Source organism: Phyllobates terribilis, unplaced genomic scaffold (genome assembly GCF_046119375.1).
Source record: "Phyllobates terribilis strain yellow unplaced genomic scaffold, ASM4611937v1 Scaffold_4__5_contigs__length_816908805, whole genome shotgun sequence".
Classification (NCBI taxonomy): Eukaryota; Metazoa; Chordata; class Amphibia; order Anura; family Dendrobatidae; genus Phyllobates; species Phyllobates terribilis.
In genome coordinates, this window is record NW_027362764.1 from 681,481,604 (window position 1) to 681,589,077 (window position 107,474).

The following is a 107,474-nucleotide window of genomic DNA, read 5'->3' on the forward strand; positions in this document are numbered from 1 at the left end:
AGGCGGCGGGGTAGCGTACTTAGCTGCCAACTGGCTCAGAGGCCTTGGGGCTTCCATCATCTAAGTTACTTAAGGTCGGTGTCCGGCAAGGCGCCGTTCCATGCTAGCCGAGCTGGGTAGTAGGGCAAAACGTCATCAAAATAGTCTACAGCACCCGGTGTTCCCACGAGGTCTCCCATCCAAGTACTGTCCGAGCCCAGCCCTGCATCCGAGATCAGACGAGATCGGGCGTATCCAAGGTGGTATGGCCAGTAGACGCTGCTCGATTCATCGCCCGGTCAGCCTTTCTCAGGATCGCTTGTTGGCGAGCAATCTGGCCGTGACGGGGCAGGCTCCGAAGGGTCCATGCAAAGGCTGTGCCGTCCATACAGGTGTGGTTTGTTTAGCAGTGATTCACCCGCCGCATCAGGTGTCTTCAAAAATGTCTCAGCGCAGGGTCTCCTGCAGGCTAAACCCTTCATCGCGGTAATGTGACAGAAAGAGCAAGCTGGACCCGTAACTTGGGGGCTGAGAGAGACGTCCAGAGGTGAATGAAGGAAGAGGGTGAGATGGTTGCCAGTGACTTTGAGCTGCTCTTCAGGGGGGAGGGTCGTGTTGCCTGCAAAGGTCTTCTGCTTGGGGTTACCGGTGGTTGCCTCCAGCCACGCGGGAGACGCTGGTCCTGGTGAAAAGGAGCCTAGTATTAAAAGTAAATAAGCAACAATGCTGGAGGCCCACGGTGATCAGAAGGATGCTGGTATTTTGCAGAGATGAAATAGCGCAAGAGAGAAAGCAAATGAAAAAAAGAAAAGAGAATGAATGTGTGCACTTTTGAAATGGAATGGAAAAAAGGCATAGAAGAGAGTGCCCCCTGCTGGTGGAAGGAAAGAAAAAGCAAAAGCCTAGAGCACCTGGCATTCCCAGGCAGTCTCCCATCCAAGTACTAACCAGGCCCAACCCTGCTTAGCTTCCAAGATTAGACAAGGTTGGGCGTGTACAGAGTGGTTTGGCCGTAGGCACACACAAGCCTCTCACTTGCTGCTTTTCTACTTTGAAGGCGCAGACAAGCCTCTTACTTGCTGCTTTTCTACTTTGAAGGCACAGACAAGCCTCTCACTTGCTGCTTTTCTACTTTGAAGTCTGGCTGCCGGCTGCCCTTTCCAGGGCTCAGCAAGACCAGGTCTTTTTGTGCTTTCCCTTCTCTTCAAATTTTTTGCTGGCTTCCTTAAAAGGTCTTGTAGACAGAAGGCCCCACTCAGAGCCGCTGAGCTCACTGATCGGCTGCAGCGCTGTCGACGGAACGTCAGCTTCACAGCCAATGCCACAGGCCGGGAGCAGAGGCGAGATTAACCGGTAGACCTGGGTAGGGTAAGTAGAGCGCGGTTAGTTGCTTTCTAATAGCCTGCAGCCGGGGATTAACTTTTAATGAAAGGGAACAATCCCTTTGACTGTCTGCAGCGCGCCACACCTAGGAAGCGCACTCTCACACACAAGCCAGCATGCACACGTGCTCGCACGTGACAACACCCCCTATCTGCCCCTACAACCTCTCCGTCACCATGCGTCAGACTCTCCTGACTGTTTTATGATTTCAGGGCCCTAGCAGGAATCACCCCCCCCCTCCCCAATTCCTTCCGCACCTTCCTTGCCTTCCTTGCACTGAGGTTAGCTCTTTGTCAGCCGTCTGGCTTGGTTACACAAGCTTCTTTGCAGAGCAACATGTTACTTCTGCTGGACCTCGCTAGGCGGCCGGCATCCAAAACCTTCCCTGGGCACCTGCTGAAAGCCTGGCCCCTTCACGGCCCCGGGTGCTTTTAACGCCATCATTTCCACACGGCGAGCTGCGGAGTCAATAAGCACTCCTAGCCGTGGCAAGGAGCTCGGTGTCAGGCCTGCGTGAAGGCGGCGGGGTAGCGTACTTAGCTGCCAACTGGCTCAGAGGCCTTGGTGCTGCCATCATCTAAGTTACTTAAGGTTTGTGTCTGGCAAGGCGCCGTTCCATGCTAGCCGAGCTGGGCAGTAGGGCAAAACGTCATCAAAATGGTCTACAGCACCCGGTGTTCCCCCATCCAAGTACTGTCTGTGCCCAGCCCTGCTTTGCTTCCGAGATCAGACGAGATCGGGCGTATCCAAGATGGTATGGCCAGTAGACGCTGCTCGATCCATCACCCGGCCAGCCTTTCTCAGGTTCGCTTGATGGCGAGCAATCTGGCCGTGACGGTGCGGGCTCCGAAGGGTCCATGCAAAGTCTGTGCCGTCCCTACAGGTGTGGTTTGTTTAGCAGTGATTCACCCGCCGCATCAGGTGTCTTCAAAAATGTCTCAGCGCAGGGTCTCCTGCAGGCTAAACCCTTCATCGCGGTAATGTGACAGAAAGAGCAAGCTGGACCCGTAACTTGGGGGCGGAGTGAGACGTCCAGGGGTGAATGAAGGAAGAGGGTGAGATGGTTGCCAGTGACTTTGAGCTGCTCTTCAGGGGGGAGGGTCGTGTTGCCTGCAAAGGTCTTCTGCTTGGGGTTACCGGTGGTTGCCTCCAGCCACCCGGGAGATGCTGGTCCTGGTGAAAGGAGCCTAGTATTAAAAGTAAATAAGCAACAATGCTGGACGCCCACGGTGATCAGAAGGATGCTGGTATTTTGCAGAGATGAAATAGCGCAAGAGAGAAAGCAAATGAAAAAAAGAAAAGAGAATGAATGTGTGCACTTGTGAAAGGGAATGGAAAAAAGGCATAGAAGAGAGTGCCCCCTGCTGGTGGATGGAAGGAAAAAGCAAAAATCTACAGCACATGGTATTCCCAGGTGGTCTCCCATCCAAGTACTAACCAGGCCCGACCCTGCTTAGCTTCCAAGATCAGACAAGATTGGGCGTGTTTAGGGTGGTGTGGCCGTAGGCAGAGACAAGCCTCTCACTTGCTGCTTTTCTACTTTGAAGTCTGGCTGCCGGATGCCCTTTCCAGTGTTCAGCAAGACCAGGTCCTTTTGTGCTTTCCCATCTCTTCAATTTTTTTGCTGGCTTCCTTAAAAGGTCTTGTAGACAGAAGACCCCACTCAGAGCCGCTGAGCTCACTGATCGGCTGCAGTGCTGTCGACGGAACGTCGGCTTGACGGCCAATGCCACAGGCCGGGAGCAGAGGCGAGACTCACCGGTAGACCCGGGTAGGGTGAGTAGAGCGCGGTTAGTTGCTTTCTAATAGCCTGCAGCCGGGGATTAACTTTTAATGAAAGGGAACAATCCCTTTGACTGTCTGCAGCGCGCCACACCTAGGAACCGCACTCTCACACACAAGCCAGCATGCACACGTGCTCGCACGTGACAACACCCCCTATCTGCCTCTACAATCTCTCCGTCACCATGCGTCAGACTCTCCTGCCTGTTTTATGATTTCAGGGCCCTAGCAGGAATCACCCCCCCCTCCCCAATTCCTTCCGCACCTTCCTTGCCTTCCTTGCACTGAGGTTAGCTCTTTGTCAGCCGTCTGGCTTGGTTACACAAGCTTCTTTGCAGAGAAGCATGTTACTTCTGCTGGCCCTCGCTAGGCGGCCGGCATCCAAAACCTTACCTGGGCACCTGCTGAAAGCCTGGCCCCTTCACGGCCCCGGGTGCTTTTAACGCCATCATTTCCACACGGCGAGCTGCGGAGTCAATAAGCACTCCTAGCCGTGGCAAGGAGCTCGGTGTCAGGCCTGCGTGAAGGGCGGCGGGGTAGCGTACTTAGCTGCCAACTGGCTCAGAGACCTTGGGGCTTCCATCATCTAAGTTACTTAAGGTCGGTGTCCGGCAAGGCGCCGTTCCATGCTAGCCGAGCTGGGCAGTAGGGCAAAACGTCATCAAAATGGTCTACAGCACCCAGTGTTCCCAGGAGGTCTCCCATCCAAGTTCTGTCTGAGCCCAGCCCTGCTTTGGTTCCGAGATCAGATGAGATCGGGCGTATCCAAGGTGGTATGGCAAGTAGACGCTGCTCGATCCATCGCCTGGCCAGCCTTTCTCAGGATCGCTTGGTGGCGAGCAATCTGGCCGTGACGGGGCGGGCTCCGAAGGGTCCATGCAAAGTCTGTGCCGTCCCTACAGGTGTGGTTTATTTAACTGTGATTCACCCGCCCCATCAGGTGTCTTCAAAAATGGCTCGGCGCAGGGTCTCCTGCAGGCTAAACCCTTCATCGCGGTAATGTGACAGAAAGAGCAAGCTGGACCCGTAACTTGGGGGCGGAGCGAGACGTTCAGGGGTGAATGAAGGAAGAGGGTGAGATGGTTGCCAGTGACTTTGAGCTGCTCTTCAGGGGGGAGGGTCGTGTTGCCTGCAAAGGTCTTCTGCTTGGGGTTACCGGTGGTTGCCTCCAGCCACCCGGGAGACGCCGCTGGTCCTGGTGAAAAGGAGCCTAGTATTAAAAGTTAATAAGCAACAATGCTGGAGGCCCACGGTGATCAGAAGGATGCTGGAATTTTGCAGAAATGAAATAGCGCAAGAGAGAAAGCAAATGAAAAAAAGAAAAGAGAATGAATGTGTGCACTTGTGAAAGGGAATGAAAAAAAGGCATAGAAGAGAGTGCCCCCTGCTGGTGGAAGGAAGGAAAAAGCAAAAGCCTACAGCACCTGGCATTCCCAGGCGGTCTCTGTTAAATGGTTAATTATGAAAATTCATTTGGAATGTTAATCGATAATCATTTTTCTGAGTTCTATGCCTCAGCCATCGTGTCTAGTTGACATGCGCTATTTGTGTGTGTATTTTTGGTTCACTACCATATGTAGAACAGGTGTCCATACGACTGGCTATAAAAGCCCATGGTACATAAAGGGGGGGCTCTCTTGCTCTGCCCTCCCCACAAGACACAGAATCTTCATGCTGAGAAGCAGATGACATGTAGGCCTGGACACATGCTGGACAAATTCATGATTTATCAGCCAGGATCCAAGGAAAGATGGGTGAATCTCAACAATTAAGCTAATTATGGACAAATGGACAATTACTTTATAACTAATTATTGTATGTACCTGCTGCAATCTGATTCTTTTTAATGGACAATCCAAGAATAAATAGATACATTTTTTTATAAGAATATCGTGATATTGATACTTTGAGAAGTCCTCAGTAGAAAAAAATAATACAGGAAGAATATTATTTTACAATGGTGAGCCAGCCAGTCCTGTTTTTTTGTTTTATAAATTAAGTAAGTGAATTTCTTCCGTGAACAGGGGGGGAGTCCTGACGAGCTGAACAGCTGTTGTTCACGTGTCAGTAAATTCACTAGTTTGTCACGAGAAGCAGAAAGGACCTACAGACTGAGGAAAGACAGGAAGCAGAGGTACTAACAAGGAACAGAATCACACAGGAAGAGAATCAGACGAACTGAAGACAGGACGTGCTGATAAAGAGAAGCCAAGGAATCTTAAGGTAAGCAAAATATGGATATAATTTCTTGTTTTGCTAAACAAAGTAATATTAATTTCAAAGTTAATGTAGGAGATGACATAGAAGTTTTGTGGCTCAGTTTATACAAAGAATGTGAATTGCAAAATTTACAGTTAACTTCTAAATTGGTAAATAGAGACAAACAGAAATTGAGAAATATTCTACATTTGGTAGATTTTTTTCATAGTCTTGTGTTAGAGATTTCTAAGCAGGAAAATAGTGTAGAAGTGTCAGACGGTGATACTGATTCTGACTGTAATGTGGAAAATGAACAAGAAGTAAGACACGTGTCTGTAACTGAAGGTGACCTTGGGTCTGACCAAGAGACGGACATACAGAAACCTGACATGGGAGGAGACATGACTGACATACGAGAAACCGATATACTAGGTGATGTGGGAGGAGACGTGAGTGACGTAGGAGGAACGGACGTACAAGAGCCACTAAAAATATCAGAGAATTCTGGAATTACCCAGGCTCAACTCCAAATTAAAATGAGGAAAAATTAGCTGAAATTATACAAAATCATGCCAAAATATGATGTCAAAATCCATGCCTGTAGAAATTCAGAGACATTTGAGAGCTTCTCTGATAAGTTTGATTTATCCAATGAGGAGAGGAATCAATTATTTAAAATATGGATTCCTGTGACATTGTCCAGACGTTTACATTTAATGCCCTGTGAAAATGACTCTCCTAATGGATGGGAAAATGATTCGGACAGATTAAGATATTTGATTTATTGTGTCACAAAGGATTTTCCCAACATAGAAGATCTGCAGAAACTAAGGATTGGTAGGAAGGAATGTACATATACATTCATGTCCATATTTGAACGGTTGTACAAAGCTCTCATCAAAAATGGAAAAGTACAACATATGATAACAACTTTTGTACAAAAATTCAAATTCCTAAATTCAGTTTCCCAAGTTATGGCATCACAAAAAAAATCATTATTTGAATGTGCGCAGATGCTGGATTTTGTTAGAAAACATGAGAATCGTGAAAAGAAAATAAATCAAGCTAAATTTATAAAACCAGGAAAGGTAAAATCTTACCAAAAGCCAGTATCAAACTCTCCTAGACTGAGTCATCCCCATAGTGAACTCTATCAAATACGCAGAAGATTTCATATATGTTATAAGTAGTGTTGAGCGATACCTTCCGATATCAGGAAATATCGTATCGGATTGGATCGGGCCGATACCCAAAAAGTATCGGATATCGCCGATTCCGATACCGGAAACCAATGCAAGTCAATGGGACACAAATATCGGAATGAAAATAAACCCTTTCTTTCCTTGTAGGTTAATTCTACATGAAGTAAAACAACTAAGAATAATGTAGAATGACATGAAAAGCCGGCAATTCATCAGCGGCATACACCGGTACCCGACAATTTACAACAGAAAGAATAGAGCATCACACATAGATTAGATAGATAGAAACATGTCAGTCACATATATATGAAGTACAGTGACAGTGTTGCTTACTGTACTTGTCATTTAGTGTAAAGGATTTATTAAAAAAAATATTAGTGTTTTCGTGCACCGTCTCTTTAAAAAAGCCGGCCGGCAATTCAGCAGCGGTACCCGACAATTTATAACAGAAAGAATAGAGCTTCACACATAGATTAGATAGATAGAAACATGTCAGTCACATATATATGAAGTACAGTGACAGTGTTGCTTACTGTACTTGTCATTTAGTGTAAAGGATTTATTTAAAAAAATAATAGTGTTTTCATGCACCGTCTCTTTAAGAAAGCCGGCCGGCAATTCAGCATCTGTACCCGACAATTTAGAACAGAAAGAATAGAGAATCACACATAGATTAGATAGATAGAAACATGTCAGTCACATATATATGAAGTACAGTGACAGTGTTGATTACTGTACTTGTCATTTAGTGTTAAAATAAAGGATTTATTTAAAAAAAAATTGGCGTGGGGTTCCCCTTAATTTTAGGCTCTAGCGGAGGTTAAGCAGACAGCTGGGGCAAATGTTTGAAGCCTGGGAAGGGGGTAATACCCACGGAGCTTCCCAGGCTACTAATATCAGCCCCCAGCTGAATACCTAGCCTTTACTAGCTATTAAAATGGGGGAACCCCCCCAAAAAAATAACGTGGGGTCCCCCCTAATTTAATAGCTAGCACAGGCTAGGCAGACAGCTGGGGGCTGATATTAATAGCCCAGGAAGGGTGCCATGAATATTGGCCCCCTCCCAGGCTAGAAACACCAGCCGTCAGCCGCCCCAGAAATGGCGCATCCATAGGATGCGCCAATTCTGGCACTTAGCCTCGCTCTTCCACGCTGCCCTGGTGCGGTGGCAGGGGGTAATAGGGTTGGGGTTGATGTCAGCTTATAATGCCAGCTGACATCAAGCCCAGGTTAGTAATGGAGAGGCGTCTATAAGACACCCCCATTACTAACCCCATAGTCAAAGTTAAAAGAAAACACAAACACCCAGAGTAAAGTCCTTTAATTGAAATAAAGACACAATTCTTTATTGTTCTAAATTAAACCATACTTACCATCACGCCAATTCCAGCTGAAGCCAACGATCTCCTGCAATAAAAGAAAAATAATAAAGCAACCTCATCCTTACCTTTCGATGGTTCCCAGGACAGCTCCAGCTCTGCTACATCGAGATGACAGGATGGACCGCAGCAGAAAGCTGCCATCCAGCCTGTCATCCCGCAGACACTGAGAAGGCAGGCATGCTTGCGCTCCTCAGTGTCTCTCTGTGACGTCATCCAGATGAGCCGAGTTCATGTCCAATGAACTCAGCTCACCTCATGCACGTCACTGACAGCGTGGGAAAGTTCTCCTGCACTCAGCGCTTCAGCGTGAGAATTCTCCCACGCTGTCAGTGACATACATGAGGTGAGGTCATGTCCAATGAACTCAGCTCACCTCATGCACGTCACTGACAGTGTGGGAAAATTCTCACGCTGAAGTGCTGAGTGCAGGAGAATTTTCCCACGCTGTCAGTGACGTACATGAGGTGAGCTGAGTTCATTGGACATGACCTCGGCTCATCTTTATGCCGTCACAGCCAGACATTGAGGAGCACAAGCATGCCTGTGCTTCTCAGTGTCTGCGGGATGACAGGATGGATGGCAGCGTTCTGCTGCGGTCCAGCCTGTCATCTCGATGTAGCAGAGCTGAAGCTGTCGTGGGAGCCATGGAAAGGTAAGGATGAGGTTGCTTTATTATTTTACTTTTATTGCAGGAGATCGTTGGCTTCAGCTGGAATGGGCGTGATGGTAAGTATGGTTTAATTTAGAACAATAAAGAATTGTGTGTTTATTTCAATTAAAGGACTTTTTTCTGGGTGTTGTGTTTTTTTAAATACTTTACTAGAAATTCATGGTGGTCATGTCTAATATTGGCGTGACCCCATGAATTTTGGGCTTAGGGCCAGCTGATAATACCAAGCTGGCCTTAACCCCTTTATTACCCAGTGAGCCACCGCACCAGGGCCCTGGATGAGTTGGGTACAGCGCCAGAAGATGGCGCTTCAATGAACGCGCCATTTTCTGGGGCGGCTGCGGACTGCAATTTGCAGCGGGGGTGGCCCAGAAAGCTTGGGTCTCCCTGCGCTGCGGATTCCAGCCCCCAGCTGCATAGTTGTATCTGGCTGGACACAAAAATAGGGCGAAGCCCCAAGCATTTTTTTTTTTAATTATTTCATGAAATTCATGGAATAATTAAGAAAAAAAGGGCTTCCCTATATTGTTGTGTCCAACCAGGTACAAATAGGCAGCTGGTGGTTGGGGGCAGCCCATTCCTGCCTGCTGTACCTGGCTGGACACAAATATAGTGCGAAGCCCCACGTCAATTTTTTTTTAATTATTTCATGAAATTCATGGAATAATTAAGAAAAAAAGGGCTTCCCTATATTGTTGTGTCCAACCAGGTACAAATAGGCAGCTGGTGGTTGGGGGCAGCCCATTCCTGCCTGCTGTACCTGGCTGGACACAAATATAGGGCGAAGCCCCACGTCAATTTTTTTTAAAATAAATCCTTTATTTTAACACTAAATGACATTTGAGGAGTTAATAAAGATGCAGTCCCTAAATTATTATTTATTTTTTAATTAATTTTTCCCAAAACTTTTGACGTGGGCTTCGCCATATTTTTGTATGCCAGCCAGGTACAGCATCCAGCTTCTATGAACGCGCCATTTTCCGGGGTGGCTGCGGACTGCAATTTTCAGCGGGGGGGGGGGGGGGAAGCTTGGGCCTCCCTGCGCTGCAGATTCCATCCCCCAGCTGCCTAGTTGTACCTGGCTGGACACAAAAATAGGGAGAAGCTTCACGTATTTTTTTTTTTTAATTATTTCATGAAATTCATGAAATAATTAAGAAAAAAAGGGCTTCCCTATATTGTTGTGTCCAACCAGGTACAAATAGGCAGCTGGTGGTTGGGGGCAGCCCGTTCCTGCCTGCTGTACCTGGCTGGACACAAATATAGTGCGAAGCCCCACGTCAATTTTTTTTTAATTATTTCATGAAATTCATGGAATAATTAAGAAAAAAAGGGCTTCCCTATATTGTTGTGTCCGGCCAGGTACAAATAGGCAGCTGGTGGTTGGGGGCAGCCCGTTCCTGCCTGCTGTACCTGACTGGACACAAATATAGGGCGAAGCCCCACATAATTTTTTTTTAATTATTTCATGAATTTCCTGAAATAATTAAAAAAAAATTGACGTGGGGCTTCACACTATATTTGTGTCCAGCCAGGTACAGCAGGCAGGAACGGGCTGCCCCCAACCACCAGCTGCCTATTTGTACCTGGCCAGACACAACAATATAGGGAAGCCCTTTTTTTCTTAATTATTCCATGAATTTCATGAAATAATTAAAAAAAAAAAAACGTGGGGCTTCTCCCTATTTTTGTGTCCAGCCAGGTACAACTAGGCAGCTGGGGGATGGAATCTGCAGCGCAGGGAGGCCCAAGCTTTCTGCCCCCCGCTGAAAATTGCAGTCCGCGGCCGCCCCGGAAAATGGCGCGTTCATAGAAGCTGGATGCTGTACCTGGCTGGCATACAAAAATATGGCGAAGCCCACGTCAAAAGTTTTGGGAAAAATTTATTAAAAAATAAATAATAATTTAGGGACTGCATCTTTATTAAGTCCTCAAATGTCATTTAGTGTTAAAATAAAGGATTTATTTTAAAAAAAAATGGCGTGGGATCCCCCATAATTTTAGTCTCTAGCGGAGGTTAAGCAGACGGCTGGGGCAGATGTTTGAAGCCTGGGAAGGGGGTAAAACCCACGGAGCTTCCCAGGCTACTAATATCAGCCCCCAGCTGAATACCTAGCCTTTACTAGCTATTAAAATGGGGGACCCCCCCAAAAAAAATGACGTGGGGTCCCCCCTATTTTAATAGCTAGCAAAGGCTAGGCAGACAGCTGGGGGCTGATATTAATAGCTCAGGAAGGGTGCCATGAATATTGGCCCCCTCCCAGGCTAGAAACACCAGCCGTCAGCCGCCCCAGAAATGGCGCATCCATAGGATGCGCCAATTCTGGCACTTAGCCTCGCTCTTCCACGCTGCCCTGGTGCGGTGGCAGGGGGTAATAGTGGTGGGGTTCATGTCAGCGCCAGCTGCCATGAAGCCCAGGTTAGTAATGATGGGTGTCTATAAGACACCCCCATTACTAACCTACAAAGTGTTAAAAAGAAAAAACACACTACACCCAGAAAAAAATAATTTATTTGAAATAAAACACCATTTTATTTAATTCTTAGTTTACTAAAAAAAAATAGTTACCTGTCCACGTTCCTGCGCTGATCTCCCATGCACAGCTGTCACATCTGGAGATGGTGACAGCTGTGCATGGCTGCTGTAAGCTCACGCTGCCGGGAACACGTCCGCTCCCGGCAGCGGGAGCCACTGACTGAGGTTACCGGAGTGCATTCAGGCAGCGCAGCTCCGGAGACCTCCTTTACGGCAGTGCTGTACCGTGGGAATTTCTCACGATACAGCAGTGCCGTAAAGCAGCTAACCGGAGCAGCGCTGCCTTAACTCTGGTGAACCCTTACGGCCCCGTCATTCTAGCGGCGGCAGCGGTTCAGAGCGGTCACATTCTATGTGGCTGCTCTGAACTGGAGATCTTCGTGGGACACTCGTGGACTGCTACGGAGGGGTAAGGATAAGGTTGTGGTTTATTATTTTATATTTTATTACAGGAGATCGATGGCTTCGGGGAATTAGGTGTCTAGGTGAGTATAGGTGTAGTTTTTTATTTTTTACTTTATTTTAGGTGACGATCGGCGGGGACAGGTAATGTATAAACTAATTTCTTTTAGGTAACCACTGGCCACCAATGACATGTATCTAACATTTATTGGGGACACAGTAGGGCAATTTATATAGCAGGATCAGGCTGATGGGAACTACTGCTCCCATCGAGCTGATCCTGCTGGCACGAGTGGACGGGGGACAGACATAGGCCGATGGGAGTAGTAGTGTCACATCGGCCTATGTCTGCCTGCACGCACAGACACCCCGCACACACACCCCGCACACACACACACCCCGCACACACACACCCCGCACACACACCCCGCACACACACACACCCCGCACACACACACCCCGCACACACTAATCATGACGGGTCTGGGAGGTGAGGCTGACCTGTGCGGCCGTGGGAAAGTTCATGTGAGTTCATGCAGTCAAGCATGAACTCACATGAACCCTCTGAGGGCACCGCGGCTACTTCAAATGAACAGCTGATCGGCATCACCTGATACCTCAGCTGTTCATTTGAAATAACCGGCGGGAAAGCGCAGCACAGAACGGGAAAGCCGGCGGTGAAGTCTTTTCACTGCCGGCTTCCCCGCCCGGGTCCTTCGCTCCTTGGTGCTGCGCTCCCCGCCCGGTCCTAATTTACGATTGGGATTGGAGGTGGCGAGGGGAGCGGAGGATCGGGGTGGGAGGCTGCGGGGAAGCAGTATGGGGCTGTGTGATTGTTTAAAAGCCGGCGGCTTTTTACCGCCCGCCGGCTTTTAAACAATCAGGAGAATTCTCCCACGCTGGGATGGCATTCTGATGACAAGCTGGATCGCAGCTGAGCGCTGCCATCCAGCTTGTCATCCTTCACAGACACTGCAGAGCGCAGGCATTATGGGAACTTCCGATTCCGGTATTCGATATTATAAAAGTATCGGAATTAAGTATCGGAATTCCGATACAGTGAATATCGGCCGATACCCGATATTTCAGTATCGGAATGCTCAACACTAGTTATAAGCCATATCAGCCAGTGCAAAGATCCATCTCTCCACAGAATGAGTTAATTCTCAGTCAGAACTGTGATTCTCTAAAAAGGAAAATGGCTGAAACTGATGGACAGAGACAGGTGAGACGACCAACTCACAGTGATTTCATGGAATGTGGACAGAAGAACAGGCAGTTCTCTGAGGTTTTGAAGGATATAAAAATGTCTTTCCTAAATAGGGCGTTCCTGGAGATATTTGAGAGAGACAGAAGATTTGGTTTAGGGAGTGGCTAAGGAAAAACTGTAATTATAATGTTGTATCAAAATGTAATACAATGTCTCAATATTTATTTATAATCTTATACAGTAAAATTGTAGTTACATAGTTTCTAATAGTTCATATATATATATATATAAATATATATCTATACACTTGTCTAAGTAGAGATTGCGTATAATTGTATTTATATATACGTTTATAAAATATATATATATATATATTAATTAATAAATTAGAACTTCATATATATAAATTTAAGTAGCAATATTTTGAATTACATTAGAACCAACCAATATATGTATAAGATATTTAAATAATTCTGTTTCTGTATGAATTTGATATTTAATTTTATTTTCTTATATTTCCTTAGAGTTTTCATTCCAAAGCAGGATTTGATCAAAGAACTCTAAAATGGATTTATTTCTTTATTCACACAGGAAGTGAAAAAATTGCATGATTTTATGTGTATAACATTTTAAAATAATAAAAATATATCTAGTTGAACTATAATATATATGTAATACTTATTAATTCTTTTGTGTTGTTAATATTTTCTGTGCATGAAGTGTTCGTGCAAATTAAAGTAGCTTTACAGCATGACGTGTGACAGCTGTGGCCTTTGAACTTTGAGCTAATAGTATAGGATCCCATTCATTCTATTTTCAACTGATGTAACTTAAGACCGGGCAGCCAGTAAAAAAAGAATCTAAGACAAGAGTTTTTTCAAGTGTCTGAAATTCCAGTGACTTACTCTCATATTATATAATATGTACTTGGGGAATATTCAAAGAAATAGAATCATAGAATCATAGAATGGTAGAGTTGGAAGGGACCTCCTGGGTCATCTGGTCCAACCCCCTGCTCAAAGCAGGATTCACTAGATCATCTCAGACAGATGTCTGTCCAGCCTCTGTTTGAAGACATCCATTGAAGGGGAACTCACCACCTCTCGTGGCAGCCTGTTCCACTCATTAATCACCCTAACTGTCAAAAAGTTTTTTCTAATATCTAATCTGTGTCTCCTCCCATTTAGTTTCATCCCATTGCTTCTAGTCTTTCCTTGTGCAAACGAGAATAAAGATGATCCTTCTACAATGTGACAGCCCTTGACATATTTGTAGACAGCTATTAAGTCTCCTCTCAGTCTTCTTTTTTGCAAGCTAAACATTCCCAAATCCTGCAACCGTTCCTCATAGGACATGGTTTGCAGACCAGTCACCATTCTGGTCGCTCTTCTCTGAACTTGCTCCAGTTTGTCTATGTCTTTTTAAAAATGTGGTGCCCAAAACTGTACACAGTATTCCAGATGAGGTCTGACCAAAGAGGAGTAAAGACCGATAATGACTTCACGTGATCTAGACTGTATGCTTCTGTTAATACATCCCAGAATTGTATTTGCCTTTTTTGCTGCTGCATCACACTGTTGACTCATGTTCAGTCTATGATCTATTAGTATACCTAAGTCTTTTTCACATGTACTGTTGCTTAGCTCTATTCCTCCCATTCTGTATATGCTTTTTTCATTTTTTATTGCCCAGATGTAGTACTTTGCATTTTTCCCTGTTAAAAACCATTCTGTTGGTTGCTGCCCACTGCTCCAGTTTATTTAGGTCTTTTTGAATCCTCTCTCTCTCTTCTCTAGTATTAGCTATCCCTCCTAGCTTTGTGTCATCAGCAAATTTAATCAGTTTACCCTCAATTCCTTCATCTAAATCATTGATAAAGATGTTGAACAATACAGGTCCCTGGACGGAGCCCTGTGGTACCCCACTTGAGACATTCATCCAGCTGGATGTGAAGCCATTTACAACCACCCTTTGAGTCCGATCACTAAGCCAGTTATGAATCCACCTAACAGTTGCCTGGTCCATTGCATACTTGGTCATTTTTTCAATAAGGATGGTGTGAGATACTTTGTCAAATGCTTTGCTGAAGTCAAGATATACTATATCTACAGCATTTCCCTGATCCACCCAGTCAGTGATTCTGTCATAGAAGGAAATTAAGTTAGTCTGACATGACTTGCTAGTTACAAACCCATGCTGACTCTGGTTAATCACTTCATTCTTATCCATGTACTTACATACATGTTGTTTAATAATTTGTTCAAAGATCTTTCCTGGTATAGAAGTCAGACTCACCGGCCTATAGTTCCCTGGGTCCACCTTCTTCCCCTTTTTGAAGATAGGAACAACATTTGCTCTTCTCCAGTCTTCTGGGACTTCTCCTGTTCTCCAAGAATTTTCAAAGATTATGGAGAGTGGTTCTAAAATTTCTTCTACGATCTCCTTCAGTACTCTGGGGTGTAATTCATCTGGACCTGGAGACTTGAACTCATTTATGTTAGCTAAATATTCCCTCACAATCTTTCTGTTTACAGATAACTTGGATTCCTCTATTCCTGTAAAAGGACAGTGGAGATCAGTTGATGTTACATTTTCTTTCTGAGAGAAAACAGATGCAAAATAAGAATTAAAACGTTCGGCCTTCTCAACATCCTCTCTTACCATTTCTCCATTTTCATCCTGTAAAAATCCTATAGCATCTTTGACTTTTCTTTTACTTTTGACATACCCCCAAAATCCTTTTTTATTGCTTTTGACATCTCTTGCAAGCCTTAATTCATTGTCAGCTTTAGCTAACCAGATACGTGCCCTGCTGGATCTGCAGACTGCATTATAATCTTCTTTAGATATGCCTCCCTCTTTCCATTTAATAAACATTTCTTTCTTTCTTTTTAGCATGTGTTTAAGTTCTGTGTTCATCCATCCTGGTTTCCTTAAATGCTTCCCATTCTTCCTACTTTTCGGGATTGTTAACGATTGTGCTTTGAGAATCTCATTTTTAAAAATTTCCCATCCTTCCTGGACATTTTTGTCCTTAAGGACATCCAGCCATTGGATCCCTCCTATTCTCTTTCTGAGTCTCTTAAAATCTGCCTTTCTAAAATCTAACCTTGAAGTTTGAGTCTTCACATGTCTTCCTCCTCTAGTTATCCAAAATTCTATAATAGCATGATCGCTGCCTCCTAGGGTCCCAGCCACCTTTACCTTCTCAACCATTTTCTCCCTGTTTATAAGGATTAGATCCAAAGTAGCAGATCCACTTGTTTTCTCCCCTACCTTTTGGAAGATAAAGTTGTCAGCAAGAGAGGATAAGAATTTGCTTGACCTGTTAGTTTTACTTGACAGAGATTCCCAACAAATGTCTGGATAGTTGAAATCTCCCATGACCACTACGTCATATTTTTTGGAGAACTTGGTCATTTGATACATAAAGAGTTCATCCATATCTTCAGCTTGCCCAGGTGGCCTGTAGTAAATGCCTACAATGGTGTCCTTTCCGTTGTTCTCTCCTTGTATTCTTACCCAAACAGTTTCCACAGAACTCCCAGTCTCTGAAGCTTCAATCTCTGTGCAGATATACGCTTTTCTAACATACAATGCAACACCTCCTCCTCGTTTATCAAGTCTGTTTCTTGCAAATAAGTTGTATCCTTTTAGCCTTTTATTCCAATCATGTGTATCGTCCCACCAAGTTTCAGTGATTCCAATGACATCATATTCCTTTTCCTGCGTTAGTAGTTCCAATTCTCCTTGTTTGTTGCGCATGCTTTGTGCATTTGTATAAAAACATTTTAGTTTGTGATTGGTTACTCTTCCTCCCATATTTTTATTATTTAAATTGTTTTGTCTTTGTTCTTCCTTTCCACTTCCAGTAGCAGAGATCTCAATAGTATTTGTCAGCTGTATGGCTTTTTCTGGCCTTTTGCTTCCCTTCCCACATTGTTCTAGTTTAAAGCTCTTCTGATGAGTGTAGCAAGGCGACTTCCAAATACATGTTTTCCAGTCTTCGTAAGGTGCACCCCATCTCTAGCAAGTAGTCCATCGTATAGGTAATTCATTCCGTGATCCAGAAATCCAAATCCTTGTTGACGGCACCATCGACGTAGCCAGTTGTTCACCTGTAGAATCTTATTCCACCTCATTGTTCCATGGCCATCCACTGGGAAGATGGATGAGAAGACCACCTGCGCTCCCAATTCTTTCACTTTCTTGCCTAAGTCTTCAAAGTCACTGCAGATGGTTTCCAGGTCCTTTCTTGCGGTGTCATTTGTCCCCACATGTAGTAGCAGGAATGGGTAGTGATCTGTAGGTCTGAAGAATCTTGATATCCTGTCAGACACATCTTTAATTTTTGCTCCTGGAAGACAGCACATTTCTCTTGAGGTTATGTCTGGTCTGCAGATAGCGGCCTCTGTTCCTCTTAACAGGGAATCCCCCATGACCACCACTCTCCGTTTTTTCTTCACAACATTCTTCTTTTTCCATCCAGGAGGATTCTGAGGGCTTACAAGGTTATTCATTGCTGGCAAAGTCTTATTTTGCTGTATTTCTTCATGGTTCCCCTGCGTGAGAGCCTGGTACTGGTTCCTGAGCAGTATGGGTGCTGACTGCCTCTCGATCCTCCTGCTTCTGTGGGTCACATGCTTCCATTCCTCTGTTTCGTCAGGTGCAGTTCGAATTTCTTCTCTTTCTGAATCATGAAGAGATAATTCTGCTCTGTCTAAGAACTCTTCACCTTCCTTAATGATTTTCAAGGTAGTTAACCTCTCTTCTAGATTTCGCAACTTTTCCTCCAACAGGGACACAAGCTTGAATTTCTGGCATGTGAAGTTTGGCTTTTCCACTGGCAAGTCTGTGAACATGTAGCAGGATATGCAGCTCACCAAATGGCTCCTGGACTCTTCCATGTTCTTATTGTTAATGTTCTGAAAACAGTGAAAAAAGCTTAAAAAAAAGCTTTACCGATGTCCTCTTTTCAGCTCCAACAGCCAAAATCCAGTGTTCTCTGAGCTCGCGGAGACTCTTCACTTACCCCAAAATGCAGTGGGAATATGCAAATTATCTCCTCAGGACTCCTCTCCTGGTTTACCGATGTCCTCTTTTCAGCTCCAACAGCCAAAATCCAGTGTTCTTTGAGCTCGCGGAGACTCTTCACTTACCCCAAAATGCAGTGGGAATATGCAAATTATCTCCTCAGGACTCCTCCCCTGGTTTACCGATGTCCTCTTTTCAGCTCCAACAGCCAAAATCCAGTGTTCTTTGAGCTCGCGGAAACTATTCACTTACCCCAAAATGCAGTGGGAATATGCAAATTATCTCCTCAGGACTCCTTTCCTGGTTTACCGATGTCATCTTTTCAGCTCCAACAGCCAAAATCCAGTGTTCTTTGAGCTCGCGGAGACTCTTCACTTACCCCAAAATGCAGTGGAAATATGCAAATTATCTCCTCAGGACTCCTCCCCTGGTTTACCGATGTCCTCTTTTCAGCTCCAACAGCCAAAATCCAGTGTTCTTTGAGCTCGCGGAGACTCATCACTTACCCCAAAATGCAGTGGGAATATGCAAATTATCTCCTCAGGACTCCTCCCCTGGTTTACCGATGTCCTCTTTTCAGCTCCAACAGCCAAAATCCAGTGTTCTTTGAGCTCGCGGAAACTATTCACTTACCCCAAAATGCAGTGGGAATATGCAAATTATCTCCTCAGGACTCCTTTCCTGGTTTACCGATGTCCTCTTTTCAGCTCCAACAGCCAAAATCCAGTGTTCTTTGAGCTCACGGAGACTCTTCACTTACCCCAAAATGCAGTGGGAATATGCAAATTATCTCCTCAGGACTCCTCCCCTGGTTTACCGATGTCCTCTTTTCAGCTCCAACAGCCAAAATCCAGTGTTATTTGAGCTCGCGGAAACTATTCACTTACCCCAAAATGCAGTGGGAATATGCAAATTATCTCCTCAGGACTCCTTTCCTGGTTTACCGATGTCCTCTTTTCAGCTCCAACAGCCAAAATCCAGTGTTCTTTGAGCTCGCGGAGACTCTTCACTTACCCCAAAATGCAGTGGGAATATGCAAATTATCTCCTCAGGACTCCTCCCCTGGTTTACCGATGTCCTCTTTTCAGCTCCAACAGCCAAAATCCAGTGTTCTTTGAGCTCGCGGAAACTATTCACTTACCCCAAAATGCAGTGGGAATATGCAAATTATCTCCTCAGGACTCCTTTCCTGGTTTACCGATGTCATCTTTTCAGCTCCAACAGCCAAAATCCAGTGTTCTTTGAGCTCGCGGAGACTCTTCACTTACCCCAAAATGCAGTGGAAATATGCAAATTATCTCCTCAGGACTCCTCCCCTGGTTTACCGATGTCCTCTTTTCAGCTCCAACAGCCAAAATCCAGTGTTCTTTGAGCTCGCGGAGACTCTTCACTTACCCCAAAATGCAGTGGGAATATGCAAATTATCTCCTCAGGACTCCTCCCCTGGTTTACCGATGTCCTCTTTTCAGCTCCAACAGCCAAAATTTTCTTTATGTGAAGGTACAAAAATATATTTAATTCTGAGGAAATTATAATACATAATTAGGTATTACAGTGCCTACAAGTAGTATTCAACCCCCTGCAGATTTAGGTGGTTGACACATGCGGAATTAACTTGGCATTGTGACATTTGTACTGTAGATCAGCCTGGAAGTGGGAAATGCACTGCAGCAACTTTTTTTTTGTTTTTTTGTTTTTTTTAAAACGTTGAAAGTTAATTCAGAGTGTCATTTATTATTCAACCCCTCAAACCACAAGAATTCTGTTTGGTCCCCCTAAAGTATTAAGAAGTAGTTCAGGCACCAAGAATAATGAGCTTCACATGTGTGGATTAAAGATCTCTTTTGCCAGCCTTTTCTGACTATTTAAGACCCTCCCCAAACTTGTGAACAGCACTCAGACATGGTCAACATGGGAAAGACAAAAGAGCATTCCAAGGCCATCAGAGACAAGATCGTGGAGGGTCACAAGGCTGGCAAGGGGTACAAAACCCTTTCCAAGGAGTTGGGCCTACCAGTCTCCACTGTTGGGAGCATCATCCGTAAGTGGAAGGCTTATGGAACTACTGTTAGCCTTCCACGGCCTGGACAGCCTTTGAAAGTGTCCTCCCGTGCCGAGGCCAGGCTTGTCCGAAGAGTCAAGGCTAACCCAAGGACAACAAGGAAGGAGCTCCGGGAAGATCTCATGGCAGTGGGGACATTGGTTTCAGTCAATACCATAAGTAACGTACGCCACCGCAATGGTCTCCGTTCCAGACGAGCCCGTAAGGTACCTTTACTTTCAAAGCGTCATGTCAAGGCTCATCTACAGTTTGCTCATGATCACTTGGAGGACTCTGAGACAGACTGGTTCAAGGTTCTATGGTCTGATGAGACCAAGATCGAGATCTTTGGTGCCAACCACACACGTGACGTTTGGAGACTGGATGGCACTGCATATGACCCCAAGAATACCATCCCTACAGTCAAGCATGGTGGTGGCAGCATCATGCTGTGGGGCTGTTTCTCTGCCAAGGGGCCTGGCCATCTGGTCCGCATCCATGGGAAGATGGATAGCACGGCCTACCTGGAGATTTTGGCCAAGAACCTTAGCTCCTCCATCAAGGATCTTAAGATGGATCGTAATTTCATCTTCCAACAAGACAACGACCCAAAGCACACAGCCAAGAAAACCAAGGCCTGGTTCAAGAGGGAAAAAGTCAAGGTGTTGGAGTGGCCTAGTCAGTCTCCTGACCTTAACCCAATTGGAAACTTGTGGAAGGAGCTCAAGAATAAAGTCCACATGAGACACCCAAAGAACCTAGATAACTTGGAGAAGATCTGCATGGAGGAGTGGGCCAAAATAACTCCACAGACCTGTGCCGGCCTGATCAGGTCTTATAAAAGACGATTATTAGCTGTAATTGCAAACAAGGGTTATTCCACAAAATATTAAACATAGGGGTTGAATAATAATTGATCCACACTTTTATGTTTAAAATTTAATAAAATTCAACTGAGCAACATCACTTTTTGGTTTGTAAGATTTATGCTTCTGTTCATAAAACCTACTCTCGTTTGCAGTTTGAAGGCTCTAACTTATTTGCATCTTATCAAACCAGCTAAATCTGCAGGGGGTTGAATACTACTTGTAGGCACTGTACCTACATATATATATATCTATATTTCTTTAATAATTATTATTTCTTGATTTAACTAATAGTGGATAAGGGCAACCACACATCAAAATGGTTTACAAAGCAAATTTATATTTAGAATAATTTTCCACATGATAATATTCTTGAATAACTATAATATTATTTTTAATGGTTACCTAAATAGGTACACACCTCTCTTTAGTCAAATCTATGCTACTTATCGATATGAAATTTATGCACAATATTTCTAGAAGAATAATTATTTTTAATTTGGTTCTGATATATACATAAATTTTATAAAATAATATTTTTGGTTTTAAGGGGGAAAATGTGTTTTTGATCCTGATTACATAATCACTTTTGATCAATACTTATTTTCCACACATTTTAATAAAGAAGAAATAATAATAAGGTACTATGGTATAATTAAGAAGGGTATTACATGCAAAGTTGCATAATTTAATATTTTTTGGTGGTACAAGGTTATGACAAATATGAAATCATCCAGATAATGGAGATATAAGAGTATTTTTTATGGAGAATATAATTACTCTGCATTTGTCATTAAAATTTAAAGGCCTTATTTTTATTTTTATTCTTATTTTTACTCTTAATTTTATTTTTCATTTTTAAAATTTTATTCTTACGTTATACTTCTTATTTTTCTATTTTTTCATTTTTTAATTCTCATTTGATTTTATTTCAGTTCAATATCTCAATTGAGAAAACACATTAATATTTAATAAAGTAATGTCTAATACAAGAGTATTGCTTCATTAAATATATATTGCTAAGGAAAAAAATGTTTACATTTTCTGAGTAAACACAACAATTCATTCATTCATTTATTCATTCATTCATTCATTCATACATTCATATATTTATTCATTTTGGTTCAGGACTATACATTCTTTGATATTATTGGTTTAATAAAGATATAAAAACTTGTTTTTTCAAAATACACTGACACCTATGGGTTGGAAAAGGTAATTACACCTATGACATAAAATGTTCTATCATATGGAGAACTTGATTGATAATGAATTATTATCTATTATTGTTTATTATTCCAAACATAATTTATTTTAATATTTTGATAATAATTAGATGGATATTACTGATTGCTATGGTACGCTGTGATATTATAGGTTAGGAAAAACTGCCAGATTTGGTATCAGATTAGGGAATGAAGACTTCAATCAAGACATCGCAATTATGAATTCTATCTTAATAAAGACTTTTAATTTTTATAAATCAAAGAGATTCTCAAAAGTTACAAGAAGAAGCAACTGATATCCGGACGTCTCAGAAGGTAACAGGTGTGAATGCTGAGTTTTATAATAGACTGTGTCCATTACATACAATACAATTCACACCACTGATCACCAGGACGGCAGAGGACGATGATCCTATATGTACTGTGTTGTGTTTAAGTTTCATCACGTTCCAGTGGTTTCTTATCACCTGCAACGCTTCAATGAAAGCTGTTGAACAGGTAATACCTGGCATATGTGTCCTGTATATAAAGGACTGAGTACTGGTTATGGTGCTATATAAAGCAGGAATGTGTCAAGTTAACCCTTGCTTTACTGAACAAAGACGTCACATCTGTTCCAAAAGTGACAGGAGACCAGTGCGGACACACGGAAGATTCCAAAGACGATCCAACGTAAGTCCAGGTGACACTGCACAGATATTAAAGCTACATTTCATCCATGGACTTTGTTTTCTTATCAACTGACACACATGATCTTTCTAATAAAGAGTACAGTTTATGGATTGAACAATAATGAACACAATTATGGACTGTACAATATCTACATGCTGTAATTTATTTCAAATGAGTTTTCATCTAAAGACTGTGTTATAAAAGAACCAAGAAGAAGACGAGACGACGACCCGATGACATCAGATGATGACGATTGAACCCGCGATTGCTTGAATTTAGATATAGGGAAGTATAATTATACATATTAAATGAATATTAGTCACGGCTTACCATAACATGAATTCACATCATTATATAACAATAATCTGATATTGATACTATTATTACTATTATTATTATTATGGAAATTTAATGATATTGCCAAGGAAGAAGGAAAGAAAAAATGATTGATGAATGTATCTTCTTTTGAGAAATTTCAGTTAAAGTCCTTTTATTCTCAAAAAAGGGGGAAATGTTAAATGGTTAATTATGGAAATTCATTTGGAATGTTAATCGATAATCATTTTTCTGATTTCTATGCCTCAGCCATCGTGTCTAGTTGACATGCGCTATTTGTGTGTGTATTTTTGGTTCACTACCATATGTAGAACAGGTGTCCATACGACTGGCTATAAAAGCCCATGGTACAGAAAGGGGGGGCTCTCTTGCTGTGCCCACCCCACAAGACACAAAATCTTCATGCTGAGAAGCAGATGACATGTAGGCCTGGACACATGCTGGACAAAGACATGATTTACCAGCCAGGATCCAAGGAAAGAAGGGTGAATCTCAACAATTAAGCTAATTATGGACAAATGGACAATTACTTTATAACTAATTATTGTATGTACCTGCTGCAATCTGATTCTTTTTAATGGACAATCCAAGAATAAATAGATACATTTTTTTATAAGAATATCGTGATATTGATACTTTGAAAAGTCCTCAGTAGAAAAAAATAATACAGGAAGAGTATTATTTTACAGTCTCCCATCCAAGTACTAACCTGGCCCAACCCTGCTTAGCTTCCAAGATCAGATGAGATCGGGCGTGTTCAGGGTGGTGTGACCGTAGGCAGAGACAAGCCTCTCACTTGCTGCTTTTCTACTTTGACGTCTGGCTGCCGGCTGCCCTTTCCAGTGCTCAGCAAGACCAGGTCCTTTTGTGCTCTCCGTCCTCTTCAATTTTTTTGCTGGCTTCCTTAAAAGGTCTTGTAGACACAACGCCCCACTCAGAGCCGCTGAGCTCACTGATCGGCTGCAGCGCTGTCGACGGAACGTCAGCTTCACGGCCAATGCCACAGGCCGGGAGCAGAGGCGAGACTCACCGGTAGATCCGGGTAGGGTGAGTAGAGCGCGGTTAGTTGCTTTCTAATAGGCTGCAGCCGGGGATTAACTTAATGAAAGGGAACAATCCCTTTGACTGTCTTCAGCGCGCCACACCTAGGAAGCGCACTCTCACACACAAGCCAGCATGCACACGTGCTCGCACGTGACAACACCCCCTATCTGCCCCTACAACCTCTCCGTCACCATGCGTCAGACTCTCCTGCCTGTTTTATGATTTCAGGGCCCTAGCAGGAATCACCCCCCCTCCCCAATTCATTCCGCACCTTCCTTGCCTTCCTTGCACTGAGGTTAGCTCTTTGTCAGCCGTCTGGCTTTGTTACACAAGCTTCTTTGCAGAGAAACATGTTACTTCTGCTGGCCCTCGCTAGGCGGCCGGCATCCAAAGCCTTCCCTGGGCACCTGCTGAAAGCCTGGCCCCTTCACGGCACCGGGTTCTTTTAACGCCATCATTTCCACACGGCGAGCTGCGGAGTCAATAAGCAATCCTAGCCATGGCAAGGAGCTCGGTGTCAGGCCTGCGTGAAGGCGGCTGGGTAGCGTACTTAGCTGCCAACTGGCTCAGAGGCCTTGGGGCTTCCATCATCTAAGTTACTTTGGGTCGGTGTCCGGCAAGGCGCCGTTCCATGCTAGTCGAGCTGGGCAGTAGGTAAAAACGTCATCAAAATGGTCTACAGCACCTGGTATTCCCAGGAGGTCTCCCATCCAAGTACTGTCCGAGCCCAGCCCTGCTTTGCTTCCGAGATCAGATGAGATCAGGCCTATCCAAGGTGGTATGGCCAGTAGAAGCTGCTCGATCCATCGCCCGGCCAGCCTTTCTCAGGATCGCTTGGTGGCGAGCAATCTGGCCGTGACGGGGCGGGCTCTGAAGGGTCCATGCAAAGTCTGTGCAGTCCCTACAGGTGTGGTTTGTTTAGCAGTGATTCACCCGCCGCATCAGGTGTCTTCAAAAACGTCTCGGCGCAGGGTCTCCTGCAGGCTAAACCCTTCATCGCGGTAATGTGACAGAAAGAGCAAGCTGGACCCGTAACTTGGGGGCGGAGCGAGACGTCCAGGGGTGAATGAAGGAAGAGGGTGAGATGGTTGCCAGTGACTTTGAGCTGCTCTTCAGGGGGGAGGGTTGTGTTGCCTGCAAAGGTCTTCTGCTTGGGGTTACCGGTGGTTGCCTCCAGCCACGGGGGAGACGCTGGTCCTGGTGAAAAGGAGCCTAGTATTAAAAGTAAAGAAGCAACAATGCTGGAGGCCCACGGTGATCAGAAGGATGCTGGTATTTTGCAGAGATGAAATAGCGCAAGAGAGAAAGCAAATGAAAAAACGAAAAGAGAATGAATGTGTGCACTTGTGAAAGGGAATGGAAAAAAGGCATAGAAGAGAGTGCCCCCTGCTGGTGGAAGGAAGGAAAAAGCAAAAGCCTACAGCACCTGGTATTCCCAGGTGGTCTCCCATCCAAGTACTAACCAGGCCCAACCCTGCTTAGATTTTTAGATCAGACGAGATTGGGCGTGTTCAGGGTGGTGTGGCTGTAGGCAGAGACTAGCCTCTCACTTGCTGCTTTTCTACTTTGACGTCTGGCTGCCGGCTGCCCTTTCCAGTGCTCAGCAAGACCAGGTCCTTTTGTGCTTTCCCTTCTCTTCAATTTTTTTGCTGGCTTCCTTAAAAGGTCTTGTAGACACAACGCCCCACTCAGAGCCGCTGAGCTCACTGATCGGCTGCAGCGCTGTCGACGGAACGTCGGCTTCACGGCCAATGCCACAGGCCGGGAGCAGAGGCGAGACTCACCGGTAGACCCGGGTAGGGTGAGTAGAGCGCGGTTAGTTGCTTTCTAATAGCCTGCAGCCGGGGATTAACTTTTAATGAAAGGGAACAATCCCTTTGACTGTCTGCAGCGCGCCACACTTAGGAAGCGCACTCTCACACACAAGCCAGCATGCACACGCTGCCCCGACAACCTCTCCGTCACCATGTGTATCACCCTGGCCTGGATGCCACAAAATGTATTAAAGCTGTGTCTGAGAGCAAGGGGGAGGTTCTCTGGTCAGGGGAACATTAGCATGCAATGCCTCCTGTCTCAGGCCAGTAGGGGGAGCAGGCTGCCCCTATAAAAGCTGGTGCTGGGGGCAGGGTTAGAGAGAACTGGATTGCCTGTCTCAGCTCTGAGATGTGTCCCAGAGTGGAGCAGGGACAGAAAGTTGATTGCACCTAAGAGGAAGTGTGGCAGGAGGAGAGCCACAAGCCAGAGACAAGAGGCAAAGAGAGCCTGTCTTGGCAGAGAAAAGACTTAATTTTACCAGACTTTGGTGTCTGAGGCTGGAAGGATTCCACATCCCCCAGCAGAGAACCAGTCCGCAAGGGACTGTACATTCCTTGGCCTAAGAAGCCTGGAGGCCCTGCCACAACCGAAGGGACCAGTAAAGCCGTACAAGGCTGGGAGCAGAAAGGAATCCACGTCGCAGGCCATACAGGCGAGAATACACGGAAAGCTCGGAAACGTGGGCTGTTACCCTATCAGGAGGAGATAGCCAGAAGGAGCGCAGAAAGCACAGTAGGCCTACACCCTCACCCTGACCAGGGCCAATTTCCCCGTTGCTCTCAGACGTCCAGGTCCCCTCCTAGCCGGGACTGTTTATGGGTCAGTTTACCTGTTGTAGTAAAGACCCTGGACTGCAACTTGTTGTCTGTGTGCTCCTTGCTCCTCCCGCACTATCAGCACTGGGATTCTCACTACCATCACTCCCACCATCCATTATACTGCGCTGGGGCCGCACTCTTCCCGTGGGGAGTCACACTACCCTAGCTGCACACCTCATCAGCCCCAGCGGTCTGCATGCAGCGGCGGTTCCTAATAACCGCAATCCACGGGTGGCATAGTCGGACATTATCAGCAGAACGTAGCAGACTACCATTGGCCTGACCACCCTGAGCCACGGAACCGGGTCGCCACTACTACCCCCATCGTCTCCCTATTACCCGGATCCGAGTGCCCCACGGCCCAGGGGGCGAGTCAGCTTTGGCGTAGTCGGCAGGATTTCGTGCCCGCAACCACCGGGTACTGCATGCCTGAAAAAGACTTTTGTAAACTTACCTGTGGCGAAGTTTCCCGCCATCCGGAGCCGATTCCCGCCATCGGACGCCATCTTGGACCGTTTCCCGCCGTCTTCTGCCTTCTTCCCGCCATCCGCAGCTGCTTCCCGCCATCGGACGCCATCTTCAGGACGCCGCGCGGGAAGAAGAGGGGCGTGGACGTCAAAACCGCGCGAGATCCGAAGCTCCGCCCCACGCTCCGACGCTGCGCAAGGTCCTGGAAGGGAGAGAGAGCGACGCTGACGTCATCAGGACGCGACGCCAGGTCCTCGTCCATAGCAGCAGCAGTGGAGCCGCGGCCTACAGAAGAGGATCGCTGGAAGGTAGGCCACGCTTAACTAGGTGGGAGGAAGATGTCAGACACAGAGGCGCCCACTACCACCAACGCAGCTGCAGCAGCAGTGATGCCCTTTTCCCTGCCCTACATCCCTTGAGCGGCCTGGCTGCCCAAATACTCAGGGGAGCCCCATGCCCTAACTGACTTTAAGGAAAGACTATACAGTTTGTTCCAGGTTTACCCCCTGACAGAGGAGCAGAAGGTCAGCATATTGACAGGGCAGTTAACTGGCGCAGCCCAAAGGGAGGTAAAATCATGGCCCACTGAGGAGAAAAGGACTGTGAAGGGTATCCTGGCCCGGCTGCGGGTACCTTTGATACACGTACCTCCGCTGAGATTAAAATGAGGTTCTATGGATGTAGGCAGCGGGCACAGGACAGCATTAGAGACTATGCCCTAAATCTGCAGGAAGCCTTGAGGGCTATTCAACAAACTGACCCTGGCAGTGTGCAGGAAACCGATAAGCTGCTAACAGAACAATTCATAGAAGGTCTGCTGTCTAGCGCCCACAGGGCCCAACTGCGCCTCATGTTCTTTCAGAACCCCGACCTGACCTTTGCCCAATTTAAGGACAGGGCCATAAGGGTGCTCCGTGAATCTGCAACCAGTGGCGCTATAAACCCCCGCGCCCTGCTATCACCTACCACCAGGAGGCGGCGCCCTCCTCTATGGACTCCGTGGAGGCTGATGCACAGGCCCTGAACCAAGCCCCGTCGAAAGGCCTGCACCACCAAGTCCAGGAGCTAACCAGGAGCGTCGTGGCGTTGACCAGAACCGTCCAGGCGTTGCAAGTGGACCCGTCAAGACCCATCGAGCTGGCTTCAAGTCCGGAGGATGTCCCGTGGCGTCGACAGAGGAGGATCCCGTCATTCCGAGGGAGGCCCACAGACCGCTACGCAGAGGATGGACAGCCCATTTGCCGTCGATGCAACCAGCCCGGACACATTTCCAGGTACTGTAATTTAAACGGGTCCAACCTGGGGCAGAGGGCCGACCCCCAGGCATAAGATCACCAGGCCCTTATAATTGGCGTGATAAGTACGTTGGGGGGCACCCGGTTTTACCCGTGGTGCTGGACGGTATCCCCATGAGCGCCTTGCTGGATACTGGGTCGCAAGTAACCACAATCCCTTATGTACTTTTTAAGCAGTATTGGACTGATGCTGATATCACACGGTATCCAGACAGTAACTTGAGCATCATCGCCAGTAATGGCTTACCCGTGCCGCAGATGGGGTTCAAGGAGATGACCATTAAAATTGGTAAAGTTGAACTGCCGGCACAGGGAGTGATTATTGTGGACATTGACGGTCATGAAAGTCACCCTAAAATAACTGTGGGTACTAACATAATTGAAAGTTGTCTTTCAGAGGTAATTGTAATTCTACAACAGGTGGCGGTGAATGCTAGTTCCAGCCAACAGAGGGTCCTCAACAAGGAGATAAAAGCCCTGATGAGACGGCAGCAGGTAGAACTGTCTGGTGGTGAGATCGGTAGCGTAAGACTGAGTGACCCATTCCCCATTTCCATGCCTCCCAAAAGTGAAATGATGATCTGGTGTCGGACTGCAATCGGGTTGAGAGGTAGAGACTACCAAGCCATGGTAGAACCCGTGTACTCAGACAGCAGGCCCACCATTTTGACAGCCCGGGGGGTGGTTGATGTCCGTCATGGGAGGGTGGCCGTCCGCATCCTCAACATTGGGGAGAGGGAAGTACACTTACCCAGGTACGCTACACTCGCCAAACTGTTTGTTGTCGAACACCAAGCTATCAGGGCCGTGGAACCCTTGCCTCCATCTCCTCAGGCGGAGGGTAATGGCTCCCAGAAACAAAAGGAGGACTGGTGCCAGAAACTCCATGTGGGTGCTGACTCCACTCCCCTGCACCAAAAACAAGGAGTCTACCGGGTGGTACAGGAGTACGAGAGAGTCTTTAGTAAGCACCCGCTGGACTTCGGCAGAGTAAAGGGGATAGAACACCACATCCCCACAGGGAGCCACCCACCAATAAAAGAGAGACACAGGCCTGTACCCCCTGCACATTATCAGAACGCCAAGGGCATGCTAAGAGAGATGAAGGAAGCTGGGGTCATTAGAGATAGCTGTAGCCCCTGGGCAGCCCCCTTGGTTCTGGTGAAAAAGAAAGACGGCACCATGAGAATGTGCGTGGACTATAGACAAATCAACCGTATCACCCACAAAGACACATACCCGCTGCCTAGAATAGAGGAGTCTTTAGCCGCACTAAAATCTGCTAACTTCTTTTCTACTTTGGACCTTACTAGCGGGTACTGGCAGGTTCTTGTGGCAGAGGCTGACAAGGAGAAGACCGCCTTCACCACCCCGATGGGACTGAGCGAGTTCAACTGTATGCCTTTCGGGCTCTGCAACGCACCAGGGACCTTCCAGCGGCTGATGGAATGCTGTCTAGGGCACCGAAACTTCAATACGGTCCTCCTTTACCTGGACGACGTGATCGTCTATTCGAAGACCTACGAGGACCATCTAAAGCACCTGGCCGAGGTGTTCGAAGCCCTGGCAGGCTATGGCCTGAAGGTGAAACCATGGAAGTGTCACCTGCTGAAACCAAAGGTCCAGTACCTAGGGCACGTGGTAAGTGCGGAAGGAGTGGCCCCCGACCCTGACAAAGTCACGGCAATCAAGAGCTGGCCAAGCCCCTCGAACATCAAAGAGGTGAGACAGTTTCTCGGGTTGGTAGGCTACTACCGAAGGTTCATCCCCGGGTTCACTAAGATGGCAGCTCCTATGCAGGACCTCCTGATCGGACAGTCTAAGTCCCGAAGTCAAAAGCCACCCTTCAAGTGGGATAAACCGGAAGAGGAGTCCTTCCGCCAGCTAAAGATGGCCCTCACGGGGGATGAGATCCTGGCCTACCCTGATTACGGCCAGCCTTTCATTCTCCACACAGATGCCAGTAATGTGGGACTGGGAGCCGTACTGTCCCAAAACCAACAGGGCAGAGAACGGGTGATCGCATACGCCAGTCGGAAGCTGAGGCCCACCGAGAGGAACCCGGAGAATTACAGCTCCTTCAAGCTAGATTTCTTGGCGGTGGTGTGGGCCGTGACGGAACGCTTCAAGCATTACCTGGCCTCCGCAAAGTTCACCGTGTACACGGACAACAACCCGTTGACACACCTGGACAATGCAAGACTGGGTGCCCTGGAACAGCGGTGGATGGCCCGTCTCTCCAACTATGACTTCGTGATCAAGTACCGGGCAGGCAAAACCAACGCCAACGCGGACGCCCTATCAAGAATGCCTCACTTACCTGAAGGTGACGAAGACCCAGAAGAGCTGGAGGAGGTAGAACTCCCCGCGTTTCACCGGTATGGAGCCGCTCAACACTCTCACCGCGTGAAGGAGGACTATCTAACAACTGTGATGATGAATCCCCTACCTCACCACAGCTGGGCCGAGACCCAAGATAGTGACCCTGCAGTCCGCCTGGTGAAAGATCTGCTGACCCGGGAAGACGCCCGCCTAGATCCAGATTCCCCAGAGGAAGCCAAGCAGCTAAGGAAGGAGAAGAGCAAGCTGTTCCTCTACGAAGGCAAGTTGTGCAGAAGGATTGTCAACCACCGGACGCACGAGCTGACCTGGCAAGTCGTGGTCCCAAGGCGAGATGCAGCTATGGTCCGGGGGGCTTTCCATGACAGAGCGGGACACTTCGGTTGGAAGAAACTGGAGTTCCTACTAAGAGGAAGGTTCTTTTGGGTCGGCATGAGAGGAGCTGTAGAAAAATGGTGCAGAGACTGTGGCCCTTGTCACCTGAGGAGGAAGGACCGCACCAGCCAGAAGACACCCTTGAGGCCCATCGTCACCACGCAGCCTCTTGAGCTGGTAGCTCTGGACCATGTCAAATTGGCTCCCAGCCGGTCAGGATACATCTATGCCCTGACAATCGTGGACCACTATTCCCGTTTTCTAGTGGTGGTCCCGGTAAAGGACTTGACAGCCCAAACAATGGCCAGAGCCTTCCAGCAATACTTCTGCCATCCACACGGGTATCCGGAACAGGTCCTGACAGACCAGGGTCCAGCGTTCGAGGCTGAAATCTTCCAGGAGTTCTGCAACCTCTATGGCTGTAAGAAAATTCGGACAACGCCTTACCATCCACAAACCAACGGGATGTGTGAGAAGATGAACAATATAGTCATTGATCTCCTGAAGACGTTGCCCCTGGAGGAACGCAGCCTGTGGCCAGAAAAACTGCCGGACCTGATAGACCTATACAACAATATCCCGGTGAATGCTACCAACTGCACCCCGGCTTACCTGATGCGAGCCAGACCGGGTAAGCTGCCCGTAGACCTGGAGATGGGAGTCCTAATACCTGAGGACACCTCCCCGGATGCGGACTGGGATACAGAAAGGCAACTGCAGTACAAGAAGGTACAGGAGAGTGTGGAGAAGAGCCTGGCCCAGGTGAGAGAGAAGCAAGAAAGACTCTTCAATCAACACGCCCCTGCTGGTCCCCTAGAACCTGGTGAGCAAGTCCTAAAGCGAAAAAGAAGGCTACATAAGTTGGACGACCAGTGGGAAAGGGAACCCTACACCGTACTGCAGTCTGACCACGACAACCCAAAGGTGTGCATAATCACCAAGGACGGAGGAGAAACCACTAGTGTCGTCTCCAGAGACCACCTCAAAAGGTGCCCCGAGCAACTCCGTAGTGTAGAAGAGGATCAGAGTGACCTTGAACCCGCAGAGGACAAGGAAGAAATGATCAGCACCATTCTCGGAGAGTTCCCTCAGTCCTGGACTCGCATAAATGATGCCATAGTGGTACCCGTCCTGCATTTCCTGCAACCGGCCCAGCAACAACCAACACCAGAGCCGGAAGGTGAAGAGGAGCCAGCAGGTCCAGAGGCAGAAGAGCCTGTACCAGCAGCCCAGGAGAGTCAACCCTCTGCTGACAGTGAGCCTGCCATGCCTGCGGTAAGCCAAAGAACCCGCAGACAGCTGCCTGCCCTACCTGTACACCCAGTTGGTAGCTGTACCCCTAACGCTAGTGGGGAAAGCCAGGTTGGTCCACCACCAGACAGTGGGTTAAGGAGGTCAACCAGGAGCACAAAGGGGCAGATACCCGCTCGCTGGAGAATATAGAGTGTACTAAGATTGTAAATAACCCTGTTGCCAAATGTTGAAATGTTTGCCAAGTTACCTGCATGTTTATTAATAGTGTGTTTCAGTTTCTTGCAGCTACCGTAAGGACTCACAGGTTATGGACTTTTTATAACCGGGACCTTGTATGGACTGCATTCTGAGCCTAACCCAGGAATGAACTAAGACTGTGAAGGACTTGGGGTAGGACAGACCCCCACCTGGTTAAGGCTCCCGTTGTATTGGTGATATGGACACCCGGTCACAGGCCACACTGTGACCTTAAGAACTCAATTTGTGCGTCGTCTGTCTTTTAATGTTTTATTGTTATGCATATTGTCTTGTTTATTGTTTAGTCCCGGAGTACTAAATTTCACTAGGGGGGAATGTGTCACCCTGGCCTGGATGCCACAAAATGTATTAAAGCTGTGTCTGAGAGCAAGGGGGAGGTTCTCTGGTCAGGGGAACATTAGCATGCAATGCCTCCTGTCTCAGGCCAGAAGGGGGAGCAGGCTGCCCCTATAAAAGCTGGTGCTGGGGGCAGGGTTAGAGAGAACTGGATTGCCTGTCTCAGCTCTGAGACGTGTCCCAGAGTGGAGCAGGGACAGAAAGTTGATTGCACCTAATAGGAAGTGTGGCAGGAGGAGAGCCACAAGCCAGAGACAAGAGGCGAAGAGAGTCTGTCTTGGCAGAGAAAAGACTTAATTTTACCAGACTTTGGTGTCTGAGGCTGGAAGGATTCCACATCCCCCAGCAGAGAACCAGTCCGCAAGGGACTGTACATTCCTTGGCCGAAGAAGCCTGGAGGCCCTGCCACAACTGAAGAGACCAGTAAAGCCGTACAAGGCTGGGAGCAGAAAGGAACCCACGTCGCAGGCCATACAGGCGAGAATACACGGAAAGCTCGGAAACGTGGGCTGTTACCCTATCAGGAGGAGATAGCCAGAAGGAGCGCAGAAAGCACGGTAGGCCTACACCCTCACCCTGACCAGGGCCAATTTCCCCATTGCTCTCAGACTTCCAGGTCCCCTCCTAGCCGGGACTGTTTATGGGTCAGTTTACCTGTTGTAGTAAAGACCCTGGACTGCAACTTGTTGTCTGTGTGCTCCTTGCTCCTCCCGCACTATCAGCACTGGGATTCTCACTACCATCACTCCCACCATCCATTATACTGCCCTGGGGCCGCACTCTTCCCGCGGGGAGTCACACTACCCTAGCTGCACACCTCATCAGCCCCAGCGGTCTGCATGCAGCAGCGGTTCCTAATAACCGCAATCCACGGGTGGCGTAGTCGGACATTATTAGCAGAACGTAGCAGACTACCATTGGCCTGACCACCCTGAGCCACGGAACCGGGTCGCCACTACTACCCCCATCGTCTCCCTATTGCCCGGAACCGAGTGCCCCACGGCCCAGGGGGCGAGTCATATGCATCAGACTCTCCTGCCTGTTTTATGATTTCAGGGCCCTATCAGGAATCACACCCCCCTCCCCAATTCCTTCTGCACCTTCCTTGCCTTCCTTGCACTGAGGTTAGCTCTTTGGCAGCCGTCTGGCTTGGTTACACAAGCTTCTTTGCAGAGATACATGTTACTTCTGCTGGCCCTCGCTAGGCGGCCGGCATCCAAAACCTTCCCTGGGCACCTGCTGAAAGCCTGGCCCCTTAACGGCCCCGGGTGCTTTTAACGCCATCATTTCCACACGGCGAGCTGCGGAGTCAATAAGCACTCCTAGCCGTGACAAGGAGCTCGGTGTCAGGCCTGCGTGAAGGCGGCGGGGTAGCATACTTAGCTGCCAACTGGCTCAGAGGCCTTGGGGCTTCCATCATCTAAGTTACTTAAGGTCGGTGTCCGGCAAGGCGGCGTTCCATGCTAGCCGAGCTGGGCAGTAGGGCAAAACGTCATCAAAATGGTCTACAGCACCCGGTGTTCCCAGGAGGTCTCCCATCCAAGTACTGTCTGAGCCCAGCCCTGCTTTGCTCCCGAGATCAGACGAGATCGGGCTTATCCAAGGAGGTATGGCCAGTAGACGCTGCTCGATCCATCGCCCGGCCAGCCTTTCTCAGGATCGCTTGGTGGCGAGCAATCTGGCCGTGACGGGAGCGGGCTCCGAAGGGTCCATGCAAAGTCTGTGCCGTCCCTACAGGTGTGGTTTGTTTAGCAGTGATTCACCCGCCGCATCAGGTGTCTTCAAAAATGTCTCGGCGCAGGGTCTCCTGCAGGCTAAACCCTTCATCACGGTAATGTGACAGAAAGAGCAAGCTGGACCCGTAACTTGGGTGCGGAGCGAGATGTCCAGGGGTGAATGAAGGAAGAGGGTGAGATGGTTGCCAGTGACTTTGAGCTGCTCTTCAGGGGGGAGGGTCGTGTTGCCTGCAAAAGTCTTCTGCTTGGGGTTACCGGTGGTTGCCTCCAGCCACGCGGGAGACGCTTGTCCTGGTGAAAAGGAGCCTAGTATTAAAAGTAAAGAAGCAACAATGCTGGAGGCCCACGGTGATCAGAAGGATGCTGGTATTTTGCAGAGATGAAATAGCGCAAGAGAGAAAGCAAATGAAAAAAAGAAAAGAGAATGAATGTGTGCACTTGTGAAAGGGAATGGAAAAAAGGCATAGAAGAGAGTGCCCCCTGCTGGTGGAAGGAAGGAAAAAGCAAAAGCCTACAGCACCTGGCATTCCCAGGCGGTCTCTGTTAAATGGTTAATTATGGAAATTCATTTGGAATGTTAATCAATAATCATTTTTCTGAGTTCTATGCCTCAGCCATCGTGTCTAGTTGACATGCGCTATTTGTGTGTGTATTTTTGGTTCACTACCATATGTAGAACAGGTGTCCATACGACTGGCTATAAAAGCCCATGGTACAGAAAGGGGGGCTCTCTTGCTCTGCCCACCCCACAAGACACAGAATCTTCATGCTGAGAAGCAGATGACATGTAGGCCTGGACACATGCTGGACAAAGACATGATTTACCAGCCAGGATCCAAGGAAAGATGGGTGAATCTCAACAATTAAGCTAATTATGGACAAATGGACAATTACTTTATAACTAATTATTGTATGTACCTGCTGCAATCTGATTCTTTTTAATGGACAATCCAAGAATAAATAGATACATTTTTTTATAAGAATATCGTGATATTGATACTTTGAGAAGTCCTCAGTAGAAAAAAATAATACAGGAAGAGTATTATTTTACAATGGTGATCCAGCCAGTCCTGTTTTTTTTTTTTTTAAATTAAGTAAGTGAATTTCTTCCGTGAACAAGGGGGAAGTCCTGACGAGCTGAACAGCTGTTGTTCACGTGTCAGTAAATTCACTAGTTTGTCACGAGAAGCAGAAAGGACCTACAGACTGAGGAAAGACAGGAAGCAGAGGTACTAACAAGGAACAGAATCACACAGGAAAAGAATCAGACGAACTGAAGACAGGACGTGCTGATAAAGAGAAGCCAAGGAATCTTAAGGTAAGCAAAATATGGATATAATTTCTTGTTTTGCTAAACAAAGTAATATTAATTTCAAAGTTAATGTAGGAGATGACATAGAAGTTTTGTGGCTCAGTTTATACAAAGAATGTGAATTGCAGAATTTACAGTTAACTTCTAAATTGGTAAATAGAGACAAACAGAAATTGAGAAATATTCTACATTTGGTAGATTTTTTTCATAGTCTTGTGTTAGAGATTTCTAAGCAGGAAAATAGTGTAGAAGTGTCAGACGGTGATACTGATTCTGACTGTAATGTGGAAAATGAACAAGAAGTAAGACACGTGTCTGTAACTGAAGGTGACCTTGGGTCTGACCAAGAGACGGACATACAGAAACCTGACATGGGAGGAGACATGACTGACATACGAGAAACCGACATACTAGGTGATGTGGGAGGAGACGTGAGTGACGTAGGAGGAACGGACGTACAAGAGCCACTAAAAATATCAGAGAATTCTGGAATTACCCAGGCTCAACTCCAAATTAAAATGAGGAAAAATTAGCTGAAATTATACAAAATCATGCCAAAATATGATGTCAAAATCCATGCCTGTAGAAATTCATAGACATTTGAGAGCTTCTCTGATAAGTTTGATTTATCCAATGAGGAGAGGAATCAATTATTTAAAATATGGATTCCTGTGACATTGTCCTGACGTTTACATTTAATGCCCTGTGAAAATGACTCTCCTAATGGATGGGAAAATGATTCGGACAGATTAAGATATTTGATTTATTGTGTCAGAAAGGATTTTCCCAACATAGAAGATCTGCAGAAACTAAGGATTGGTAGGAAGGAATGTACATATACATTCATGTCCATATTTGAACGGTTGTACAAAGCTCTCATCAAAAATGGAAAAGTACAACATATGATAACAACTTTTGTACAAAAATTCAAATTCCTAAATTCAGTTTCCCAAGTTATGGCATCACAAAAAAATTCATTATTTGAATGTGCGCAGATGCTGGATTTTTTTAGAAAACATGAGAATCGTGAAAAGAAAATAAATCAAGCTAAATTTATAAAACCAGGAAAGGTAAAATCTTACCAAAAGCCAATATCAAACTCTCCTAGACTGAGTCATCCCCATAGTGAACTCTATCAAATACGCAGAAGATTTCATATATGTTATAAGCCATATCAACCAGTGCAAAGATCCATCTCTCCACAGAATGAGTTAATTCTCAATCAGAACTGTGATTCTCTAAAAAGGAAAATGGCTGAAACTGATGGACAGAGACAGGTGAGACGACCAACTCACAGTGACGTCATGGAATGTGGACAGAAGAACAGGCAGTTCTCTGAGGTTTTGAAGGATAGAAAAATGTCTTTCCTAAATAGGGCGTTCCTGGAGATATTTGAGAGAGACAGAAGATTTGGTTTAGGGAGTGGCAAAGGAAAAACTGTAATTACAATGTTGTATCAAAGTGTAATACAATATCTCAATATTTATTTATAATCTTATACAGTAAAATTGTAGTTACATAGTTTCTAATAGTTCATATATATATATATATATATATATATGTATATATATATATATATATATATACACTTGTCTAAGTAGAGATTGCGTATAATTGTATTTATATATACGTTTATAAAATATATATATATATATTAATTAATAAATTAGAACTTCATATATATAAATTTAAGTAGCAATATTTTGAATTACATTAGAACCAACCAATATATGTATAAGATATTTAAATAATTCTGTTTCTGTATGAATTTGATATTTAATTTTATTTTCTTATATTTCCTTAGAGTTTTCATTCCAAAGCAGGATTTGATCAAAGAACTCTAAAATGGATTTATTTCTTTATTCACACAGGAAGTGAAAAAATTGCATGATTTTATGTGTATAACATTTTAAAATAATAACAATATATCTAGTTGAACTATAATATATATGTAATACTTATTAATTCTTTTGTGTTGCTAATATTTTCTGTGCATGAAGTGTTCGTGCAAATTAAAGTAGCTTTACAGCATGACGTGTGACAGCTGCGGCCTTTGAACTTTGAGCTAATAGTATAGGATCCCACTCATTCTATTTTCAACTGATGTAACTTAAGACCGGACAGCCAGTGAAAAAAGAATCTAAGACAAGAGTTTTTTCAAGTGTCTGAAATTCCAGTGACTTACTCTCATATTATATAATATCTACATGGGGAATATTCAAAGAAATATAAAGATATTCAATTGATATGGCAATACGCATTAATAAATTGGGATACAACAATTTTGGGTTAAATATATATATATATATATATATATATATCTAAAACTTCATATGTGGAATGTTTGAGTTGAACAGATCTGTGAATGTCAGAGTGAAGTTGACAGATGAGTAAATCAGCAGCTGCTAAGTGTGATTGATGTGACAGAGGCCTCGTATGTTTGTATGTTTGAAAAAATAAAAATGTTTCTTTATGTGAAGGTACAAAAATATATTTAATTCTGAGGAAATTATAATACATAATTAGGTATTATCTACATATATATATTTCTATATTTCTTTAATAATTATTATTTCTTGATTTAACTAATAGTGGATAAGGGCAACCACACATCAAAATGGTTTACAAAGCAAATTTATATTTAGAATAATTTTCCACATGATAATATTCTTGAATAACTATAATATTATTTTTAATGGTTACCTAAATAGGTACACACCTCTCTTTAGTCAAATCTATGCTATTCATCGATATGAAATTTATGCACAATATTTCTAGAAGAAGAATTATTTTTAATTTGGTTCTGATATATACATACATTTTATAAAATAATATTTTTGGTATAAAGGGGGAAAATGTGTTTTTGATCCTGATTACATAATCACTTTTGATCAATACTTATTTTCCACACATTTTAATAAAGAAGAAATAATAATAAGATACTATGGTATAATTAAGAAGGGTATTGCATGCAAAGTTGCATAATTTAATATTTTTTGGTGGTACAAGGTTATGACAAATATGAAATCATCCAGATAATGGAGATATAAGGGTATTTTTTATGGAGAATATAATTACTCTGCATTTGTCATTAAAATTTAAAGGCCTTATTTTTATTTTTATTCTTATTTTTACTCTTAATTTTATTTTTCATTTTTAAAATTTTATTCTTACTTTATACTTCTTATTTTTCTATTTTTTCATTTTTTAATTCTCATTTGATTTTATTTGAGTTCAATATCTCAATTGAGAAAACACATTAATATTTAATAAAGTAATGTCTAATACTAGAGTATTGCTTCATTAAATATATATTGCTAAGGAAAAAAACGTTTACATTTTCTGAGTAAACACAACAATTCATTCATTCATTTATTCATTCATTCATTCATTCATTCCTACATTCATATATTTATTCATTTTGGTTCAGGAGTATACATTCTTTGATATTATTGGTTTAATAAAGATATAAAAACTTGTTTTTTCAAAATACACTGACACCTATGGGTTGGAAAAGGTAATTACACCTATGACATAAAAATGTTCTATCATATGGAGAACTTGATTGATAATGAATTATTATCTATTATTGTTTATTATTCCAAACATAATTTATTTTAATATTTTGATAATAATTAGATGGATATTACTGATTGCTATGGTACGCTGTGATATTATAGGTTAGGAAAAACTGCCAGATTTGGTATCAGATTAGGGAATGAAGACTTCAATCAAGACATCGCAATTATGAATTCTATCTTAATAAAGACTTTTAATTTTTATAAATCAAAGAGATTCTCAAAAGTTACAAGAAGAAGCAACTGATATCCGGACGTCTCAGAAGGTAACAGGTGTGAATGCTGAGTGTTATAATAGACTGTGTCCATTACATACAATACAATTCACACCACTGATCACCAGGACGGCAGAGGACGATGATCCTATATGTACTGTGTTATGTTCAAGTTTCATCACGTTCCAGTGATTTCTTATCACCTGCAACGCTTCAATGAAAGCTGGTGAACAGGTAATACCTGGCATATGTGTCCTGTATATAAAGGACTCAGTACTGGTTATGGTGCTATATAAAGCAGGGAAGTGTTAAGTTAACCCTTGCTTTACTGACCAAAGACGTCACATCTGTTACCAAAAGTGACACGAGACCAGTGCGGACACACGGAAGATTCCAAAGACGATCCAACGTAAGTCCAGGTGACACTGCACAGATATTAAAGCTACATTTCATCCATGGACTTTGTTTTCTTATCAACTGACACACATGATCTTTCTAATAAAGAGTACAGTTTATGGACTGAACAATAATGAACACAATTATGGACTGTACAATATCTACATGCTGTAATTTATTTCAAAGGAGTTTTCATCTAAAGACTGTGTTATAAAAGAACCAAGAAGAAGACGAGACGACGACCCGATTACATCAGATGATGACGATTGAACCCGCGATTGCTTCAATTTAGATATAGGGAAGTATAATTATACATATTAAATTAATATTAGTCACGGCTTACCATAACATGAATTCACATCATTATATAGCAATAATCCGATATTGATACTATTATTACTATTATTATTATTATGGAAATTTAATGATATTGCCAAGGAAGAAGGAAAGAAAAAATGATTGATGAATGTATCTTCTTATGAGATATTTCAGTTAAAGTCCTTTTATTCTCAAAAAAGTGGGAAATGTTAAATGGTTAATTCTGGAAATTCATTTGGAATATTAATCGATAATCATTTTTCTGAGTTCTATGCCTCAGCCATCGTGTCTAGTTGACATGCGCTATTTGTGTGTGTATTTTTGGTTCACTACCATATGTAGAACAGGTGTCCATACGACTGGCTATAAAGGCCCATGGTACAGAAACGGGGGGCTCTCTTGCTCTGCCTACCCCACAAGACACAGAATCTTCATGCTGAGAAGCAGATGACATTTAGGCCTGGACACATGCTGGACAAAGACATGATTTACCAGCCAGGATCCAAGGAAAGATAGGTGAATCTCAAAAATTAAGCTAATTATGGACAAATGGACAATTACTTTCTAACTAATTATTGTATGTACCTGCTGCAATCTGATTCTTTTTAATGGACAATCCAAGAATAAATAGATACATTTTTTTATAAGAATATCGTGATATTGATACTTTGAGAAGTCCTCAGTAGATAAAAATAATACAGGAAGAGTATAATTTCACAGTCTCCCATCCAAGTACTAACCAGGCCTGACCCTGCTTAGCATCCGAGATCAGATGAGATCGGGCGTGTTCAGAGTGGTGTGGCCATAGACAGAGACAAGCCTCTCACTTGCTGCTTTTCTACTTTGACGTCTGGCTGCCGGCTGCCCTTTCCAGTGCTCAGCAAGACCAGGTCCTTTTGTGCTTTCCCTTCTCTTCAATTTTTTTGCTGGCTTCCTTAAAAGGTCTTGTAGACACAACGCCCCACTCAGAGCCGCTGAGCTCACTGATCGGCTGCAGCGCTGTCGACGGAACGTCAGCTTCACGGCCAATGCCACAGGCCGGGAGGAGAGGCGAGACTCACCGGTAGACCCGGGTAGTGTGAGTAGAACGCGGTAAGTTGCTTTCTAATAGCCTGCAGCCGGGGATTAACTTTTAATGAAAGGGAACAATCCCTTTGACTGTCTGCAGCGCGCCACACCTAGGAAGCGCACTCTCACACACAAGCCAGCATGCACACGTGCTCGCACGTGACAACACCCACTATCTGCCCCTACAACCTCTCTGTCACCATGCGTCAGACTCTCCTGCCTGTTTTATGATTTCAGGGCCCTAGCAGGAATCACCCCCCCTCCCCAATTCCTTCCGCACCTTCCTTCCCTTCCTTGCACTGAGGTTAGCTCTTTGTCAGCCGTCTGGCTTGGTTACACAAGCTTCTTTGCAGAGAAACATGTTACTTCTGCTGGCCCTCGCTAGGCGGCCGGCATCCAAAACCTTCCCTGGGCACCTGCTGAAAGCCTGGCCACTTCACGGCCCCGGGTGCTTTTAATGCCATCATTTCCACACGGCGAGCTGCGGCGTCAAAAAGCACTCCTAGCCGTGGCAAGGGGCTCGGTGTCAGGCCTGCGTGAAGTCGGCGGGGTAGCGTACTTAGTTGCCAACTGGCTCAAAGGCCTTGGGGCTTCCATTATCTAAGTTACTTAAGGTCGGTGTCCGGCAAGGCGCCGTTCAATGCTAGCCGAGCTGGGCAGTAGGTAAAAACGTCATCAAAATGGTCTACAGCACCCGGTGTTCCCAGGAGGTCTCCCATCCAAGTACTGTCCGAGCCCAGCCCTGCTTTGCTTCCGAGATCAGATGAGATCGGGCGTATCCAAGGTGGTATGGCCAGTAGAAGTTGCTCGAACCATCGCCCGGCCAGCCTTTCTCAGGATCGCTTGGTGGCGAGCAATCTGGCCGTGACGGTGCGGGCTCCGAAGGGTCCATGCAAAGTCTGTGCCGTCCCTACAGGTGTGGTTTATTTAGCTGTGATTCACCCGCCCCATCAGGTGTCTTCAAAAATGGCTCGGCGCAGGGTCTCCTGCAGGCTAAACCCTTCATCGCGGTAATGTGACAGAAAGAGCAAGCTGGACCCGTAACTTGGGGGCGGAGCGAGACGTTCAGGGGTGAATGAAGGAAGAGGGTGAGATGGTTGCCAGTGACTTTGAGCTGCTCTTCAGGGGGGAGGGTCGTGTTGCCTGCAAAGGTCTTCTGCTTGGGGTTACCGGTGGTTGCCTCCAGCCACCCGGGAGACGCTGGTCCTGGTGAAAAGGAGCCTAGTATTAAAAGTTAATAAGCAACAATGCTGGAGGCCCACGGTGATCAGAAGGATGCTGGAATTTTGCAGAAATGAAATAGCGCAAGAGAGAAAGCAAATGAAAAAAAGAAAAGAGAATGAATGTGTGCACTTGTGAAAGGGAATGAAAAAAAGGCATAGAAGAGAGTGCCCCCTGCTGGTGGAAGGAAGGAAAAAGCAAAAGCCTACAGCACCTGGCATTCCCAGGCGGTCTCTGTTAAATGGTTAATTATGGAAATTCATTTGGAATGTTAATCGATAATCATTTTTCTGAGTTCTATGCCTCAGCCATCGTGTCTAGTTGACATGCGCTATTTGTGTGTGTATTTTTGGTTCACTACCATATGTAGAACAGGTGTCCATACGACTGGCTATAAAAGTCCATGGTACATAAAGGGGGGGCTCTCTTGCTCTGCCCACCCCACAAGACACAGAATCTTCATGCTGAGAAGCAGATGACATGTAGGCCTGGACACATGCTGGACAAATTCATGATTTATCAGCCAGGATCCAAGGAAAGATGGGTGAATCTCAACAATTAAGCTAATTATGGACAAATGGACAATTGCTTTATAACTAATTATTGTATGTACCTGCTGCAATCTGATTCTTTTTAATGGACAATCCAAGAATAAATAGATACATTTTTTTATAAGAATATCGTGATATTGATACTTTGAGAAGTCCTCAGTAGAAAAAAATAATACAGGAAGAATATTATTTTACAATGGTGAGCCAGCCAGTCCTGTTTTTTTGTTTTATAAATTAAGTAAGTGAATTTCTTCCGTGAACAGGGGGGGAGTCCTGACGAGCTGAACAGCTGTTGCTCACGTGTCAGTAAATTCACTAGTTTGTCACGAGAAGCAGAAAGGACCTACAGACTGAGGAAAGACAGGAAGCAGAGGTACTAACAAGGAACAGAATCACACAGGAAGAGAATCAGACGAACTGAAGACAGGACGTGCTGATAAAGAGAAGCCAAGGAATCTTAAGGTAAGCAAAATATGGATATAATTTCTTGTTTTGCTAAACAAAGTAATATTAATTTCAAAGTTAATGTAGGAGATGACATAGAAGTTTTGTGGCTCAGTTTATACAAAGAATGTGAATTGCAAAATTTACAGTTAACTTCTAAATTGGTAAATAGAGACAAACAGAAATTGAGAAATATTCTACATTTGGTAGATTTTTTTCATAGTCTTGTGTTAGAGATTTCTAAGCAGGAAAATAGTGTAGAAGTGTCAGACGGTGATACTGATTCTGACTGTAATGTGGAAAATGAACAAGAAGTAAGACACGTGTCTGTAACTGAATGTGACCTTGGGTCTGACCAAGAGACGGACATACAGAAATCTGACATGGGAGGAGACATGACTGACATACGAGAAACCGATATACTAGGTGATGTGGGAGGAGACGTGAGTGACGTAGGAGGAACGGACGTACAAGAGCCACTAAAAATATCAGAGAATTCTGGAATTACCCAGGCTCAACTCCAAATTAAAATGAGGAAAAATTAGCTGAAATTATACAAAATCATGCCAAAATATGATGTCAAAATCCATGCCTGTAGAAATTCAGAGACATTTGAGAGCTTCTCTGATAAGTTTGATTTATCCAATGAGGAGAGGAATCAATTATTTAAAATATGGATTCCTGTGACATTGTCCAGACGTTTACATTTAATGCCCTGTGAAAATGACTCTCCTAATGGATGGGAAAATGATTCGGACAGATTAATATATTTGATTTATTGTGTCACAAAGGATTTTCCCAACATAGAAGATCTGCAGAAACTAAGGATTGGTAGGAAGGAATGTACATATACATTCATGTCCATATTTGAACGGTTGTACAAAGCTCTCATCAAAAATGGAAAAGTACAACATATGATAACAACTTTTGTACAAAAATTCAAATTCCTAAATTCAGTTTCCCAAGTTATGGCATCACAAAAAAAATCATTATTTGAATGTGCGCAGATGCTGGATTTTGTTAGAAAACATGAGAATCGTGAAAAGAAAATAAATCAAGCTAAATTTATAAAACCAGGAAAGGTAAAATCTTACCAAAAGCCAGTATCAAACTCTCCTAGACTGAGTCATCCCCATAGTGAACTCTATCAAATACGCAGAAGATTTCATATATGTTATAAGCCATATCAGCCAGTGCAAAGATCCATCTCTTCACAGAATGAGTTAATTCTCAGTCAGAACTGTGATTCTCTAAAAAGGAAAATGGCTGAAACTGATGGACAGAGACAGGTGAGACGACCAACTCACAGTGACGTCATGGAATGTGGACAGAAGAACAGGCAGTTCTCTGAGGTTTTGAAGGATAGAAAACTGTCTTTCCTAAATAGGGCGTTCCTGGAGATATTTGAGAGAGACAGAAGATTTGGTTTAGGGAGTGGCTAAGGAAAAACTGTAATTATAATGTTGTGTCAAAATGTAATACAATGTCTCAATATTTATTTATAATCTTATACAGTAAAATTGTAGTTACATAGTTTATAATAGTTCATATATATATATATATATATATATATATACATATATATATATATATACACTTGTCTAAGTAGAGATTGCGTATAATTGTATTTATATATACGTTTATAAAATATATATATATATATTAATTAATAAATTAGAACTTCATATATATAAATTTAAGTAGCAATATTTTGAATTACATTAGAACCAACCAATATATGTATAAGATATTTAAATAATTCTGTTTCTGTATGAATTTGATATTTAATTTTATTTTCTTATATTTCCTTAGAGTTTTCATTCCAAAGCAGGATTTGATCAAAGAACTCTAAAATGGATTCATTTCTTTATTCACACAGGAAGTGAAAAAATTGCATGATTTTATGTGTATAACATTTTAAAATAATAACAATATATCTAGTTGAACTATAATATATATGTAATACTTATTAATTCTTTTGTGTTGCTAATATTTTCTGTGCATGAAGTGTTCGTGCAAATTAAAGTAGCTTTACAGCATGACGTGTGACAGCTGCGGCCTTTGATCTTTGAGCTAATAGTATAGTATCCCATTCATTCTATTTTCAACTGATGTAACTTAAGACCGGGCAGCCAGTGAAAAAAGAATCTAAGACAAGAGTTTTTTCAAGTGTCTGAAATTCCAGTGACGTACTCTCATATTATATAACATGTACTTGGGGAATATTCAAAGAAATATAAAGATATTCAATTGATATGGCAATGCGCATTAATAAATTGGGATACAACAATTTTGGGTTAAATATATATATATATATATCTAAAACTTCATATGTGGAATGTTTGAGTTGAACAGATCTGTGAATGTCAGAGTGAAGGTGACAGATGAGTAAATCAGCAGCTGCTACGTGTGATTGATGTGACAGAGGCCTCGTATGTTTGTATGTTTGAAAAAAAAAAAATGTTTCTTTATGTGAAGGTACAAAAATATATTTAATTCTGAGGAAATTATAAAACATAATTAGGTATTATCTACATATATATATTTCTATATTTCTTTAATAATTATTATTTCTTGATTTAACTAATAGTGGATAAGGGCAACCACACATCAAAATGGTTTACAAAGCAAATTTATATTTAGAATAATTTTCCACATGATAATATTCTTGAATAACTATAATATTATTTTTAATGGTTACCTAAATAGGTACACACATCTCTTTAGTCAAATCTATGCTACTCATCGATATGAAATTTATGCACAATATTTCTAGAAGAATAATTATTTTTAATTTGGTTCTGATATATACATCAATTTTATAAAATAATATTTTTGGTATTAAGGGGGAAAATGTGTTTTTGATCCTGATTACATAATCACTTTTGATCAATACTTATTTTCCACACATTTTAATAAAGAAGAAATAATAATAAGGTACTATGGTATAATTAAGAAGGGTATTACATGCAAAGTTGCATAATTTAATATTTTTTGGTGGTACAAGGTTATGACAAATATGAAATCATCCAAATAATGGAGATATAAGGGTATTTTTTATGGAGAATATAATTACTCTGCATTTGTTATTAAAATTTAAAGGCCTTATTTTTATTTTTATTCTTATTTTTACTCTTAATTTTATTTTTCATTTTTACAATTTTATTCTTACTTTATACTTCTTATTTTTCTATTTTTTCATTTTTTAATTCTCATTTGATTTTATTTGAGTTCAATATCTCAATTGAGAAAACACATTAATATTTAATAAAGTAATGTCTAATACAAGAGTATTGCTTCATTAAATATATATTGCTAAGGAAAAAAATGTTTACATTTTCTGAGTAAACACAACAATTCATTCATTCATTTATTCATTCATTCATACATTCATAGATTTATTCATTTTGGTTCAGGAGTATACATTCTTTGATATTCTTGGTTTAAAAAAGATATAAAAACTTGTTTTTTCAAAATACACTGACACCTATGGGTTGGAAAAGGTAATTACACCTATGACATAAAAATGTTCTATCATATGGAGAACTTGATTGATAATGAATTATTATCTATTATTGTTTATTATTCCAAACATAATTTATTTTAATATTTTGATAATAATTAGATGGATATTACTAATTGCTATGGTACGCTGTGATATTATAGGTTAGGAAAAACTGCCAGATTTGGTATCAGATTAGGGAATGAAGACTTCAATCAAGACATCGCAATTATGAATTCTATCTTAATAAAGACTTTTAATTTTTATAAATCAAAGAGATTCTCAAAAGTTACAAGAAGAAGCAACTGATATCCGGACGTCTCAGAAGGTAACAGGTGTGAATGCTGAGTGTTATAATAGACTGTGTCCATTACATACAATACAATTCACACCACTGATCACCAGGACGGCAGAGGACGATGATCCTATATGTACTGTGTTGTGTTCAAGTTTCATCACGTTCCAGTGGTTTCTTATCACCTACAACGCTTCAATGAAAGCTGGTGAACAGGTAATACCTGGCATATGTGTCCTGTATATAAAGGACTGAGTACTGGTTATGGTGCTATATTAAGCAGGAAAGTGTCAAGTTAACCCTTGCTTTACTGACCAAAGACGTCACATCTGTTCCAAAAGTGACACGAGACCAGTGCGGACACACGGAAGATTCCAAAGACGATCCAACGTAAGTCCAGGTGACACTGCACAGATATTAAAGCTACAATTCATCCATGGACTTTGTTTTCTTATCAACTGACACACATGATCTTTCTAATAAAGAGTACAGTTTATGGACTGAACAATAATGAGCACAATTATGGACTGTACAATATCTACATACTGTAATTTATTTCAAAGGAGTTTTCATCTAAAGACTGTGTTATAAAAGAACCAAGAAGATGACGACCCGATGACATCAGATGATGACGATTGAACCCGCGATTGCTTCAATTTAGATATAGGGAAGTATAATTATACATATTAAATGAATATTAGTCACGGCTTACCATAACATGAATTCACATCATTATATAACAATAATCCGATATTGATACTATTATTACTATTATTATTATTATGGAAATTTAATGATATTGCCAAGGAAGAAGGAAAGAAAAAATGATTGATGAATTTATCTTCTTTTGAGATTTTTCAGTTAAAGTCCTTTTATTCTCAAAAAAGGGGGAAATGTTAAATGGTTAATTATGGAAATTCATTTGGAATGTTAATCGATAATCATTTTTCTGAGTTCTATGCCTCAGCCATCGTGTCTAGTTGACATGCGCTATTTGTGTGTGTATTTTTGGTTCACTACCATATGTAGAACAGGTGTCCATACGACTGGCTATAAAAGCCCATGGTACAGAAAGGGGGGGCTCTCTTACTCTGCCCACCCCACAAGACACAGAATCTTCATGCTGAGAAGCAGATGACATGTAGGCCTGGACACATGCTGGACAAAGACTTGATTTACCAGCCAGGATCCAAGGAAAGATGGGTGAATCTAAACAATTAAGCTAATTATGGACAAATGGACAATTACTTTATAACTAATTATTGTATGTACCTGCTGCAATCTGATTCTTTTTAATGGACAATCCAAGAATAAATAGATACATTTTTTTATAAGAATATCGTGATATTGATACTTTGAGAAGTCCTCAGTAGAAAAAAAATAATACACGAAGAGTATTACTTTACAGTCTCCCATCCAAGTACTAACCAGGCCCGACCCTGCTTAGCTTCCGAGATCAGATGAGATCGGGCGTATCCAAGGTGGTATGGCCAGTAGACACTGCTTGATCCATCGCCCGGGGAGCCTTTCTCAGGATCGCTTGATGGCGAGCAATCTGGCCGTGACGGGGCGGGCTCCGAAGGGTCCATGCAAAGTCTGTGCCGTCCCTACAGGTGTGGTTTGTTTAGCAGTGATTCACCCGCCGCATCAGGTGTCTTCAAAAATGTCTCGGCGCAGGGTATCCTGCAGGCTAAACCCTTCATCGCGGTAATGTGACAGAAAGAGCAAGCTGGACCCGTAACTTGGGGGCGGAGCGAGACGTCCAGTGGTGAATGAAGGAAGAGGGTGAGATGGTTGCCAGTGATTTTGAGCTGCTCTTCAGGGGGGAGGGTCGTGTTGCCTGCAAAAGTCTTCTGCTTGGGGTTACCGGTTGTTGCCTCCAGCCACCCGGGAGACGCTGGTCCTGGTGAAAAGGAGCCTAGTATTAAAAGTAAATAAGCAACAATGCTGGAGGCCCACTGTGATCAGAAGGATGCTGGTATTTTGCAGAGATGAAATAGCGCAAGAGAGAAAGCAAATGAAAAAAAGAAAAGAGAATGAATGTGTGCACTTGTGAAAGGGAATGGCAAAAAGGCATAGAAGAGAGTGCCCCCTGCTGGTGGAAGGAAGGAAAAAGCAAAAGCCTACAGCACCTGGTATTCCCAGGCAGTCTCCCATCCATATACAAACCAGGCCAAACCCTGCTTAGCTTCCAAGATCTGACAAGATCATGCATGTTTAGGGTTGTGTGGCCGTAGGCAGAGACAAGCCTCTCACTTGCTCCTTTTCTACTTTGAAGTCTGGCTGCCGGATGCCCTTTCCAGTGTTCAGCAAGACCAGGTCCTTTTGTGCTTTCCCTTCTCTTCAATTTTTTTGCTGGCTTCCTTATAAGGTCTTGTAGACAGAAGGCCCCACTCAGAGCTGCTGAGCTCACTGATCGGCTGCAGCGCTGTCGACGGAACGTCAGCTTCACGGCCAATGCCACAGGCCGGGAGCAGAGGCGAGACTCACTGGTAGACCCGGGTAGGGTGATTAGAGCGCGGTTAGTTGCTTTCTAATAGCCTGCAGCCGGGGATTAACTTTTAATGAAAGGGAACAATCCCTTTGACTGTCTGCCGTGCGCCACACCTAGGAAGCGCACTCTCACACACAAGCCAGCATGCACACGTGCTCGCACGTGACAACACCCCCTATCTGCCCCTACAACCTCTCCGTCACCATGCGTCAGACTCTCCTGCCTGTTTTATGATTTCAGGGCCCTAGCAGGAATCACCCCCCCCTCCCCAATTCCTTCCGCACCTTCCTTGCCTTCCTTGCACTGAGGTTAGCTCTTTGTCAGCCGTCTGGCTTGGTTACACAAGCTTCTTTGCAGAGAAACATGTTACTTCTGCTGGCCCTCGCTAGGCATCCAAAACCTTACCTGGGCACCTGCTGAAAGCCTGGCCCCTTCACGGCCCCGGGTGCTTTTAACGCCATCATTTCCACACGGCGAGCTGTGGAGTCAATAAGCACTCCTAGCCGTGGCAAGGAGCTCGGTGTCAGGCCTGCGTGAAGGCGGCGGGATAGCGTACTTAGCTGCCAACTGGCTCAGAGGCCTTGGGGCTTCCATCATCTAACTTACTTAAGGTCGGTGTCTGGCAAGGCGCCGTTCCATGCTAGCCGAGCTGGGCAGTAGGGCAAAACGTCATCAAAATGGTGTACAGCACCTGGTGTTCCCAGGAGGTATCCCATCCAAGTACCATCCGAGCCCATCCCTGCTTTGCTTCCAAGATCAGACGAGATTAGGTATATCCAAGGTGGTATGGCCAGTAGACGCTGCTCGATTCATCGCCCGGCCAGCCTTTCTCAGGATCGCTTGGTGGCGAGCAATCTGGCCGTGACGGGGCGGGCTCCGAAGGGTCCATGCAAAGGCTGTGCCGTCCCTACAGGTGTGGTTTGTTTAGCAGTGATTCACCCGCCGCATCAGGTGTCTTCAAAAATGTCTCGGTGCAGGGTCTCCTGCAGGCTAAACCCTTCATCGCGGTAATGTGACAGAAAGAGCAAGCTGGACCCGTAACTTGGGGGCGGAGCGAGACATCCAGGGGTGAAAGAACGAAGAGGGTGAGATGGTTGCCAGTGACTTTGAGCTGCTCTTCAGGGTTGAGGGTCGTGTTGCCTGCAAAGGTCTTCTGCTTGGGGTTACCGGTGGTTGCCTCCAGCCACGCGGGAGACGCTGGTCCTAGTGAAAAGGAGCCTAGTATTAAAAGTAAAGAAGCAACAATGCTGGAGGCCCAGGGTGATCAGAAGGATGCTGGTATTTTGTAGAGATGAAATAGCGCAAGAGAGAAAGCAAATGAAAAAAAGAAAAGAGAATGAATGTGTGCACTTGTGAAAGGAAATGGAAAAAAGGCATAGAAGAGAGTGCCCCCTGCTGGTGGAAGGAAGGAAAAAGCAAAAGCCTACAGCACCTGGTTTTCCAAGGGAGTCTCCAATCCAAGTAGTAACCAGGCCCAACACTGCTTAGCTTCCAAGATCAGACGACATTGGGCCTGTTCAGGGTGGTGTGGGCATAGGCAGAGACAAACCTCTCACTTGCTGCTTTTCTACTGTGACGTCTGGCTGCCGGCTGCCCTTTCCAGTGCTCAGCAAGACCAGGTCCTTTTGTGCTTTGCTTTCTCTTCAATTTTTTTGCTGGCTTTCTTAAAATGTCTTGTAGACACAACGTCCCACTCAGAGCCGCTGAGCTCACTGATCGGCTGCAGCGCTGTCGACGGAACGTCAGCTTCACGGCCAATACCACAGGCCGGGAGCAGAGGCGAGACTCACCGGTAGACCCGGGTAGGGTGAGCAGAGCGCGGTTAGTTGCTTTCTAATAGCCTGCAGCCGGGGATTAACTTTTAATGAAAGGGAACAATCCCTTTGACTGTCTGCAGCGCGCCACACCTAGGAAGCGCACTCTCACACACAAGCCAGCATGCACACGTGCTCGCATGTGACAACACCCCCTATCTGCCCCTACAACCTCTCCGTCACCATGCGTCAGACTCTCCTGCCTGTTTTCTGATTTCAGGGCCCTAGCAGGAATCACCCCCCCCTCCCCAATTCCTTCCGCACCTTCCTTGCACTGAGGTTAGCTCTTTGTCAGCCGTCTGGCTTGGTTACACAAGCTTCTTTGCAGAGAAACATGTTACTTCTGCTGGCCCTCGCTAGGTGGCCGGCATCCAAAACCTTCCCTGGGCACCTGTTGAAAGCCTGGCCCCTTCACGGCCCCGGGTGCTTTTAACGCCATCATTTCCACACAGCGAGCTGCGAAGTCAATAAGCACTCCTAGCCGTGGCAAGGAGCTCGGTGTCAGGCCTGCGTGAAGGCGGCGGGGTAGCGTACTTAGCTGCCAACTGGCTCAGAGGCCTTGGGGCTTCCATCATGTAAGTTACTTAAGGTCGGTGTCCGGCAAGGCGCCGTTCCATGCTAGCCGAGCTGGGCAGTAGGGCAAAACGTCATCAAAATGGTCTACAGCACCTGGTGTTCCCAGGAGGTCTCCCATCCAAGTACTGTCCGAGCCCAGCCCTGCTTTGCTTTCGAGATCAGACGAGATCGGGCGTATCCAAGGTGGTATGGACAGTAGACGCTGCTCGATCCATCGCCCGGCCAGCCTTTCTCATAATCGCTTTGTTATGATCTGCTACAGAGACTAAGGAAAGAAAGGAGATCTATCCCTACAATAGAACTAAGCTAGATCCCTACGATGTAACGGGGAGCCTGATCCTGCGATCAGACCCGCTAAAGTCCTCGGCTAGTCTGAACGCAGACCTATAGATGTGAGGGAGGGATCCCTACAAGATCTAGGGACTGGGAAAAGTTGGACACCTCCTAGCAGAAATAGTAGCAGTCAAAGACAAACACACAGCAAAAAGGCATAGGGGTCAGAAGACCTAGCAAAACTAACAGAGAACGGCAACAGAGCAACAAGCTAGCTCAACAGTAGTAAATACAAATGAAGTCCAGCAAAGCCAGGAGGGCAGAGCCGGATTAAATAGGCAAAATGGTCATGTGACCAGCAAACTAAAAAAAAACTAACAGGAGAGTTGTAACAGTACCCCCTCTTCTAAGAGGATCCTCCAGATCCCCTAGGCCCAGGCTTACCAGGAAACCTCCTGTGAAACGCTCGGACAAGTCTGGGGGCAGAAACATAATCCGCTCTCACCCATGAGTTATCCTCAGGTCCGAAACCCTTCCAAGCGACGAGATACTGCAAACTCCCTCTATACCGTCTAGAATTTAGGATGCGGGAAATTTCATATTCCCCGTCCTCCACCACCGGAGGAACAGTGGCAGAGGCGTCACCATCTGACACATCAGCTTTTTTCAACAGAGAAACATGAAACACCGGATTAATCCTCCAGGACGTAGGAACCTCCAGCCTAACAGCAGATTGGTTAACTATCTGAAGTACCTTAAAGGGCCTTACGAACTTGGGACCCAATTTTTTAGAAGGAATCCTCAATCGCAGATTCTTAGAGGACAACTAAACCATGTCACCAACTGCAAACAAAACCTTTTGCCGTTTCCTATCAAAGTACCTCTTAGATTTTTTGTTAGCCTCCTGAAGATTACCACGCACATCCGTCCAAACTCTCTCCAAATCACTGGAAAAATTCTCCTCCTCAGGCACAGCCGAAACCAATTTGGAAAATGACCCAAAAGACGGATGTCTCCCAGAACAACAAAAAAAAAGGCGAACACCCAGCAGAAGAGGATGTATGGTTGTTAAGAGCAAATTCATCAAGTGGCAGAAACTCAGACCACCCCTCTTGATTGTCTGCCACAAAACAACGCAAGAACTGCTCAACATCCTGGTTCTTCCTTTCTGTCTGGCCATTAGACTCAGGATGATATCCGGATGAAAACGACAAATGAACTCCCAACCTGTCACAAAAGGCACGCCAAAAATGAGCCACGAACTGAGGTCCCCTATCAGAAATAATGTCAGTAGGAACACCATGTAGTCTGACAATCTCCTTGACAAAGGCCTTAGCGAGTGTCTTAGCGCAAGGCAGTTTGATGAAGGGAACCAAGTGACACATCTTGCTAAAACGGTCCACGACCACCCAGATGACCGTGAAACCTTCAGAGGGAGGAAGGTCAGTAATAAAGTCCATAGCCAGATGTGTCCAAGGTGCACTAGGAACCTCCAGAGGGCAAAGCAACCCCGCAGCAGGAGCATGCGAAGACTTGGATCTTGCACACACAGTACATTGGCGCACCCACTTAATGACTTCCTTCTGCCATCCAGGCCACCAAAAACTGCGACCCACAAGTCTCTTGGTCTCAGAAATTCCTGGATGACCTGCCAACCGAGACTCATGACACTCAACAAACAAATCTCTCCTAAAGGTCCTAGGCACAAACAACCTCCCATGGGGAGTGTTAGATGGGGCATTCTCCTGTGCTTTAAGAATCTCATCCTCCAAAACGGAGTCCAAAGCAGCAATCACAACACCTTCTTGTAAAATGGTCTCCTCTTCCTCCTTAACACCGACTATGGGAGAAAAGCTGCGAGACAAAGCATCCGCTTTAACATTCTTGGTACCCGGGATGTAAGTAACGGAAAAATTAAACCGCGAGAAAAAAAGTGCCCACCTAGCCTGACGGGCATTCAAGCGCTTGGCAGCATCAAGATAGATCAGATTTTTATCATCAGTGAAAACCTGAATGGGAAATTCAGCACCTTCCAAGAGATGACGCCAGTGTTCAAATGCGAGTTTAATCGCCAGCAATTCCCGATTATCAATATCGTAATTAAGTTCAGTCTCGGAAAATTTTTTTGAAAAAGAGGCACAGGGATGTACTCCATCCTTGTTTTCCTGAGACAACACCGCACCAACCCCCACCGAAGAAGCATCAACCTCAACCAAAAACGGCTTAGTCACATCAGGCTGCATAAGGATGGGAGCAGAGGTGAACCTCTCCTTTAGAAACACAAAAGCTTCAATGGCCTCAGAAGTCCACTGAACCGCATTAGCACCTTTCCTGGTGAGATCGGTCAGCGGTTTGACAATAATAGAAAATTTTTTTATGAATTTTCTGTAATAATTGGCGAAACCCAAAAACCTCTGTATCGATTTCAAACCAATAGGCCTAGGCCATTCCTGCACAGCTTGAACTTTAACCGGGTCCATCTCAAAACCTTCACTGGAGATAATGTAGCCCAAAAAACTAATTCTCTGTACAGCGAACTCACATTTCTCCAGCTTAGCAAAAAGCGAATTGTCCATTAATAACTGTAATACCTCACGTACGCTCCGCCAATGAGACTCCAGATCCGGCGAATAAATCAAAATGTCATCCAAATACACAACCACATTTTTGCCGATTAAAGGTCTAAGGATATCATTAATAAGATTCTGAAAAAATGCTGGAGCATTGGTGAGACCAAAAGGCATAACCAGATTCTCAAAATGACCCACAGGAGTGTTAAAAGCAGTCTTCCATTCATCACCCTCCTTCATGCCCAACAAATTGTATGCCCCCCGGAGATCAATTTTAGAGAACCACTTGGCCCCCACTAACTGGTTAAATAAATCAGGAATCAATGGCAGTGGGTAAGGATTGCGTACAGTAATTTTATTAATCTCACGAAAGTCCAGACAAGGACGTAAACCGCCATCTTTTTTTTTTACAATAAAAAATCCAACAGCCACAGGAGACTTGGAAGGCCTAATGTGACCGGCGGCCAAGCTTGTCTGTATGTATTCTTCCAAAGCCTTTCTTTCAGGAATAGTAAGATTAAATAAACGACTCTTAGGAAGAGTCGCGCCAGGGACAAATTCAATGGTACAATCATAGTCTTTATGGGGAGGCAAAACCTGCGACTCCTCCTCAGAAAAAACTCTCCAAAAATCCTGAATAGGTACAGGCAATTCCCCTCTATCCACAGCAGCAATGTGCCCGTTACAACACTTGTCATAACACTTAGGGCTCCAGGACTTAATTTCATTGGTAGACCAATCCAGTACAGGATTGTGCAATTTTAACCAGGGTAACCCCAATATTACTGGAGAAGGCAAATTATCCAATACCACCAAATCCAAATTCTCTTGATGAATACCATTAATAGTGAGGGTAAATTCACAAACCTTGTGAGTAACACTCTTCAAGGGAGAGCCATCGACAGAAACCACAGCAATAGGGGATGACAAAGTTTTAGGTTCTAATCTAAGTTTTTCCAAGAATCCCCCATCAATCACATTCAGAGTAGATCCACAATCCACAAATACCCGAAATTCAATTAATTCATCCTGAGCAGCAGTAGTGGCAGATAGGAATACTCCCTTAGAATTTAAACAGGCAATACGAGCATGACTGACCATTTTTTTTTTCTTTCTTCTTACGAAGCACACAGCTCTTAATAAAATGACCAGAATTTCCGCAATAGAAACACAAGCCTTCAGAAAGTCGGCGGTCTTTTTCCTGAGAGCGGGGTGCCATCGCCCCAATTTCCATCGGCTCTCCATTGTCAGCACAGAACCTCTCAGGACTCGAAGCTGACATAGCGGAGGATTTGCTCTCATTAACCCTTTCACGCAGTCTCCTGTCCACCCGGATAGCTAATTGCATTGCCTCCTGCAAGTTTCCAGGTGTGGGATAAGCAATCAGTAAATCCTTTACCCTTTCACATAGCCCTGCAAGAAACAAGCTTTTCAAAGCAGAATCGTTCCACCCCACCTGGGCAGACCACCGACGGAAGTGAGAACAATATTTTTCCACATTACCTGATCCCTGCCTCAAACGTCTTAATTCAGACTCAGCAGATGAGACACGATCAGGATCATCGTACAACAAACCGAAAGCAGAAAAAAAACTATCCACTGATCTAAAGCACGGATCACTAGGTTGGAGAGAGAAGGCCCATCCCTGAGGATCTTTGCGCAAAAGTGACATTATGATCCCTATGCGCTGTGATTCATCACCAGAGGATCCGGGTCTCAAACGAAAATATAATAGACAAGCATTTTTAAAAGAAAAAAAATCTTGTTTTTCGCCAAAAAAATAGATCAGGCAGACGTACCTTAGGTTCCACAAAATGAGCTCCAGAACAGCTACTCACGTGTTGTTGGAGCTTGGTCACCTCCAGAGTCCCTGCAAGCGTTGAGCCAAATCTTGCACCGAGACCATGATGGAAAACTGGAGGTCTTTCCTTAGAGAATTTTTTTTTTTTTTTTTTTATGGCTGGAATTACTGTTATGATCTGCTACAGAGACTAAGGAAAGAAAGGAGATCTATCCCTACAATAGAACTAAACTAGATCCCTACGATGTAGCGGGGAACCTGATCCTGCGATCAGACCCGCTAAAGTCCTCGGCTAGTCTGAACGCAGACCTATAGATGTGAGGGAGGGATCCCTACAAGATCTAGGGACTGGGAAAAGTTGGACACCTCCTAGCAGAAATAGTAGCAGTCAAAGACAAACACACAACAAAAAGGCATAGGGGTCAGAAGACCTAGCAAAACTAACAGAGAACGGCAACAGAGCAGCAAGCTAGCTCAACAGTAGTAAATACAAATGAAGTCCAGCAAAGCCAGGAGGGCGGAGCCGGATAAAATAGGCAAAATGGTCATGTGACCAGCAAACTAAAAAAAACCTAACAGGAGAGTTGTAACACGCTTGGTGGCGAGCAATCTGGCCGTGACGGGGCGGGCTCCGAAGGGTCCATGCAAAGGCTGTGCCGTCCCTACAGGTGTGGTTTGTTTAGCAGTGATTCACCCGCCGCATCAGGTGTCTTCAAAAATGTCTCGGCGCAGCGTCTCCTGCAGGCTAAACCCTTCATCGCGGTAATGTGACAGAAAGAGCAAGCTGGACCCGTAACTTGGGGGCGGAGCGAGACGTCCTGGGGTGAATGAAGGAAGAGGGTGAGATGGTTGCCAGTGACTTTGAGCTGCTCTTCAGGGGGGAGGGTCGTGTTGCCTGCAAAGGTCTTCTGCTTGGGGTTACCGGTGGTTGCCTCCAGCCAAGCGGGAGACGCTGGTCCTGGTGAAAAGGAGCCTAGTATTAAAAGTAATGAAGCAACAATGCTGGAGGCCCACGGTGATCAGAAGGATGCTGGTATTTTGCAGAGATGAAATAGCGCAAGAGAGAAAGCAAATGAAAAAAAGAAAAGAGAATGAATGTGTGCACTTGTGAAAGGGAATGGAAAAAAGGCATAGAAGAGAGTGTCCCCTGCTGGTGGAAGGAATGAAAAAGCAAAAGCCTAAAGCACCTGGTATTCCCAGGCGGTCTCCCATCCAAGTACTTACCAGGCCCGACCCTGCTTAACTTCTGAGATCAGATGTGTTCAGGGTGGTGTGGCCGTAGGCAGACACAAGCCTCTTACTTGCTACTTTTCTACTTTGAAGTCTGGCTGCCGGCTGCCCTTTCCAGTACTCAGCAAGACCAGGTCCTTTTGTGCTTTCCCTTCTCTTCAATTTTTTTGCTGGCTTCCTTAAAAGGTCTTGTAGACACAACGCCCCACTCAGAGCCGCTGAGCTCACTGATCGGCTGCAGCGCTGTCGACGGAACGTCAGCTTCACAGCCAATGCCACAGGCCGGGAGCAGAGGCGAGACTCACCGGTAGACCCGGGTAGGGTGAGTAGAGCGCGGTTAGTTGCTTTCTAATAGCCTGCAGCCGGGGATTAACTTTTAATGAAAGGGAACAATCCCTTTGACTGTCTGCAGCGCGCCACACCTAGGAAGCGCACTCTCACACACAAGCCAGCATGCACACGTGCTCGCACGTGACAACAACCCCTATCTGCCCGTACAACCTCTACGTCACCATGCGTCAGACTCTCCTGCCTGTTTTATGATTTCAGGGCCTTAGCAGGAATCACCCCCCCCCTCCCCAATTCCTTCCTCACCTTCCTTGCCTTCCTTGCACTGAGGTTAGCTCTTTGTCAGCCGTCTGGCTTGGTTACACAAGCTTCTTTGCAGAGAAACATGTTACTTCTGCTGGCCCTCGCTAGGCGGCCGGCATCCAAAACCTTCCCTGGGCACCTGCTGAAAGCCTGGCCCCTTCACGGCCCTGGGTGATTTTAACGCCATCATTTCCACATGGCGAGCTGCGGAGTCAATAAGCACTCCTAGCCGTGGCAAGGAGCTCGGTGTCAGGCCTGCGAGAAGGCGGTGGGGTAGCGTACTTAGCTGCCAACTGGCTCAGAGGCCTTGGGGCTTCCATCATCTAAGTTACTTAAGGTCAGTGTCCGGCAAGGCACCGTTCCATGCTAGCCGAGCTGGGCAGTAGGGCAAAACGTCATCAAAATAGTCTACAGCAACCGATGTTCCCAGGAGGTCTCCCATCCAAGTACTGTCTGAGCCGAGCCCTGCTTTGCTTCCAAAATCAGACAAGATCAGGCGTATTCAAGGTGGTATGGCCAGTAGATGCTGCTTGATCCATCGCCCGGCCAGCCTTTCTCAGGATCGCTTGGTGGCGAGCAATCTGGCCGTGACGGGGCGGGCTCCGAAGGGTCCATGCAAAGGCTGTGCCGTCCCTACAGTTGTGGTTTGTTTAGCAGTGATTCACCCGCCGCATCAGGTGTCTTCAAAAATGTCTCGGCGCAGGGTTTCCTGCAGGCTAAACCCTTCATCGCGGTAATGTGACAGAAAGAGCAAGCTGGACCCCTAACTTGGGGGCGGAGCGAGACCTCCAGGGGTGAATGAAGGAAGAGGGTGAGATGGTTTCCAGTGACATTGAGCTGCTCTTCTGGGGGGATTGTCGTGTTGCCTGCAAAGGTCTTCTGCTTGGAGTTACCGGTGGTTGCCTCCAGCCACGCGGGAGACGCTGGTCCTGGTGAAAAGGAGCCTAGTATTAAAAGTAAAGAAGCAACAATGCTGGAGGCCCAGGGTGATCAGAAGGATGCTGGTATTTTGCAGAGATGAAATAGCGCAAGAGAGAAAGCAAATGAAAAAAAGAAAAGAGAATGAATGTGTGCACTTGTGAAAGGGAATGGAAAAAAGGCATAGAAGAGAGTACGCCCTGCTGGTGGAAGGAAAGAAAAAGCAAAAGCCTACAGCACATGGTATTCCCAGGTGGTCTTCCATCCAAGTACTAACCAGGCCCAACCCTGCTTAGCTTCTGAGATCAGATGAGATCAGGCGTGTTCAGGGTGGTGTGGCCGTAAGCAGAGACAAGCCTCTCACTTGCTGCTTTTCTACTTTGAAGGCACAGACAAGCCTCTCACTTGCTGCTTTTCTACTTTGAAGGCTGGCTGCCGGATGCCCTTTCCAGTGTTCAGCAAGACCAGGTCCTTTTGTGCTTTCCCTTCTCTTCAATTTTTTTGCTGGCTTCCTTAAAAGGTCTTGTAGACAGAAGGCCCCACTCAGAGCCGCTGAGCTCACTGATCGGCTGCAGCGCTGTCGACGGAACGTCAGCTTCACGGCCAATGCCACAGGCTGGGAGCAGAGGCGAGACTCACCGGTAGACCCGGGTAGGGTGAGTAGAGCGCGGTTAGTTGCTTTCTAATAGCCTGCAGCGGGGATTAACTTTTAATGAAAGGGAACAATCCCTTTGACTGTCTGCAGCGCAGCACACCTAGGAAGCGCACTCTCACACACAAGCCAGCATGCACACGTGCTCGCACGTGACAACACCCCCTATCTGCCCCTACAACCTCTCCATCACCATGCGTCAGACTCTCCTGCCTGTTTTATGATTTTAGGGCCCTAGCAGGAATCACCCCCCCTCCCCAATTCTTTCCGCACCTTCCTTGCCTTCCTTGCACTGAGGTTAGCTCTTTGGCAGCCGTCTGGCTTGGTTACACAAGCTTCTTTGCAGAGAAACATGTTACTTCTGCTGGCCCTCGCTAGGCGGCCGGCATCCAAAACCTTCCCTGGGCACCTGCTGAAAGCCTGTCCCCTTCACGGCCCTGGGGTGCTTTTAACGCCATCATTTCCACACGGCGAGCTGCGGAGTCAATAAGCACTCCTAGCCGTGGTAAGGAGCTCGGTGTCAGGCTTGCGTGAAGGGCGGCGGGGTAGCGTACTTAGTTGCCAACTGGCTCAGAGGCCTTGGGGCTTCCATCATCTAAGTTACTTAAGGTCGGTGTCCGGCAAGGCGCCGTTCCATGCTAGCCGAGCTAGGCAGTAGGGCAAAACGTCATCAAAATGGTTTACAGCACCCGGTGTTCCCAGGAAGTCTCCCATTCAATTACTGTCCAAGCCCAGCCCTGCTTTGTTTCCGAGATCAGATGAGATCGGGCGTATCCAATGTGGTATGGCCAGTAGACGCTGCTTGATCCATCGCCAGGCCAGCCTTTCTCAGGATCGCTTGATGGCGAGCAATCTGGCGGTGACGGGGCGGGCTCCAAAGGGTCCATGCAAAGGCTGTGCCGTCCCTACAGGTGTGGTTTGTTTAGCAGTGATTCACCCGCCGCATCAGGTGTCTTCAAAAATGGCTCGGCGCAGGGTCTCCTGCAGGCTAAACCCTTCATCGCGGTAATGTGACAGAAAGAGCAAGCTGGACCCGTAACTTGGGGGCGGAGCGAGACGTCCAGAGGTGAATGAAGGAAGAGGGTGAGATGGTTGCCAGTGACTTTGAGCTGCTCTTCAGGGGGGAGGGTCGTGTTGCCTGCAAAGGTCTTCTGCTTGGGGTTAACGGTTGTTGCCTCCAGCCACGCGGGAGACGCCGGTCCTGGTGAAAAGGAGCCTAGTATTAAAAGTAAAGAAGCAACAATGCTGGAGGCCCACGGTGATCAGAAGGATGCTGGTATTTTGCAGAGATGAAATAGCGCAAGAGAGAAAGCAAATGAAAAAAAGAAAAGAGAATGAATGTGTGCACTTGTGAAAGGGAATGGAAAAAAGGCATAGAAGAGAGTGCCCCCTGCTGGTGGAAGGAAGGAAAAAGCAAAAGCCTACATCACCTGGCATTCCCAGGCGGTCTCTGTTAAATGGTTAATTATGGAAATTCATTTGGAATGTTAATCGATAATCATTTTTCTGAGTTCTATGCCTCAGCCATCGTGTCTAGTTGACATACGCTATTTGTGTGTGTATTTTTGGTTCACTACCATATGTAGAACAGGTGTCCATACGACTGGCTATAAAAGCCCATGGTACAGAAAGGGGGTGCTCTCTTGCTCTGCCCACCCCACAAGACACAGAATCTTCATGCTGAGAAGCAGATGACATGTAGGCCTGGACACATGCTGGACAAAGACATGATTTACCAGCCAGGATCCAAGGAAAGATGGGTGAATCTCAACAATTAAGCTAATTATGGACAAATGGACAATTACTTTATAACTAATTATTGTATGTACCTGCTGCAATCTGATTCTTTTTAATGGACAATCCAAGAATAAATAGATACATTTTTTTATAAGAATATCGTGATATTGATACTTTGAGAAGTCCTCAGTAGAAAAAAATAATACAGGAAGAGTATTATTTTACAGTCTCCCATCCAAGTACTAACCAGGCCCAACCCTGCTTAGCTTCCAAAATCAGATGAGATCGGGCGTGTTCAGGGTGGTGTGGCCATAGGCAGAGACAAGCCTCTCACTTGCTGCTTTTCTACTTTGACGTCTGGCTGTCAGCTGCCCTTTCCAGTGCTCAGCAAGACCAGGTCCTTTTGTGCTTTCCCTTCTCTTCAATTTTTTTGCTGGCTTCCTAAAAAGGTCTTGTAGACACAACGCCCCACTCAGAGCCGCTGAGGTCACTGATCGGCTGCAGCGCTGTCGACGGAACGTCAGCTTCACGGCCAATGCCACAGGCCGGGAGCAGAGGCGAGACTCACCGGTAGACCCGGGTAGGGTGAGTAGAGCGCGGTTAGTTGCTTTCTAATAGCCTGCAGCCGGTGATTAACTTTTAATGAAAGGGAACAATCCCTTTGACTGTCTGCAGCGCGCCACACCTGGGAAGCGCACTCTCACACACAAGCCAGCATGCACACGTGCTCGCACATGACAACACCCCCTATCTGCCCCTACAACCTCTCCGTCACCATGCGTCAGACTCTCCTGCCTGTTTTATGATTTCAGGGCCCTAGCAGGAATCACCCCCCCCTCCCCAATTCCTTCCGCACCTTCCTTGCCTTCCTTGCACTGAGGTTAGCTCTTTGTCAGCCGTCTGGCTTGGTTACACAAGCTTCTTTGCAGAGAAACATGTTACTTCTGCTGACCCTCGCTAGGCCGCCGGCATCCAAAACCTTCCCTGGGCACCTGCTGAAAGCCTGGCCCCTTCACGGCCCCGAGTGCTTTTAACGCCATCATTTCCACACGGCGAGCTGCGGAGTCAATAAGCACTCCTAGCCATGGCAAGGAGCTCGGTGTCAGGCCTGCGTGAAGGCGGCGGGGTAGCGTACTTAGCTGCCAACTGGCTCAGAGGCCTTGGGGCTTCCATCATCTAAGTTACTTAAGGTCGGTGTCCGGCAAGGCGCCGTTCCATGCTAGCCGAGCTGGGCAGTAGGGCAAAACGTCATCAAAATGGTCTACAGCACCCGGTGTTCCCAGGAGGTCTCCCTTCCAAGTACTGTCCGAGCCCAGCCCTCCTTTGCTTTCGAAATCAGAGGAGATCGGGCGTATCCAAGGTGGCATGGCCAGTAGACGTTGATCGATCCATCGCCCGGCCAGCCTTTCTCCGGATCGCTTGATGGCGAGCAATCTGGCCGTGACGGGGCGGGCTCCGAAGGGTCCATGCTAAGGCTGTGCCGTCCCTACTAGTGTTGAGCCACCCCCGTAGTGTTCGAGTTCGGTTCGGTTCGTCGAACACCCGTGTGTTCGCCGAACTGTTCGTCGAACTGTTCGTCGAACACCTTCGAACACCGTTAAAACCAATGGCAGGCAAACAAAAACACATAGAAACACATAGAAAACACCTTCAAAGGTGTCCAAAAGCTGACAAACTGCTCAGAAGACATAACTAACACATGGAAAAGTGACAAGTACATATAGTCATGCGAAAATAAAAGAGGTGGAGGAGTAAAAGGAGGGGGAGACACAGATATAGGCATGTCATGCCCTTCTAAAATCCAAAAAGTGAGAAGCCGACACGGCCAGTCCGCTCCTGCCCGTGCCACCTCCGTGTCGCCGGGTTTGTGCCAGAGCCGCGGTGAACCCTGATGGCAAGCCCCCCTCTCCTAATACTGGTGCCTGTCCGCTGGTGGGTCGAGCGAGCCCCCCTGTGGTGGAGGCAGCTCTAAGCTTTTTAATTTAAATTGTCTCTCTAATTTGAATGAATACACTTTAAATCCATTTACAAGGATCTATTGGAGGGCAAGTCTCATGCCAGCAGCCGCGTAATTCCAGCTCCAGTAGCGTCCACTAAAGCTGCTGCAGTTAAAAAGCTTTTATAAGGATCGATCTTGGCTGTCCACCGCAAGGCATCCTACTGCCAGTCCCAGCCCCTATGCCTTGGGGTGCCTCCTGATGCTCTTCACTGAGTATCCCATGGTCCCGAAGCACTTCCTTTGAAAAAATTAAGTGTCTAAACTACAGGTGGTGTAGCTTGCTTAACAGCCGGGATAATCCGCTGACTAGCAGACACTGCTACTAGGCACAAAGTATTTCCTGGGCTAGATGCAGTTAAAAATTTGTAATTAGATACTCTCGTTGGATGCTGAGAAAGCATTCCATAGAGTCTCCTGGCACGCCATATATGATTCTCTTAAAAAGCGTGGGGTAGGGGTCTAGGGGACCCGTTTATAGCCAAAATCACGGCCCTGTATCACAATACGTCACCTAGGCTGAAGATAAATGGAACTGTAGCACCCTGAGGGCTCGGTTGCTACAGAGGTATTGCACCTCACCCAGAGGTGTGATATCTCACTCTCAGGTAAGGATGGAGTGTGGATCAGGACCCGACACCTGCATGCATTACACCACATTGCCGTGGGGCAGGGCGACCAATATGCCTCTGAGATGGGCACGACAGTCCCTGTCCCTGGCTGGAGTGGGGGGAGGGAACACTGAGGAAGGGGAACCCTGTAGTGCAGGAGCAGGGAGGAAGCAGTTCCTGGGTGCATTGAGAAGGGATTATAAAAGGTGGGCACCATCTTAGTTCAGTGCAGAGAAGTCTGAGCAGAAGTGGCAGGGAGCAGGGGCTCTGCATGAGCTCTGCTCCGGAGGCGGGCCTAGTAACAGAGGCCCAGGCCTGGAAGAGGGAGAAGGAAGGAAGAGGAGCGGAGAAGGCTCCAGGAACGAGGAATGAAGGGATCCCAGGGGTGCGGACGGGCGAGTCGCCACCGCACGCCCGAATCCACCTGCGTGGAGGGGTCAGGCCAAAGGGGGTGACCGGTCCCCGAAACTAGTGGAGGCAGGAAACGACCCTCAGCTAGAAACCGGAGGCTGTGACATTTTATGTGGCGCAGCCCCTCACTACACCCGCTAGGAAGGCACCACATAGGGTCAGGGAAACTGGCGCCAAGTTTACCAAGAGGAGGCCCGAGGCAGCCGGACAGAAGGGTTGGTAAGAAAGGCCAGACAAAGGACACACAAAGGGGGTCCTGTGAAGCGCTCCAAAGTTATCTGGGAGTTGTCTGAGCCCCTCACCTCTTGAGCACAGTACGACGTGGGCAGCCGTTACCTGCAGACGTGGTCTGGATAATAAGAACTGTGAGTAAAGGCCCTGGACTGCATCACTGACTCCGTGTCGTTACTGCTGCTGCCCTGCACCATCACCCCCATCCTCCGCATGCACTGCCCTGAGGCTATACTCCTCCCGTGGGGAGTTATGCTACGCTCTGCTGCACCCACAACACCAGCCTCAGCGGTCTGCCCTGCAGCGGCGGTTCACTCTGACCGCAATCCACGGGTGGCGTAGTCGGACATTTAAACATCAAAACCACATAAATAGTTCCGCCACTGGTTTGACCACCCTGAGCCACGGAACCGGGTCGCCGCCACGAAGACTACAACCACCAGCATCCACCAAAAAGGGTCCGGCTCCGGGTGTCCCAAGGCCCAGGGGGTGCATCAGAACATTTTCATCACCTTTCACAATCACCAATGGGACAAGGCAGGGATGTCCTCTGTCCCCTCTCTTATACATCCTAGTGACGGAGCACCTGCTCTCATCAATTCGCCATAACCCCAATATTAGGTGGATTGAGGTGGGAGGCACCGAGTACAAGTGCTCTCTATTTGCTGATGATGTCCTAGTATATATCACTCAATCACATATATCCATCCATGCTGTTATGGCTGAAATAGATCACTTTGTTACATGGTCAAATTTTAAAATCAATGCAGCGAAGTCTGAGGCCCTCGATGTCTCCCTCCCCAAATCCATATAGGATTCCATCCAGTCCAACTTTCCCTTTGCCTGGCCCTCACAGGGTATCAAATACTTAGGAATTCCTATTCATAGAGACCTCTCCCATCTATGTTATCTTAATTTTGGGCCCTTTATTGAACAACTCCATACAGACCACGGTTGGCAAGTTAGAACTGTAAGATTCACTACGTGAACCACTGGTGTTTTGTGGAAAAGCACATGTACACTGCGTTCCAAATTATTATGCAAAAAGTGTTTAGGAGTGATAAGGGAAGAATTTGTTTGTTTGTCAGTTAAACTCATTGATGGTGATGTGTGTCAGGGCTCTTTATATCACTGTAAGCAATTGCAGACACCTGTGCTAATTAGTTTGGCAGGTGTGTCCAATGAAAGGCAAGACTACTTAAGAAGGCTCTCTCACATTATTAAGCAGCCTACATTTTCTGCTAAAATGGGAAAGAAAAAGGATGTGTCGGCTGCTGAGAAGCAACAAATTGTGGAGTGTTTAGGTCAAGGCATGACTACAATCAACATTGTGCGATGATCAGGATGAAGTGTCTTGGCAATCAAGAAGTATGTAGCTGATTCACAGTACACACGTGTGCGTGCTGATAAGGGCAAATTGAGGACTCTTTCCTACAGGCAATTACGTCAGGTTGAAAGAGCAGCGGCAAAAAAGCCTTGTCATAGCAGCAGACAAGTTTTTGAAGCTGCTTGTGCCTCCAACGTCCCCCGAACAACAAGATGCAGGGTCCTTCAGAGGTTTGCAGCTGTGCATACGCCATCCTGTCGACCTCCTCTATCCACTTCACACAAGCAGAAACGGCTCCAGTGGGCCAAACATTACATGAAGACTGATTTCAAAACTGTTTTGTTCACGGATGAGTGCTGTGCAGCGCTCGATGGTCCAGATGGATGGAGTGGAGGATGGCTGGTTGATGGACACCCCACGCAAACACGGCTACAGCGCCAACAAGGAGGAGGTGGAGTAATGTTTTGGGCTGGAATCATGGGGAGAGAGATTGTCGGCCCCTTTAGGATCCCTGAAGGCGCTAAAGATGAACTCCATAATGTATGTGGATTTTCTCAAACAGCACTTCCTGCCATGGTTCAAGAAGAAGAACCGTGTATTTCACAGCAAGATCATTTTTCTGCATGATAATGCACCATCTCATGCTGCACATAAAACATCTGCATCTCTGGCTGATATGGGCATAAAAGGGGACAAACTTATGGTGTGACCCCCATGCTCCCCTGACCTCTACCCCATTCAGAACCTTTGGAGCATCATTAAAAGGAGTGTCTATGATGGCGGGAGGCAGTTCACATCTAAGCAACAGCTCTGGGAGGGTATTCTGTCCTCATGCAAAACAATTGAAGCAGAAACCATCCAAAACCTGACAAATTCAATGGACGAGAGAGTTCAGAAGCTCCTTTCGAACAAGGGGTCCTATGTGAAAATGTAACATCACCTAGAATAAAGTTTTGAGTTGAAAACTGTTTGATTTCAGTTTCTAACAACCTGCTAATGCTTATAATTTCAAAAATGACCATTTTTTTGGCCTTTATTAAAATGAAAAGGTTGATCGAAAAGTTTGGGGGATCTAAGAGTGTGGCAACCCAGTAGTCATGATTACTTTGAATTCTGACAATATGAGGGTCATGCTGCAGGTAGTGCAGCAAGAAGGCACTTATGTGTCTTGCGCATCTCGGAGCCCCAAAATTATTTTCCGGGCTAGATGCAGCTAAAAATTATTATTAATTTTAAATCTGGTGAAGCTTTAGTATAGATGGCCTAATAGGATCAGTGCTGCACACTGCTACAAAGCCCAAATTATTTTCCAGCCAAGATACAGATAAACATGATTAGTAATTTGAAAGCTTAAAACGGTTGGTAGGGTGATTTTAACCAATCATCAAGCTTTTACTCTCCCCAGGATAACACAGGGGTAGAAAAGTCGTTTCGGATCCATGATTTGTTCATCTTTATGAACGTGAGTCTGTCTACATTATCAGTGGAGAGCCGTGTGCGCTTATCTGTCAGCACACCACCAGCAGCGCTGAACACACGTTCAGACAGAACGCTGGCTGCGGGGCATGACAAGATCTCCAAGGCGTAAGTGGCTAGCTCCGGCCATTTATCCAGATTGGAAGCCCAAAAAGAGCAAGGGTCCAGTGACACAGTCGTGGCTTCAATGTTTACTTGGAGATACTCCTGTATCATCGTCTCTAGGCGTTGACTATGTGTCAGACTTCTTGTCTCCTGTGGCCTTGCAAAGGATGGGCTAAAAAAGTGGTGAAATGATTCCGCAAAATTGATGTTACCAGCAGATACTGTGGTTCTGTTACGGTTTGAGTGCTGAACACTTGACGGTCCCACGGTTGGCAAGTTGGAACTGTGAGATTCACTACGTGCACCACTGGTATTTTGTGGAAAAGCACATGTAAGATTCTGCAACAGTCTCTGCTGATACTCCTGCATGCGTGCATCCCTTTCTATGGCAGGAATAATTTCTGCAAATTTACTTTTGTACCGGGGATCCAACAGTGTGGCAACCCAGTAGTCAGGATTATTTCTAATTCTCACAATTCGAGGGTCATGTTGCAGGTAGTGCAGCAAGAAGGCACTCATGTGTGTTGCGCATCCAGGAGCACCAAGTCCCTGTTGTGTTGGTGGCGAGGTAACAATCATGCTTCCTTCCTCTGTCCTCTCCCCCCAACCTCGCACAACAGAAATGTGATCAAGGTCTCCCTCATCTGATGAGTCTTCCATCAGTTCGTCCTCCACTTCTTCCTGGGCTCCTGCACCTTCCTCACTAGTTTGGCTGCTACCATGCGCCCTGGTAAAACCATCTCCCCCACCCTCACATGCCTGCCGCCTTGGTGCTGCCGACCGTCTGGACCTTGCAGATGTTAGCCCTTACGCATACAACTCCTCCTCCTCTACTTCCTCCACCTCCTCTTGTGCCACCACCTGACTCCGAATTCTGTTTAACATGTGCTCCAGCATGTAAATCACCGGAATAGTCATGCTGATAATGGCATCGTCAGCACTAAACATCTTCGTCGCCATTTCAAAACTGTGCAGATGGGTGCATAGGTTCCTGATCTGAGACCACTCCTCCAGCGTGATTTGCCCCACCTCTGAATCTCGTTGGCCCAGGCTATACGTCAGAACGTATTGCACCAGGGCTTGTCGGTGCTGCCACAGTCGCTGCAACATGTGCAGAGTTGAATTCCACCGGGTAGGCACATCGCATTTTAGCCGGTGAAGTGGCAGGCCCAACAACTTCTGTAGAGATGTAAGTCGCTGAGCTGCGGGATGCGAGCGGCGGAAGTGAGCACACAGCGACCGTGCCCTCTGCAGAAGGCCATCTAGTCTGGGATAGTGAGCTAAAAATTGCTGGACAACCAGGTTCAACACGTGAGCCATACAAGGCACGTGTGTGACATTGCCCCGGCGAAGGGCCGCACCCAGGTTTGCAGCATTGTCGCACACGGCCTTCCCTGGTTTCAGGTCCAGTGGAGACAACCATTCATGAAATTGGTTCTCCAGAGCTGACCACAACTCCTCAGCTGTGTGACTCACATTTCCCAGACATTTCAATGTAAAAACCGCCTGATGACGTTGAGCCCTACTGCCAGCATAGTAAGGAGGTGTGCAGGATTCCTTCTGCGCAGTTAGAAAGCTTGTGGCATGACCAGACAGGCTTTAGGTGCAGGTGGAAGACCGAGAGGAGGTTGAGGAGGCAGAAGCAGTGGAGGAACTTTGACATAAAGAGGATTGACGCACAACTCGTGGGGACGGCAAGACTTGGACAGCAGCCCCTTGTCCTGCTGTCACCATAGTTACCCAGTGCCCAGTCAGCGACATGTAACGCCCCTGTCCATGCCTACTCGTCCAAGTGTCTGTGGTGAAATGCACCCTGTCACACACAGAGTTTCTCAAAGAAGCGGTGATGTTGTGTGCGACATGCTGGTGGAGCGCAGGCACACCTTTCTTTGAGAAGTAGTGCCGACTGGGCATCTGGTACTGGGGCACTGCGACGGACATAAGGTTTCGAAAATCCTCTGTGTCCACCAGGCGGAAAGGCAGCATTTCTGTAGCCAAGAGCTTGCAGATGGTGAAATTCAACCACTTAGCTTTTTCATGGCTAGGAGGAAATGGTCTTTTACTTGTCCACATCTGAGGGACCGAGGGCTGGCTATTGTGCTTAGACGGGGTTGATAAGGGTGTCCCCGGCAAACTGCCGGTCTGTGAGGAAGATGCAGGCGGACATGTTAGGTTGCCTTGATCCAAAGGTGGTGCTATCGATGTCGGACAGCGCTCAACACCAGCTGGTGTTACCACCTCCAAAGAAAATGATGACCTGCCAATCACGCTGGCTGTTGCGGGTAAAGAGGTGGCAGGTCTGCGCCCCAAAACAGGTGTGACTGCTGCCCCCCCAGTCACAGAGGATGAAGAGGCCGCGGATGCACAAGATATGGCAGACGGTGGTTGGCCCGGCCGGCTAGGCCGCATTGTAGCACACTGAGCTTCCCACTGCAACTTATGCTTCATGTCCATGTGCCGGTTCATGCATGAAGTACTCAAACTATGTATTTTTTGGCCTCTACTTAGCTTTTGCTGACAAATGTTACAGATAACATGAGTTGGGTCATCTTTATCGATCTGAAAAAATGCCCAGACTATGCAAGGCTTAGCACCCATGCGACCTGAAGAGCCACCACGACTTGTGGTGAGAGGCAGAGTTGTGTTTGAGGATGCAGTTGTTGACGTGCTTCCAGTACTACGTCTCTGTCCAGGAAGGCGCAACCTGACATTGTCGTCACTAGCATCTTCCTCCACCTCCTCTGCTGAACTCATCTCTTGGCTGACTGTGGGTTGACAGTAAGTGGGATCTCCAACCTCATCATCATAACCCTGTGCGTTATCACACCCGTCGTCCTCAGAGCCAACCTGTTCCTGCCCTGACAAAAAACTAAAGTTGTCGCTCCAATCAGGTATTTGAGTCTTATCATCGTCTTCCTCATTGTCTCCACCAACAGGAGTTACAGTTTGGGAATGAGGGTCTACATTATGGTCAGAACCTTCTGCGTCTGGTCCTGGATCCGACTCATAAAGATTCTGAGCATCAGTGCAGATCATTTCCTCGTCTGGATTCACAGAAGCGCTGGAGTCGACCTCTGATTCCCAGGCTATAGTATGAGTAAACAGCTCTGCAGACTCAACCATCTGTTCTACCTCATACTCAGACGGGCAGCTGGAGATTTGGGAGCTGTGAAGAAGCAAGTGCGATTGGGGTGACACCTTTGAGGACTGGAGTATTTGTGATGTTGAAGTTGATGTGGAGGAGAGCCCACTTAAAGGAGCACTTGATATCCGTTGAAGCACCTGCTGTTTTTGTACCTCATCTGGAATTTGTAGCGATTGGCGTGGCCGTAAGAAAGGGATCTTATCACATTGTCCGCTAAAAGAAGTAGACATTTTAGTTTGGCTGGAAGATGGTCTTTCTTCTGCAGATGTTACTGTTGCTTTAACACCTACCCCACGGACACAACCTTTTTTCCCCTTCCCAACACGCCTATTCCCCTTTCCACCAGCAGCAGGCCTTTATCCACTCATTTTGGTGGTTAACTAATTCACAACTCTGGAGTTGTTTGCACAAAAAAACAATGGATGGGAACCGAGCAGAGCTGAGTGGCCAAACTGTGGTAATAGGCCAAAACTATTGGCTGGGTTAGATGCAGAAAAAAATTATATTCAATTTGCAACCTGATGGAGATCTGTATAGATGGATTAATAGAACAAGTCCCACACACAGCTAGAAGCCCAATATTTTTTCAGAGGTAGATGCAGAAAAAAATATATTCAGTTTGCAACCTGATGGAGGTCAGTATAGATGGACTAACACAACAAGTCCCACACACAGCTAGAAGCCCAATATTTTTTCAGAGGTAGATGCAGAAAAAAATATATTCAGTTTGCAACCTGATGGAGGTCTGTATAGATGGATTAATAGAACAAGTCCCACACACAGCTAGAAGCCCAATATTTTTTCAGAGGTAGATGCAGAAAAAAATATATTCAGTTTGCAACCTGATGGAGGTCTGTATAGATGGATTAATAGAACAAGTCCCACACACAGCTAGAAGCCCAATATTTTTTCAGAGGTAGATGCAGAAAAAAATATATTCAGTTTGCAACCTGATGGAGGTCTGTATAGATGGATTAATAGAACAAGTCCCACACACAGCTAGAAGCCCAATATTTTCATAGAATCATAGAATCATAGAATGGTAGAGTTGGAGGGGACCTCCTGGGTCATCTGGTCCAACCCCCTGCTCAAAGCAGGATTCACTAGATCATCTCAGACAGATGTCTGTCCAGCCTCTGTTTGAAGACGTCCATTGAAGGGGAACTCACCACCTCTCGTGGCAGCCTGTTCCACTCATTAATCACCCTAACTGTCAAAAAGTTTTTTCTAATATCTAATCTGTGTCTCCTCCCATTTAGTTTCATCCCATTGCTTCTAGTCTTTCCTTGTGCAAATGAGAATAAAGATCATCCTTCTACAATGTGACAGCCCTTGACATATTTGTAGACAGCTATTAAGTCTCCTCTCAGTCTTCTTTTTTGCAAGCTAAACATTCCCAAATCCTGCAACCGTTCCTCATAGGACAGGGTTTGCAGACCAGTCACCATTCTGGTCGCTCTTCTCTGAACTTGCTCCAGTTTGTCTATGTCTTTTTTAAAATGTGGTGCCCAAAACTGTACACAGTATTCCAGATGAGGTCTGACCAAAGAGGAGCAAAGACCGATAATGACTTCACGTGATCTAGACTGTATGCTTTTGTTAATACATCCCAGAATTTTATTTGCCTTTTTTGCTGCTGCATCACACTGTTGACTCATGTTCAGTGTATGATCTATTAGTATACCTAAGTCTTTTTCACATGTACTGTTGCTTAGCTCTATTCCTCCCATTCTGTATATGCTTTTTTCATTTTTATTGCCCAGATGTAGTACTTTGCATTTTTCCCTGTTAAAAATCATTCTGTTGGTTGCTGCCCACTGCTCCAGTTTATTTAGGTCTTTTTGAATCCTCTCTCTCTCTCTTCTCTAGTATTAGCTATCCCTCCTAGCTTTGTGTCATCAGCAAATTTAATCAGTTTACCCTCAATTCCTTCATCTAAATCATTGATAAAGATGTTGAACAATACAGGTCCCAGGATGGAGCCCTGTGGTACCCCACTTGAGACATTCATCCAGCTGGATGTGAAGCCATTTACAACCACTCTTTGAGTCCGATCACTAAGCCAGTTATGAATCCACCTAACAGTTGCCTGGTCCATTGCATACTTGGTCATTTTTTCAATAAGGATGGTGTGAAATACTTTGTCAAATGCTTTGCTGAAGTCAAGTTATACTATATCTACAGTATTTCCCTGATCCACCCAGTCAGTGATTCTGTCATAGAAGGAAATTAAGTTAGTCTGACATGACTTGTTAGTTACAAACCCATGCTGACTCTGGTTAATCACTTCATTCTTATCCAGGTACTTACATACATGTTGTTTAATAATTTGTTCAAAGATCTTTCCTGGTATAGAAGTCAGACTCACCGGCCTATAGTTCCCTGGGTCCACCTTCTTCCCCTTTTTGAAGATAGGAACAACATTTGCTCTTCTCCAGTCTTCTGGGACTTCTCCTGTTCTCCAAGAATTTTCAAAGATTATGGAGAGTGGTTCTAAAATTTCTTCTACGATCTCCTTCAGTACTCTGGGGTGTAAGTCATCTGGACCTGGAGACTTGAACTCATTTATGTTAGCTAATTATTCCCTCACAATCTATCTGTTTACAGATTACTTGGATTCTTCTATTCCTTTAAAAGGACAGTGAAGATCAGTTGATGTTACATTTTCTTTCTGAGAGAAAACAGATGCAAAATAGGAATTAAAATGTTTGGCCTTCTCAACATCCTCTCTTACCATTTCTCCATTTTCAGCCTGTAAAAATCCTATAGCATCTTTGACTTTTCTTTTACTTTTGACATACCCACAAAATCCTTTTTTATTGCTTTTGACATCTCTTGCAAGCCTTAATTCATTGCCAGCTTTAGCTAACCTGGTACGTGCCCTACAGGATCTGCAGACTGCATTATAATCTTCTTTAGATATGCCTCCCTCTTTCCATTTAATAAACATTTCTTTCTTTCTTTTTAGCATGTGTTTAAGTTCTGTGTTCATCCATCCTGGTTTCCTTAAATGCTTCCCATTCTTCCTACTTTTCGGGATTGTTTTCGGGATTTTTTCAGAGGTAGATGCAGAAAAAAATATATTCAGTTTGCAACCTGATGGAGGTCTGTATAGATGGATTAATAGAACAAGTCCCACACACAGCTAGAAGCCCAATATTTTTTCAGAGCTAGATGCAGAAAAAAATTATATTCAATTTGCAACCTGATGGAGGTCAGTATAGATGGACTAATAGAATGATGCTATGCCCAAAAGATTTTACTTCACTAGGTGCAGTAAAAAAATTGGTATTCTATACAGAGGTGGTATATCTTGCAACACAGATAGGCTACTCCACTGACTAACACACTCTGCAATAGGCCAAAAAGGATTAGCTTTGCTAGATTCAGCCAAATGCTGTGAAAAAAACTTGCACAGCACTGGCACAGACCTGCCTGGCAAAAACTGATAGGAACTGATGTAACCTAGTCCTGAAAAGGACTCCAATTACAATTAGTCTTTACTCCCACAATCTATCTATTTAAGAGCACAGACCTGCCTGATAAAAGTCGTAGGAAATGCTGTAACCTAGTCCTTAAAAGGACTGCAATCACAACTATTCCCTACTCCCAAGCTATCTGTAGATTTGTGCAAAAATTGGCTTGAAATTAACAAGGTATAGCGCACACAGCAACAGCGGTGCCGTCTAACACGCAGCTGCAGCAGTGAGAAAATGGTGGCGACGGGGAAAATGGCTTGGTCTTATAGGGCAAAGACATGTGACATACACTGCCAATGACACATGCCCTTGCTTGTGTGAAAAAAAGCACTTCGCTCCGTGTGTGCGCTGCTGATAGGCTGACAGATTGCACCTCCCCACTGCAAATGCGGGAAAGAGAAAAAAAAATGGAGATCTTCATTGTTCCTGCAGAGATCCATCCCCTGCCCCTCCCCCCACCCCGCTGTACACTCAAACTGTGTATTAACATTAATTTTCATCATTACTGAGAAAAAATCCAGTTATGATTTTGGTGCACGAACAGTTATCGAACATAACCTCGAACAGCCGAATTTTTCTCAAATTGTTCATGTTCGCCGAACGGCTCGAACACCGCCCAAAACAGCTCGAATTTGAGATTGGCGAACAGTTCGAGTAGAACAACGCTCATCTCTAGTCCCTACAGGTGTGGTTTGTTTAGCAGTGATTCACCCGCCGCATCAGGTGTCTTCAAAAATGTCTCGGCGCAGGGTCTCCTGCAGGCTAAACTCTTCATCGCGGTAATGTGACAGAAAGAGCAAGCTGGACCCGTAACTTGGGGGCGGAGCAAGACGTCCAGGGGTGAATGAAGGAAGAGGGTGAGATGGTTGCCAGTGACTTTGAGCTGCTCTACAGGGGGGAGAGTCGTGTTGCCTGCAAAAGTCTTCTGCTTGGGGTTACCGGTTGTTGCCTCCAGCCACCCGGGAGACGCTGGTCCTGGTGAAAAGGAGCCTAGTATTAAAAGTAAAGAAGCAACAATGCTGGAGGCCCACGGTGATCAGAAGGATGCTGGTATTTTGCAGAGATGAAATAGCGCAAGAGAGAAAGCAAATGAAAAAAAGAAAAGAGAAAGAATTTGTGCACTTGTGAAAGGGAATGGAAAAAAGGCATAGAAGAGAGTGCCCCCTGCTGGTGGAAGGAAGGAAAAAGCAAAAGCCTACAGCACCTGGCATTCCCAAGCGGTCTCTGTTAAATGGTTAATTATGGAAATTCATTTGGAATGTTAATCGATAATCATTTTTCTGAGTTCTATGCCTCAGCCATCGTGTCTAGTTGACATGCGCTACTTGTGTGTGTATTTTTGGTTCACTACCATATGTAGAACAGGTGTCCATACGACTGGCTATAAAAGCCCATGGTACAGAAAGGGGGGGCTCTCTTGCTCTGCCCACCCCACAAGACACAGAATCTTCATGCTGAGAAGCAGATGACATGTAGGCCTGGACACATGCTGGACAAAGACATGATTTACCAGCCAGGATCCAAGGAAAGATGGGTGAATCTCAACAATTAAGCTAATTATGGACAAATGGACAATTACTTTATCACTAATTATTGTATGTACCTGCTGCAATCTGATTCTTTTTAATGGACAATCCAAGAATAAATAGATACATTTTTTTATAAGAATATCGTGATATTGATACTTTGAGAAGTCCTCAGTAGAAAAAAATAATACAGGAAGAGTATTATTTTACAGTCTCCCATCCAAGTACTAACCAGGCCTGACCCTGCTTACCTTCCAAGGTCAAATGAGATCTAGCGTGTTCAGGGTGGTGTGGCTGTAGGCAGAGACAAACCTCTCACTTGCTGCTTTCCTACTTTGAAGTCCGGCTGCCGGCTGCCCTTTCCAGTGCTCAGCAAGACCAGGTCCTTTTGTGCTTTCCCTTCTCTTCAATTTTTTTGCTGGCTTCCTTAAAAGGTCTTGTAGACACAACGCCCCACTCAGAGCCGCTGAGCTCACTGATCGGCTGCAGCGCTGTCGACGGAACGTCAGCTTCACGGCCAATGCCACAGGCCGGGAGCAGAGGCGAGACTCACCGGTAGACCCGGGTAGGGTGAGTAGAGCGCGGTTAGTTGCTTTCTAATAGGCTGCAGCCGGGGATTAACTTTTAATGAAAGGGAGCAATCCCTTTGACTGTCTGCAGCGCGCCACACCTAGGAAGCGCACTCTCACACACAAGCCAGCATGCACACGTGCTCGCACGTGACAACACCCCCTATCTGCCCCTACAACCTCTCCGTCACCATGCGTCAGACTCTCCTGCCTGTTTTATGATTTCAGGGCCCTAGCAGGAATCACCCCCCCCCCTCCCCAATTCCTTCCGCACCTTCCTTGCCTTTCTTGCACTGAGGTCAGCTCTTTGTCAGCCGTCTGGCTTGGTTACACAAGCTTCTTTGCAGAGAAACATGTTACTTCTGCTGGCCCTAGCTAGGAGACCGGCATCCAAAACCTTCCCTGGGCACCTGCTGAAAGCCTGGCCCCTTCACGGCCCCGGGTGCTTTTAACGCCATCATTTCCACACGTCGAGCTGTGGAGTCAATAAGCACTTCTAGCTGTGGCAAGGAGCTCGGTGTCAGGCCTGCGTGAAGGCGGCGGGGTAGCGTACTTAACTGCCAACTGGCTCAGAGGCCTTGCGGCTTCCATCATCTAAGCTACTTAAGGTCGGTGTCCGGCAAGGCGCCGTTCCATGCTAGCCGAGCTGGGCAGCAGGGCAAAACGTCATCAAAATGGTACACAGCACCCGGTGTTCCCAGGAGGTCTCCCATCCAAGTACTGTCTGAGCCCAGCCCTGCTTTGCTTCCAAGATCAGACGAGATCAGGCGTATCCAAGGTGGTATGGCCAGAAGACGCTGCTCAATCCATCGCCCGGCCAGCCTTTCTCAGGATCGCTTGGTGGCGAGCAATCTGGCCGTGAAGGGGCGGGCTCCGAAGGGTCCATGCAAAGGCTGTGCCGTCCCTACAGGTGTGGTTTGTTTAGCAGTGATTCACCCGCCACATCAGGTGTCTTCAAAAATGTCTCGGTGCAGGGTCTCCTGCAGGCAAAACCCTTCATCGCGGTAATGTGACAGAAAGAGCAAGCTGGACCCGTAACTTGGGGGCGGAGCGAGACGTCCAGGGGTGAATGAAGGAAGAGGGTGAGATGGATGCCAGTGACATTGAGCTGCTCTTCAGTGGGGAGGGTCGTGTTGCCTGCAAATGTCTTCTGCTTTGGTTACCGGTGGTTGCCTCCAGCCACGTGGGAGACGCAAGTCCTGGTGAAAAGGAGCCTAGTATTAAAAGTAAAGAAGCAACAATGCTGGAGGCCCACGGTGATCAGAAGGATGCTGGTATTTTGCAGAGATGAAATAGCGCAAGAGTGAAAGCAAATGAAAAAAAGAAAAGAGAATGAATGTGTGCACTTGTGAAAGGGAATGGAAAAAAGTCATAGAAGAGAGTGCCCCCTGCTGGTGGAAGGAAGGAAAAAGCAAAAGCCTACAGCACCTAGTATTCCCAAGCAGTCTCCCATCCAAGTACTAACCAGGCCCAACCCTGCTTAGCTTCTGAGATCAGACGAGATCAGGCGTGTTCAGGGTGGTGTGGCCGTAAGCAGAGACAATTCTCTCACTTGCTGCTTTTCTACTTTGAAGTCTGGCTGCCGGCTGCCCATCCCAGTGCTCAGCAAGACCAGGTCCTTTTGTGCTTTCCCTTCTCTTCAATTTTTTTGCTGGCTTCCTTAAAAGGTCTTGTAGACACAACGCCCCACTCAGAGCCGCTGAGCTCACTGATCGGCTGCATCGCTGTCGACGGAACGTCAGCTTCACGGCCAATGCCACAAGCCGGGAGCAGATGCGAGACTCACCGGTAGACCCGGGTAGGGTGAGTAGAGCACGGTTAGTTGCTTTCTAATAGGCTGCAGCCGGGGATTAATTTTTAATGAAAGGGAACAATCCCTTTGACTGTCTGCAGCGCGCCACACCTAGGAAGCGCACTCTCACACACAAGCCAGCATGCACACGTGCTCGCACGTGACAACACCCCCTATCTGCCTCTACAACCTCACCATCACCATGCGTCAGACTCTCCTCCCTGTTTTATGATTTCAGGGCCCTAGCAGGAATCACCCCCACCCCCTTCCCAATTCCTTCCTTGCCTTCCTTGCACTGAGGTTAGCTCTTTGTCAGCCATCTGGCTTGGTTACACAAGCTTCTTTGCAGAGAAACATGTTACTTCTGCTGGCCCTCGCTAGGCGGTCGGCATCCAAACCCTTCCCTGGGCACCTGCTGAAAGCATGGCCCCTTCACGGCCTCGGGTGCTTTTAAAGCCATCATTTCCACACGGCGAGCTGCGGAGTCAATAAGCACTCCTAGCCGTGGCAAGGAGCTCGGTGTTAGGCCTGCGTGAAGGCGGCGGGGTAGCGTACTTAGCTGCAAACTGGCTCAGAGGCCTTGGGCTTCCATCATCTAAGTTACTTAAGGTCGGTGTCCGGCAAGGCGCCGTTCCATGCTAGCCGAGCTGGGCAGTAGGGCAAAACGTCATCAAAATGGTCTACAGCACCCGGTGTTCCCAGGAGATCTCCCATACAAGTACTGTCCGAGCCCAGCCCTGCTTTGCTTCTGAGATCAGACAAAATCGGGCGTATACAAGGTGGTATGGCCAGTGGACGCTGCTCGTTCCATCGCCCGGCCAGCCTTTCTCAGGATCGCAATCTGGCTGTGACGGGGCGGGCTCCGAAGGGTCCATGCAAAGGCTGTGCCGTCCCTACAGGTGTGGTTTGTTTAGCAGTGATTCACCCGCCGCATCAGGTGTCTTCAAAAATGGCTCGGCGCAGGGTCTCCTGCAGGCTAAACCCTTCATCGCGGTAATTTGACAGAAAGAGCAAGCTGGACCCGTAACTTGGGGGCTGAGCGAGACGTCCAGGGGTGAATGAACGAAGAGGGTGACATGGTTGCCAGTGACTTTGAGCTGCTCTTCAGGGGGGAGGGTCGTGTTGCCTGCAAAGGCCTTCTGCTTGGGGTTACCGGTGGTTGCCTCCAGCCACCCGGGAGACGCTGGTCCTGGTGAAAAGGAGCCTAGTATTAAAAGTAAAGAAGCAACAATGCTAGAGGCCCACGGTGATCAGAAGGATGCTGGTATTTTGCAGAGATGAAATAGCGCAAGGGAGAAAGCAAATGAAAAAAAGAAAAGAGAATGAATGTGTGCACTTGTGAAAGGGAATGGAAAAAAGGCATAGAAGAGAGTGCCCCCTGCTGGTGGAAGGAAGGAAAAAGCAAAAGCCTACAGCACCTGGCATTCCCAGGCGGTCTCTGTTAAATGGTTAATTATGGAAATTCATTTGGAATGTTAATCGATAATCATTTTTCTGAGTTCTATGCCTCAGCCATCGTGTCTAGTTGACATGTGCTATTTGTGTGTGTATTTTTGGTTCACTACCATATGTAGAACAGGTGTCCATACGACTGGCTATAAAAGCCCATGGTACAGAAAGGGGGGGCTCTCTTGCTCTGCCCACCCCACAAGACACAGAATCTTCATGCTGAGAAGCAGATGACATGTAGGCCTGGACACATGCTGGACAAAGACATGATTTACCAGCCAGGATCCAAGGAAAGATGGGTGAATCTCAACAATTAAGCTAATTATGGACAAATGGACAATTACTTTATAACTAATTATTGTATGTACCTGCTGCAATCTGATTCTTTTTAATGGACAATCCAAGAATAAATAGATACAATTTTTTATAAGAATATCGTGATATTGATACTTTGAGAAGTCCTCAGTAGAAAAAAATAATACAGGAAGAGTATTATTTTACAATGGTGAGCCAGCCAGTCCTGTTTTTTTGTTTTTTAAATTAAGTAAGTGAATTTCTTCCGTGAACAAGGGGGGAGTCCTGACGAGCTGAACAGCTGTTGTTCACGTGTCAGTAAATTCACTAGTTTGTCACGAGAAGCAGAAAGGACCTACAGACTGAGGAAAGACAGGAAGCAGAGGTACTAACAAGGAACAGAATCACACAGGAAAAGAATCAGACGAACTAAAGACAGGACGTGCTGATAAAGAGAAGCCAAGGAATCTTAAGGTAAGCAAAATATGGATATAATTTCTTCTTTTGCTAAACAAAGTAATATTAATTTCAAAGGTAATGTAGGAGATGACATAGAAGTTTTGTGGCTCAGTTTATACAAAGAATGTGAATTGCAGAATTTACAGTTAACTTCTAAATTGGTAAATAGAGACAAACAGAAATTGAGAAATATTCTACATTTGGTAGATTTTTTTCATAGTCTTGTGTTAGAGATTTCTAAGCAGGAAAATAGTGTAGAAGTGTCAGACGGTGATACTGATTCTGACTGTAATGTGGAAAATGAACAAGAAGTAAGACACGTGTCTGTAACTGAAGGTGACCTTGGGTCTGATCAAGAGACGGACATACAGAAACCTGACATGGGAGGAGACATGACTGACATACGAGAAACCGACATACTAGGTGATGTGGGAGGAGACGTGAGTGACGTAGGAGGAACGGACGTACAAGAGCCACTAAAAATATCAGAGAATTCTGGAATTACCCAGGCTCAACTCCAAATTAAAATGAGGAAAAATTTGCTGAAATTATACAAAATCATGCCAAAATATGATGTCAAAATCCATGCCTGTAGAAATTCAGAGACATTTGAGAGCTTCTCTGATAAGTTTGATTTATCCAATGAGGAGAGGAATCAATTATTTAAAATATGGATTCCTGTGACATTGTCCAGACGTTTACATTTAATGCCCTGTGAAAATGACTCTCCTAATGGATGGGAAAATGATTCGGACAGATTAAGATATTTGATTTATTGTGTCACAAAGGATTTTCCCAACATAGAAGATCTGCAGAAACTAAGGATTGGTAGGAAGGAATGTACATATACATTCATGTCCATATTTGAACGGTTGTACAAAGCTCTCATCAAAAATGGAAAAGTACAACATATGATAACAACTTTTGTACAAAAATTCAAATTCCTAAATTCAGTTTCCCAAGTTATGGCATCACAAAAAAATTCATTATTTGAATGTGCGCAGATGCTGGATTTTGTTAGAAAACATGAGAATCGTGAAAAGAAAATAAATCAAGCTAAATTTATAAAACCAGGAAAGGTAAAATCATACCAAAAGCCAATATCAAACTCTCCTAGACTGAGTCATCCCCATAGTGAACTCTATCAAATACGCAGAAGATTTCATATATGTTATAAGCCATATCAGCCAGTGCAAAGATCCATCTCTCCACAGAATGAGTTAATTCTCAGTCAGAACTGTGATTCTCTAAAAAGGAAAATGGCTGAAACTGATGGACAGAGACAGGTGAGACGACCAACTCACTGTGACGTCATGGAATGTGGACAGAAGAACAGGCAGTTCTCTGAGGTTTTGAAGGATAGAAAAATGTCTTTCCTAAATAGGGCGTTCCTGGAGATATTTGAGAGAGACAGAAGATTTGGTTTAGGGAGTGGCTAAGGAAAAACTGTAATTATAATGTTGTATCAAAATGTAATACAATGTCTCAATATTTATTTATAATCTCATACAGTAAAATTGTAGTTACATAGTTTCTAATAGTTTATATATATATATATATATATATATACACTTGTCTAAGTAGAGATTGCGTATAATTGTATTTATATATACGTTTATAAAATACATATATATATATATATTGATTAATAAATTAGAACTTCATATATATAAATTTAAGTAGCAATATTTTGAATTACATTAGAACCAACCAATATATGTATAAGATATTTAAATAATTCTGTGTCTGTATGAATTTGATATTTAATTTTATTTTCTTATATTTCCTTAGAGTTTTCATTCCAAAGCAGGATTTGATCAAAGAACTCTAAAATGGATTTATTTCTTTATTCACACAGGAAGTGAAAAAATTGCATGATTTTATGTGTATAACATTTTAAAATAATAACAATATATCTAGTTGAACTATAATATATATGTAATACTTATTAATTCTTTTGTGTTGCTAATATTTTCTGTGCATGAAGTGTTCGTGCAAATTAAAGTAGCTTTACAGCATGACGTGTGACAGCTGCGGCCTTTGAACTTTGAGATAATAGTATAGGATCCCATTCATTCTATTTTCAACTGATGTAACTTAAGACCGGGCAGCCAGTGAAAAAAGAATCTAAGACAAGAGTTTTTTCAAGTGTCTGAAATTCCAGTGACTTACTCTCATATTATATAATATGTACTTGGGGAATATTCAAAGAAATATAAAGATATTCAATTGATATGGCAATGCGCATTAATAAATTGGGATACAACAATTTTGGGTTAAATATATATATATATCTAAAACTTCATATGTGGAATGTTTGAGTTGAACAGATCTGTGAATGTCAGAGTGAAGGTGACAGATGAGTAAATCAGCAGCTGCTAAGTGTGATTGATGTGACAGAGGCCTCGTATGTTTGTATGTTTAAAAAAAAAAAAATGTTTCTTTATGTGAAGGTACAAAAATATATTTAATTCTGAGGAAATTATAATACATAATTAGGTATTATCTACATATATATATTTCTATATTTCTTTAATAATTATTATTTCTTGATTTAACTAATAGTGGATAAGGGCAACCACACATCAAAATGGTTTACAAAGCAAATTTATATATAGAATAATTTTCCACATGATAATATTCTTGAATAACTATAATATTATTTTTAATGGTTACCTAAATAGGTACACACCTCTCTTTAGTCAAATCTATGCTACTCATCGATATGAAATTTATAATTTGGTTCTGATATATACATAAATTTTATAAAATAATATTTTTGGTATTAAGGGGGAAAATGTGTTTTTGATCCTGATTACATAATCACGTTTGATCAATACTTATTTTCCACACATTTTAATAAAGAAGAAATAATAATAAGGTACTATGGTATAATTAAGAAGGGTATTACATGCAAAGTTGCATAATTTAATATTTTTTGGTGGTAAAAGGTTATGACAAATATGAAGTCATCCAGATAATGGAGATATAAGGGTATTTTTTATGGAGAATATAATTACTCTGCATTTGTCATTAAAATTTAAAGGCCTTATTTTTATTTTTATTCTTATTTTTACTCTTAATTTTATTTTTCATTTTTAAAATTTTATTCTTACTTTATACTTCTTATTTTTCTATGTTTTCATTTTTTAATTCTCATTTGATTTTATTTGAGTTCAACATCTCAATTGAGAAAACACATTAATAGTTAATAAAGTAATGTCTAATACAAGAGTATTGCTTCATTAAATATATATTGCTAAGGAAAAAAATGTTTACATTTTCTGAGTAAACACAACAATTCATTCATTCATTTATTCATTCATTCATTCATTCATACATTCATATATTTATTCATTTTGGTTCAGGAGTATACATTCTTTGATATTTTTGGTTTAATAAAGATATAAAAACTTGTTTTTTCTAAATACACTGACACCTATGGGTTGGAAAAGGTAATTACACCTATGACATAAAAATGTTCTATCATATGGAGAACTTGATTGATAATGAATTATTATCTATTATTGTTTATTATTCCAAACACAATTTATTTTAATATTTTGATAATAATTAGATGGATATTACTGATTGCTATGGTACGCTGTGATATTATAGGTTAGGAAAAACTGACAGATTTGGTATCAGATTAGGGAATGAAGACTTCAATCAAGACATCGCAATTATGAATTCTATCTTAATAAAGACTTTTAATTTTTATAAATCAAAGAGATTCTCAAAAGTTACAAGAAGAAGCAACTGATATCTGGACGTCTCAGAAGGTAACAGGTGTGAATGCTGAGTGTTATAATAGACTGTGTCCATTACATACAATACAATTCACACCACTGATCACCAGGACGGCAGAGGACGATGATCCTATATGTACTGCGTTGTGTTCAAGTTTCATCACGTTCCAGTGGTCTCTTATCATCTGCAACGCTTCAATGAAAGCTGGTGAACAGGTAATACCTGGCATATGTGTCCTGTATATAAAGGACTGAGTACTGGTTATGGTGCTATATAAAGCAGGAAAGTGTCAAGTTAACCCTTGCTTTACTGACCAAAGACGTCACATCTGTTCCAAAAGTGACACGAGACCAGTGCGGACACATGGAAGATTCCAAAGACGATCCAACATAAGTCCAGGTGACACTGCACAGATATTAAAGCTACATTTCATCCATGGACTTTGTTTTCTTATCAACTGACACACATGATCTTTCTAATAAAGAGTACAGTTTATGGACTGAACAATAATGAACACAATTATGGACTGTACAATATCTACATGCTGTAATTTATTTCAAAGGAGTTTTCATCTAAAGACTGTGTTATAAAAGAACCAAGAAGAAGACGAGACGACGACCCGATGACATCAGATGATGACGATTGAACCCGCGATTGCTTCAATTTAGATATAGGGAAGTATAATTATACATATTAAATGATTATTAGTCACGGCTTACCATAACATGAATTCACATCATTATATAACAATAAACCGATATTGATACTATTATTACTATTATTATTATTATGGAAATTTAATGATATTGCCAAGGAAGAAGGAAAGAAAAAATGATTGATGAATGTATCTTCTTTTGAAAAGTTTCAGTTAAAGTCCTTTTATTCTCAAAAAAGGGGGAAATGTTAAATGGTTAATTATGGAAATTCATTTGGAATGTTAATCGATAATCATTTTTCTGAGTTCTATGCCTCAGCCATCGTGTCTAGTTGACATGCGCTATTTGTGTGTGTATTTTTGGTTCACTACCATATGTAGAACAGGTGTTCATACGACTGGCTATAAAAGCCCATGGTACAGAAAGGGGGGGCTCTCTTGCTCTGCCCACCCCACAAGACACAGAATCTTCATGCTGAGAAGCAAATGACATGTAGGCCTGGACACATGCTGGACAAAGACATGATTTACCAGCCAGGATCCAAGGAAAGATGGGTGAATCTCAACAATTAACACTAGAACTACTGATGGAGTCATTTTGACTCCTTTCGTTTTTTATTTCTCTTCTGTGACTACATTTTTCAGAATTCCGGCTTGAAACTCGGTGACTTTTCCTCAAATATGATGTGAAAAAAGATTTTGTGAGAATAAATAATTTTGGTGAAAAATTTGCGCGTTTTTTTCAAAATTTACCAAGAACTACTGAAGGGAGTCATTTTGACTCCCTGCTATATTTTGAGGTCCTTTTGTCACTAAATGTTGCTATAAAGTTTTGTGCATAATTTTTTCACTCTGTCTTATTTACCCTGATGTTCATATAGATGTAGTTCAATTTACATGTCAACTTTTCACATTTTCCTTGTGTTTTACCTGCTTGTATTACTGTGTAATGCTGAACAAAATAGCTTGTTTACTCTAGGCTCTTATCTTATGCTAATGAAGGGTGGTGTTTTTCTAAGGTCCTAGCAGGAGACAGTATTCTGGATAGTAACTTTACTTTCAGTTCAGCTGAAGAGACAAAGAGAACAGACGCAGACATACGAGCCCTGAAGACTCATACAGGTATGAATTGTTATGAAATTGTTTAGCTGTCTGTCAACTGATTCAGCCCACCTACTTTTGAAGGTGGCAGAACTGTTATTATTTCTTTTAGTTTTCATTTCATTTCTATTTTTCAGCAGGGAACTATATAGAATTATGGAATTTGTGAGGAATATAGAGAGAAGACGTTTGATAAAGCCTCAGGATATTCTGGCTACTTTGCAATCCATACCGGAGGATGAATCGGAATCCGAATTGCAGGAACAAGTATTTGATTCTGACAGTGATGAAGATTTCATTCCTCAGAACATATCAAGTGAATCTGAAGACTCAGAAGGAACAAATCCAGAAGGTAAGTAGTTATGTGTGTTTATTTGTTCTTCCACACACTGAGTTAGGGCCTGTGCACACTAGCAGAATTCTGGCTGAATAGCCATCTGGATATTCTTGCCGCAATACAGGCCGTACCTGCCCGCTCATGGCTGAAGCTCCGCTCCGAACCCCGGGCTGGAGCCGCTGTCAGGGACAGAGCAGCGCTTGCTTACGCGCGAGCACGGCTCCGTCCCAGACAGCGGCTCCAGCCCGGGGTTCGGAGCGGAGCTTCAGGTATGAAACTCCGCTCTGTACCTGAGCGGGCAGGTACGGGCCGGATTGTGGTGAGAATATCCGGTCGGATATTCCGCCGCTAATCCAGCCAGTGTGCACGGACCCTTACAAAACAAAAATTCTAAATATTCATCAACTTTTTTACAGATATTCCAAGCACAACAACTGGGGATCGGGCTCATGCAGTTATGTTGCCTCGTGACCATCCTCCTGGTTGTGGACAGAAAAAATCAGCAAAACGTCCCAGAAATGAGAGAACAACAGATAACGATGGCGGCGAAGGTAATGCAACAACAAACACCAGAGAAGGCGAATCTGAAGGAATACTAGTTTCAGCGGATGGTATTCAATGGAAACCTGTTGAAATTGGAGAACACTTGCCTGGTAGGCGTGACAGCCAAAATATTCTTCGAGAAGCACCTGGCCCTACAGGATACGCCAGAAGAAATATCATTATCGATAGTCCTTTGAGCGCATGGCGTTTATTTTTTGATTCATATATATTGACACATATAAAGAACTGTACGCTTGCAGAAGCATGCAGGAACAATAATTTACAGTTTACTCTATCTGATGAGGAGCTAGATGCATTCATTGCGATATTCTATGCTCGTGGAATATCTGGCACGAACCGTCACTCGATTAGCAGTATTTGGTGTAATGACTGGGGAATACCGTTTTGCAAAGCGACAATGTCTAGGGACCGCTTTGTTGAAATTATGAGGTTTCTCAGATTTGATGAGATATCTACTCGATCGGAGAGACTGCAAACGGACAAGTTTGCTCTATTTTCTACTGTGTGGGACAGGTTTATTGAAAATTGTATTGCGTGTTACAAACCTGGCCCATACATAACGGTGGATGAGCAACTTTTCCCAAGCAAAACTAGGTGTCCATTCACGCAGTACATGCCTTCCAAACCAGATAAGTATGGCCACAAATATTGGCTAGCTGTTGATAAGAGGAGCAAATATCTGGCAAATGGCTTCCCTTATCTAGGCAAAGATGACACACGCCGTGCTGAGGACCGTTTAGCTGACCATGTGGTAATGAAGTTATTGGACCCGTTTTTGAAAAAAGGTCGCAATGTTACAACCGATAATTATTTTACTTCAGTAAAATTAGCTAAACAGCTAAAAAGCAAAGGAACAACCATCGTGGGAACACTGAACAAGATAAGGCGAGAAGTGCCTAAAGAAATAAAATCCATGAAAGAGGAATTGTACAACACTAAAGTGTTTAGAAATGAAGACAATTTTACACTTACAGTAGATCAAGGAAAGCCCAACAAAAATGTTGTCATTTTGAGTTCCGTCCATCCAGATGTTGTTGTTGCGTCTGATTCCGCTAAAAAAACTCCAGAAACGGTAAAGTTTTACAATGAAACAAAATATGGAGTAGATGTAGTGGATCAGATGGCACGAAAATATACCACACGAACATGCACAAGGAGATGGCCTGTTCATGCATTTGAAAATGCCTTAGACTTTGCGGGTATAAATGCATGGATAATATTCAAGGAGATTACCCACCAAAAAATGTCACGCAAGGCATTTTTGCAAACGCTTGTGAGAGAGTTGAGTGGTCCTTATGTCACAGATAGGGAAAAGGGTTCCACGTCCCAAGTTTCTACATGCTCAGAAGTGATGGTTCAAACAAAATTTTGCCAGATCAAAGAAAAGTGCAAGAAAAATAGATCTGTCGGAAATTGTAAGACTTGTGGTAAGTCTTTATGTGGGCAATGTACTGCCATAAATCAAAGGCAATGCCTAAAATGCGAAACACCAAATGTTTAGAAGGTGAATTCTGCGCCATATTTTCATTTTTATGCTCCTCCACCTACATTTTCTCTGCTTTTTGTTCTTCAGTTGTTGTTTATATGTGTGCACTTGAATAAAAAAAAATGTTTGAAAAACGTCAATTATAATTATTGTTATTTTCTGTAGAAAAATAAGAAAAGCAGAAAAAAAACAATCAAAAGCATTACTGTTGGATCTCACAATAATAATACATTACAAAAAATATAATTATTAATAAATAACCACAAATGAAACTCTAAAAATAAACGAAAACAAGCAAGGAGTCAAAATGACTACTTTCAGTAGTTCTAGGCGGGGTCACGAGTCCAGTAGTCCTAGTGTTAAGCTAATTATGGACAAATGGACAATTACTTTATAACTAATTATTGTATGTACCTGCTGCAATCTGATTCTTTTTAATGGACAATCCAAGAATAAATAGATACATTTTTTATAAGAATATCGTGATATTGATACTTTGAGAAGTCCTCAGTAGAAAAAAATAATACAGGAAGAGTATTATTTTACAATGGTGAGCCAGGCAGTCCTGTTTTTTGGTTTTTTAAATTAAGTAAGTGAATTTCTTCCGTGAACAAGGGGGGAGTCCTGACGAGCTGAACAGCTGTTGTTCATGTGTCAGTAAATTCACTAGTTTGTCACGAGAAGCAGAAAGGACCTACAGACTGAAGAAAGACAGGAAGCAGAGGTACTAACAAGGAACAGAATCACACAGGAAAAGAATCAGACGAACTGAAGACAGGACGTGCTGATAAAGAGAAGCCAAGGAATCTTAAGGTAAGCAAAATATGGATATAATTTCTTCTTTTGCTAAACAAAGTAATATTAATTTCAAAGGTAATGTAGGAGATGACATAGAAGTTTTATGGCTCAGTTTATACAAAGAATGTTAATTGCAGAATTTACAGTTAACTTTTAAATTGGTAAATAGAGACAAACAGAAATTGAGAAATATTCTACATTTGGTAGATTTTTTTCATAGTCTTGTGTTAGAGATTTCTAAGCAGGAAAATAGTGTAGAAGTGTCAGACGGTGATACTGATTCTGACTGTAATGTGGAAAATGAACAAGAAGTAAGACACGTGTCTGTAACTGAAGGTGACCTTGGGTCTGACCAAGAGACGGACATACAGAAACCTGACATGGGAGGAGACATGACTGACATACGAGAAACCGACATACTAGGTGATGTGGGAGGAGACGTGAGTGACGTAGGAGGAACGGACGTACAAGAGCCACTAAAAATATCAGAGAATTCTGGAATTACCCAGGCTCAACTCCAAATTAAAATGAGGAAAAATTTGCTGAAATTATACAAAATCATGCCAAAATATGATGTCAAAATCCATGCCTGTAGAAATTCAGAGACATTTGAGAGCTTCTCTTATAAGTTTGATTTATCCAATGAGGAGAGGAATCAATTATTTAAAATGTGGATTCCTGTGACGTTGTCCAGACGTTTACATTTAATGCCCTGTGAAAATGACTCTCCTAATGGATGGGAAAATGATTCGGACAGATTAAGATATTTGATTTATTGTGTCACAAAGGATTTTCCCAACATAGAAGATCTGCAGAAACTAAGGATTGGTAGGAAGGAATGTACATATACATTCATGTCCATATTTGAACGGTTGTACAAAGCTCTCATCAAAAATGGAAAAGTACAACATATAATAACAACTTTTGTACAAAAATTCAAATTCCTAAATTCAGTTTCCCAAGTTACGGCATCACAAAAAAATTCATTATTTGAATGTGCGCAGATGCTGGATTTTGTTAGAAAACATGAGAATCGTGAAAAGAAAATAAATCAAGCTAAATTTATAAAACCAGGAAAGGTAAAATCTTACCAAAAGCCAATATCAAACTCTCCTAGACTGAGTCATCCCCATAGTGAACTCTATCAAATACACAGAAGATTTCATATATGTTATAAGCCATATCAGCCAGTGCAAAGATCCATCTCTCCACAGAATGAGTTAATTCTCAGTCAGAACTGTGATTCTCTAAAAAGGAAAATGGCTGAAACTGATGGACAAAGACAGGTGAGACGACCAACTCACTGTGACGTCATGGAATGTGGACAGAAGAACAGGCAGTTCTCTGAGGTTTTGAAGGATAGAAAAATGTCTTTCCTAAATAGGGCGTTACTGGAGATATTTGAGAGACAGAAGATTTGGTTTAGGGAGTGGCTAAGGAAAAACTGTAATTATAATGTTGTATCAAAATGTAATACAATGTCTCAATATTTATTTATAATCTTATATAGTAAAATTGTAGTTACATAGTTTCTAATAGTTCATATATATATATATATATGTATATATATATATATATACACTTGTCTAAGTAGAGATTGCGTATAATTGTATTTATATATAGGTTTATAAAATATATATATATATATACATATTAACTAATAAATTAGAACTTCATATATATAACTTTAAGTAGCAATATTTTGAATTACATTAGAACCAACCAATATATGTATAAGATATTTAAATAATTCTGTTTCTGTATGACTTTGATATTTAATTTTATATTCTTATATTTCCTTAGAGTTTTCATTCCAAAGCAGGATTTGATCAAAGAACTCTAAAATGGATTTATTTCTTTATTCACACAGGAAGTGTAAAAATTGCATGATTTTATGTGTATAACATTTTAAAATAATAACAATATATCTAGTTGAACAATAATATATATGTAATACTTATTAATTATTTTGTGTTGCTAATATTTTCTGTGCATGAAGTGTTCGTGCAAATTAAAGTAGCTTTACAGCATGACGTGTGACAGCTGCGGCCTTTGAACTTTGAGATAATAGTATAGGATCCCATTCATTCTATTTTCAACTGATGTAACTTAAGACCGGGCAGCCAGTGAAAAAAGAATCTAAGACAAGAGTTTTTTCAAGTGTCTGAAATTCCAGTGACTTACTCTCATATTATATAATATGTACTTGGGGAATATTCAAAGAAATATAAAGATATTCAATTGATATGGCAATGCGCATTAATAAATTGGGATACAACAATTTTGGGTTAAATATATATATATATATCTAAAACTTCATATGTGGAATGTTTGAGTTGAACAGATCTGTGAATGTCAGAGTGAAGGTGACAGATGAGTAAATCAGCAGCTGCTAAGTGTGATTGATGTGACAGGGGCCTCGTATGTTTGTATGTTTAAAAAAAAAAAAATGTTTCTTTATGTGAAGGTACAAAAATATATTTAATTCTGAGGAAATTATAATACATAATTAGGTATTATCTACATATATATATTTCTATATTTCTTTAATAATTATTATTTCTTGATTTAACTAATAGTGGATAAGGGCAACCACACATCAAAATGGTTTACAAAGCAAATTTATATTTAGAATAATTCTCCACATGATAATGTTCTTGAATAACTATAATATTATTTTTAATGCTTACCTAAATAGGTACACACCTCTCTTTAGTCAAATCTATGCTACTCATCAATATGAAATTTATGCACAATATTTCTAGAAGAATAATTATTTTTAATTAGGTTCTGATATATACATAAATTTTATAAAATAATATTTTTGGTATTAAGGGGGAAAATGTGTTTTTGATCCTGATTACATAATCACTTTTGATCAATACTTATTTTCCACACATTTTAATAAAGAAGAAATAATAATAAGGTACTATGGTATAATTAAGAAGGGTATTACATGCAAAGTTGCATAATTTAATATTTTTTGGTGGTACAAGGTTATGACAAATATGAAATCATCCAGATAATGGAGATATAAGGGTATTTTTTATGGAGAATATAATTACTCTGCATTTGTCATTAAAATTTAAAGGCCTTATTTTTATTTTTATTCTTATTTTTACTCTTAATTTTATTTTTCATTTTTAAAATTTTATTCTTACTTTATACTTCTTATTTTTCTATTTTTTCATTTTTTAATTCTCATTTGATTTTATTTGAGTTCAATATCTCAATTGAGAAAACACATTAATATTTAATAAAGTAATGTCTAATACAAGAGTATTGCTTCATTAAATATATATTGCTAAGCAAAAAAAATGTTTACATTTTCTGAGTAAACACAACAATTCATTCATTCATTTATTCATTTATTCATTCATTCATTCATTCATTCATACATTCATATATTTATTCATTTTGGTTCAGGAGTATACATTCTTTGATATTATTGGTTTAATAAAGATATAAAAACTTGTTTTTTCAAAATACACTGACACCTATGGGTTGGAAAAGGTAATTACACCTATGACATAAAAATGTTCTATCATATGGAGAACTTGATTGATAATGAATTATTATCTATTATTGTTTATTATTCCAAACATAATTTATTTTAATATTTTGATAATAATTAGATGGATATTACTGATTGCTATGGTACGCTGTGATATTATAGGTTAGGAAAAACTGCCAGATTTGGTATCAGATTAGGGAATGAAGACTTCAATCAAGACATCGCAATTATGAATTCTATCCTAATAAAGACTTTTAATTTTTATAAATCAAAGAGATTCTCAAAAGTTACAAGAAGAAGCAACTGATATCCGGACGTCTCAGAAGGTAACAGGTGTGAATGCTGAGTGTTATAATAGACTGTGTCCATTACATACAATACAATTCACACCACTGATCACCAGGACGGCAGAGGATGATGATCCTATATGTACTCTGTTGTGTTCAAGTTTCATCACGTTCCAGTGGTTTCTTATCACCTGCAACGCTTCAATGAAAGCTGGTGAACAGGTAATACCTGGCATATGTGTCCTGTATATAAAGGACTGAGTACTGGTTATGGTGCTATATAAAGCAGGAAAGTGTCAAGTTAACCCTTGCTTTACTGACCAAAGACGTCACATCTGTTCCAAAAGTGACACAAGACCAGTGCGGACACACGGAAGATTCCAAAGACGATCCAACGTAAGTCCAGGTGACACTGCACAGATATTAAAGCTACATTTCATCCATGGACTTTGTTTTCTTATCAACTGACACACATGATCTTTCTAATAAAGAGTACAGTTTATGGACTGAACAATAATGAGCACAATTATGGACTGTACAATATCTACATGCTGTAATTTATTTCAAAGGAGTTTTCATCTAAAGACTGTGTTATAAAAGAACCAAGAAGAAGACGAGACGACGACCCGATGACATCAGATGATGACGATTGAACCCGCGATTGCTTCAATTTAGATATAGGGAAGTATAATTATACATATTAAATGATTATTAGTCACCTCTTACCATAACATGAATTCACATCATTATATAACAATAATAATCCGATATTGATACTATTATTACTATTATTATTATTATGGTAATTTAATGATATTGCCAAGGAAGAAGGAAAGAAAAAATGATTGATGAATGTATCTTCTTTTGAGAATTTTCAGTTAAAGTCCTTTTAGTCTCAAAAAGGGGGAAATGTTAAATGGTTAATTATGGAAATTCATTTGGAATGTTAATCGATAATCATTTTTCTGAGTTCTATGCCTCAGCCATCGTGTCTAGTTGACATGCGCTATTTGTGTGTGTATTTTTGGTTCACTACCATATGTAGAACAGGTGTCCATACGACTGGCTATAAAAGCCCATGGTACAGAAAGGGGGGGCTCTCTTGCTCTGCCCACCCCACAAGACACAGAATCTTCATGCTGAGAAGCAGATGACATGTAGGCCTGGACACATGCTGGACAAAGACATGATTTACCAGCCAGGATCCAAGGAAAGATGGGTGAATCTCAGCAATTAAACAATTAAGCTAATTATGGACAAATGGACAATTACTTTATAACTAATTATTGTATGTACCTGCTGCAATCTGATTCTTTTTAATGGACAATCCAAGAATAAATAGATACATTTTTTTATAAGAATATCGTGTTATTGATACTTTGAGAAGTCCTCAGTAGAAAAAAATAATACAGGAAGAGTATTATTTTACAGTCTCCCATCCAAGTACTAACCAGGCCCAACACTGCTTAGCTTCCAAGATCAGATGAGATCGGGCGTGTTCAGGGTGGTGTGGCCGTAGGCGGAGACATGCCTCTCACTTGCTGCTGAAGGCTAAACCCTTCATCGCGGTAATGTGACAGAAAGAGCAAGCTGGACCCGTAACTTGGTGGCGGAGCGAGACGTCCAGGGGTGAATGAAGGAAGAGGGTGAGATGGTTGCCAGTGACTTTGAGCTGCTCTTCAGGGGGGAGGGTCGTGTTGCCTGCAAAGGTCTTCTGCTTGGGGTTACCGGTGGTTGCCTCCAGCCACGCGGGAGACGCTGGTCCTGGTGAAAATAGCCTAGCATTAAAAGTAAAGAAGCAACAATGCTGGAGGCCCACGGTGATCAGAAGGCTGCTGATATTTTGCAGAGATGAAATAGCGCAAGAGAGAAAGCAAATGAAAAAAAGAAAAGAGAATGAATGTGTGCACTTGTGAAAGGGAATGGAAAAAAGGCACAGAAGAGAGTGCCCCCTGCTGATGGAAGGAAAGAAAAAGCAAAAGCCAACAGCACCTGGTAGTCCCAGGCGGTCTCCCATCCAAGTACTAACCAGACCTGACACTGCGTAGGTTCCGAGATCAGATGAGATTGGGCGTGTTCAGGATGGTGTGGCTGCAAGCAGAGACAAGCCTCTCACTTGCTGCTTTTCTACTTTGAAGTCTGGCTGCAGGCTGCCCTTTCCAGTGCTCAGCAAGACCAGGTCCTTTTGTGCTTTCCCTTCTCTTCAATTTTTTTGCTGGCTTCCTTAAAAGGTCTTGTAGACAGAACGCCCCACTCAGAGCCGCTGAGTTCACTGATCGGCTGCAGCACTGTCGACGGAACGTCAGCTTCACGGCCAATGCCACAGGCCTGGAGCAGAGGCGAGACTCAACAGCAGACCCGGGTAGGGTGAGTAGAGGCTGGTTAGTTGCTTTCTAATAGCCTGCAGCCGGGGATTAACTTTTAATGAAAGGGAACAATCCCTTTGACTGTCTGCAGCGCGCCACGCCTAGGAAGCGCACTCTCACACACAAGCCAGCATGCACACGTGCTCGCACGTGACAACACCACCTATCTGCCCCTACAACCTCTCCGTCACCATGCCTCAGACTCTCCTGCCTCTTTTATGATTTCAGGGCCCTAGCAGGAATCACCCCCCCCCCCTCCCCAATTCCTTCCGCACCTTCCTTGCCTTCCTTGCACTGAGGTTAGCTCTTTGTCCAACGTCTGGCTTGGTTACACAAGCTTCTTTGCAGAGAAACATGTTACTTCTGCTGGCCCTCGCTAGGCGGCCGGCATCCAAAACCTTCCCTGGGCACCTGCTGAAAGCCTGGCCTCTTCACTGCCCCGAGTGCTTTTAACGCCATCATTTCCACACGGCGAGCTGCGGAGTCAATAAGCACTCCTAGCCGTGGCAAGGAGCTCGGTGTCAGGCCTGCGTGAAGGCGGCGGGGTAGCGTACTTAACTGCCAACTGGCTCAGAGGCCTTGGGGCTTCCATAATCTAAGTTACTTAAGGTCGGTGTCCGGCAAGGCGCCGTTCCATGCTAGCCGAGCTGGGCAGTAGGGCAAAACGTCATCAAAATGGTCTACAGCACCCGGTGTTCCCAGGAGGTCTCCCATCCAAGTACTGTCTGAGCCCAGCCCTGCTTTGCTTCCGAGATCAGACGAGATCGGGCGTATCCAAGGTGGTATGGCCAGTAGACGCTGCTCGATCCATCGCCCGGCCAGCCTTTCTCAGGATCGCTTGGTGGCGAGCAATCTGGCCGTGATGGGGCGATCTCCGAAGGGTCCATGCAAAGGCTGTGCCGTCCCTACAGGTGTGGTTTGTTTAGCAGTGATTCACCGGCCGCATCAGGTGTCTTCAAAAATGTCTCGGCGCAGGGTCTCCTGCAGGATAAACCCTTCATCGCGGTAATGTGACAGAAAGAGCAAGCTGGACCAGTAACTTGGGGGCGGAGCGAGACATCCAGGGGTGAATGAAGGAAGAGGGTGAGATGGTTGCCAGTGACTTTGAGCTGCTCTTCAGGGGGGAGGGTCGTGTTGCCTGCAAAGGTCTTCTGCTTGGGGTTACCGGTGGTTGCCTCCAGCCACCCGGGAGACGCTGGTCCTGGTGAAAAGGAGCCTAGTATTAAAAGTAAAGAAGCAACAATGCTGGAGGCCCACGGTGATCAGAAGGATGCTGGTATTTTGCAGAGATGAAATAGCGCAAGAGAGAAAGCAAATGAAAAAAAGAAAAGAGAATGAATGTGTGCACTTGTGAAAGGGAATGGAAAAAAGGCAAAGAAGAGAGTGCCCCCTGCTGGTGGAAGGAAGGAAAAAAGCAAAAGCATACAGCACCTGGCATTCCCAGGCGGTCTCTGTTAAATGGTTAATTATGGAAATTCATTTGGAATGTTAATCGATAATCATTTTTCTGAGTTCTATGCCTCAGTCATTGTCTCTAGTTGACATGCGCTATTTGTGTTTGTTTTTTTGGTTCACTACCATATGTAGAACAGGTGTCCATACGACTGGCTATAAAAGCCCATGGTACAGAAAGGGGGGGCTCTCTTGCTCTGCCCACCCCACAAGACACAGAATCTTCATGCTGAGAAGCAGATGACATGTAGGCCTGGACACATGCTGGACAAAGACATGATTTACCAGCCAGGATCCAAGGAAAGATGGGTGAATCTCAACAATTAAGCTAATTATGTACAAATGGACAATTACTTTATAACTAATTATTGTATGTACCTGCTGCAATCTGATTTTTTTTAATGGACAATCCAAGAATAAATAGATACATTTTTTATAAGAATATCGTGATATTGATACTTTGAGAAGTCCTCAGTAGAAAAAAATAATACAGGAAGAGTATTATTTTACAATGGTGAGCCAGCCAGTCCTGTTTTTTTGTTTTTTAAATTAAGTAAGTGAATTTCTTCCGTGAACAAGGGGGAAGTCCTGACGAGCTGAACAGCTGTTGTTCACTTGTCAGTAAATTCACTAGTTTGTCACGAGAAGCAGAAAGGACCTACAGACTGAGGAAAGACAGGAAGCAGAGGTACTAACAAGGAACAGAATCACACAGGAAAAGAATCAGACGAACTGAAGACAGGACGTGCTGATAAAGAGAAGCTAAGGAATCTTAAGGTAAGCAAAATATGGATATAATTTCTTCTTTTGCTAAACAAAGTAATATTAATTTCAAAGTTAATGTAGGAGATGACATAGAAGTTTTGTGGCTCAGTTTATACAAAGAATGTGAATTGCAGAATTTACAGTTAACTTCTAAATTGGTAAATAGAGACAAACAGAAATTGAGAAATATTCTACATTTGGTAGATTTTTTTCATAGTCTTGTGTTAGAGATTTCTAAGCAGGAAAATAGTGTAGAAGTGTCAGACGGTGATACTGATTCAGACTGTAATGTGGAAAATGAACAAGAAGTAAGACACGTTTCTGTAACTGAAGGTGACCTTGGGTCTGACCAAGAGACGGACATACAGAAACCTGACATGGGAGGAGACATGACTGACATACGAGAAACCGACATACTAGGTGATGTGGGAGGAGACGTGAGTGACGTAGGAGGAACGGACGTACAAGAGCCACTAAAAAAATCAGAGAATTCTGGAATTACCCAGGCTCAACTCCAAATTAAAATGAGGAAAAATTTGCTGAAATTATACAAAATCATGCCAAAATATGATGTCAAAATCCATGCCTGTAGAAATTCAGAGACATTTGAGAGCTTCTCTGATAAGTTTGATTTATCCAATGAGGAGAGGAATCAATTATTTAAAATATGGATTCCTGTGACATTGTCCAGACGTTTACATTTAATGCCCTGTGAAAATGACTCTCCTAATGGATGGGAAAATGATTCGGACAGATTAAGATATTTGTTTTATTGTGTCACAAAGGATTTTCCCAACATAGAAGATCTGCAGAAACTAAGGATTGGTAGGAAGGAATGTACATATACATTCATGTCCATATTTGAACGGTTGTACAAAGCTCTCATCAAAAATGGAAAAGTACAACATATGATAACAACTTTTGCACAAAAATTCCAATTCCTAAATTCAGTTTCCCAAGTTATGGCATCACAAAAAAATTCACTATTTGAATGTGCGCAGATGCTGGATTTTGTTAGAAAACATGAGAATCGTGAAAAGAAAATAAATCAAGCTAAATTTATAAAACCAGGAAAGGTAAAATCTTACCAAAAGCCAATATCAAACTCTCCTAGACTGAGTCATCCCCATAGTGAACTCTATCAAATACGCAGAAGATTACATATATGTTATAAGCCATATCAGCCAGTGCAAAGATCCATCTCTCCACAGAATGAGTTAATTCTCAGTCAGAACTGTGATTCTCTAAAAAGGAAAATGGCTGAAACTGATGGACAGAGACAGGTGAGACGACCAACTCACAGTGACGTCATGGAATGTGGACAGAAGAACAGGCAGTTCTCTGAGGTTTTGAAGGATAGAAAAATGTCTTTCCTAAATAGGGCGTTCCTGGAGATATTTGAGAGAGACAGAAGATTTGGTTTAGGGAGTGGCTAAGGAAAAACTGTAATTATAATGTATCAAAATGTAATACAATGTCTCAATATTTATTTATAATCTTATACAGTAAAATTGTAGTTACATAGTTTCTAATAGTTCATATATATATATATACACTTGTCTAAGTAGAGATTGCGTATAATTGTATTTATATATACGTTTATAAGATATATATATATATATTAATTAATAAATTAGAACTTCATATATATAAATTTAAGTAGCAATATTTTGAATTACATTAGAACCAACCAATATATGTATAAGATATTTAAATAATTCTCTTTCTGTATGAATTTGATATTTAATTTTATTTTCTTATATTTCCTTAGAGTTTTCATTCCAAAGCAGGATTTGATCAAAGAACTCTAAAATGGATTTATTTCTTTATTCACACAGGAAGTGAAAAAATTGCATGATTTTATGTGTATAACATTTTAAAATAATAACAATATATCTAGTTGAACTATAATATATATGTAATACTTATTAATTCTTTTGTGTTGTTAATATTTTCTGTGCATGAAGTGTTCGTGCAAATTAAAGTAGCTTTACAGCATGACGTGTGACAGCTGCGGCCTTTGAACTTTGAGCTAATAGTATAGGATCCCATTCATTCTATTTTCAACTGATGTAACTTAAGACCGGACAGCCAGTGAAAAAAGAATCTAAGACAAGAGTTTTTTCAAGTGTCTGAAATTCCAGTGACTTACTCTCATATTATATAATATGTACTTGGGGAATAGTCAAAGAAATATAAAGATATTCAATTGATATGGCAATGCGCATTAATAAATTGGGATACAACAATTTTGGGTTAAATATATATATATATATATCTAAAACTTCATATGTGGAATGTTTGAGTTGAACAGATCTGTGAATGTCAGAGTGAAGGTGACAGATGAGTAAATCAGCAGCTGCTAAGTGTGATTGATGTGACAGAGGCCTTGTATGTTTGTATGTTTGAAAAAAAAAATGTTTCTTTATGTGAAGGTACAAAAATATATTTAATTCTGAGGAAATTATAATACATAATTAGGTATTATCTACATATATATATTTCTATATTTCTTTAATAATTATTATTTCTTGATTTAACTAATAGTGGATAAGGGCAACCACACATCAAAATGGTTTACAAAGCAAATTTATATTTAGAATAATTTTCCACATGATAATATTCTTGAATAACTATAATATTATTTTTAATGGTTACCTAAATAGGTACACACATCTCTTTAGTCAAATCTATGCTACTCATCGATATGAAATTTATGCACAATATTTCTAGAAGAATAATTATTTTTAATTTGGTTCTGATATATACATAAATTTTATAAAATAATATTTTTGGTATTAAGGGGGAAAATGTGTTTTTGATCCTGATTACATAATCACTTTTGATCAATACTTATTTTCCACACATTTTAATAAAGAAGAAATAATAATAAGGTACTATGGTATAATTAAGAAGGGTATTACATGCAAAGTTGCATAATTTAATATTTTTTGGTGGTACAAGGTTATGACAAATATGAAATCATCCAAACAATGGAGATATAAGGGTATTTTTTATGGAGAATATAATTACTCTGCATTTGTTATTAAAATTTAAAGGCCTTATTTTTATTTTTATTCTTATTTTTACTCTTAATTTTATTTTTCATTTTTAAGATTTTATTCTTACTTTATACTTCTTATTTTTCTATTTTTTCATTTTTTAATTCTCATTTGATTTTATTTGAGTTCAATATCTCAATTGAGAAAACACATTACTATTTAATAAAGTATTGTCTAATACAAAAGTATTGCTTCATTAAATATATATTGCTAAGGAAAAAAATGTTTACATTTTCTGAGTAAACACAACAATTCATTCATTCATTTATTCATTCATTCATTCATTCATTCATTCATACTTTCATATATTTATTTATTTTGGTTCAGGAGTATACACTCTTTGATATTATTGGTTTAATAAAGATATAAAAACTTGTTTTTTCAAAATACACTGACACATATGGGTTGGAAAAGGTAATTACACCTATGACATAAAAATGTTCTATCATGTGGAGAACTTGATTGATAATGAATTATTATCTATTATTGTTTATTATTCCAAACATAATTTATTTTAATATTTTGATAATAATTAGATGGATATTACTGATTGCTATGGTACGCTGTGATATTATAGGTTAGGAAAAACTGCCAGATTTGGTATCAGATTAGGGAATGAAGACTTCAATCAAGACATCGCAATTATGAATTCTATCTTAATAAAGACTCTTAATTTTTATAAATCAAAGAGATTCTCAAAAGTTAAAAGAAGAAGCAACTGATATCCTGACGTCTCAGAAGGTAACAGGTGTGAATGCTGAGTGTTATAATAGACTGTGTCCATTACATACAATACAATTCACACCACTGATCACCAGGACGGCAGAGGACGATGATCCTATATGTACTGTGTTATGTTCAAGTTTCATCACGTTCCAGTGGTTTCTTATCACCTGCAACGCTTCAATGAAAGCTGGTGAACAGGTAATACCTGGCATATGTGTCCTGTATATAAAGGACTGAGTACTGGTTATGGTGCTATATAAAGCAGGAAAGTGTCAAGTTAACTCTTGCTTTACTGACCAAAGATGTCTCATCTGTTCCAAAAGTGACACGAGACCAGTGCGGACACACGGAAGATTCCAAAGACGATACAACGTAAGTCCAGGTGACACTGCACAGATATTAAAGCTACATTTCATCCATGGACTTTGTTTTCTTATCAACTGACACACATGATCTTTCTAATAAAGAGTTCAGTTTATGGACTGAACAATAATGAGCACAATTATGGACTGTACAATATCTACATGCTGTAATTTATTTCAAAGGAGTTTTCATCTAAAGACTGTGTTATAAAAGAACCAAGAAGATGACGACCCGATGACATCAGATGATGACGATTGAACCCGCGATTGATTCAATTTAGATATAGGGAAGTATAATTATACATATTAAATGAATGTTAGTCACGGCTTACCATAACATGAATTCACATCATTATATAACAATAAACCGATATTGATACTATTATTACTATTATTATTATTATGGAAATTTAATGATATTGCCAAGGAAGAAGGAAAGAAAAAATGATTGATGAATGTATCTTCTTTTGAGATTTTTCAGTTAAAGTCCTTTTATTCTCAAAAAAGGGGGAAATGTTAAATGGTTAATTATGGAAATTCATTTGGAATGTTAATCGATAATAATTTTTCTGAGTTCTATGCCTCAGCCATCGTGTCTAGTTGACATGCGCTATTTGTGTGTGTATTTTTGGTTCACTACCATATGTAGAACAGGTGTCCATACGACTGGCTATAAAAGCCCATGGTACAGAAAGGGGGGGCTCTCTTGCTCTGCCCACCCCACAAGACACAGAATCTTCATGCTGAGAAGCAGATGACATGTAGGCCTGGACACATGCTGGACAAAGACATGATTTACCAGCCAGGATCCAAGGAAAGATGGGTGAATCTCAACAATTAAGCTAATTATGGACAAATGGACAATTACTTTATAACTAATTATTGTATGTACCTGCTGCAATCTGATTATTTTTAATGGACAATCCAAGAATAAATAGATTTTTATAAGAATATCGTGATATTGATACTTTGAGAAGCCCTCAGTAGAAAAAAATAATACAGGAAGAGAATTATTTTACAGTCTCCCATCCAAGTACTAACCAGGCCTGACCCTGGTTAGCTTCTGAGATCAGATAAGATCGGGCGTGTTCAGGATGGTGTGGCCGTAGGCAGAGACAAGCCTCTCACTTGCTGCTTTTCTACTTTGAAGTCTGGCTGCCGGCTGCCCTTTCCAGTGCTCAGCAAGACCAGGTCCTTTTGTGCTTTCCCTTCTCTTCAATTTTTTTGCTGGCTTCCTTTAAAGGTCTTGTAGACAGAAGGCCTCACTCAGAGCCGCTGAGCTCACTGATCGGCTGCAGCGCTGTCGACGGAACGTCAGCTTCGCGGCCAATGCCACAGGCCGGGAGCACAGGCGAGACTCACCGGTAGACCCGGGTAGGGTGAGTAGAGCGCGGTTAGTTGCTTTCTAATAGCCTGCAGCCAGGGATTAACTTTTAATGAAAGGGAACAATCCCTTTGACTGTCTGCAGCGCGCCACACCTAGGAAGTGCACTCTCACACACAAGCCAGCATGCACACGTGCTCGCACGTGACAACACCCCCTATCTGCCCCTACAACCGCTCCGTCACCATGCGTCAGACTCTCCTGCCTGTTTTATGATTTCAGGGCCCTAGCAGGAATCACCCCCCCTCCCCAATTCCTTCCGCACCTTCCTTGCCTTCCTTGCACTGAGGTTAGCTCTTTGTCAGCCGTCTGGCTTGGTTACACAAGATTCTTTGCAGAGAAACATGTTACTTCTGCTGGCCCTCGCTAGGCGCCCGGCATCCAAATCCTTCCCTGGGCACCTGCTGAAAGCCTGGCCCCTTCATGGCCCCGAGTGCTTTTAACGCCATCATTTCCACACGGCGAGCTGCGGAGTCAATAAGCACTCCTAGCCGTGGCAGGGAGCTCGGTGTCAGGCCTGCGTGAAGGCGGCAGGGTAGCGTACTTAGCTGCCAACTGGCTCAGAGGCCTTGGGGCTTCCATCATCTAAGTTACTTAAGGTCGGTGTCCGGCAAGGCGCCGTTCCATGCTAGCCGAGCTGGGCAGTAGGGCAAAACTTCATCAAAATGGTCTACTGCACCCGGTGTTCCCAGGAGGTCTCCCATCCAAGTACTGTCCGAGCCCAGCTCTGCTTTGCTTCCGAGATCAGACGAAATCGGGAATATCCAAGGTGGTATAGCCAGTAGACGCTGCTCGATCCATCGCCCGGCCAGCCATTCTCAGGATCGCTTAGTGGCGAGCAATCTGGCCGTGACGGGGCAGGCTCCGAAGGGTCCATGCAAAGGCTGTGCCGTCCCTACAGGTGTGGTTTGTTTAGCAGTGATTCACCCGCCGCATCAGGTGTCTTCAAAAATGTCTCGGCACAGGGTCTCCTGCAGGCTAAACCCTTCATCGTGGTAATGTGACAGAAAGAGCAAGCTGGACCCGTAACTTGGGGGCAGAGCGAGACGTCCAGGGGTGAATGAAGGAAGAGGGTGACATGGTTGCCAGTGACTTTGAGCTGCTCTTCAGGGGGGAGGGTCGTGTTGCCTGCAAAGGTCTTCTGCTTGGGGTTACCGGTGGTTGCCTCCAGCCACGCGGGAGACGCTAGTCCTGGTGAAAAGGAGCCTAGTATTAAAAGTAAAGAAGCAACAATGCTGGAGGCCCACGGTGATCAGAAGGATGCTGGTATTTTGCAGAGATGAAATAGCGCAAGAGAGAAAGCAAATGAAAAAAAGAAAAGAGAATGAATGTGTGCACTTGTGAAAGGGAATGGAAAAAAGGCATAGAAGAGAGTGCCCCCTGCTGGTGGAAGGAAGGAAAAAGCCTACAGCACCTGGCATTCCCAGGCGGTCTCTGTTAAATGGTTAATTATGGAAATTCATTTGGAATGTTAATCGATAATCATTTTTCTGAGTTCTATGCCTCAGCCATCGTGTCTAGTTGACATGCGCTATTTGTGTGTGTATTTTTGGTTCACTACCATATGTAGAACAAGTGTCCATACGACTGGCTATAAAAGCCCATGGTACAGAAAGGGGGGGCTCTCTTGCTCTGCCCACCCCACAAGACACAGAATCTTCATGCTGAGAAGCAGATGACATGTAGGCCTGGACACATGCTGGACAAAGACATGATTTACCAGCCAGGATCCAAGGAAAGATGGGTGAATCTCAACAATTAAGCTAATTATGGACAAATGGACAATTACTTTATAACTAATTATTGTATGTACCTGCTGCAATCTGATTCTTTTTAATGGACAATCCAAGAATAAATAGATACATTTTTTTATAAGAATATCGTGATATTGATACTTTGAGAAGTCCTCAGTAGAAAAAAATAATACAGGAAGAGTATTATTTTACAATGGTGAGCCAGCCAGTCCTGTTTTTTTGTTTTTTAAATTAAGTAAGTGAATTTCTTCCGTGAACAAGTGGGGAGTCCTGACGAGCTGAACAGCTGTTGTTCACGTGTCAGTAAATTCAATAGTTTGTCACGAGAAGCAGAAAGGACCTACAGACTGAGGAAAGACAGGAAGCAGAGGTACTAACAAGGAACAGAATCACACAGGAAAAGAATCAGACGAACTGAAGACAGGACGTGCTGATAAAGAGAAGCCAAGGAATCTTAAGGTAAGCAAAATATGGATATAATTTCTTCTTTTGCTAAACAAAGTAATATTAATTTCAAAGGTAATGTAGGAGATGACATAGAAGTTTTGTGGCTCAGTTTATACAAAGAATGTGAATTGCAAAATTTACAGTTAACTTCTAAATTGGTAAATAGAGACAAACAGAAATTGAGAAATATTCTACATTTGGTAGATTTTTTTCATAGTCTTGTGTTAGAGATTTCTAAGCAGGAAAATAGTGTAGAAGTGTCAGACGGTGATACTGATTCTGACTGTAATGTGGAAAATGAACAAGAAGTAAGACACGTGTCTGTAACTGAAGGTGACCTTGGGTCTGACCAAGAGACGGACATACAGAAACCTGACATGGGAGGAGACATGACTGACATACGAGAAACCGACATACTAGGTGATGTGGGAGGAGACGTGAGTGACGTAGGAGGAACGGACGTACAAGAGCCACTAAAAATATCAGAGAATTCTGGAATTACCCAGGCTCAACTCCAAATTAAAATGAGGAAAAATTTGCTGAAATTATACAAAATCATGCCAAAATATGATGTCAAAATCCATGCCTGTAGAAATTCAGAGACATTTGAGAGCTTCTCTGATAAGTTTGATTTATCCAATGAGGAGAGGAATCAATTATTTAAAATATGGATTCCTGTGACATTGTCCAGACGTTTACATTTAATGCCCTGTGAAAATGACTCTCCTAATGGATGGGAAAATGATTCGGACAGATTAAGATATTTGATTTATTGTGTCACAAAGGATTTTCCCAACATAGAAGATCTGCAGAAACTAAGGATTGGTAGGAAGGAATGTACATATACATGCATGTCCATATTTGAACGGTTGTACAAAGCTCTCATCAAAAATGGAAAAGTACAACATATGATAACAACTTTTGTACAAAAATTCAAATTCCTAAATTCAGTTTCCCAAGTTATGGCATCACAAAAAAATTCATTATTTGAATGTGCGCAGATGCTGGATTTTGTTAGAAAACATGAGAATCGTGAAAAGAAAATAAATCAAGCTAAATTTATAAAACCAGGAAAGGTAAAATCTTACCAAAAGCCAATATCAAACTCTCCTAGACTGAGTCATCCCCATAGTGAACTCTATCAAATACGCAGAAGATTTCATATATGTTATAAGCCATATCAGCCAGTGCAAAGATCCATCTCTCCACAGAATGAGTTAATTCTCAGTCAGAACTGTGATTCTCTAAAAAGGAAAATGGCTGAAACTGATGGACAGAGACAGGTGAGACGACCAACTCACTGTGACGTAATGTAATGTGGACAGAAGAACAGGCAGTTCTCTGAGGTTTTGAAGGATAGAAAAATGTCTTTCCTAAATAGGGCGTTCCTGGAGATATTTGAGAGAGACAGAATATTTGGTTTAGGGAGTGGCTAAGGAAAAACTGTAATTATAATGTTGTATCAAAATGTAATACAATGTCTCAATATTTATTTATAATCTCATACAGTAAAATTGTAGTTACATAGTTTCTAATAGTTCAGATATATATATATATATATATATATATACACTTGTCA

At 43.4% G+C, this 107,474-nt stretch overlaps 3 non-coding genes and 18 pseudogenes across 3 annotated transcripts; all 21 read right to left on the reverse strand.

Annotated features, from left to right (window-relative positions):
• Positions 1-142: 142 nt before the first annotated feature.
• Positions 143-257, reverse strand: LOC141269828 (5S ribosomal RNA; annotated as a pseudogene).
• A 621-nt stretch (positions 258-878) lies between these two features.
• Positions 879-997, reverse strand: LOC141269179 (5S ribosomal RNA; annotated as a pseudogene).
• A 1,754-nt stretch (positions 998-2,751) lies between these two features.
• On the reverse strand, positions 2,752-2,870 carry LOC141267690 (5S ribosomal RNA; annotated as a pseudogene).
• A 942-nt stretch (positions 2,871-3,812) lies between these two features.
• On the reverse strand, positions 3,813-3,932 carry LOC141269289 (5S ribosomal RNA; annotated as a pseudogene).
• Positions 3,933-24,637: 20,705 nt separating this feature from the next.
• On the reverse strand, positions 24,638-24,757 carry LOC141267882 (5S ribosomal RNA; annotated as a pseudogene).
• A 621-nt stretch (positions 24,758-25,378) lies between these two features.
• Positions 25,379-25,497, reverse strand: LOC141267493 (5S ribosomal RNA; annotated as a pseudogene).
• Positions 25,498-34,425: 8,928 nt separating this feature from the next.
• On the reverse strand, positions 34,426-34,545 carry LOC141268652 (5S ribosomal RNA; annotated as a pseudogene).
• A 7,683-nt stretch (positions 34,546-42,228) lies between these two features.
• On the reverse strand, positions 42,229-42,348 carry LOC141266964 (5S ribosomal RNA). The gene has a single exon (XR_012320983.1). It is a non-coding gene; the product is annotated as a 5S ribosomal RNA (ribosomal RNA).
• A 7,331-nt stretch (positions 42,349-49,679) lies between these two features.
• LOC141269949 (5S ribosomal RNA) lies at positions 49,680-49,798 on the reverse strand (annotated as a pseudogene).
• A 934-nt stretch (positions 49,799-50,732) lies between these two features.
• Positions 50,733-50,852, reverse strand: LOC141268716 (5S ribosomal RNA; annotated as a pseudogene).
• Positions 50,853-51,473: 621 nt separating this feature from the next.
• LOC141270256 (5S ribosomal RNA) lies at positions 51,474-51,592 on the reverse strand (annotated as a pseudogene).
• A 932-nt stretch (positions 51,593-52,524) lies between these two features.
• Positions 52,525-52,644, reverse strand: LOC141267476 (5S ribosomal RNA; annotated as a pseudogene).
• Positions 52,645-58,262: 5,618 nt separating this feature from the next.
• Positions 58,263-58,371, reverse strand: LOC141268296 (5S ribosomal RNA; annotated as a pseudogene).
• A 1,683-nt stretch (positions 58,372-60,054) lies between these two features.
• Positions 60,055-60,173, reverse strand: LOC141266158 (5S ribosomal RNA). Its single transcript, XR_012320212.1, has one exon. It is a non-coding gene; the product is annotated as a 5S ribosomal RNA (ribosomal RNA).
• A 982-nt stretch (positions 60,174-61,155) lies between these two features.
• Positions 61,156-61,275, reverse strand: LOC141269903 (5S ribosomal RNA; annotated as a pseudogene).
• Positions 61,276-63,473: 2,198 nt separating this feature from the next.
• On the reverse strand, positions 63,474-63,593 carry LOC141269874 (5S ribosomal RNA; annotated as a pseudogene).
• A 14,174-nt stretch (positions 63,594-77,767) lies between these two features.
• On the reverse strand, positions 77,768-77,886 carry LOC141270004 (5S ribosomal RNA; annotated as a pseudogene).
• A 621-nt stretch (positions 77,887-78,507) lies between these two features.
• Positions 78,508-78,626, reverse strand: LOC141266208 (5S ribosomal RNA). Its single transcript, XR_012320261.1, has one exon. It is a non-coding gene; the product is annotated as a 5S ribosomal RNA (ribosomal RNA).
• Positions 78,627-79,560: 934 nt separating this feature from the next.
• Positions 79,561-79,680, reverse strand: LOC141270104 (5S ribosomal RNA; annotated as a pseudogene).
• Positions 79,681-96,620: 16,940 nt separating this feature from the next.
• Positions 96,621-96,740, reverse strand: LOC141267332 (5S ribosomal RNA; annotated as a pseudogene).
• A 7,621-nt stretch (positions 96,741-104,361) lies between these two features.
• LOC141268758 (5S ribosomal RNA) lies at positions 104,362-104,481 on the reverse strand (annotated as a pseudogene).
• Between the last annotated feature and the right edge of the window lie 2,993 nt (positions 104,482-107,474).